This window comes from Nycticebus coucang, chromosome 21 (assembly GCF_027406575.1).
Source record: "Nycticebus coucang isolate mNycCou1 chromosome 21, mNycCou1.pri, whole genome shotgun sequence".
NCBI classification, from domain to species: domain Eukaryota; kingdom Metazoa; phylum Chordata; class Mammalia; order Primates; family Lorisidae; genus Nycticebus; species Nycticebus coucang.
Window position 1 is genome coordinate 8,850,833 of NC_069800.1, and position 144,179 is coordinate 8,995,011.

General features: G+C 42.6%; 1 protein-coding gene across 1 annotated transcript; it reads right to left on the minus strand.

Annotated features, from left to right (window-relative positions):
* Window positions 1–31,744: 31,744 nt before the first annotated feature.
* LOC128573851 (rho GTPase-activating protein 20-like) lies at window positions 31,745–99,620 on the minus strand. The gene is made up of 16 exons (XM_053574308.1): window positions 99,609–99,620; window positions 81,460–82,209; window positions 78,698–78,750; window positions 77,636–77,737; window positions 70,801–70,950; window positions 65,144–65,185; window positions 64,152–64,236; window positions 61,130–61,207; window positions 58,430–58,496; window positions 57,176–57,364; window positions 50,324–50,505; window positions 48,357–48,518; window positions 37,526–37,635; window positions 33,946–34,129; window positions 33,642–33,747; window positions 31,745–32,403 (listed from the first exon to the last, which is right to left on the minus strand). Exons 1-15 carry the CDS (start codon window positions 99,609–99,611, stop codon window positions 33,664–33,666), a joined length of 2,241 nt encoding a protein of 746 aa, XP_053430283.1. The 5' UTR covers window positions 99,612–99,620; the 3' UTR covers window positions 31,745–32,403; window positions 33,642–33,663.
* Between the last annotated feature and the right edge of the window lie 44,559 nt (window positions 99,621–144,179).

Below are 144,179 nucleotides of genomic sequence, written 5' to 3' on the forward strand. Positions count from 1 at the left end.
TATAAATTAATATAACTATTTTGCAAAACAGTATGGAGGCTCCTCAAAAAGCAAAATGTAGACCTGCCACGAGATTCACTGATGCCACCTCGGGGTATATGTCCATGAAACATTAAATCAATATGTTAAAAAGACGTATCTTCAGTCTAAGGTTTATGGCCATGCTATTCACAGTGGCCAAGATATTGAAGACGTCCAAGTGTCCGTCAATGGATGAATGGATGGAGATGATGTGATATGTATACACGGTGAATGCTATTCAGCATTGAATGCTATTCAGCTTGTAGTCCCAATGCTGACACTTGGGACCACAGAAGTGAACCTAGACAACATTGAGGGAAATAGCCCAGGCATGTAAAGTCAAATCCTATGTGATCTCACAAAGCAGCAGTGGGTTCAAGAGGATTATCTCCAATTTTGAAAGTTCTACCGTGGGTAAAATGCTATTTTAACAGCGTTGCATGCTACAAGAAATTGTTCACAAAAGGAGAAGTTCATCAATGGGGCACATTTCATTGCTGTTGTATATTTTAAGCAATTTTCTAACCCTGACCCTTACTTTCACCACCCTGATGAATAGGCAGCAATCAACGTCAAGGCAAGACTGGCCACCACCAAAGGATTATGAGTTGCTGAAGGCTCGGGTGTCTGTTAGATTTTTTAGCAACCAAGTATTTTTTAATTAAGGCATGTACTTTGTTTTTCATACATTGCTATTATGCATTTAAATAAACTAGAATATAGTGTAAACATAACTTTTATATGTTAAAAGTTAAAAGTCAAAAAATTGTGTGACTCGCTTTGTTGTGATATGCACTTTTTTGCAGGGGTCTGAGTGAAATCCACGATTATCTGTGAGATGTGCCCCTTGCTGAGAGCCTGTTAGAGACCAGGCTGTGTGCAAGATGCTGGGGCAGGAGAGACAACAGGCAGAGACGGAGGAGCTATGCCCCTCTAAAACAGATTTGGATGCAGCTGGCATCTAGTACGTGTTTTGATGGGGAAAAAATTGTGTTCACAGTTTGGATGAGAAGATCAAAATGCACCGAGCTCTGCGTACCCTGGGGCGTCTGCCAACAGGCTGTCACTGTGCCCTGGTCAGGGTTGGAGGAAATGAGCCATCGATGGTTCCTCCCCCAGGATCCATGCAAGAGGGGACCATGGTCATCAAATGCCATAGGCAAAAGCCATTATTGAACAGCCCTGTCTCCATGCTTTGAGCAGGTGGTGTGTGTAATGACGTTATGGGGCAGTATTACCATTCTGATCAGGAAGGGCAGGTTGGCATCCGTCTGTCTCCCATGCCCCAACTCTGTGAAAAGGCTGTCTACAGACTAACTAGGACTTAGAGGAAAAGTCGGCCTGGGTTTTAGAAACCTAGTGGCACCTCAGATTTGATGCTAGTTAATGTTAAATTCTATTAACTTTTTGAAAGTGTGGATTTAACTAGAGATGTGAAATAGTTTTCTCTTATTCCTTCTTAGAAAACAAATTTCATTATCCTGTGCTTTATACCATATGTCACATCAAATGGATGTAGGATTATTTAGCACCATATATGTGCACACACACACATATGTACACGTGCACGTATACCTATAAACGCGTGTATATGGAATATGAGGTATGTACATACACATTGTGTCTCTGTGTAGACATACATACGTTACGTGAATATGTACACACACCCACCGATTTTATCACTGGAAGAAAGTAACTTTACTCTAGATAAACCTAATGTCTTTCTTTTCTAATGGAAAGAGTTGAACAAGATGATCTTTAAGTTTTAATATAGGTTTTAGAGCCTTGGTTATGGTAAAAGGATATAAGAAAAATAGGAAGGGGGTATAATATCCTAATGTCACAGAACACCTCTACTTGTTGCATTTTAATTTGTTCAGTGAAAGGGACAGTAGTTGATCTCATGTCCTTGCTTTTTTCAAAGCTTCTAATTTAATGTATTTGCATCCAATGAGTTGGGAAAGATGGAAATCTCCCTTTACTTATAATAGACCTTAAGGAAATTTTTGATTAGTCTACAAGACCCCAGAGCAAGTATTAATAATAAATAATGAGAGCACATGGCGAATGGTGGATTCGTTTGTGGTCTGCACGTTCTCATACCCTTGTGGAAAAAGAAAAGAATCAATGCAATAATGTAAATACAACCTCTTACAATGCCAGAATCTCTTAAGCCTTACACTATTTGATTTATCTTTAAAATCTTTTTCCAATTAAACATGCTGGTGCTTAGAATTAAATAGAAAGCCTTAGAGGATAGGTGGGACTTTGCTTTTAACATAGTTTAAAATACAGACATCCCAGATTTACCTGTTGGAACTGAAGATTTTCTAAGATCAAATACATCATACGTTTGAAAGAAAGAGATGTAATTCCACAAAGTTGCTCTGCAAAGCTCAAGAACAATTACCATCAAGAAATACAGGCTTAAGTCTACATAGCAGTAGAGGATGCAGACTTCTGTCTTTGGAGACCTACAGGAGATTTCAAAGTAAGTTAAACTGAAGCAGTGATTTAGAATTTCCACCTTTATTCTTCTGGCCCACTGAAATGGTTCCTTGATGAACAGAGGGGCTGAAGACTCCAGCTTGTGTAACAGTCCCTTCCCAGCTCAGGTAATCGTAAATACACATCTCTGTGAAACACTCCGCACCTGTGAAGAGTTTTACAATTCAAACATCCTTCTGAAGCATCTCTGGTAAGAAAGCAAGATCATGCCCTGTAGGGGCCCCGTCTGCTACCAAGTCTGGCTCTGCCAAAGCTTCCGAGCAGTGTGCAGTGTTCAGAAGAGCAGCCGTGTTTTAGATTTGCCATTCCGTCTTCAGAAAAAACCTTGCCTGGCAGGATTGGTGATCAGCCAATCTACCTACTTAGCCCACAGGAAATGTCATAGATAATTGCTGGATCTGTACACTTATTTTGAATTATGATCATTTGTTCAGTGAAGTTCAAAGAAATTAGGGCATGCTGCCCAGTTTTGTGTTGTTCATCATCCCACTTTTTCTTATTTGCACAATCAGGCAGAGAAGTCTGGAGTGCACCTGCCTTGGCTTTTTGGTGGGAAAGGGGGATTGTCCTGTGTAAAATGTAATCACATTCCCCAAACCAAAACAACAGAAGTGGGAAACCTTGCTGACAAATCAAATTGGTGCCATTTCTAGGTACAAGACGCAGTCTAGGAGATGTTCTTTGAATGCTGAACATTGGAATATCTGGTTAATTTTTTACAATTTTACTGAGGTGTAATTGGCATACAATAAATTGAACAAAATGAAATATATAACTTGGTAAGTTTGCTGCATGTGTACATCTGTGAAACTATCTTTACCATCAAGATATTGAACTCATTAATCACACACATTAATCAACTCATTAAAATTTCCTTTTGCCACATATTTATTTATTTAAAACATTCACCTTTATTGAGGTATGATTGGCAAACAAAACTGTAAGAGTTCAGCTTTGGGGGGCTGTGGAAAAGCTGGGTGGTGGAATTGGGTGCTCTCTTCCATGGAAGAGCCAAAATAACAAGCAGATGATCACCCTGCAGAGAGAGCACGTGAGGGGTGACCCCGGGATCCCACAGAGGAGTGAAGGAGACCTCTGAGGAGCAGCAGGAGAGGGGACTGAGGCAGCTATGACCAGCTGGGAGGCTCCCCATGTGGGGAAGGGAAAGGGAAAGACCTCAGTCATCCATATCCCCAACACATGAGCACCCCTGGACCCTTGAGAGCTGCCTGGGGAATCAAAGAAAAGGCTTTACCTTACTTGTGCATAACACAGTAGGTGCCTCTTACAGTTTGTAACAACAATATGACACAAATATGTATATGTACACATGTATTTGTGTGTGTACACATAAACCATTTAATCTCAAACCTGAAGATTCCCTGGTCAAGAGTCCCAGGCCCTTATCCAGGCTCACCCCAGCTGACATCTCTTCCCCTTTCCAGGGCGAGTGAGAAAGGGGGCCAAGTTGATGATATTTTGCTTCTTACCTTTTTATTATTGAAAATGATGATTTTTCTCACTTTGTTTAAGCTTGTGGAGAGATTTTTAGCATGGCATTAGTGACAAAGGTCAGGCAGAAATCCATTTGGTCACAATGCAAGTTGACTGTGAACAGGGCAGGATAACCTGATGCTAACTCGGTGAGAGATGAGGGCTGGGAAGGGTCAGAGCAGCCGAGAGCCGCGCAGGGGCACATTGCAAGGCCCGCAGATGGGGCAGCTGGGGAGCCTTTCATTAGCCTGGAGGACTTTAGGAATCTGAACATGATTTCCAATGCATGTGCTGCTGACACACCTGCATTCAGTGAAAGTGTGAAGCATTTATTCACTTACATTATAGGAAAGTGTTAGCTCCTGCAGGTTGGGTTCTCAGGGAACAATTGTACTTACCTGCTAGGATGCAACCTTGCCCTGCTTGTGGAGAGAACTGCCACCCAGTGTCTGATCAGCTGTGTCATTGTGGGGTAGGTCAGCTGAGGAAGATTCATCCTGCAAACCTTGTATTTTGTTTGTCAAGAATGTGAAAATAAACAAAGGCCACCCAAATGGGAACTGGCCAAGCCTACTACTCAGCCTTTGATATGGGAAGGGAGTAGCCACCATCGCTTTTGCTTGGTAGAGACTAGAACAGACAGGAAGAGTAATGGCTTCATTCTGACAGCAGGGAGGATCCAGGTGTGCGCGAGTGGAGGCTGCTGGGCCAGGCAGTGGCAGGTGGCTCTCTGGAAATGCACATCCCATGGGATTGCTGAAAGGAGCATATTTGGCTTCCACTTGTTGGTCCTGATTTGCAATGGGGGAGGCAAAAAGTAAGGAAGCTATCAGTCTTTGACCAATCCTGACCATTACGGGCCGAAATCTGCAGAGGCTGTGGGTCAGAGAGTTCCATTGTCATCCTTGGTCTGGTCATTGTCACTGTTTATTCAGGCTCTCAAGAGGAACCACAAATTTGTTACCATTGTTCTATAAAATATGAATGATGCCCAAGGATTGCCCACTACATTGCACACATTAAACTTTCCACAGGGAGCAGAGGGGCAGCTCCTAATTTGCTGTGTCTAAGGAAGGGACAGTAGCAGTTCCTGGTACACTCCGGCTTGGGAGGAGGAGGACCTGGGTTCAGCCCCAGCTATGCCCCAGGCTGGCTTGGGCAAACAGTCCCCTCTCTCTGGGGCTTGGATGTCTCGCCTTCAAGATAGGAATCATATCGGTTGAATGAAGATAGATTATAATCAATTATTTGTATTATTATAAAACTACAGAAACAGAAGCTCAGAGAATTTAAATAATTTGCTGGAGGATCGGGGACCAGGAATAGGCAGCCATGTCTCAGGTGTGCCTGCAGTCAGGAGTCAGGGCTTTTCCATACCACCAAATGTGAAGACAAATAAAATCAAAGAAGGGGGCCGTGGAGGAGGAAAGTGAGCTCTGCAGAGCAGGAAACCCAGAGTCAGGAGTGCCTCCTTGCTGTTCAAGTTCAGCCAACAGGAACAGGGCTGCATGAAGGAAGATACAAGTTTAAAGAGCACTTAAGTGACTAAAAAATAAAATGCATGGATCTCTGTAGAGAGCTTTTTGGGGTTGGGTGAGGAATTTAAAAAAATTGTAGTTAACAATAGGTTTAACCCCCTTCACACTTCTCTGGTTGGCTCCATTTTACTCCTGCAGATTTGATCTATTTTAAAGAAATTTGCTGCTTTCAAAGTCATAGTAAATACATGTATTATTGAAATGTGTAAGCCAAATTTCTGTTAAAAAGACCATTTGCATCTAGGAAAAAAAAAAAAAAGACGTAAAACACTATATAAATTCAGTAAGCTGCTGCAGTAATCCCAAAGATCAAAATTCTCAAATCCCACAAAGCTCCAGGTGGCAGCTCCGTCCATCCTTGGAGTCATGATTCAGGTGTGGCTGCTGCTGGGTCTCCAGTGACCTTCCCAGGCACATCAAGGGCCTGGAGCAAACCTGGGAGTGCTGTCCTGAGCAAACCAGGTAGGAAAAGACCCAGGCTCAAATCAGGCCTGATCATGGTGTTTGAGGGTAAAGGGGTGACTGGGCCCTGACCCATCCTGGAGAGTGACCCAGAAGAGCAGGAGAGACAAGAGAGGAGCCTGTGTCACTCCATGACAGGCCCTGCACAGTCCCCGCCCAGACAGCCTTGCTGTTGCCAACACAGGACATATGCTACACTGAGACCTTTGAAGGCAAAGAACTGGCCAGAGCCCGAGAGGAAAGAGATGTCGGAGTGGCCATTACACCCAGCTGCTGCCTGCAGGGCACCGTGCCGTAGGCTTGTGTGTTAAATCTCAGCCTCCTTATAGACAGCTGTGGAGGATGCTAAGGTTCAGAGGAGGTAAGCAGATCTTCCTCAGTCAAGTGGCTGAAGAAAAAGAGAAAAAACAATACAATTAAAATGATTCAAATTTAATTGTGTTTTTCCCTTGTGTGGACCTATAGTTGTAAATGTACTAGTTTCGGATAAGAACTGAGTACATGGGATATTTGTTTTTCCACTCTTGAGATACTTTGCCTTGGAGAATATTCTCCAAAACTCAAGAAGGGTGGGGGGAGAGGCCTTGGTAAGTTCCCACCTACCGGGTACAATATTTATAGGGGCATATGGCACACTTCCTGAGTGAAGGATGCCACTCTTTCAGACTTTGAACTTACCCCACAAACACAAATAATGTAATCATATGTATCCTCATACTAATACCCCCCAAAAAAGATGGGAACAATGTGATTAAAAATATGCTTCAAGAGAAGAGAATGTAGTTATTTTGCAATGAATTTGAAAATCTGTAAGAAGTGGATTTGATAAGGATATATATTAAATTACTTCTACAGACATATACTACATGTGTGCACACACTCAATTGTGTGATAATCTGAATGATATCTTAATAATTGTAGAAAAATAGAAAAGCTTATCAATATCACTTGTGAACATAGATTTATAAATAAAATATTTGAAAGTATAATGGAATAAATGAGAATTACGTTTGTGATGCAGAGATATTTCAAAATTGGAAAATCCATTAATATAATTCATCTAATGAATAGTTTTTTTTTTCCTCTCAGTGGTTCCTTAAAAGGACACTTAATACTCCAAAGCAATTTTAATATTCCATTTGTAGACATATACCTTGATTCTTTTACTAAATAGTATTTCTTTGGATTTGTGTATTTCCTCATAGCCCCAGTTCCCTAAAGTATAGAAGCTGTTTCCAGTCTATATTTCATTATACTTAAATAATTAGACCTTTAGGGGGTTGAGTTCTCCAGATAGTGGAATGCATGGTCATGCTCACATTATTTCAGGTGGGATATGTTATTTGTGCTTGCATTTTTGGTCCAACAATCAACACCTATCCCTGCCAATGGATAGAAACATTCACTGCATTTCGGAAGCTTAGTGTGTCCTTGCCCCTTCCTAGTGTTGGGCTGATGAAATAATTTGCATAATGTGCCTTTATGTAAATAAACTCCCTAGGAAAGGATATGTTTTGGTTGAAGAGTTATTAATTATCTGATAGAGGGTCAGAAAGGAGACTACCCAGCGTGAATGCTGAGCAGTACTAGGAAATGAAGCTGTTGTGGGCAGGGCCGTCGGCAGGTGGGAATCTGGAGATCTGGTTCTAAACTATGACCTTGAGATATGCTGGCTTTCACTGATTTCTCTAGTTACTGAAATGGAAAGAATAAAACAACCTCGTAATGAAGATAAAGATATGTAAAGCTTTTGGCACAAGTGAGACAGTAAGTGGCAGCTACAATCCGAATCATCAGTAAAGATTATAGCAAAATTTCTGCCAAATAATACTGCAAAGATGTAAGGCAATAGAAGCCTGCTATTAGAATCCCACTAAAATAAGGAGATTTTATTAGGAATCCCATTTGGTGGCTATGATCTTTAACGACTAATCTCAGAACAGATGATCTCATAACTGAAGAGAAGAAAGTATTAAACATGATAGCTGCACCTTCACGTACAGGAAGACCGGGAATCACTTACTTAGAAAGAGTTACTGTGATTCTGTTAGTGTTTTACTCGTTCTTGACAGCAAATGCAAGAAGTCTCAAAGTTCATACTTAATCTTATAGAAAAGTTAAGCCATGAAGAGAAAGTATAATTCCTACAGAAATAATTTTCTTTCAAGTAGTCATAGGAATAGAACAATAAAATGTAATTATGTGAAATGACTTACGTGCAGCTTTAAAGAAAGCCGGTGGAAGGTATCATTCAAAAGAATGTGAATTTTCCATGGGGCACACATAATACTTTGGCCACTTTATTCAGTCTCCTACTCATACCTAAGTTCAAAATAAGTGATGCAGAAACGCAAGTCATTAGTATTAAAACGAAGCAGTTTTGAAGTGGAAAGACAAGCCCATTTATTTTGCATAGAAATGTTTGGGAAGGTATTATATGACCACAACATCACAAACCAGGTCTTTTGAAATATTAAGTTTCAATTTTAACTGCCCTCACCACAGTGAATCTTTTCAAGACTCATTAGACTGAGTCCCTGTTTTTTTTTTTTTTTAATATGAACTTGGTGAAGAATCAAACACACTTTAGCATTAAGATATTGGTTTCTAAATAATATTCTCTGTTAAAAAATTTAGGCCCCTTGGAAAATTCACTGATTTCAGTGAATGGTCATGGAAAACACAAGAGGGGTCTAGAATATCTTATTGCACCAAAAAGTTAAAAATACTTCCAGGGTCATAGAAACATATCAAGGGGAGCTGTGACCTACATTGGAGAGCTTCCATGGGGCCAATTTGAAAATTTGAACAACACGATGTATATTTATCAGGACGGATAATGACTCACTGGATAAGATCAGAACCATGGCTCTTGCCTGACATAAGCAAACATAAATAGGATGATTAAAAGCTCTCTCTTGATTATAATGCCTACTAATATATACAGAAAGAATCATAGAATTAAAAAGTCATGAATGGATGTCAAAATGAATAAGTAGATAAAAGTTTCACGAAGATCAGGATATTTTTATATTTTCAAAGTATTAACTTATGAGTTACCTACAAAAGGAAAAGCGTGATCCTACCCTTGGTAAGTTATTTAATCCTACCCTTACCCATGGTAAGTTATTTAAACTTCATCAGTTTTAGGACAATTGATATTATACTATGCACCTCCTTAAATAATGCATACTAATAAGTTAGTAGTTTCAGAATAGATCAAATCATATGTATCAGACATATATACATATAAAATAGCTATAATAAATATATCCTAAGTCATTATGGAACTGTTGGTGATTGTGTGAACCCAATTATGTTGGGCACAGTGGCCTAAAAGAAATAATGTTAATAAATAAGCCGACATTGCTGATGCTGGCATCTCAGAGGTGATCTGTTTCTTCAAACTTATGTCAAAAATCATTTATGCAAAGTAAACCTTTAAGGTACTGAGACTTATTTCCAAGTGCCTTGGAAAAGTAGTTCAGTAGTTGTGAGCGCAGATGAGAGGGTTATACCAGGGACATTTTGTAAGGATATACAATATTTAAACTGCAGCCAACACACGGAGTATCAAGACCAGCCCCTATTGCTGTAGCAGCCTCGATGGTCACAGATGAATGTTGCTTCACACCGGCACAGAACGAGCTTGTTTTCAGCAGAGGGTAACTTGCTCTGAGTTTCATATGGGGCAAAATCATCGTGCAGGTGCAAGTAAGTGGTGGGTGCCAGGGAAGCCGATGGTTTAGTGGCCTCTGGGCCCAGCTGGGCCAGGCTTCCTGGCTCTGGTTTCTAGAAACAGGGAAGAGGGTTCTTTGCTCCCTGGAGAGGAATGGACAGCTTGATTTTTTGAAGTGCAAGTGTCCCATGACTGTCTGGATGGCTTCACGGGACAGACTTTTCTTGTCCCCAGTGGTCATCCCTGGAGGGTCCAGAAGCACAGAGTGTTAGCTTCAGAGCGGCCCTGGGTGATGGACAGAGCAACCTCTTGGTTTGCACAACAAGCCCCCCCCTCAGTATCTCCATGTCACCAGGTTTGCAAATGCCACAGCCCAGCTGAGAATGCACTTTAAGACTCCAAGACCAGGGCTTTTTAAATAATCCTCTGAAGATAACAAATTTCTCACTGATTTTTTAGTGCAAAACTATCAGGCATTTCGCTGTTGGCATCAAAACTTTCCAAGTGCTGGTAATTTTGAATGTGCCAGGGTCTTAAAGGGCCTCTTCAGGCCTCTAGAGCTGTGGTCCTCCACCCCTGGGCTGAGGACCCGTATTGCTTTGTGGCCCATCAGGGACTGTGCTGTAGGAGCTGATCAGCAGGCGAGCAAACCAAGCTTCCTCTGTATTTACAGCTGCTCCCCCTTGTTCTCACTGCCTGAGCTCTGCCTCCTGCCTGATCAGGAGTGACATTAGGTTCTCATGGGAGTGGGAGCCCTCCTGTAAGCTTCACATGCAAGGGATCTAGGTTGTGTGCTCCTTTTGCGAATCTAATGTCTGGTGACGTGAGGCAGCAGTGCTGATGCTGGGACCATCTAGTTGCAGGAAAACAAGCTCAGGGCTCCTGCTAAGTCTGCATTATAGGGAGCTGTATAATTCTTTCACTATATATTACAATGTAGCAATAATAGAAATAAAGTGCTCATTAAAGGTAATGTACTTAAATCATCCCCAGACCAGCACTTCCCCCACCCTGCTCCGTGAAAAACTAATCTTCCCTGAAACTGGTACATGGTGCCAAAATAATTGGGGACCTCTGCTCTGAGAATGTGTTTGGGGGTGAGTTTGTTTCTTAGGTATGTGTGTCATGGTTTTAATTCCCGGGGCAGGATCAGCCACAATGCAACTGACATATTCAAGCTTACATTTTCGGTTCCAGGACTGAAGGTTTTCCCCTCAACTTTCTCAGCTGACTTAGTCCCTCAGGAGTCAGCTCAAATGTCAATGCCTCAAAGCTAAGGTCTATGCAATTAGTCCTATCTCTCTTTCTTTCCTTCCTTCCTTCCTTCCTTCCTTCCTTCCTTCCTTCCTTCCTTCCTTCCTTCCTTCCTTCCTTCCTTCCTTCCTTCCTTCCTTCCTTCCTTCCTTCCTACAATCCTTCCTTCCATCATTCCATCCCATCCTTTCTCCTTCCCTCCATCCCTCCCTTCCTTCCTTCGTTCTTTCTTGTTTTTTTTCTTTCCAGTTTTTTGCCGGGACTTGGTTTGAACCCGCCACCTCCGAAATATGCGGGTGGAGGGCGGGGGTTCCCGCAGGCGAACTCTTTCAACTAAATGATTTTGAGGAGGGGGCAGTTTTTCTCGCCACCCACCTCCTCTGTATAGGGGGCCGGCACCCTACTCCTTTCACCCACAGGTGCCACCCGTTAACTTGTATTCTTTTTCCTTTTTGTAGAGAAAGAGTGTCACTTTATTGCCCTCGATAGAGTGCCGAGGCCTCACACAGCTCACAGCAACCTTCATCTCCTGGGCTTAGGCGATTATCCTGCCTCGGTCTCCCGAGAAGCTGGAACTACAGGCGGCCCCCACAATGCCCGGCTACTTTTTTGTTGCAGTTCGGCCGGGCCTGGGGTTGAACACACCACCCTCCGTATACTGGGCCGGCGCCTTGCTCACTGAGCCACAGGCCCCGCCCCCGTTATCTTCTATACTTAACAAGAGCTTCCCCCCACACATACATCTCTCCAGATACAGTGAAACCAGGTGTGGGAGAAGGATATTGAACTAAATCGAATTATGCTGGGTGACGTGAGGCGGCTCAGGCCTGTAATCGTAGCACTTTGGGAGGTCTAGGTGGGCGGATCGCTTCAGCTCACTGAGTTGAGCTCCTGAAAATGGGTTTGTTTGTTTGCTTTCCAGTTCTGGCGGAGTCCGGGCTTGAACCAACACCCACGGTATAATATGGGGCCGCCGCCCTAATCCTTGAGAGAGGGGCACACGCGGAGGTGGGTGGCGAGAAAAACGGCCCCCTCCTCAGAATGATTTAGTTGAAAGAGTTCGCCTGCGGGAACCCCCGCCCTCCCCCCGCATATTTCGGAGGCAGCGGGTTCAAACCAAGCCCCCAGAAAAAACTGGAAAGAAAAAAAACCAGAAAGAACGAAGGAAGGAATGGAGGGATGGAGGGAAGGAGAAAGGATGGGACGGAACGATGGAAGGAAGGAAGGAAGGAAGGAAGGAAGGAAGGAAGGAAGGAAGGAAGGAAGGAAGGAAGGAAGGATGGAAGGAAGGAAAGAAGGAAGGAAGGAAGGAAGGAAGGAAGGAAGGAAGGAAGGAAGGAAGGAAGGAAGGAAGGAAGGAAGGAAGAAAGGAAGGAAGGAAGGAAGGAAAATGAAAGAGTAAAATTAGTTCCGTGCCTGTTCTTCAGAGGAGTAGGACACCGGCCCCAAGTACCAGAGGTGGCGGGTTGAAACCGGGCCCTAGTCAAACACCGCAGAAGAAGGAAAATATTTAATAAATAAATAGATAAATAAATAGGCTGGCGTGGGGTGGGGTGGTACTGCATAGCACAGTGGTTAAGGCACCAACCACATCCACCGAGGAGGCTGGCGGATTCCAGCCCTGTCTGACAACCTAAAAAACAATGACAACTGCAACAAAGCAAAAATACCCCTGCGCTGTGGCGGGCTCATGCAGTCCCAGGTACTTGGGAGGCTGAGGCCAGACAATTGTTAACGCCCAAGAGTTGGAGGTTCTTGAGAGCTGTGACACCACACCACCGCATTTACGGAGGGTGACTCAGTGAAGGCCTGCCTCACCAAAAAAAAAAAAAAAGTCAAATGGACCTAAAAATAAATTAATAAATGATAAAATCAATCTAATAAAGAAGTAAATAGACACGTAGCACAGTTCCTGGAACAGAAACCATTCCTCTCCCCCAACCCCCGCTTTCCAATCCAGAAAAAAACTTCAGTAATGAATTGTTTGTTTGTTTGTTTTTTTGTAGAGACAGAGTGTCACTTTATGCCCTTCGGGTAGAGTGCCATTGCATCACACAGCTCACAGCAACTTCCAAATCCTGGGCTTAAGCGATTCTCTTGCCTCAGCCTCCCGAGTAGCTGGGACAACAGGAGCCCGCCACCATGCCCAGCTATTTTCTGGTTGCAGTTCAGCCGGGGCCGTGTTTGAACCCGATACCCTCGGTCTGTGGGGCTGGCACCTTACCGACTGAGCCACAGGCGCCGCCCCTCACTTAAGTTTTCGACCTTTGTTTCTGATCTGTTCCGTTTTACAGAAGAGCTAAGCAGCCAAGCACAGAGGCGCTGACCTGACCTGACCAGACCTGACCTGAGCCGAGGTTGAAGGGAAGAACTCCTAGGATCTGTCCCCGCCCTTCTCCACACGGCCTCCCCACAGGGCTTTGAGAGGACGGATATGTCCCTGGGGAACAGCTCCATACACACCCAAAGAAGTTACGGGGTCATGGGCGGTTGATCTCCACTCTAATACTAGCATTCTGGGAGGCCGAGGCCGGTGGAGACAGGAGACGACCGCCCCACACCCCAGCATAGTCCCACCTGTTCGGGAGTCTGAAGCAAAAGCATCCCTGGAGCTCAAGAATTCGAGCGTGCTGTGACTTGTGAATGGCGCCACGCCGCTCTCCCCAGTGAAGGTGGACTGAGGGTGTATGGCCAAAAAATATATAAGTAAATAAATATATAATCCCACACACATATACTGTCCTAGCTGGTTGTGGAGACCTGAATGAAGAAGAGTTTTTTTTTTTTTTTTTGATAGGAATGACACACCCCCTAGGCTCACACGCTGCCGAGTTCGCTCCTGAGCTCTCCTAGTTACACAGGAGGCAAGCAGTGCGTATTGTCAGAACAACCGTTTCAGAATAAAGGGAGAGTGAGAATGAGGGGGGAGAGAGAGGGAGAGAGGGGAGAAAGGGAGAGAGAGAGAGAGAGAGAGAGAGAGAGAGAGAGAGAGAGAGAGACAGAGAGAGAGAGAGAGAGAGAGAGAGAGAGAGAAGACAAACAAGAAAGAAGGAACACGGGGTTTGGAGGAGCGAGGCGAGTCTCAGAGCGTTAGGGGAAGCACAACTTATACAAGGCCGCCACCTACTGGACTAAATAGGCCAAAGCACGCAGAAGAGACATCTGGTCGACCAACAGGCGCTAAAGTGACAAGATCCTCCCTCTAAGGTCGGCCACGTACGTCTGGTCATCTGCGGGGCACTGTGGAGACCCAAGTTTCCTAACACCCACATGTGCTCTACGTGGGTGTCACGTATGCCTGCCTTCCTGGCAGGAGAACCCGGCGTGCTCATTCTTAGCTAGCTCTGGTGTTTCATATGCAGATGCGGGGGCAAGGGGATGGGGGATGTTACGAGGGAAGGAGAGAAAGAAAGGGGAGAGGGAGTGGAGGACGGAGGGATATGTGTCACAGCATCTCCTTTAGTAGTTCATAGGCGTCATGATCATATGTTCGAGCACAGGTGTGAGATGTGCAATGAGAGAAACAAGGGATAAAAGAAGAAAAAAGAAACCCCGAAAGTGGTGCCTTGGGACACGCAGTCAGAACAAGTCAGCAACCTGCAGACACGGAGGACCGGCCCTCTCCGCAGCCAATTGGAGGCCAACAAGAAGTCAGGAGCTGGGGCCTCAGCGGGGGTTTTGCTCAGTTCAGAAACGCGTGTGCCCCTGGGTCAAGGATTAGGGCGCCGGCCCCATATTATACCGTGGGTGTTGGTTCAAGCCCGGACTCCGCCAGAACTGGAAAGCAAACAAACAAACCCATTTTCGGGAGCTCAACTCAGTGAGCTGAAGCGATCCGCCCACCTAGACCTCCCAAAGTGCTACGATTACAGGCCTGAGCCGCCTCACGTCGCCCAGCCTAATTCGATTAACTTAAATATCCTTCTCCCACACCTGGTTTCATTGTATCTGGAGAGATGTATGTGTGTGGGGTTGAAGCTATTGTTAAGTATAGAAGATAACAGTGGCGGGGCCTGTGGCTCAGTGAGCAAGGCGCCGGCCCCATATACGGAGGGTGGTGTGTTCAACCCCAGGCCCGGCCGAACTGCAACCAAAAAGTAGCCGGGCGTTGTGGCGGCCGCCTCTAGTCCCAGCTACTCGGGAGACCGAGGCAGGATAATCGCCTAAGCCCAGGAGATGGAGGTTGCTGTGAGCTGTGTGAGGCCTCGGCACTCTACCGAGGGCAATAAAGTGAAACTCTGTCTCTACAGAAAGGAAAAAGAATACAAGTTAACGCCTGTGGGTGAAAGGAGTAGGGTGCTGACCCCATATACAGAGGAGGTGAGTGGCGAGAAAAACTGCCCCCTCCTGAAAATCATTTACTTTAAAGAGTTCGCCTGCGTGCACCCCCGTCCTCCCCCCGCATATTTCGGAGGTGGCGGGTCCAAACCAAGCCCCGGCAAAAAACTGGAAAGAAAAAAAACAAGAAAGAACAAAGGAAGGAAGTGAGGGATGGAGGGAAGGAGAAAGGATGGGACGGAACGATGGAAGGAAGGAAGGAAGGAAGGAAAATGAAAGAGTAAAAGTAGTTCAGTGCCTGTTTCTCAGAGGAGTAGGGCACCGGCCCCAAGTTCCAGAGGCGGCGGGTTGAAACCGGGCCCCAGTCAAACACCGCAGAAGAAGGAAAATATTTAATAAATAAATAGATAAATAAATAGGCTGGCGTGGGTTGGGGTGGTGGTGCATAGCACAGTGGTTAAGGCACCAACCACATCCACCGAGGAGGCTGGCGGATTCCAGCCCTGTCTGACAAGCTAGACAACAATGACAACCGCAACAAAGCAAAAATACCCCGGCGCTGTGGCGGGCTCATGCAGTCCCAGGTACTTGGGAGGCTGAGGCCAGGCAATCGTTGACGCCCAAGAGTTGGAGGTTCTTGAGAGCTGTGACACCACACCACGGCAATCTACGGAGGGTGACCCATGAAGGTCTGCCTCAACAAAAAAAAAAAAAAAAAATCAAATAGACCAAAAAATAAATTAATAAATGTTAAAATCGATCTAATAAAGAAGTAAATAGACACGTAGCACAGTTCCTGGAACAGAAACCCTTCCTCTCTCCCAACCCCCGCTTTCCAATCCAGAAAAAAACTTCAGTAATGAATTAAGTGGTTTTATTTTTGTAGAGACAGAGTGTCACTTTATGCCCTTCCGGTAGAGTGCTATGGCATCAAACAGCTCACAGCAACTTCCAACTCCTGGGCTTAAGCCATTCTCTTGCCTCAGCATCCCGAGGAGCTGGGACGACAGGAGCCCGCCACCATGCCCAGCTATTTTTTGGTTGCAGTTCAGCCGGGGCCGGGTTTGAACCCGCCACCCTCGGTCTGTGGGGCCGGCGCCTTACCGACTGAGCCACAGGCGCCGCCCCTCAGTTAAGTTTTCGACCTCTATTTCTGATCTGTTCCGTTTTACAGAAGAGCTAAGCAGCCAAGCACAGAGGCGCTGACCTGACCTGACCTGACCGGAGCCGAGGTTGAAGGGAAGAACTCCTAGGATCTGTCCCCGCCCTTCTCCGCACCGCCTCCCCACTGGGCTTTGAGAGGACGGATCTGTCCCCGGGGAACACCTCCACACACACACACAAAGAAGTTACGGGGTCGTGGGCGGAGGATCTTCACTCTAATGCTAGCATTCTGGGAGGCCGAGGCCGGTGGAGACAGGAGACGACCGCCCCACACCCCACCATAGTCCCACCTGTTCGTGAGTCTGAAGCAAAAGCATCCCTGGAGCTCAAGAATTTGAGCGTGCTGTGACTTGTGAATGGCGCCACGCCGCTCTTCCCAGTGATGGTGGACTGAGGGTGTATGGCAAAAAAAAATATAAATAAATAAATATATAATCCCACACACATATACTGTCCTAGCTGGTTGTGCACACCTGAATGAAGAAGAGTTTTTTTTTTTTTCTTTTTTGATAGAAATGACACACTCCCTAGGCTCACACGCTGCCGAGTTCGCTCCTGAGCTCTAGTAGTTACACAGGAGGCAAGCAGTGCGTATTGTCAGAACAACCGTTTCAGAATAAAGGGAGAGTGAGAATGAGGGGGGAGAGAGACGGTGAGGGGGGAGAAAGGGAGGGAGAGACGGAGAGAGAGAGAAGACGAACAGGAAAGAAGGAACACGGGGTTTGGAAGAGCGAGGCGAGCCTCAGAGCCTCAGGGGAACCACAACTTATACAAGGCCACCACCTGCCAGACTGACTAGGCCAAAGCACGCAGAAGAGACATCTGGTTGACCAACAGGCGCTAAGGTGACAAGATCCCCGGTCTAAAGTCGGCCACGGATGTCTGCTCATCCGCGGGGCACTGTGGAGACCCAAGTTTCCTAACACCCACATGTGCTCTACGTGGGTGTCACGCATGCCTGCCTTCCTGGCAGGAGAACCCGGCGTGCTCATTCTTAGCTAGCTCTGGTGTTTCATATGCAGGTGCGGGGGCCAGGGGATGGGGGATGTTATGAGAGAAGGAGAGAAAGAAAGGGGAGAGGGAGTGGAGGACGGAGGGATGTGTGTCGCAGCATCTCCTTTAGTAGTTCATAGGCGTCATGATCATGTGTTCGAGCACAGGTGTGAGATGTGCAATGAGAGAAACAAGGGATAAAAGAAGAAAAAAGAAAACCCGAAAGTGGTGCCTTGGGACACGCAGTCAGAACAAGTCAGCAACCTGCAGACACGGAGGACCGGCCCTCTCCGCAGCCAATTGGAGGCGGACAAGAAGTCAGGAGCTGGGGCCTCAGTGGGGGTTTTGCTCAGTTCAGAAACGCGTGTGCCCCTGGCTCAAGGATTAGGGCGCCGGCCCCATATTATACCGTGGGTGTTGATTCAAGCCCGGACTACGCCAGAACTGGAAAGCAAACAAACAAACCCATTTTCGGGAGCTGAACTCAGTGAGCTGAAGCGATCCGCCCACCTAGACCTCTCAAAGTGCTAAGATTACAGGCCTGAGCCGCCTCACGTCGCCGAGCCTAATTCGATTTAGTTAAATATCCTTCTCCCACACCTGGTTTCACTGCATCTGGAGAGATGTATGTGTGGGGGGGAAGCTATTGTTAAGTATAGAAGATAACGGGGGCGGGGCCTGTGGCTCAGTGAGCAAGGCGCCGGCCCCATATACGGAGGGTGGTGTGTTCAACCCCAGGCCCTGCCGAACTGCAACCAAAAAGTAGCCGGGTGTTGTGGCGGCCGCCTGTAGTCCCAGCTACTCGGGAGACCGAGGCAGGATAATCGCCTAAGACCAGGAGATGGAGGTTGCTGTGAGCTGTGTGAGGCCTCGGCACTCTACCGAGGGCAATAAAGTGAAACTCTGTCTCTACAAAAAGGAAAAAGAGTACAAGTTAACGCCTGTGGGTGAAAGGAGTAGGGTGCCGGCCCCATATACAGAGGAGGTGGGTGGCGAGAAAAAATGCCCCCTCCTCAAAATCATTTAGTGAATGAGTTCGCCTGCGGGCACCCCCGCCCTCCCCCCGCATATTTCGGAGGTGGCGGGTTCAAACCAAGTCCCGGCAAAAAACTGGAAAGAAAAAAAACAAGAAAGAATGAAGGAAGGAAGGGAGGGATGGAGGGAAGGAGAAAGGATGGGACGGAACGATGGAAGGAAGGAAGGAAGGAAGGAAGCAAGGAAGGAAGATGAAAGAGTAATAGTAGTTCAGTGCCTGTTAATCAGAGGAGTAGGGCACCGGCCCCAAGTTCCAGAGGCGGAGGGTTGAAACCGGGCCCCAGTCAAACACCGCGGAAGAAGGAAAATATTTAATAAATAAATAGATAAATAAATAGGCTGGCGTGGGGTGGGGTGGTGGTGCATAGTACAGTGGTTAAGGCTCCAACCACATCCACCGAGGAGGCTGGCAGATTCCAGCCCTGTCTGACAAGCTACACAACAATGACAACTGCAACAAAGCAAAAATACCCCGGCGCTGTGGCGGGCTCATGCAGTCCCAGGTACTTGGGAGGCTGAGGCCAGACAATCGTTAACGCCCTAGAGTTGGAGGTTCTTCAGAGCTGTGACACCACACCACGGCAATCTACGGAGGGTCACTCAGTGAACGTCTGCCTGACCAAAAAAAAAAAAAAATCAAATGGACCAAAAAATAAATTAATAAATATTAAAATCAGTCTAATAAACAAGTAAATAGACACGTAGCACAGTTCCTGGAACAGAAACCCTTCCTCTCTCCCAACCCCCGCTTTCCAATCCAGAAAAGAACTTCAGTAATGAGTTAAGTGTTTTTGTTTTTTTTGTTTGTTTGTTTTTTTGTAGAGACAGAGTGTCACTTTATGCCCTTCCGGTAGAGTGCCATGGCATCACACAGCTCACAGCAACTTCCAACTCCTGGGCTTAAGCCATTCTCTTGCCTCAGCATCCCGAGGAGCTGGGACGACAGGAGCCCGCCACCATGCCCAGCTATTTTTTGGTTGCAGTTCAGCCGGGGCCGGGTTTGAACCCGCCACCCTCGGTCTGTGGGGCCGGCGCCTTACCGACTGAGCCACAGGCGCCGCCCCTCAGTTAAGTTTTCGACCTCTATTTCTGATCTGTTCCGTTTTACAGAAGAGCTAAGCAGCCAAGCACAGAGGCGCTGACCTGACCTGACCTGACTGGAGCCGAGGTTGAAGGGAAAAACTCCTAGGATCTGTCCCTGCCCTTCTCCGCACCGCCTCCCCACTGGGCTTTGAGAGGACGGATCTGTCCCCGGGGAACAGCTCCACACAAACACAAAGAAGTTACGGGGTCGGGGGCGGTTGATCTCCACTCTGATGCTAGCATTCTGGGAGGCCGAGGCCGGTGGAGACAGGAGACGACCGCCCCACACCCCACCACAGTCCCACCTGTTCGTGAGTCTGAAGCAAAAGCATCCCTGGAGCTCAAGAATTCGAGTGTGCTGTGACTTGTGAATGGCGCCACGCCGCTCTTCCCAGTGAAGGTGGACTGAGGGTGTATGGCAAAAAAATATATAAATAAATAAATATATAATCCCACACACATATACTGTCCTAGCTGGTTGTGCACACCTGAATGAAGAAGAGTTTTTTTTTTTTTTCTTTTTTGATAGAAATGACACACTCCCTAGGCTCACACGCTGCCGAGTTCGCTCCTGAGCTCTAGTAGTTACACAGGAGGCAAGCAGTGCGTATTGTCAGAACAACCGTTTCAGAATAAAGGGAGAGTGAGAATGAGGGGGGAGAGAGACGGTGAGGGGGGAGAAAGGGAGGGAGAGACGGAGAGAGAGAGAGAGAGAGAGAAGACGAACACGAAAGAAGGAACACGGGGTTTGGAAGAGCGAGGCGATTCTCAGAGCCTCAGGGGAACCACAACTTATACAAGGCCGCCACCTGCCGGACTGACTAGGCCAAAGCACGCAGAAGAGACATCTGGTTGACCAACAGGCGCTGAGGTGACAAGATCCCCGGTCTAAAGTCGGCCACGGACGTCTGCTCATCCGCGGGGCACTGTGGAGACCCAAGTTTCCTAACACCCACATGTGCTCTACGTGGGTGTCATGCATGCCTGCCTGCCTGGCAGGAGAACCCGGCGTGCTCATTCTTAGCTAGCTCCGGTGTTTCACATGCAGGTGCGGGGGCCCGGGGAGGGGGGATGTTACGAGGGAAGGAGAGAAAGAAAAAGGGGAGAGGGAGGGGAGGACGGAGGGATGTGTGTCGCAGCATCTCCTTTAGTAGTTCATAGGCGTCATGATCATGGGTTCGAGCACAAGTGTGAGATGTGCAATGAGAGAAACAAGGGATAAAAGAAGAAAAAAGAAATCCCAAAAGTGCTGCCTTGGGACACGCAGTCAGAACAAGTCAGCAACCTGCAGACACCGAGGACCGGCCCTCCGCTGTCTGCAGGGACCGTGTCGTCCCTGCAGACACGGAGGCCGACAAGAGGTCAGGAGCTGGGGCCTCAGCGGGGGTTTTGCTCAGATCAGAAACGCGTGTGCCTGTGAGTGGGCACAGCCCCTGGCTCAAGGATTAGGGCGCCGGCCCCATATTATACCGTGGGTGTTGGTTCAAGCCCGGACTACGCCAGAACTGGAAAGCAAACAAACAAACCCATTTTCCGGAGCTCAACTCAGTGAGCTGAAGCGATCCGCCCACCTAGACCTCCCAAAGTGCTATGATTACAAGCCTGAGCCACCTCATTCGATTTAGTTAAAGATCCTTCTCCCACACCTGGTTTCACTGTATCTGGAGAGATGTATGTGTGGGGGGAAGCTATTGTTAAGTATAGAAAATAACGGGGGCGGGGCCTGTGGCTCAGTGAGCAAGGCGCCGGCCCCATATACGGAGGGTGGTGTGTTCAACCCCAGGCCCGGCCGAACTGCAACAAAAAAGTAGCCGGGCGTTGTGGCGGCCGCCTGCAGTCCCAGCTACTGGGGAGACCGAGGCAGGATAATCGCCTAAGCCCAGGAGATGGAGGTTGCTGTGAGCTGTGTGACGCCATGGCACTCTACCGAGGGCAATAAAGTGAAACTCTGTCTCTACAGAAAGGAAAAAGTATACAAGTTAACGGGTGGCGCCTGTGGGTGAAAGGAGTAGGGTGCCGGCCCCATATACAGAGGAGGTGGGTGGCGAGAAAAACTGCCCCCTCCTCAAAATCATTTAGCTGAAAGAGTTCGCCTGCGGGCACCCCGGCCCTCCCCCCGCATATTTCGGAGGTGGCGAGTTCAAACCAAGCCCTGGCAAAAAACTGGAAAGAAAAAAAACAAGAACGAACGAAGGAAGGAAGGGAGGGATGGAGGGAAGGAGAAAGGATGGGACGGAACGATGGAAGGAAGGAAGGAAGGAAGGAAGGAAGGAAGGAAGGAAGGAAGGAAGGAAGGAAGGAAGGAAGGAAGGAAGGAAGGAAGGAAGGAAGGAAGGAAGGAAGGAAGGAAGGAAAATGAAAGAGTAAAAGTGGTTCAGTGCCTGTTCCTCAGAGGAGTAGGGCACCGGCCCCAAGTACAAGAGGCGGCGGGTTGAAACCAGGCCCCAGTCAAACACCGCAGAAGAAGGAAATTATTTAATAAATAAATAGATAAATAAATAGGCTGGCGTGGGGTTGGGGGGTGGTGCATAGCACAGTGGTTAAGGCACCAACCACATCCACCGAGGAGGCTGGCGGATTCCAGCCCTGTCTGACAAGCTAGACAACAATGACAACTGCAACAAAGCAAAAATACCCCGGCGCTGTGGCGGGCTCATGCAGTCCCAGGTACTTGGGAGGCTGAGGCCAGACAATCGTTAACGCCCTAGAGTTGGAGGTTCTTCAGAGCTGTGACACCACACCACGGCAATCTACGGAGGGTCACTCAGTGAACGTCTGCCTCACCAAAAAAAAAGAGAAAAAAAATCAAATGGACCAAAAAATAAATTAATAAATATTAAAATCAATCTAATAAACAAGTAAATAGACACGTAGCACAGTTCCTGGAACAGAAACCCTTCCTCTCTCCCAACCCCCGCTTTCCAATCCAGAAAAGAACTTCAGTAATGAGTTAAGTGTTTTTTTTTTGTTTGTTTGTTTGTTTTTTTGTAGAGACAGAGTGTCACTTTATGCCCTTTGGGTAGAGTGCCATTGCATCACACAGCTCACAGCAACTTCCAACTCCTGGGCTTAAGCCATTCTCTTGCCTCAGCCTCCCGAGTAGCTGGGACGACAGGAGCCCGCCACCATGCCCAGCTATTTTTTGGTTGCAGTTCAGCCGGGGCCGGGTTTGAACCCGCCACCCTCGGTCTGTGGGGCCGGCGCCTTACCGACTGAGCCACAGGCGCCGCCCCTCAGTTAAGTTTTCGACCTTTATTTCTGATCTGTTCCGTTTTACAGAAGAGCTAAGCAGCCAAGCACAGAGGCGCTGACCTGACCTGACCTGACCTGACCGGAGCCGAGGTTGAAGGGAAGAACTCCTAGGATCTGTCCCCGCCCTTCTCCGCACCGCCTCCCCACTGGGCTTTGAGAGGACGGATCTGTCCCCGGGGAACAGCTCCATACACACCCAAAGAGTTACGGGGTCGGGGGCGGTTGATCTCCACTCTAGTGCTAGCATTCTGGGAGGCCGAGGCCGGTGGAGACAGGAGACGACCGCCCCACACCCCACCATAGTCCCACCTGTTCGGGAGTCTGAAGCAAAAGCATCCCTGGAGCTCAAGAATTCGAGTGTGCTGTGACTTGTGAATGGCGCCACGCCGCTCTTCCCAGTGATGGTGGACTGAGGGTGTATGGCAAAAAAATATATAAATAAATAAATATATAATCCCACACACATATACTGTCCTAGCTGGTTGTGCACACCTGAATGAAGAAGAGTTTTTTTTTTTTTTTGATAGGAATGACACACCCCCTGGGCTCACACGCTGCCCAGTTGGCTCCTTAGCTCTAGTAGTTACACAGGAGGCAAGCAGTGCGTATTGTCAGAACAACCGTTTCAGAATAAATGGAGAGTGAGAATGAGGGGGGAGAGAGACGGAGAGGGGGGAGAAAGGGAGGGAGAGAGGGATAGAGAGAGAGAGAGAGGGAGAGAGAGAGAGACAAGACGAACAGTAAAGACGGAACACGGGGTTTGGAGGAGCGAGGCGAGTCTCAGAGCCTCAGGGGAACCACAACTTATACAAGGCCACCACCTGCTGGACTGACTAGGCCAAAGCACGCAGTAGAGACATCTGGTTGACCAACAGGCGCTAAGGCGACAAGATCCCCGCTCTAAGGTCGGCCACGGACGTCTGCTCATCCGCGGGGCACTGTGGAGACCCAAGTTTCCTAACACCCACATGTGCTCTACATGGGTGTCATGCATGCCTCCCTGCCTGGCAGGAGAACCCGGCGTGCTCATTCTTAGCTAGCTCCCGGGTTTCATATGCAGGTGCGGGGGCCCAGGAGGGGGGATGTTATGAGGGAAGGAGAGAAAGAAAGGCGAGAGGGAGTGGAGGACGGAGGGATGTGTGTCGCAGCATCTCCTTTAGTAGTTCATAGGCGTCATGATCATGTGTTCGAGCACAAGTGTGAGATGTGCAATGAGAGAAACAAGGGATAAAAGAAGAAAAAAGAAACCCCGGAAGTGCTGCCTTAGGACACGCAGTCAGAACAAGTCGGCAACCTGCAGACACGGAGGACCGGCCCTCTGGTGTCTGCAAGGACCGTGTCGTCCCTGCAGACACGGAGGCCGACAAGAGGTCAGGAGCTGGGGCCTCAGCGGGGGTTTTGCTCAGTTCAGAAACGCGTGTGCCTGTGAGTGGGCACAGCCCCTGGCTCAAGGATTAGGGCGCCGGCCCCATATTATACCGTGGGTGTTGGTTCAAGCCCGGACTACGCCAGAACTGGAAAGCAAACAAACAAACCCATTTTCGGGAGCTCAACTCAGTGAGCTGAAGCGATCCGCCCACCTAGACCTCCCAAAGTGCTAAGATTACAGGCCTGAGCCACCTCAAGTCGCCCAGCCTAATTCGATTTAGTTCAATATCCTTCTCCCACACCTGGTTTCACTGTATCTGGAGAGATGTATGTGTCGGGGGGAAGCTCTTGTTAAGTATAGAAGATAACGGGGGCGGGGCCTGTGGCTCAGTGAGCAAGGCGCCGGCCCAGTATACAGAGGGTGGTGTGTTCAACCCCAGGCCCGGCCGAACTGCAACAAAAAAGTAGCCGGGCGTTGTGGCGGACGCCTCTAGTCCCAGCTACTTGGGAGACCGAGGCAGGATAATCGCCTAAGCCCAGGAGATGGAGGTTGCTGTGAGGTGTGTGACGCCACGGCACTCTACCGAGGGCAATAAAGTGAAACTCTGTCTCTACAGAAAGGAAAAAGAATACAAGTTAACGGGTGGCGCCTGTGGGTGAAAGGAGTAGGGTGCCGGCCCCATATACAGAGGAGGACGTGGGCTCCTGAATCTCTCTGAACCAGTCCGGGAGTCTGGTGCTTTTTGCAGCAGAGCGGAGCTCCTGTGAGGAGGCGGCTTCGCGCTAGGGGAAGACAAGGCTTTTGGTCGGTGCCCCGGGTTTCTAGATTTGGAGCGAAAAGGCTTGCGGAGGTTGTGAAGGGCGAATCAATGGGACGGATCCCCTCGGGTGTGTGGTCGGCTTGGAGGACGGTGGGCTGGATCTTGAGGTGTGGCTGGAGATTTGTTTGTAAGGAGGAGTTCCTGAGAGGAATATTCGTGGAACTTTTTCCAGTTTTCCTATTGCCGTCAACATAGGGGCGGGGACATGTTTGTCAGTATAACTGTCGTTTAATTGCAGGGGAAGACCCGCTAGTTTACTGTGGCGGGAGCTGTAGTATTTCAACAAATAACGCCATGTACCTGATTTGTTGGAAACAAACCCGCAACGTGACGCTTGCAGTTTTCCATTTTGAAGTTTATGGTTCATGCCCTTTAGGGAGTGGGGCAGGAGAGAAAAGACCGTAAATTTTCCAGCAAGCAGATCCACCCAGTAGCATTTCAAGTCGGGCTGATTAGCAAGTTTGTACCTGAGATAGTGAAAAAGAACGGTGTGCCTCCTGGGGCAGCCACCTTGAGGTGATTTGGGCAGCAGTCACGGGAAGGTTAACATTTTGCCCTAAGTTTATTCTTGCTATCTTCATCTTGTTTCATTCAAGACTTTGTGGAAAACTCTGCAACGGATTACTGAAGTAGATAAGATTGCTAAGGAGCAAAGGCAATTCCCATGAGAATGTTATTTTTGCAGCCTTATAAAAATCACTGTGGATTTGTTTGTTTAAACTGGCTTCAGCTGCCCTGTCTTGGTGAGGAGAGATCCTGATGATAAACCTCATTATTTTTCAGTCTGAACCCTATGAGATTGCTGGAAAGGATGAGCAAACTGACCTTTTAAATTAGGGGCTAAGATTCTAAGAGAAGTGAATTGTTGTTAAAGGCTGCCTGTCAGAGTCACATGAAAATTTCCACAGAGGGGGCGGCGCCTGTGGCTCAGTGAGTAGGGCGCCAGCCCCATATGCCGAGGGTGGAGGGTTCAAACCCAGCCCCGGCCAAACTGCAACCAAAAAAATAGCCGGGCGTTGTGGCGGGCGCCTGTAGTCCCAGCTGCTCCGGAGGCTGAGGCAGGAGAATCGCGTAGGCCCAAGAGTTAAGAGGTTGCTGTGAGCCGTGTGACGCCATGGCACTCTACCTGAGGGCGGTGCGGTGAGACTCGGTCTCTACAAAAAAAAATAAAAAAAAAAAGTAAAAAAAATTAAAAAAAAAAAAAAGAAAATTTCCACAGAGGTAGATTTCTTTATTTGCAGCCTTTATGACAACACTTCAGTTCCTTTCCTTCATGGCAGCGCTGTGTGGAGACTAGAGGACCTTCACGTCGTTGGGGAGTCAGTTCACCAACTCTTCCTAGTCCTTTCATATTGGCAGGTGATTAAAAGTGATCAGCCAACAAGTCTTTTGAATGTTGTTAGACTTTTTATCATCCATTTATTTTACCTGCTTCTCTCTCCTTTTTGTTCAGACGTAAGTCTTCTGGGTGGCTCCTGTGGCTCAGTGAGGGGAGCGCCGGCCCCATAGACAGAGGGTGGGGGGTTCGAACTCAGCAAAAGCCAAACTGCAACAACAACAAAAAAAGTGACAGAAGTAGGTCTTCTGGTTTTTTCCCCCTTCTGAACACTAAATCTTTTGGCTGCATGTTTTTTTCTTATGAAATGTACACAGGGTATTTGTTACTTCAATTTAGGTCTTAAAAAACATGTAAGTAATTTGTTTAAGCTTCTCAGCAGAAAATTTCCCTTTATAGTTCTGGCTTTTCTACAAAAGTATGTCTGACAATGGTTACAACTTGTTGGATTCTTTTTTGTTATATCTGAAGACAGAGATGTTGAGTCATTACAAAAGTTTTGAGATATACAGATACGTAAGATCTGTGTGGACAGAAAGGAATGAATCCCTGCCAGGAACGCCAGTAAGCCACCAAGTTGAAGCTTGCACAGGTGAATCAGAAAGGACTCTGACTGTGTTTCTTTGAAGTGAAATAATGGACCATAACACAAGTCTGTCTCAACACTTTTGTAGTGACCCAGGTATAATATACATTAGTTTAAATCTCCATTTTTATCAAAAGGAGTTAATCTTTTGTAAAAACTTGGTTTCACTTGATTTTAGTTGAATTAATCCATTTCCTGTGATGGCAGAGAGATGTCTCTACAGACTTGTTTGTTGTTTTTGTCATTTTGTTTTCCATAATGCAGTGTTTTAAATTTGGGGAAGGAAGCAAAGAAGTAGGAATTTACTGCCCAAATTTAATGTTACTCGTGTTTTTATTATTTACTATCAGAAAAAAATCTGACAATACATCAATAACATTTGTTTATAAATTAACATATCATCTTACATGTTTATAAAACACAGAAAAAGAAACTAAAGGATGGATAAAGCAAATAATTATGAAACAAGTTCTGATGTTTTTACATATTCCAGTGGATTATGTTGTACAGCTCCTGCTGGTTGGAGTTTTTTTTCCCTTTCCTTTCCTCTGCTCTACTATTCATTATCTCTGATTCTGTGGCCAGTTGCGAAACTGCTACAATTCCGTCTCCCATAATGGGTGGACTAAGTTGAACTGTTTCCCTGTCATGGATTCACATGTGGATGGAATGAGATATAAAAGATAAATATGCTTGGGAGACAACAGCCTAGATCACCCAAAGTAGATATACAGATGGGGGACAAAAAAAAAGAAATTTGGGTTTTCTCAAAGGACTCAAGTATCACTGGTTGGGAAGTGAAGGGGTAAATGAGTGAGGAAGGGGAGGCCACTTTCCACATGTCAGGGCTGTGTGCAGACTAGAAAGTCACGAGTTTTGGAGCAGATTGATCCAAATCTGGCCCTATCACTTATTGCATTCACGATATTGGGTAAGATGGTTCCTTAGCTTCTGTGAGCTTTAGTTCCTTTAACTGTAAAATTGGGATAACATCTATTTCAAGACGTCATGATAAGGATTAAACATGAGATGATAGGTAAAAAGCTTGGCTGTATTAGATTGGATCATTTAACAGCTATAAAAAATGAATCTAAAAAATACTGCCTTAGATGTGAAATACATTCATTTCTCATTTGTGTGAAGTCTCAAAATGTGTGCTCATGGCAGCACTCCTTCAAGGTGTAATTTGGACACCCTGCGTGCATCCATCCTGTGCCCTCGCCATCTTCAGCAGGGTCACCGAGCTTACCTGCATCGAGCCCTTGGAAAGAGGGCTTGGGAAGGTGTTGATTGCCCATACCTGGAAGTGGTACATATTATTTTGTGTGAATTACACTGGCCAGAACTCAGTTGTACATAGGTATATCTTGTAATAAGGGAGGCTAGGAGGTTAAGAAAGATAGTCTAGCTATATTTTCCAGGAAGGAGAAGAAACGATTGGGAGAATATCTAGCATTCTCTAACATTCTGTGACTATGTGTGATGTTTCTTTCTTGTTCAATAAATGTGACTTCCTTTTTGCCCCCTTCCTGCTGGTTTTCCTGGAAGAAAAACTAGAAAAGGTATAAGAAATAAGATAATAGTAGAAGAAGCTAATACATTCCTAGTGGCCACTGTTTTTGAGATATTTTACTAACATCTTACCCTCCTACATAGGTATTATTCATCTCTATTGTACGTAGGCAAATAGAAATTCAGTCCTTTGTTCAGCTTAGCTGGTAAGTAACAGACTTGGGATCTGAACCAGGTTCTTTGACTCCAGAATTGATTTTTTTTTTTTAACAGCTGATTTTTTGTTCTTGTCTCAATCTTTTCTTACTTAAGCTTACTTAAGGTTTCTGTTTGTCTATATTATAAAAGTAAGGAGAATTTAAAAAATCATAAAAAATCACATCTACTCTTAAACATACTGGAATAGAATTACAGATAACATAGATTTATCCTGAATACCTAGCAGAATCAGGAACAGATATTTAAAGTAAAGCCCTACCCCCCCCCCACTGTGATGTTCTTTTATTTCTGATAAACATACTGTCACGATCCATGCTTCAGAGTATTACCTTTCTCTTAAGGTTCCATTGTGGGAGTCTTGTGCTACTATTTCCTTGAAGCAGTATGTGAGCATAAATTCCTCTCCACTTCTCAACATAATCAAACATCCTTCCTGTTAAATCACAGCTAAGATAATCTCTCTTAACTTTTCCTTTGATAAGGCATTTTTGTTGTTGTTATTGTTGCAGTTTGGTCGGGGCTGAGTTTGAACCCACCACTCTTGGTATATGGGGCTGGCACCCTACTCACTGAGCCACAGGCCCTGCCAGATAAGGCATTGTTCTTCATCAATACCAGTAACCCTCACGTTTGGCAAGTAACTAGCCAGTCTCTGTCTCAGGTTCCCAATGAGTGCATGTGAGAATACCAGCTAATTCCTCTTGTTCTCTAAGTTTTGCAAACGTTTTTCTTCTTTTTTTAAAAAGTGTTTCCTGCCTAACTACAGGGACCTGTATCCACAACCCTAGTATGCTCATCTCACCTTTCTTATGTATTGTCTTTTATAAAAGTGCCAATTATAGTTTTCATTCCCAGTGGCTATAGTGGAAATGTGGTCAACAACAAGAGAGCACCTTTTGTCAAGGCAATTCTTACTGCAACATTAGCTATTTTTTTCTTCTTGTTGGTGTTGTATTTGTGGCCTCTTGATAATTAATTAACGGCACCCATCTTCTTCTCATGGAGGTGGGCATGTGGACTGTGTATTTATCAATCACCGTTTTCCAAAAGTCCCTGTTCATTTCTACGTGACTTTCCTTGAACCTTGGGTTCTTGGGTCATAAGAAATCTACTTTATTTTTTCCCCAAGCTCCTTGTCTTTCCAATTTTCCTTACTTCCATGCCATTTATATACATCCCTGTGTGTCGATCCCCTTTATGATTTGTTTAATGTGGAGGAAGAGAGATGTTTTAACACAGTATCATGTTTTCAGACACCCAACAAGCCAAGTTCTACAAGGCCATTTAACAAGCTAAGAAGAGCTGCTGGAACAAACTCTAAATTTTGTGACTTAAAATAACTTTACTTCATGCTTATGTGGGGTAGTTCTGTTTCCACAGCACACTTCTGATGGAGTGGCTTTTTGTGTGGTCACTCAAGGAATCAAGTTTCTTATACTCCTGTGGTTTTGTCCTCCCCTTCATCCCTAGAGTCCTCATCATTCAGCCAAGGTAAAGAATGTGAGGGGAGAAATTACCTAGAGAGGTCTCCTGGGGTATGTAACAGCAGAGAGGTCTCCTGGGACGATGTATCAGGCCCAGCCTGAGAGGGGTTATCATGACTTCCGCCCATGCTCAGTTGGGCTGAACTCAGTCACTAGGGCATTCTTTGCTATAAGGGAAGCTGAGAAGTGGAGTTTGGCCAAGCGCTTGAGAGGAAAGGAAATGAGTTTGGCAAGTAACTAGCCAGTCTCTGTCCCAGGTTCCCAATGAGTGCATGTGAGACTAACAGCTAATTCTCTATTTATTTTTCTAATGATAGGAAAAGGAGAGTATGCAGATACTGGTTATTTGCCTAACCAAAAAAAAAAAATACCCATACCCTTTTTCCTTTTAACTTTGGTCTTTATTACAATCCTATTCTTAGTACGTATGGTCTGGGTGAGACCTTATTCCTACTTAAGGATTGGAAGATGCAAAACTGGTCTTTGCAGAGATGAGTGTTGACTCTTCCTGTCCACAGTAATTGTTTTGAGAACAGAATGAGCATGGAGCCCACTGGGAACCACTATGGAGCACTGAGATGCTTTGCTGCTTCTCAGTGGCTCCATTGGGCTGCATGCATGTCCTTGAACCAGTTCCTCTGGTCCAAGGACATCTCTCTGGACCAGGTGACTGGAACCACAGAGATGTCAGCCTGCCACCGAGGCAGCTGTTCTGCCACCCCAAAGTAAACCAAGAGCTACCAAGTGCCACCACATGTTACATGAGATTGAAGCCAACAGAAGGGACTGTAGGGGTGTGGTGGAGAGAAGCCAGGTCCTCTTGCATTGTTTGAGCCCATTGATCTAGCTATGCCTAAGATGGGTTTCCTGCCGATTTTATAGCTCTCTGGACTTAAGCTGGTTTGGGTTGGATTTTTATCACTTAAAGTCAATACTAATTAATTATATTAAGGAAAAAAGAGGAAAAAATTCTAGGTAAGAATATGAGGGGGCATCTTCTTGTCCCCTCAAACATGAGCTCATCTTATGTGTTGCTTTGGTTGTGAGGTTAACAATTCCACTCCCTTGCATTAAATCAAATTTCAGTCGAGACCCATTTGGAATTCCCCTACTGAGGCAAGTTCATTGCCTCCCTAAATCACAAACCCAAAGTGCTTATTTCCCCCAAAGCCTATCTCTCTTTATAGAGTTGTGGAGGGGAAATGGCTTAATTCTCTCTTCCTGGATTTATTCTGGTTTCTCCTAGAGCATGCTTTCCTTTCCAACCTCGCCACCCCTTTCTTCCCTCAGGCCTGCATCCCAGCTGCACCAATCTAGTCACCAATCGTGAAACTTGTTGTAAGAGTTTCCCCCCCACCTGCACGCCTTTGTTTACATTGCCTTTCTATTTGGTCTACACTGCATTTTTTTTTTATTAAATCATAACTGTATACATTGATATGATCATGGGGCATCATACACTCGCTTCATAGACCATTTGACACATTTTTATCACAGTGGTTAACATAGCCTTTCCGGCGTTATCTCAGTTACTGTGCCAAAACCTTTACATTCTACATTTACCAAGTTTCGCAAATACCCCTGTAAGATGCACCAAAGGTGTGATCCCACCGATCCCCCTCCCTCTACCCACCCCCCCCTTTCCCACTTCCCCCTATTGTTAAGTCTTGATTTCTTCATGGAAGTTAGATGTATTTTCTCAAGATAGGAGCTATTCAGCTTCACTTTTTGTTTGCATATCAGGAGAAGATTTGATTCCTCCATCAAATACAAACTGTAGTTTGCAGGTTAAAGAATGCTACATTGTCAGAAATTTGTTGAAGTGCATTAAAGATAGGAACTCTTCATCTGGCCTACAAAGTTTCTGCTGGGAAATCAGCTCCCAAGTAGCTAGGGTGACAGGTGAGCCACAGCTGTTAATATGATAGAATTAGCCTTGTAGATCAGGTGGAGCGTATACAGGACAGCTTACAGCATTTTCTATTTTTTTTTTTAACATATGATGCAGCTGTGGACAATGCCAGACAGAATCTTGGCAGGATTCTGTGGTGGAATATGTCTGCACATTGTTACATCCATCGGCTTGTCTTTAGGAGGCTGGTCCACCTGAACTAAAAGTCATACAGGAGGCTCTGAAGCTCATTTAGAATTCAAGGGCATCAAGGCCAGAGTCCAGAGACATTATAAGCGAGTCAATGCTTCCCTTCAATTGGACGCATTTTCTTTGGTTCATCACACTGTGGGCCAGCAGCACAGTCGCTTTTTTCTTCAAGCTCTCATATGAGGAAGCATTGCTGTCTGGAAAGCTAGATGTATCTGTCAAAAAATCAAACAGGATTAACACTCGTACTTAGCACAAATAAACCCATATTTCCTTAGAAATGAACTATAATCCTTAGTTTTATTGTCTTTTCAGGTAATGTATTTCAATTCCTACTGCCAATAAAGAAACTATTACAATATTACCACAGGTGTTAAAATGGGAAATGCCTGTTGAGATGTACTAGATTTATCTTAGGTCCTGATGAATGGTCTTTCTCTATGCAAAATTTTCCCAAACAATGAAAATGTCATTAGACTAAGTGGTAATAACAAAATAAAAGTAAAAAAATAATTCCATATACGTAGTACTGCATAATAATGTACCTTCTAACATGGGTTGCTGGATGTTAAACATAGCTTACTCTTGGGAAATACATTGACTAAGTCTATTAGTTTCTTTTGCTCAAGTTTCTGTAATATCCATTACCTCATTTCATATTTACAGTAATCATAAAGAAACTTTCATCCACATTTTTTAGATTAAGATATTGATGCTCAGTGGCATAAAACAATTGGCCAAAGATAACATAACTAGCAGCTAGCGATATAGGAATTCATAACCTGGAGGTTTCTTTTGTCTTTGATTTTAACATCTGCGTATCTGCCAATAATGCAAATTGTTGTCAAATGATCTCATAGCACAGTAAAATGCTGAGAAGTGTCTCAAGAATCAGGGAGCGGAAAAAAGAAAAATAAGAACATCAGTCCTGCCTCTACTACTTCTGAGATTTCTATTCCAGTTTCAACAATATATACTACATAATTAGAATTCCTTAGCTGGGCATTGTGGTGGGCATCTGTAGCCCAAGCTACTTGGAAGGCTGAGACAAGAGAATCGCATAAGCCCAGGAGTGGGAGGTTGCTGTGAGCTGTGATGTCACAGAACTCTACTGAGTGTGATAAATTGAGAGACTATCTCAAAAACAAAAATTTCTTATAAAGTTTAATTTTTCAAAAAAAAAGTTCAAACCATCCTACTGTAGCATGCTGCCTCTGATAACTTATGAAAGCTAGGAACTTATCACACACCTTAATTAACCCTACCATCCTGTTAAATACCCTGACCTGTTAGCAGGCCTTCTAAGAAATGATGGGAAACCCAGGGCTCTGTTGAGCCACATACCAGGCTTGCTTTCCTTCAGCTTGCATGGCTCTGAAGAAAACAACTGTGCCAGCATCTTCAGAGACATGAGTCAATTTTTCACAAAAAGCAACCCAATTATTGACAGTACCTGAGGGTTTTTCTTGAGTATTTTATATTCTGGATGACTCTCCAAACAGGGCAGTGACGTGTCCTCCAAAGATGTTGCGGCAGTTTTTTACCACAAATTCCACAAGCTGATTAACGTATAAAAAAAGAAGCATTATTTTCCTATAACATGTTGATAAATTCCATTTTGTATAGTAAACTGAAATTTAAGAAAGTGTATTCTATTTAACTTCTATAAGACATTGTCTTTAAGACTAAATACCTTCCATTTCCTTTACAAATGGTGATTCAGTTCCCCAGCAAGTATAATACAAAAACTTCATTACCTTTTCTGCAGAGGCCATTTCTTCTCTGCCTGCAGAAGGATGCCAAATAATACTTGGAGCCATACACACCCCTAAGTGTAAAGCATCCATTTCATTTGCCGCGGAGAGTTCAGCCATACTACTTAAGACCAGGAACACGTACCATAAGAGCACAACGTTTGCTCTTGGTAGCTGGTCTAATAGCCTAAATACAGAAAAATGCACTCGGTAAGCAAGGCAATTTATTTCAATCTTGTAAAGGCAGGCAACACTAACTTTGCATGAGGTACAAGGCAAATAGGAACCCAGCTCAGATACCCAAGTTTCAGTTAATGTGGAACCCAATGAAGTGAGAACTGCAGGGAGACAATGAGAAAAGTAACACTGGAGATTGGGGGGGGGCATATTTCTACACTGTCTTCACAACACAATGAAAACTTAGTAGAATTCAGATAAGTGTCATTTAAAAACGAATACCCTTCATGAAATACTTCCCTGAAACTAGCTCAATATGTTGAAGCTTAGGTAAATCTTGCAACATTTAGATTACTCTCAACCACAACCCACCAAAACCTTTCTGATGAAATTAAACAGTAATTAAATTTAAATTGCTCCTTTATTTTTAACTGGCAACACAGAAATGCTGTCTCAAGGTGAAGAACCAAATCCCAGCTGTAAAGACCACCCGGTCCATTCTGAGAGTTCATTGTCTGCTCCACCATCTTCTGTGGTTGATTTTGTTCCAAATATTGCCTCATTCCTTTTTTTTTTTTTTTTTTTGAGAAAGAGCCTCACTATGTCACCCTGGGTAGAGTGTTGCAGTATCAGTTGTCAGTTGTCACAGCAACCTCAAACTCTTGGGCTCAAGGTACTCTCTTGCTCCAGCCCTTTAAGCAGCTGGGACTACAGCCACCTGGCACAATGCCCCGGCATTTTTTCTTTTCTTTTGGCAGGTGTTTCGCCATTGTTTAGCTGGCCCAAGCCGTGTTCAAACCTGGATCTTTCAGTGCGTGTGTCCGGCGCCATAACCACTGTGCAACAGGATGCCGAGCCAAATCTTACCTCCTTTCTATCACTTTTTACATATGTGTCACGTTTTCATTACTTTCTTTTCTACTATTCTCATTTGGTAATTGCTAAGAGATTCTTTCTTTCTTTTCTTTTTCTCTCTCTTTTTATCTCTTAACAATTTTTTTTATTAAATCATAACTGGGTACATTAATACATTTATGTGGTACAATGTGCTGATTTTGTGTACAACTTAGAATGCTTACATTAAATTGGTTAACATAACCTTCACCTCACTTTCTTAATGATAGTGTTAAGACATTTATACTCTACTCTTAATTGATTGACACGTACCCTTGCAATATACACCCTAGGTGAATTTCCACCAATTACCCACCCTCCACACGTCCTCTTCCCTTCCTTCTCCTCACTCTCCTCTTCCCTCTTTCATTCTGGGCTACAGTTGTGTTTTACCTGATTATTTACCAAAATATTGTATTACTCCTACTCAGAAAACATGGACAAGCTGATATTCACGATTGTTGCTTTTTTAATAAAAGAATCTGCAACCTGAGGAAAACAAGCATGTCTGACTCCTGTTGTACAAATCACAGAAAAGACTTTCTTCAGCATAATAGTCTGAAAAGAAGTATAATTCCTCTGAGGAGGAATTATGCAGGACTTTCAAATGGACCAAAAGATTACTGGGTGTATTCTATATAAAATAAGGCATCTAGTAAACGCTTTGGGGATACTATGGGATCCTTAAGCCTTTTCACAACCAGGACTGTTTACATCTCTGTCAGTTGAAGATAACTGTTAGCAGTGTACATAAAACATGGCAAAAGAATTGAAAACTCTCTGTCTGGTAGAGAGTCAACAGATTTCTCTGAACCCTTGCTCTGGTAGAAAGGGGGATATTTGCATCATTTTGTAAATTTATTTCAGTATTTCTGGCTCAATTTGGTTCAAATACGGAAGGTTTCATAATGTGCAATCTATAAAGATGGCTAAACTATCTTACTGATTCCCTTATTAATTATTAATTTAACTAAAAGCATTGATATGCATTTATTTCATATTTTCATGAGAGACATAGTATTTTATTTTATCTCACTTTATTTTATTTGTGTATGTATGTATTTATTTATTTTGAGACAGAGTCTCACTATGTCGCGCTTAGTAGAGTGCTGTAGCATCACAGCTCACAGCAACTGCACAGCCTTGATCTTAAGCAATTCTCTTGCCTCAGGCTCCCAAGAAGCTCCTCAGGCACTCAACACAATGCTGGGCTATTTTTGTTGTTGTTGTTGTTATTGTTGTTTGGGACAGGCCAGGTTTGAACTTACCATTCCTGGTGTATGTGGCCATCATTCTGGCCTCTGAGCTACAGGGTCTGAGCCAACATAGCCTTTTAAAAAATATTTATCTTTTAATGGTACATAGGATAAATACATATATGAATGATATGTGTATTATAAATATAGATAAATGATATTGTGAACAATGACCAAACAAATATGTAGAATTTGATACTATCTAAATGGCTTACACCAAACCCTAATGGAAGTGGAGTTATGATTATGCCACATGGCTTAGTTTCTGGTATCTTCAATATCTGTACTATGTTCCAACAATCCCGAAAAGTATGCATATAATTCATATTTAAAAGATGTTTTTAAAAGATGTTCAAGGAAAAATATCTATACTAAACAATAACATGTACGTAAATGATAATGAGTATCCTGAATTTTCACAGAACGCACACTCTTTAGTCAGAGTAAATAAACATTTCTTTTCTATTCTCTTATCATGTAGGATATATCCAAGAAAGGACTATTGAATTGGTCCCAAAATTTCCCTTGACACTAGAAGAAACGATTTACTTTTTGTGATCATACTGACACTGTACAACTCCCTTTTTTACTGACATGTCTCAAGAAGCTGAGCTGAGTGATTCTCTGCTTTGTTCCCACAATATTCTCTAAATATCTCTTTTATAGGACAGATTATACTGCACTGACAGTAATTTCTTGGTTTATCTATCTTTCTCAAAATGAATTTCTTGAGAAGAGGAAATAAGTCATTTTCTCTCTATGACTGCAGTTCATGAATTAATAAAGTTGTTTAATTACTTTGATATTTACCAAAATTAAGATCATAAATTGTAGCCTGTGTTATGCTGCATTAATTCACTTCCGAAAACCACAGTTGACTCCCCTTTCTGACTCTTCCACGCAAGTTTCAATTTTCTTATTGGGGTTTCTGTCAGGGTTCCATTTGATTCTGTCTGTAGAGATTTTACATTTCTTCATTTTTGTGTCTCTTAAAAATTTCATAGTGACTCACATAACAGCTAGTGAATTAATGAATAATAGCTCTTTTTATTCGTTAAAAGTCAGGTACACAGAAGGGGCACAATGTTCAAGCATTTCATGCTTATTGGATTAGTGAGAAAACAATGACAATGACAAGCTAATAAAAGCCAACTTCTAACCTGCTGCCCATGAATATAACTTTGAGTTTTAGTAGAAAAATTATAAAATGTAAGGTATAAAATTAATTTTTGAGACAAAAATGTCAAAATAATTACCTTTTAATTTTTTCAATTTTCTGTCTGTCGCTGCTTTTCTCCATTACGGACAGCCACTCGTGGTAGAGCCTTTTTGAAAATATGCTTTCCGGAATGTTTTTTAGAAAATCCTTACACAGAGGAAAAGCAAATGTGTTAAGGCATTATTCTCATATCAAGTATATGCTAGAGAAGCCAGAAAGAATATAAATTGTTTCAAAGTTTAGTGAAGTCCTCCCTTCCACGAACTACACAGAATTCTGTGCCAATTCACCACTGATTTTTCAACAAAGAAATGAATGCTTTGATTTTTTTTTTCCCAAATAAACCCGCAGGAATAACTAAAGTCAGAATAACTGTGAGAAAGCTAAAGGACTCTCTATTTGGGTGGAACCTCCTCTGTGTACACATTTTAGCAGACTTGTACGACATCCTATGTTCTGGTGTTAAGGTGGTCTTCATGCCATCAGTATATGATATGGGAAGGTTAAAAGAGCAAGTTTGACTCCACTTTACTGTTTACTCTTTTTCTGTTATGTTCCATTAGCTTCAAAACCGGTTCCTTTTCCGTTTTCATTGTATAACTATGAATGCACCCCTCTAAAATTGTTAGTGATGTAAGTTACCAACTACACTGGTGATTATATCCTTGGTGATTATCCCTTTTTATGATCATGTTGTTTCTGACCCTCACCTGCGAGTCCCCCTCCCTACATTACCTTAGGAGATTGTAGATTGTATTTTTTTGTGAAAATGAATTACTAAGTGCTCTTGTGATCATAGCCTAATAAACTAACATACCTCACTGTCTGTTGCTTTCGCTTCTGGAATTATGCATGCTTGACCCCTGGAAAAGTTTTGCGTTCTAAAATTCAGAGCCTCACTCAATTCAGGGTTGCACTCAGAAACTTCATTTTAAGACACTGGGGCAGTTGCCAGCCCGCTCTTCAATAAAAGTTCTCCTCTTTGATTTGACTTGTCTGGTGGTGTGGTCTTTGAGGGGACTCCTGGACATAACATTATAGAGATTCCAGGGAGGGTCTCCAGACACTGACACTGCCGATACTCAGGCGGCCTCCAGGGTGAGCTTTCATTAGAAGCCCCCTGGAAACTTTCTAGGGACCCTATAGTACCCAGTGCCCTCAGGAGAAAAGCTGACAATCACTTATAAATTCTGCCAAAGTCCACCTCTGGAGGTAAGAAATTTAAACACCTATATCTGCCTAGTGTCTGCAAACATGAGTGTAACAACTTGTTGTGTACATTTCTTGTTGTGCTTATTTGTTCTTGTAGACCACTGTGATAATATATAACTTTTTGTTGTATTTGTTTCTTGTGAGTTGTGTAGGGCCTTTAGGAATCTCTGAGGGAAAGCCAAAGGGGATGGAGCTGTGGACAGGAACCCCAGGTTGCTGGGCTATTGGCCTGTAAGAGACTGTCAGAAGTGTGTGTCAGTAGAGCATCCCACCCCTGAAAATGCTGGAAGAAAAACCAATGGTGAGTTTTTTAGCCCAGCCAGAGACAGCAAGACATTTCTGCTGCTGAGACATCGTTGCTGTGGCCTCAGTGGAAATTGGGGTTCAGAGGGCAGGTGAAAAGGGACTTTGATTTCTATCCTCAAGAATGATGCCTGAGGTTGGTCCTGTAAACCTGTGAGACAGTGACCTCATACTCCCGGGCTTTGGGCCTGTCAGAAGCAGGAACCCTGGGTTACTGAGCTATTGGCCCACTGGGGGCTCCCACAGAACACTGGGATGCTGATGGGGACCCCACGCCACAGTTACACAAAAGTACATATTTTAGTTCATTCCTGTTCCATTTATGTCTTATGCATTTAGTTAATATATTTTAGTTTGTACTTTTGCTTTTTTACAACATAGTGTTTTCATCACCAAAACCAGACTCACCCCTAAGCTGTCTTTTCAAACATTTGAAGGATATTTTTCCACAGACAGAGTTCTCCAAGGAACACCTTAGGACCCTTTGTGAACTTGAGTGATGAGCTTTTAATGTGGGATGCCCCCCTATCCATTCACAGGTGCTTTTGAGCCTTTTCTCTAACAAGTTTAGAAAACAGCCTCAGAGAATCTAGTCAAGATGACTGGTGGAGATGGATGAGACCACCTTGGGAGGGAGAGTTCAGATGCACCTGGTGGTTTCTGCTAATCCTCCAGGTCCCCTTGATGAGTCTTCAGGGAGTCAAACACAGGGAGGAACTGGCATGCAGGAACAGGCACTTACACAGGCAGACGTCCAAGACAAGGTAAGATCCATCTGGGGTTCCCACAATTTGGGTGGAAGTGGGGGGTCTGATCAACCTCTGAGTCTGTTGAGTGGTGTACGAGTGTGTGTATTGGTTCTGAGCGTATAGAAATGTGAGAGTAAGTGTGGACTAATAGACATAGTTCATGTCAGGCCCTTGTCTGTCTTGTTGTTTTATGTCATTTGTTCAGGGTTCATGGGAAAATTGGTCTTGGCCTGAAACAAACAGTCTTGGAGACATTTGTTGGTGGATTGCAGATCTTTTCATTCAAGGGATCCTTCAAGACTTTGCTCCTTCTGAGATCTCCTTCTTTACCTACTTGCTCTTATGTATCCTACAACGCTCACCACTTGGTGTGCCTTTGACCTGGCAATCACTGGTCTCTTCATCCGTATTATTGCTATTTGGCTTGGTAGTGCTGCCCCTCCAGAGTAGTCCTCCAAATGGTGTGTGGCTCTGACTACTTGTTTTGTCTCTTTGTGGCGACCTTGTTCATACTTCTGTCCCCACCCAGTGTATTTTTCCCAGCTAGTTCTAATTCTTCTGCATCTCCCTAGCTCATTGATGCCTCATCCTCACCAGACTTTGGGTCCCTCTTTTTTCCATCACCTGGGGAAGACTTCCATCATAGCAGTAGCTCTCGACATGAGGCCCTCTCTTTTTCCTAGTCTAAGGAGGTCTCTATTGCAGGAAGTGATGACACTCTTGAAGTACATAAAGACCCTGGATACTTGTCTGTTCCATTCTCCCACTATGCAGAGTTATTACTCAGAGTGTCTTTCCTTCCAGAATTCTTACTCTTAGCATTTGCCCCATTGTGGTACTCTTGGTTCCCATCAATCAAGAGAAAGGAATTGTGTAGTTTTTATAATATTATTATCCCCTGTTGCCTCCAAAATTTCCATCCTGTTGACTTGTTAGTACATGTATTTTGTCATCCTATCACATTTCCTGTAAGCCTTCATTCTTATGCAGGCAACAGGGTGGTTGCCGGAATGGCAATGACGACTGGTTAGAAATTCAGACATATTAAAAGGAATTCTGATTCCTTTCACTGCCTATAAAGACTAGCCCACTCCTTTTAATTGATACCTGCTATTAAAGGTGCCAATAAAGGACAAGAGAAGGCCACTCAACCTCAAGTGAGAATCTAAGGTATTTCAAAAAACATCAATGTCCTCATGTCACTCTAGTATTATACTTTTATTCTTGTCAGAGAAGTAATAAGAAAAAAAATAGATCGATTCCAAGGCATTGCCTGTTCTATCGTATCTTCCACTAGACATGTGCCTGGATGATTGTGATTCAGGCTTATTGTCACAAAAGCTAACCATTTGGGGGTTAGGCTATTGAGTTTTCTAATTCCAAACTAATTTGAACTATTGCACCCATTTTAAAAGTCAGATAGAGAAGGGGAAATTTTGTGATTGCAAAATAGGGCAATTCTTTTAAAAACCTCCATAGAGAACATACTCATGATTGCTCTTGAAGAACAACATTAAATCTTACAACTATCCTTGAATGAAAATAACTTGGAACCATCTTAACTAACTCTGCCACAGTTGGAATAACAACTTAGGAGAGGTTCTGAATTGCAGTCATGAACCCCCAGCACATGACTAAACATCTCTTGTCTTCAAAGCAGAACTTAGGCCTCAGAAGAATTTCACAATTCATTTGGGCTGAGATTTCACAGAACTAAAGAGAAATGTCTCCTGAAAAGTCAGATGTATCCAAGTTAGCAAATCTCAAGCAATTTTTGTCCAATCACACTGGGAAGACTTATACTTCTATTTCAGTAAAACCAGAAGACTATGTTAATTAGTCGCATGTAAGCACTCCAATTTCTACAGATAATCAAGACATTGAATCCCATCATGACAAAATTGTATTCACGATTTGTGTACAAATGACTTAATGAAAAAAAAAATGAGTGAAAAACTAAAAGAATACTTAAGTACCATTTCAAAACAGACTTAAAAATAAGAAAACAGAAGTTTACAAAGTTGTGGTGAAAAATATATCCCTTTTCACAACCACTTAGAGAAAATGGGTGTAAAACGCAGTTGTACAATGAAACTTCAATTACCCAAAATCCATTTAACCAGATTCTTCAATCATTATGATTCTTTTTTTTTTGCCCCTTTAAAAAAAAAATATTCTTGTCATTCGAATCACAATTTAGCACTTAAAATACCATTGTTCTTTGCAATAGCCTCAGCAATTTAGTACATTTTAAGAAGTGTATTTTTATGAAAAACAGCATGCTGAGACTATAGTTGGAGACAGCATGATTTTCTTAAAAAAAGAGATGGAAGGAAACCTAATTTCATGAAGAACAACTATTATGCCAATGTACATGCACAATATACATATCCTTGGCATATATAATTTGCTTAAAGGACCATGTATGTCTGTATTATATCCAGGATGAAAGAGTAAGTACAAACCCTTTGCAAAACTGAATACATGACAATAAATCAAGTTCTCCATTTTTTTGAGTGATATTTATTTGAAAATGTCTAAATCAGGATTTGTTGAAGAAGAGACATGGCCCATGTATGAAGAAATGTGATTGATCATAAAGTCTTGAAGTAAGATTGTCTAACAAGAGGGCCACTCTGCTGAACTAGAGGTAGGCAAGATTCATTGTCATCATGTTTCCCTGAGATTCAGGCTGAGGGCTGGTCTCTACCACAGGCTATGGTTGATTCCAATCCTTTGGGAGATGAAGGCCTAAGAAAGTCCTGTAGAAGTTATTGCCAGGGACAGAAGCTGTGCTAAAAGCTGATTTTAGGTCTAGGTTTTCAAAAAATAAATACATGATCGACTTTTAATCTTCTAAAACAAACAAACTTTCAATGCCAAATCCTATATCCAGGTAAACTGAGTTTCATTTATGATGGAGAAAATAAATACTTTAATGACATTCACATGTTGAAGAAATTTGCCATAACCAAACCAGCTCTTCAGGATATTCCCAGAACTATCCTCCATAACGATAAGCCCAATCCTGTACCACAAAAGTAAACTCATTCAGAAACTTTTGATCAAACTCCAACTTCCACAGTGGTGAAAGGATTAAAAATGTCTACTGGAATTTTGAAAAACTCAATACCCAAAATTTTACCAGACTTATCAATATTCCCCATTAATGTGAATGGCTTAAACTGTCCTCTAAAGAGGCAAAGGTTGGCTGACTGGATACAGAAACTCAGGCCAGATATTTGCTGCACACAAGAATCACATCTTACCTTAAAAGATAAATATAGACTCAGGGTGAAAGGATGGTCATCCATATTTCAGGCAAATGGTAATCAGAAAAAAGCAGGTGTTGCAATTCTATTAGCAGATACAATAGGCTTTAAACCAACAAATGTAAGGAAGGATAAGAATGGTCACTTCATATTTGTTAAGGGTAATACTCAATATGATGAGATTTCAATTATTAATATTTAAGCACCCAACCAGAATGCGCCTCAACTTATAAGTGAAACACTAACAGACATGAGCAACTTGATTTCCTCCAGCTCCATAATGTCGGAGATTTCAACACTCTTTTGACATTGTTGGATAGATCCTCCAATAAGAAGCTGAGCAAAGAAATTTTAAAATTAAACCTAACCAACATTTGGATTTAGCAGACATCTACAGAATATTTCATCACAACAAACTGAATACACATACTTCTCATCAGCCCATGGGACATACTTCAAAATCAATCACATCTTAGGTCACAAGTCTAACCTCAGTAAATTTAAAGGAATAGAGATTATTCTTTGCATCTTCTCAGACCACCATGGAATAAAAGTTGAACTCAGTAACAGCAGGAATCTGCATATTCATACAAAAACATCGAAGTTAAATAACCTTATGCTGAATGATAGCTGGGTCATAAATGAGATTAAGAAGGATAACCTGAAATTTTTAAAACAAACGACAATGAAGACACAAATTATCAGAACCTCTGGAATGCTGCAAAGGCAGTCCTAAGAGGGAAATTTATAGCACTGCGAGCTTTCCCCAAGAGAACGAAAAGAGAGGAAGTTAACAACTTAATGAGACATCTCAAGTAACTGGAAAAGGAAGAACATTCCAACCCAAAACCCAGTAGAAGAAAAGAAATAACCAAAATTAGAGCAGAATTATATGAAATTAAAAAAAAGAATTATACAACAGATCAATAAATCAAAAAGTTGTTTTTTTGAAAATGTCAATAAAACAGATAAACCTTTGACTAACCTAACCAGGAAGAAAAGAGTAAAATCTCTAATTTCATTAATCAGAAATGACTAAGAGGAAATAACCATAGACTCCTCAGAAATTCAAAAAATCCTTAATGAATATTACAAGAAACTTTATTCTCAGAAATATGAAAATCTGAAGCAAATTGAAAAATACTTGGAAGCACCTCACCTTGCACAATTTAGCCAGAATGAAGTGGAAATGATGAACAGCCCTATATCAAGTTCTGAAATAGCATCAACCATACAAAATCTCCCTAAAATGAAAAGCCCGGGACCAGATGGCTTCACATCAAAATTCTACCAAACTTTAAAGAGGAAGTAGTATCTATATTACTCATCCTGTTCCAAAATATAGAAAAAGAATGAAGACTACCCAACACGTTCTATGAAGCAAACATCACCCTGATCCCCAAGCCAGAAGAAGACCCAACAAGAAAAGAAAATTATAGACCAGTATCACTAATAAATATAGATTCAAAAATATTCAACAAGAGCCTAACAAACAGAATCCAGCAACACATCTAACAAATTATACATCATGATCAATTTGCTTTTCTCCCAGGGTCTCAAGGATGGTTCAATATATGTAAAACTATAAGTATAATTCAGCACATTAAACAAATTAAAAAACAAAGAACATAGAATTCTCTCAATTGATGCAGAAAAGCTTTAGATAATATCCAGCATTCCTTCATGATCAGAACACTTAAGAAAATTAGAAAGGGGAAAGGGAGGGGAGGGAGGGGGGAGGAAGGTGGAAGGAGGGGCATTAATGGGATTACACCTGCGGTGCATCTTACAGGGGTATATGTGAATCCTAGAAAATGTGGAATGTAAAGGTCCATTTTCTTAGGAAAATAACTAAGAAAATGCTACAAAAGCTATGTTAACTAATGTGATGAAAATGTGTCAAACGATCTATGAACCAAGTGTATGGCGCCCCACGATCACACTAATGTACACAGCTATGGTTTAATAAAAATAAATAAATAAATAAATAAATAAATAAATAAATAAATAAATGAAAAGAAAATTAATATAGCAGGGACATTTCTTAAACTGATAGAGGCCATCTACAGCATACACACAGCCAATATCGTATTGAATGGAGTTAAATTGAAATCATTTCCACTCAGATCAGGAACGAGACAAGGCTACCCATTGTCTCCATTGCTCTTTAACATTGTAATGGAAGTTTAACCATTGCAATTAGGGAAGAAAAGGCAATCAAGGGTATCCATATAGGGTCAGAAGAGATCAAACATTCGCTCTTTGCAGATGATATGATTGTCTATATGGAAAACACCAGGATTCTACTACAAAACTCTTAGAAATAATGAAGGAATACAGGAGTGTCTCAGATTACAAAATCAACATTTCATAAATCAGTAGCCTTTATATATACCAACAATAGTCAAGATGAAAAAACAGTTAAGTACTCTATTCCATTCACAGTAGTGCCAAAGAAGAGGAAATATTTGGGAGTTTATCTAACAAAGGACGTGAAAGATCTCTGTAAAGAGAACTATGAAACTCTAAGAAAATAAATAGCCGAAAATGTTAACAAATGGAAAAACATACCAGGCTCTTGGCTGGGAAGAATCAACATTGTTAAAATGTCCATACTACCCAAAGCAATATACAATTTTAATGCAATCCCTATTAAAGCTACATTATCATACTTTAAAGAGCATGAAAAAAATAATACTTAATTTTATATGGAATCAGAAAAAAACCTCGAATAGCCAAGACGTTACTCAGAAATAAAAACAAAGCATGAGGACTCATGCTACTGAACCTCAGACTATACTATAAATCGATAGTGATCAAAACAGCATGGAACTGGCACAAAAACAGAGAGGTAAATGTATGAAACAGAATAGAGAACCAAGAGATGAACCCAGCTACTTACCATTATTTGATCTTTGAAAAGCCAATTAAAAACACTTAGTGGGGAAAAGATTCCCTGTTTAACAAATGTTGTTGGGTGAACTAGCTGGCAACCTGTAGAAGACTGAAACTGGACCCACACCTTTCACCATTAACTAAGACAGACTCTCACTGGATTAAAGATTTAAACTTAAGACATGAAACTATAAAAATACTAGAAGAGAGTGCAGGGAAAACTTTTGAAGAAATCAGTTTGGGTGAGTATTTTATGAGGAGGACCCCCCGGGCATTTGAAGAAGATACAGAAATACACTACTGGGACCTGATCAAACTAAAAAGCTTCTGCACAGCCAAGAACACAGTAAGTAAAGCAAGCAGACAGCCCTCAGAATAGGAGAAGATATTTGCTTGTTATGTTTTCTACAAAGGTTTAATAACCAGAATCCACAGAGAACTCAAACGTATAAGCAAGAAAAGAACAAGTGATCCCATCACAGGCTGGGCAAGGGATTTGAAGAGAAACTTCTCTGAAGAAGACAGGCACACGACTTACAGACATATGAAAAAATGCTTATCATCCTTAATCATCAGAAAAATGCAAACCAAAACTACTTTGAGATATCATCTAACTCCAGTTAAGATTATCCCATATCACAAAATCCCAAGACCAGAGATGTGGGCATGGATGTGGAGAAAGGGAACACTTCTGCATTCCTGGTGGGAGTGCAAATTAATACATTCCTTTTGGAAAGATGTTTGGAGAACACTTAGAGATCTAAAAATAGATCTGCCATTCAATCCTATAATTCCTCTACCAGGCATATACCCAAAAGACCAAAAATCACATCATAACAAAGATATTTATACCAGAATGTTTATTGCAGCCCAGTTCATAATTGCTAAGTCATGGAAAAAGCCCAAGTGCCCATCGATCCATGAATGAATTAATAATATGTGGTATATGTACACCATGGAATATTATGCAGCCTTAAAGAAAGATGGAGACTTTACCTTTTTCATGTTTACATGGATGGAGCTGGAACATATTCTTCTTAATAAAGTATCTCAAGAATGGAAGAAAAAGTATCCCATGTACTTAGCCCTACTATGAAACTAATTTATGGCTTTCATATGAAAGCTATAACCCAGTTATAGACTAAGAATATAGGGAAGGGGAAGAGAGAGGGATGGGAAGGGGAGGATTTGTGGATTGAGGGTGATTGGTGGGATTACACCTATTACAAGGGTACATCTGAAACTTAGTAAATGTAGAATATAAATGTCTTAACACAATAACTAAGAAAATGCCAGGAAGACTATGTTAACCAGTGTCATGAAAACATGTCAAATGGTCTATAAACCAGTGTATGGTGTCCCATGATCACATTAATGTACACAGCTATGATTTAACAATAAAAAATAAAAATAAATTAAAAATAAACCAAAAAATAAATATATGGCACTTCCGAGATTGTGTTGCAGAATGATTAAGTCCCAACTCTAATTATGAGGTTATAAAGTTTTCACTAATCATGATTGAAGCAAAAGAACCATATAGAATACGAAATGTCATAAAGGTAAAAGAAAACCCAAATGTTCAAAACATTCTGACTCAGCATTCAAGGGAAAAAGAAACAGGGGAGAAAGTATGAAGAAGATATTTGCATGATAAATATGTACATGAAAGAAATTGTCAGTGATCTCAGCAATTTTTGGCTTGTGTTGGTAGAAGAATATTTCTGTATTAAGGTACAATTCTGTATCTATTTTCAAAAGTTTCACCCAAGGGCGGCACCTGTGGCTCAGTGAGCAGGGTGCCGGCCCCATATGCCGAGGGTTGCGGGTTCAAACCCAGCCCCGGCCAAACTGCAACAAAAAAATAGCCGGGCGTTGTGGCGGGCGCCTGTAGTCCCAGCTGCTGGGGAGGCTGAGGCAAGAGAATCGGGTAATCCCAAGAGTAAGAGGTTGCTGTGAGCTGTGTGATGCCACAGCACTCTACCCCAGGGCGGTACAGTGAGACTCTGTCTCTACGAAAAAAAAAAAAAAAAAAAGTTTCACCCAAGATTAATTTTGAAATCTTTACCTTCACCAGGAAGAGAGTGCGATAGTGGAGACATCATCAGAAGCAAGGTGTTGGTTTTTGCAACATCTGTGAGTGGGTTTGGATTATTTTAGATTTGAATAAGATTGTGTTTTGTACATGGGGTAGGAGTAGCAGAAGTAAAGATGGGTTATTGTGAGATGATAATTTAAAAAGAACACTTGATATGTCGTATCATTGGTGGTGGCTTTTAAGGTCTAAGGTTCCTTTATGATAATTTTTTCATACATATTTGATTTTCAGTTTGCTATAGGTCTTTACAGACAAGAATAATTTTCATAAGGTAACAAAGAAAAGAAATATGCTGCTTCAGAGCTACACGGGGGGTGACAACCAGAGGATTTTTCCTACCTTTAGCACACATGCTAAGACATAGGGATTTTCACGCCCAAGATCAATTTCAACTCCTGCATCCAGTTTTTCAATAATGTCTTTGCAGGAGTCACTGTCACCAGGGACCCAGAAGATGCCAGCCGTCAGGGGTCCCTTGGCGTTGAGGAAAAAAAGAACATCCTATGGGGAAGCAAGGGAAAAAAAAGGCACTTCATCTCCATGAACAAGGGGACAGGTACATGCCCTCTTTGGCCCCCAGAGTCTGGGATGTGCTAAGATAAAGGCACTGTAGAACTAGATCCAGACAGATGGCTAGAAGGATTAAACTCAATTTCTTTTGAGAGCAGAATGGTAGTTACCAGGGTGAGAGTGGTAGTGAGGTTAGGGGGATTTTTGGTCCAAAGGTACACCATTTTAGTTAGATGGGAACATTAAATTCAGGGGCGCTACTGTCTAGCAAGGAGACCTCAGTTAACAAGAATGTGTTGTATTCTTAAAAATTGCTGACAGTATTTTAAAGGTGTTCTAGTTTTCTTTCCGTCTTCTACTTGTACTGGAGGAAGAGAATGGCTTTGGAGAAAAGCAATCCATGAGATTCAAAACATAATTATTCTATGTTATGTACTATGGAACCTAGGATAAAGTTTGGAGGCTCCAGAACATTTCTTATGTAGGGAGGATGATCTGATAATAACTGCCCCTTAAATGTCTTGTGAGAGCCAACGCCTAGTGGCTTGACTAGTGCCCAGCACTCATAGCTGTGCAATGTGGCATGCCATGCCATTGGTGTAGCACAGTGCTCACGGGTCACTCCGTTGTGTTTAGCAGTGATCCACTTCATGTATCCATTGCAGAGAATATAAACTCAGGGGCTTTCATTTCACCCATTTTGTGTTCAAAGTATAATTTCGAGAGACTGTGCTTTTATGGTTAGACACTTGAAATACAAACAAAAATGTCTTCAGTCTTAAGAATAAGATTCAGTAGTCACTGCTCCTAATGTGATAATAGAAAACTTTCACAACCATGAGAGTTCATGAAAGGATTTCTGAGGGATAATGAAACGTCTCTGTCTACAGAGTCAACTCATTAACACAAGCAACTTTATGTGACTCTTTCTTGTGGTCAGTTGACTAGATTATCTTTTCATATTATGTCTTCCTCATGAATTTCCAGTATTTAAATCATATTTTCTTTCTTTCTTTCTTTCTTTTTTTTTTTTTTTTGTAGAGACAGAGCCTCACTGTACCGCCCTCGGGTAGAGTGCCTTGACATCACACGGCTCACAGCAACCTCTAACTCTTGGGCTTACGCGATTCTCTTCCCTCAGCCTCCCAAGCAGCTGGTACTACAACGACCACAATGCCCAGCAATTTTTTTTTGCTGTTGTTGCAGTTTGGCTGGGGCTGGGTTCGAACCTGCCACCCTTGAAATTAGGGGAAGGCGCCCAACTCACTGAGCCACAGGCGCCACCCAAGATTCTCTTTTTGAACACAGAGTCTCCCTTTCTCACCCTCGGTAGAGTATTACAGCTTCATAGTTCTTAGCAACATCAAACTCCTAGGCTGAGGGAATCCTCTTGCCTCAGTTTTTCAATTTTTAGTAAACATAGGCTCTAAGTCTTCCTGAGGCTGGTCTCGAACTCCTTAATCCATCAATCCACCTGCCGAACCCTCCCAGAGTGTTAGGATTACCATTGTAAGCCACGAGGTGTGGCCTCCTACAACATTTACAACAGCTTTTTTTCCATTTATTGGCTGGGGCCGGGTTTGAACCCGCCACTTCGGTATGAGGGCCGGCGCTCTACTCACTGAGCCACATGCACTGTCCTACATCAGATTTTTATACTCAAAATTATTATTAATACAGATCCTTAGACAAAACTAAGAGTTTCTACACTTTATCCATTTGGGGAAAGATTTCTCTCCCAGAACTCTCGCTTGCCAAATCCCCTTCCATTATTTTACTATGAAAATGAGCCTTACGTAGAGAGGTAAAGGAATATCGCCATAGTCGCAAATGTTCGGCAGGGCAACTCCGAAGAACTTCCCTGGGGCAGGAGAAGAAGATGGTGGTGACACAGGTGAGTTCTCCAGTTCAGTGCCAGAATGACAGCAGCAGGCCCAGTTGATGATACATGTTCTTGTAGATATCATGTGATCCAAATCTAACAATGGAATTGGATATCATTAGCAAAACTAGTTCATCTCACTTTCCCTTAGTACCACAGTTTCCATTTGGAAGTATGTTTGCTACAAAGGCTCAAAGACAGAAAAACTTTCCTAGATCTTTTGTTGTTGACTAGTGAAACACTCAGGGTACATTACAATATTGTATAAATGAAAGAAGGCTCATAGAAAACATAATCAAATATTTGGGTTTCCCCTTTATTTCAGAAGCATCGTCATTCTGTTTACTTGAGTTTTGGTGGTAAATTGTCAAAGGTGAAAGAAAAGTTTTCCTTCGGGCTGAAACAACTTAAAAAGTGTTGCATATAAACACACATATTTTCCCATTTAAATGAGGACTAAGCATGTGAAAAGGTTTGAATTTGATCATAAATAAATAATGGGAAAAAGAAAGTGAGAAGAGAACTTGGGAAGGACAAGATGAAGGGAACAAAGAATTGAAGGAAGAGAAAGACAAAATGAATGGGAAGAGAATAAAGAATAAGAGGAAGAGGAAGGGAAGGAGGAGATAAGTTATTTCTGCTAAGATGTTCCACGGAAAGAGTGTTTTGTTACCTGATGTCCCACTCTACTATTAACAACACAGACAGGAAGTTAACGTCCTACAATTTTTTTACTTCCTTTGATACTACAAATACTTTCATGTTTCTTTTCAGTTACCAACATTAAAAAGTATGTTTCAGGAAGCAAGAATGGATGCAAACTTGAGACTTGCCGTTATAAATGAAGTTTTTTTATTTCACAGAAAAGGAGACTAATCATGGTGGGAATAAAAGCAAACATAGGAACAAATAAATTTTCATAAGGGAAGAACCCACTACCAAAGGCATTCAGAGGGACGTGTATCACCACTACCCAGTAGCACACAGAAGCACAATCTTGAAGGCATTTGCATGTGATTTGTATTTGGAATGGACAAGATTTCAACTGATAGAGAATCTACCATAGTGTCTTGCATAGATGAAATACTCAAGAAGTTACTATTCAACAAAACTAGAAAAGGAAGTGAAATTTTATTAAAAATATATAGCATAAACAAAATAGGCAGAAGGAAGAAAAGTCAACTGGAAGATATAATTTTGGGATGCCATAATGTAAAAGTGTTTTTGGTATCATCTGTGCCAAATTTTATTTTATCTGAAACCTAGAAGATATGCACAAGATTTGATACATAAAAAGATAGCTCTCTTGAGGTGCCACTTCCTGGAAAAGTGGGTAAGCCCTGCTACTTCCCCACAACACATAGAAACAGGTAACAAGTGCACGCTCTGGAAAACAAACACAAATCAACTCACTGGAAGGCAGTAAAGTGACCCAGACAACGTAGAACTAGAGGTGTAAGTTTGACACCTCGACAGGGGAATGTGATATCACTGGACTTATATTACATTTCTAGAGGTTTTAGTCTGAAGGCAGGCCTCAGGGTAGTGAGAGTGAATAAAATGCAGAGAGAGACCTCTTCTCTTGCAGGCTTGAAGATCTAGTGAAGCAAAACAGAGGTACCCACAGCAGCTGCAAAGGGAGGGGGGACCCCAGAAAGAGAACACCTGATACTGAAAAAGACAAACATTGTGAGTACATCCTGCCCAAAGCTCTGGATGACCCTTGAAGCTTGCATTTGTAGAGCAGATTCAGACTAGCCTGCAATTATGGTTCTTGGTACGAAAGTGTGAGGAGCCATATGACGAGGCTGTCCCCAGTCATGGGTGGGCCCTATTTCGCCAGTAGGAACGAAAGAAATGTTCAGTCATGAAACTCTGGCTGTGTGACATTCTTCTTTATGACACCAAACAAAGCTACCCAGAGAAGATCTTTAGCTACCACCATTCTCTGATAATAAAACAGTGAAGGAGATGGTCTTTCGGTGCAGGACATAGCCAGCAGTGTCAAATGCTAATCTTAAGAAAGTCTTCCGTATTGTTCAGAAGACTTGTTAATGTGTCTTAGCATTTCATATCCTCAGAATAACCTACTTAAATCAAATACTTGAAATGCCAAGTAGTGAAAAGATAAACATATTAATGTCATTTTGGTAGATGGTTTTAACATCATTCTGCCAGATCATCTGCACTTCCCTTTCTTGGGATGCAGTAAGTGCATCACCGTATTCATATACTCTGGTGTGTAGCTCTTTGCCCCTGGGTAAGGAATCCACATAGACTCCTGATTCAGAAACTTGTTTGGGCAATCGACTTACCCTCATTCCTCATTATTAAAATTAATTTTGAAAAGCAATTCTTCAGAGGCTTAATGGTAGGATTATTTGAAATATGTCTAAAAAGTACTACTTTGCCCAGGGCAAGGGTCACAGCAATCTTTCTTTCAGCTGTCAAGATAGGAATCTTCTCCTCATAAGACGACTTCCCCTCAGCATCCATTGGATTTCACAGCCTTCAAGAGCAATGCAGACAGGAAGGACTATCAAAACTGCTAATCCAAAGTGCTTTCCTCCTGCCTTAATATTCCTAAAAGCTACCTTTTCCAAAAGTAGAAAACAAAATCTTCTCAAATACAATAAGGGGTTCCTGTGTCTGCAGCAATGTCAATCTGTGTAAATGTCTGTTTTCATATGTACATTAATGTGTACGTTTAATAGTTGTACTCAGTCTGGTTAGCTCATAGTTAACCTCATTTTGTTCTTTCTACAACTGTCAGAGTTGATCTTCTTTAACTTTCACAAACTTTTTAGGAAGAATGCTCTGATAACTTCTATGGCAGTGATAGCGTGAATGTTGACAGAAGATAAAGTGGAAATTGAATCCTTTCCTTTATCTTAAATATCTTTGTGGTATACGGTATGTGTTCTGAGAGTTCAGGTTGCCTCTGGGACTGAGAAAAGCATTCAGTAACATTCACTATCTTGCATAGTTTCTAATGCATAGCCTTTTCTTTCTCATTATCAACATTTGATAACAACTTGCTGTTACTATAAACATCATTCAGCTAACTGAATTCATGTAAATCTAGATTCCTTGAATAAATCTGGTAAGATTGAGAGTAGTGTTTGCTTTCATGTTTAAATAAGGGTACCGAATATTAGACAAGGCTTAAAACTTCATGTTTACATGACAATAATCATAAAAATTACAACTTTATTTTGGAAATTTATTCTGGCCATCTAAATCCCCAGAGGAAGAAAATCTCCAATTTTCTTAAAAGTGGAAAATACGAAAGAGAACCCTGCAATGACAGGGAAAGTAGATCCAAGGAACAGGTGATTTTATGCTAAAAGACAAATATTAAATGAGGAATCTAACAAAATTCTACAATCCAAGAGAGAAACATGCTCAACTAATGGTCAATTCTTGTAAAATGATATCAGTATTTGGCAAATCCTATGGGTGAAAGGTGTTTGCAAGATGAGGTTTCAAAAACTCATTACAGATGAGATTATTTGCCATCAATGTTGATGATTAGATCAATATTGAAACTCTACCTCACAAGCATTCACTTCTCATTTGTAGACCCATGCTATAAAAAGTTGCACAAAATGGTTAATATATTTTAAATTCCATCAAGCAAAGAATTGTGTAAGTATTTAGGTAAAATAGCTTTGATATTTTGTATTGACCTGCAGTTTTACAAGCTAGTTCTACACGGAAAACTTTGCCGAGTTTGATTCAAATTGTGTTCTATAAAGCATTCTCTACCCAATGGCTTTATATTAAACAATGTGTAAGTGGCTGTATGGTTTTGCAGTTGCACAGGAGATGTGATCCTCTGGGAGACCTTGGCAACATCAGTCTATAAATATTCCATCCCTGAACCCATTTAGCATCAATCACCTAATGTGTGGTCACTATTATCCTAATTTCCAAGAGAGAGAACCAAAGAGAGGATGCTGTCAATTTACCAAATCATCAACAAACCTGAGAAAAACTCCTACAGTCCCTGACCCCCAGTTATTAGTCAAACTCATTAAAATAAAACTGACAAGGGATCTAAAAAGGTAGTTTTGGACAACATAGGTATTAAGGTAGAGGAGTAGGAAAGACTATTCTTCTGAGGCTAGCTATTTTCTTTGTGTGTCTTGTGAGCATATGGCAGGTCTATGAATTTTTTCATTCAATCAGTAAGTCCTTACTTGTATGTGTCAGGCACTGTTCTAGGTATTTGAAATATAGGAGTGAACAAAAAGACCGAAACCTCTGCCTTCTTTGAGCTCACAATTTCATGGATGAAAAACCATAGTATCTCTATAATATCTCATCAAATGACCTAATAATACAAAATGACCCAAGAATGATAGGAAAAAAGCTAATGGTCCAAAAGCCCAATATGCCATCTATAAAAAAAGATGGATACTGCAAATTCAATGAATGTAAATATAGCTGAAGTCCGCAAGATGAGGACGTCCGTGATGGCTGATCTACTGATTTACACATGGCTTAAGTGAAACATACAGCATGAAGTCAGACCATCAATAGAAAGTGGCAGGTAGCTGAGTGTTTGGAAAGCACCTGTGTTCCCAGCTACTCAAGAGGCTGAGGCAAGAGAGACACCTAAGCCCAAGAGCTGGAGGTTGATGTGAGCTGTGATGCTACGGCACTCTACCAAGGGTGAAAAAGTGAAAGTCTGCTTGTACGAAAGAAAGTAAGAAAGAAAGAAAGAGAGAGAGAGAGAGAGAGAGAGAGAGAGAGAGAGAGAGAGAGAGAGAGAGAGAAAGAAAGAAAGAAAGAAAGAAAGAAAGAAAGAAAGAAAGAAAGAAAGAAAGAAAGAAAGAAAGAAAGAAAGAAAGAAAGAAAGAAAGAAAGAAAGAGGCAGGAGTTGGATGTGCATGTGTGTGGGGATGTGTATAATGAAGTCGATTCAAGTAGTAGGAAACTGCCTCAAAGAAATCAAACTAAGAATACCCAGTGGATTGTTCAACTAAAATTGGTCTTTAGTGATACCAAGCTACCCTGATATTGTATAATTTCTTCTAGTGGTGCTTAGACTTTAACCAGACATAGCATGTTTCCAGAAAATAATTAGGAAAGCAAGTCAAGAAAATACAGGTTATCTGGAAGACATAGAGTCTCATGATAATATTAGAACTCAAGCTGGCTAAGGAGGGAAGGAAAGATGGGAGAGGCTCACTCAGTAATTCAAGGGGCCACCTGGACCTTGTGATTTATGAAAGAAGAGACTGGTTGAAGAGGACAGATGTCTTTCTACATCTTCCCCAAGACATCTACATTTGTACTTCACACAAGTGAGAAATAAATAACTGCTCTGTCAGATAAAATAAATATGAGGGAACTAATGGGTGTAGAAAATGGTAGAGCTGAGTAGGTTGAAAAGGAGGCAGACGGAATCCAGTCTTTCCATAAGGAATAAGTCAGGGAATGACATCTGAGTGAAGAGAAGAGAGGGCACTTACAATGCTCTTTGTCCAATAAAATGTTAAAAACGTGGGGGGGGGCAGGGAATTAGATTCACTGTTGCTAATTATTAGATTCAATAATTGCTGTTGCAATTATTTCAGAAACTATAAATAATGTAGCACAATAATAAAATCATAAATTAAACAATTTAAATGTGCTAGAGGAGATAGTGTTTAAAAGGCCTCTGGTGTATATTCCCACTTAAAGCAAGAAAAGCCTTTACAATGACTTCTGATATAATCTGTTTTCTCTAAATGTGGATAGCACATAGCTTTTTATTAAAGTAGGGTTATTCTATGATAAGGTTAACTCACTATGAGAAATGTTTTTGTTAATGCTACATACTTTGGATATTAGAGAGATTAAGAACTTCCGAATTTCACCTGAAGCCCAGTTGATGATTATAATCTGTCACATGGCAGGAAGTGCTTCATGCCTTGTGTTTAAACTTCATATTCCTTGAACCTGAGTTTGCTCATTTGTAAAATGCAATGTCACTGTTCACTGGATAGCCTAGTTACTTCAAACCGACAAAGGACTGAAGAAATTCAGCATCGATATTCTACCCTCCCACTCATATTTTTCTGTTACTACTTTCTTCTGTATCTGATAGAATCTTACTTCTGACTGAAGTTTTATGTCTCATATATAGACTAGGATAAATTAGGATGTCGGTATGTTGAATATCACTTTTAGCATTCTCAACTTTGGATGATGTACATTGGCAATCCCTACTAGATTATTAGGCTTAGAAGAGACTTCTGTGGAAGACTCATCTTAGCCTCCACGTAATTATCAGTACCAGGGGCCAGGTTGGGCATCACAATCTTCTAGTACCCATCACTGACAGCCTCCTGTGAGAACGTGACCACTCGGGGGAACACACGGTAGGTGTGTATCACGGTACAAGTAGGCACAGAAGCACTGCAGAATTTACTTAGTGCCTTGGACTCTGCAGTAGGCATGAGGGAAAGGGAACAGAACGGTGAAGAAAGAAGGGAAAGATCATATTGCCATGAACTCCTCGTTATAAGCCAGGCATGCCTATTGCAGATGTGTAAAACTGTCCTGTCCTAAAACATCAGCTTTGCTTTAAAAACTATAGTATATTTGAAAGAAAAATGTACCTGATGTGATCTAACGAGATGTCTGAGTCGTTGCCTTTGTACTAAGTACGTGTTGCGAAATGACCTGCTTGATTTAGGCTTGAACTGGCTTGATTTAGGCTTTCCTCTTACTGCTTCCTGAAACAGGACTCTACGAAAGAAGAGGAGCAACTCACCTCGGTGTTGCTGGGCTGCAGCCCGACATTTTGGCTTGAGGCTGAAACGGCACTGTATTTCTGGAGGTAGATCTTCCATAAGGGAGAGCTCTTGGAAGGTCAAAGTGCTGGTCGTGCCCTTTGGTCCTGTTCTCATGAGTTCACTGTCTCGAAGGTGACTCATCAGTATTCCGTATGGGTATTCGTGTCCTACACAGAAAAATCTAAATGTACATTTCAGACTGACTGGTGCTGTCACCAGGTGTGCTACAAACAGAACATACTGCCCTTACTCCTGGAACTTTTGTTTGAAAGAACCCTTTTGTTGACTAAATGATCATTTGCATGCTTGCAGTTAGAGATGCCTGCATAAGGCTGGTGGTCCTTCCATAGTAGTCTGAAGAGCAATTAGGGAGGAATTAGTTCGTACCTTAAGGCTACCTTGTTTGGAATAAATATGGAGATTATTTTGGAAGTTGCATAATGTTGAGCCTTCCTGTGTTTGGATCTGAAAACATTGAAAGGTATTCTTGTTTTTTCTTTGACATTAACCAGACATTTACTCTACCTCTCACACTAGTATAATAAGGGTCCAAAAAGGAACCATTAGCGGCTAACGTTACATAAACAAAAGGAACAAGGAACATTACACTATGTCAAGCATCACTATCTTTACTATTATCTACCATATAATGTCTGTCTGTGAAAGACTTTTAATGACTCTTTATTGGTTGCATAATTAGTCACTCAAGAGTAATGGAACTGGCTTGATTTAGGCTTTCCTCTTACTGCTTCCCTTTGAGGTTGCTTTTCCCAGGTAATGATCAGAATAAAGTGATCAGGGCATTAGAAACACAATAAACAGATACAAAAACAAATTTACATACTAGACAAACTAAATCCTAGTCACCTGACTACAATGAGATTGTGGTTGTCACACTTTAAGTGATTGCATTGTCTTAGTGTCATCCTCAAATACCATTGTGCTTTGACATTTTAAACTGCAGAGATTAAGTTCCCTTCTATTCCTCTCTTATTAATGAATGTAATTCACTGAACACTAACTCTTCCTTTCCACCTGGCATAGGCACAAAATGCAATGTTCCTTTCCTATCAATTACTACAGCAACATTCAGCAAATGGAGCACAAGGAGTTTTCCATAACAGCAATAAAACAAACCCATTTATCAAAATAGGAAGCTGGTAATCTACAAGAGATGTGTGCAAGTCACATTACAATTAAAATGTCAAATAAAAACTTTTGCAAACCCTTACCAACAAGGGGATATCCTTCCTTTTTCTTTCCAGAATTTACCCACAACTGGTAATCTGTGTCTGAGCCCTTGGAGATAAAAGAATTCAAAGTTATAATAAATCTTTCAAATGTGGGGACTAAATGAGGACGTAGTTTTGACATTGTATGCTTTGCAAAAGGAAAATTATGGATACTATAAATTCTTATCACGTTGAAGAGGATGGAGATGGATTCTGAAGATGTGAATGCTGATTCCTAGAACTAGTGTCTCTTTCCCAGCCCCCAGTAGAGGACTCAGGAATCCTGCTTTTCTCCATCCAGTGATGGCTCAGGATCCATGAGCTGCAGTGCAGTCAGGCCCTCATTGTATAGGAAGGCCATAAAATGTCAAATTGGAAGTCGGCTCACTAACAAAAAGAGAACAAACTTCCTGTTTCTAAAAGATGAATTTCCTCTTGAAAGACTGGACTTCTTTAATCTTGAAACTTCTCAGAGAATACTGGACATCCAGTACAGCCCTGAAAAGACAACCTTGTTATCCAGAAAGACACAAATGCTGCTGTGTCTGTGATGACAAAATAAAAAGGCAAATGCTGATTATTAGCTCAGCTACTTCTGAGCAAAAGAATTACCAACAGGCTTTGAGAAGATAGGTAGCTGGCACAGTTTCCACTGGCTTGAGTTTGGTTAAGTCCAGCACTGAGGACAGAAAAGAACAAGAATTCTACCTAGAAAATAACCCTAGTAGTCACGGAAAACAATACAATCGTTCACTGTTACAGTTAGGACCCAACAGCACTATGAACTCCACTTGAAAAAACATTATACTAATTCATCAGATTTTGCTGAATCCTCTAGGAAGGATAAAATAAAAATGGTTCCAATAAAGCTAGAACAGAGAAATCTGTTGGCAATATTTCATATCCTAGCCTTGAAATTCAGATTAAAAATCATGGCCTACCTTTATAATGGAGAATTCTAGCTATGATGAATATCTTACAACCACTCCCTTTTGCAACCACAAAATATTCAGTTTGTGACATTGTCCCTGCCATGTCTCCTAGCTAAAATTTTTAATGTATATATGAAGAGTGTAACTGGGTTATAGCTTTCATATGAAAGCCATAAATTCATTTCATAGTAGGGATGAGTACATTGGTTACTTTTTTTCCATTCTTGAGATACTTTCCTAAGAAGAATATGAAAATATGTCAAATGGTCTATAAAACCAGTGTATGGTGCCCCATGGTCGCATTAATGTACACAACTATGACTTAATAATAATAAAAAAAACTTTAAATAAGAAATAAAATAAATAAATTTGAAGAGTAATCTAACACAATCTATTGTTTCCTGTGGCACCTGAAGACAAACTAAAAATCCCCTTCAATAGCTATCACCAAATATCCTCATTTCTTATTAAAAGTAATAGACATTTTTCCTGAAAAGCTTGACCATTTTATTCAAAGGTTAAGAGCCGGATAAGAAAATAAATCATGTCATTCATCTTCCTTTCTACTCCTGAAACTATCTCCTCCCTTAAATATAGGTGTACAGAGTAAAAATCAATGCAGAGGTGCCTGCTTTACTCAGTTCATATACATTTAACTATATTGCAAATCTCATGTAAGAAAGAAAGCAGATTTCTTATCCAAAATTTTGGTTGTCCTATGGTTTAGTCTTTCTTTTTTCAGTGTGATAATGAGGGTAATAAATAATTTGGTTACAATGTTTGCATTGCTTTGGTAATGTCCCTGATGTAGTTGTGCCTTCCTATAGCACCACAAACAAGCAAATCAACATACATATAATGATATCATGGTGTATCTTAGGTGTGCATTATGTCATATAATAGCATTAGTGTGCTCTAATATCAGAGAGCCTCATTTGAGGAATGGCATTTTTACAGTGCTTCCTTTAGTTTCTTTTTTTTTTTTAATTCATTCCCTTTAACAAAAGGTACTCTTTCATTGTATGCTCTTTATATAATGGATAGAGACACAATGAGAAAACCTTCCAGTTCTCTTTCCTCTACCTCATCTTTGAATACTCTCATCTTCTCTACTACTACAATTTCAAAACACTCACCTGTGTCACAGAAAATGAAAAGGGACAAAAACTAAAGGCAAAACAGAAAGGAGTATGGTGCACACACTACAGCTCTTTGAATCTAGTGTCTAACACAAAATTTGTCTTTTTCTTTCCTGATTTATTAGAAGTACTAGCCAGTTCATTCTCAGGATGTGTGGTCACCTAATGTTACTTTATGTAAAATGGTACACTGAGAAAATCCTTGAGAATTGGCCTTTCTGAGTCTGATTGAACCTTGGAGAAATAACAGGATAGTTGCATGGAGGAGCAGTAGAAATATAGTGTCATGTAGGAAGGAGAAAAAGGAGTTCAAACTCTGTCAACACGGATCTTACATAAAAATATTATATTGTACAATTCTCATATTACAATCAAGGTACATATTATTTTTGAAAATTATAGTCCAATCTCATTCTGACCACAGTTTACACAAATCCAAAATAAGACTGGAAGAATGCCACCATGTATTAAGCTAATATTAAAGCTTATTCATTTTAATTTCTACATTTTAGGAGACAAAGTAATGGTATCTTTAATAATCAGGTGTCTGCTGATGAAAGGGATAAGATTATTATGAACTTAAAATATCAGTGTGTTTCTAATTAAGATCATCCAGCAGAGTAACTTACGGTTACTCTTAGAATTGACAAAACCATCTGCACAACTTCGTTGGCGGTGTGTGAGTTCTTTACTCTTATGGTTTTATACTGTAGGAAAAAAGAAATGAGAAATATGGCTCTGAATAAAGATTTTAAATCAACTGAAGAAGTAGTCTTGATTTTTTATGAAAAGAGTCAATCACAAGCTTCAGTAGAACAAAATTGATAATAATTTACATGTATTCCCTTATAAATTGTACCTTTTAATATAATATTTCTCTGAAATTAAAAGTTGTGTGGCCCAAAAGTATTAAAGCTTAAGCAAGTATAGGTTACCAAATGTATTTTTGGCTCAGTACAGGGATGCAGCTCCCAAAGTAAAATCAACAAACAAGGAAAAATCCACACTGCCTCATTGTATATTTGTTTTCTCATAATGTAATTGGGAAGGTACAGAGAAAGATGAACCTTTATTCTTTTCCTGAGTACTGGTTTTACAGTCCAGGCTTTTATTTCCTTGCAAGGCTTAAAGACAGTTTAGGCAAAACATGAATATTAACTGTTCACAAAAATATATTTATATTTTTATTGAGAATTTTCTATGTGTCAATCACTGTGGCTACTTTCAATAGCCAATCCCTCTCATAGAAAGAATTGAAAATATATCTCAGTTCTATTAACAACTCTACCATAGAGTCTATGATCTGTCTGTCATAGGTATATGCTAAACAATAGCAAGAAACACTTATTTAAAAAGGAGATTTAAAAAAAAAATCAGCAAAATTCAAGCATATCATTGGACCTTGCAAAATTCAAAAAAGGCAACAGTCAAATCGAGAAAAATGATATGTTATAAAGGAAAGAAATATTTTTCCATTTACATAAGTTTTACAACAAATCAGTTATTTGGGCTATGTTCATGATAGAGAGGGCCTTAAATTTACAAATAAGTATCATAAATGAGAATATAATGATATTTTAAAGATATGATAATAAAGCTAAGGAAAATCTACAAATAATGTATCACTTATTTCTCCATTAACAGTAATTCTTTTCCATAAGCCAATTACTTGACATGAGAAATTGGTTCTAAAGTTGTTTTTTAAGAAATTTTTATTTATATAAAGGATTTGAAATGTATCTACTTCAAATCAGAATCTTGGCATCATCAAGGATTATGCCAAATTGAATGAGAGAACAACAGGGAAGATTTGATTACACCTATAGTGCATGTTACAAGGCTACATGTGAAACTTAGTAAATGTAGAATATAAATGTCTTAACACAATAACTAAGAAAATGCCAGGAAGGCTATGTTAACCAGTGTGATGAAAATATGTCAAATGCTCTATAAAACCAGTGTAGGGTGCCCCATGATCACATTAATGTACACAGCTATGATTTAATAAAAAAAAAAAAAAGATTTGAAGCCCCAACCCAGAGACTTTTTTGCCTGACGTGTCACAGGAATGTTAAATACTGGGCTTTGACTTAAGAATTGATTTTAATAAAGGTTTCTGCTTTTTGTTAAGTCTAAATCCAACCCATTTAAAGAAATTATCTTATGGAGTTTTTTATAAAGTGAAGCATCTATCTTCCCAATTACCTACTTAATAATAGTTTTTCTTATTACTTGGCACACATGTTCAGAATCATACTTACAGAAAGTGTACACACCCACATGCCTTTGTGGTAGACTAAAAAAGTGAATTTCACCTGACAGAGCTCTCTAGCTAATGAATAACAAAAACAAACAAACAAACAAACACAAATGGATAAGGTGCTGTTTGGTTGCACAATAGCAGTATTCACTGACAGGTTGTGCCCAGCTAAAGGAAGAAGACAGTACTTCCCCTCAAGTGCTCCTAAGTGGGGGAATCCCTCTGCAAGCAGAGCTCCGCAGAGAGACGCTTGCCATGAAATCTGCTTCAGAGAGCAATGGACAGAGTGTGTCAAATCATCCACGACACTCTAGGGGACTAGTGGTATCAACAGAGCACACGACCCACCATATCTTTCATCTTTTCCTAACTGAAGAGTGGAACATCATTCCTTTCTCAAGAACTCACATTTTAAAAAAGTGTTTCAAATAATTTATGGGGTTTTCCTTGAATATCCTCTTGTGACAATAACAAACCACCATAACAATTGAATCAAATCAGGTGGTAATAACAATATATTTATTTCCACTTTTCTACAGTACATTAGTGCCTTAAAAATTTGAGTATTGCACTCAAGAAATGATATCTGGCAAATGGGTCTTGTTCAGAACATTTGAATAAGTTTTGCTTTTTAGCCAAAACATAACCATTCTTCACTACATAGTTTTCCACAAATGAAACCATTTTGTGTGCTAGAGCTGTGGTGAACTATGACAGGATATAGTATCATAAGATTATTCATAAAATTCCATCTAATTCATCATGGATAACATCCTGGATTTTGTAGTAAAATCAGTCATCAATTATATATTATAACTACAGTTAAACAATATTTATTTGACCCATGTTGCAAAAAATTGGGGCAGAAAAATCCTAATCCCCTAAAAATGTCACCTTTCCCACATCATTCACTTATTAACCTGAACAATTCAATCCATAACAACTCAAAACACACACTTTTCAAAACCACTTTTTACTTCAGAATTGACAACTTGGAAAAAATTCTTTATAATAATAGGAAATAATAATAAATAACAATAGGAAATAGCTCTTTGTGGAAATAACTTTACGACCATTCCCTGCAGCTGCTGTTGATGAGATCCAGGAAACAGTCATGCACAGGGACTAAGGAGACCTCTGACAGGCGGTGTTCCTTCCGAGTGTAAATGTCAAATACTGTAGCTAAGATAAGCTTCTCTTGCTTCCTGTCCTCCAGAGTTCGCTTTGCATAGATACAAAGACATAGATACACCTAGGAAATTGCATTTTTCCCTGTGCTACACACGCACAGTCCACCTGTCTGCCTGCCTGTCTCTCTTTCGTGCAATATCCCCAGTAATGTGATTTATGCAGAAACCTGGAATTAAATGTACTGCCTGATAATCACTTACATGGGCACAATTGGCAACATCTTGAGTGTAGATTTTTAAGGGAATGTTCTTTGGGTCATCTTTGACTTTTTCCAGATCAATGTTCCTAATCAAATGCAAACACTGAGTTAGATGGAATTTGCTGAGAGATTATTTTCAAAATTAATCTGCTTTGCTAATATATTCAATATCCTCATGTGCCATGGTTATAGACATATGAGAAGACTCAGCAAAATCAGATCGCTTTCTAGGTTGGAAGAAAATAAACAGAAATTGGGATGTTGGACTAAGGCGCATAAAAGAATAGGGGCCTCCATGTCTAGTGAGGTTTAAGAAGCATAAGCAGGTTAAGGCAGCTCTGGGTAACATTTTATCCTTATAGCTTCCCTGCCTTCTCTGGACAGGTCCACACCATACTGATAACAACAGAAGCATATGTAATACTTTGCAAGGGCAAAGCAAAGCAATGACATTTTGCCTCTCATGTTGCTCTCCGACAGAGTGCAAATCTTGAATACCTCTTTCTTGGGGAGGAGAAGGGGAGAGGAAGGAGGGAAGAACTATGGTTCTGACATATGAGCCTAAATCTACTGTTGAAATCTGTATACACAATGGTGGGCTAAAGAATTGGCTTTTGAGGTACTCAGCAAAAACCCTCCAGATATGGGAACTTAATACACACACTGAGGAAACTGTTAGTCACAATTAGAAGACAGGAGGTGACAGGAAGGGTGGGAGGATATTCTTGACTACTTTCTGGTTGACATAAAATAACTAGACCTCAATGTTCTGAACAGTAATAGTCTTCTTCCTAGAAAGTAAGCCAAACATGTAAGGAAGAAGATATATAGGGAGTAGTAGCTCCCAAATACTCCATACAGTACCTTATTTTCAGGACAAATGAACAATTTCTACTTAAGAGAAGAGAACAATCTGGGGCACATCTCTGCAGGAAAGGTTGAATTCATTTCTTGCATCGTAAAGATTAAAACTATATATGCTGAAAAACATACCACTGAAGAAGAGAAAGCCATTTGTCTTTTTCCTGTGAAGAACTGCAATCAGAGAAAATACAGGAAGAAAATCACACAAACTACTCAGGCTAGCATATTGAAGATTGTCAATCCTGATGAAAATAGAAACAGCCTGCTGTTACTGACATAGCTGCACATGGAAGATGCAACCTCAGCATAACTGTGTTCTGGACATGCCCAAAGGGAAAATGTCCTTTTGGAGAAATTTCAAAATCAACTCTAGTTATAGTACATTCATTTTTATGGATTCTACACAGATCCTCTGTTTCACTGAGTTTCTACAAGTGGTTTTATATGAGCAAGGGTGGTAGCTCTTAGAGTGCCAAGAATACTTGATGTATAATCCAACACTTGGTTTTCCCACATCTGTAAAGCTGGATTAGTCATCTCAATTGTAGTGTGTTTGTAGCTTAAAGCATCATACGATGGAAAGTATGCCTAATATCGAGATAAAAGAGGGGAAGGCGAAATTTGGCATATGGACAAAAATATCTTGGCTCAGCAATCAATTTAAATACATACTGAAGAATTATAATTTAGCAAATGAGTTCATAGAAAACTTTCCTTCAAGTAATACAACCTGTTTAAGCTCAATTCATTTCCAATTAAATGGCTATTTATTAATATTTTTCTCCAGCTGTATTTAATTGTTTTTTTTTTGGTTTTTGGCCAGGGCTGGTTCGAACCCTCCACCTCTGGCATATGGGACCGGCGCCCTACTCCTTGAGCCACAGGCACCACCCTAATTCTTAAACTTATAAATAAAATGAACTTTAGACCAATTTGGTCTTCTCTGAAACCTTCTCACTAATCTCTTCAGAGAAATTGGAAACCTTAGTTATTTTCTTGATCCAACAAAATCCACTTCAGAAGTATTTGTATTTTTTTCTGATTTTTGTTGCTTTGCAACATTCTGCATAAGCAATATCTCAGAACTGGCCACCAGAAAGCACATAACATCTTGTCAACCAATAGTTAATGATGCAAACTCCATCTTTCATCAATTATTACATTTTCTTTTTTAAAACGCCCACATTTTCAGAGTTCATGTCAAAGCTCGGGTTAATCAGTGTTGAGAATATATGAGACATATTCTTTATACCCACTCACTTTATTCAAAGAAGTTAAAAAATCTTTCATTTTAAGAGACTTAGTAATTTTGTAACTTTTATTTGACAAATAACATGTATAGAGAATTCTGCACAAAGCTGAAGTGTAACACACCTTCATGACCACCATCCAGATTATGAAACAGACAATCACCATGGAAGGTCCACTGATGTTCCTATTCAGCCTGTGGTTGTCACCATTCCTCTTTCCATAGCAGGGAATAGTTTGCTTGTCTTGGTACTTTCAGTAAATATAATCACACAGTATATGCTACTTTGGCCTAGCTGCTTTGATTCCACATTACATTTGTGAAATGTATCTGGATTACTGCCTGCAGCTTTAGATCATTACTTCTCATTGCTCTATGGTGTTCACTAGTTTGACAACATAGCATACATTGCTTCAAAAAATAAATTACCAACTATGTCGGGCAAACTCTGTAATCTTCTTATTTGTGTAAACTTCTTAGGTTTTCCCTTCCTCTTGCTCTATCCTACAATCAAGGAGTTATTTTCTTTCATATTTCTTAATATCATACAATTTTACAGGATAAAAAACAAAAGTGCTCTAAAAGGAACGGTTATCTTTGAGTTTATAAAGACACTTTAGCTCTCTGTTGGTAAAAGCATTTAAGACTATGAAAAATGTAATACTAATATTCAGAAGGGAAAGAAGTTTGTCTTAAAGGTAAGAAAGTAAAGACATAATGGAAGATTATCTCAAAGATGGAGGACATAAAGTTCTGTCTTGCTGAGGGCAAGCTGGGGACCATGTCACTCAAATAAGCTGTCTTTAGGGGAAAAAGGAGCCCAAGGAAATGCTTTTCAAGAGCAATTATCAGAAAAGCCATAACTCCACACCTTTTTGTAAGAAAATAATCTTAATTTTAAAATAATGGCAGATTTTAAGCAAAGTTATAAAAATAAGATGGAGAGCCCCTGCATCCTTCTCACCCACTTTAACTTTCCTCTAATGTTATCCTTTTACAATATCATGACTATTTTTTAAAGCTAAGAAACAATATTGGGACACTATTCTTCAAATAAAGTAAGTTCTTGACTTTATTCAGACATCACTGGGTTTCCATTAATGTCCTTTTTCTGGCCTAGGAGCTAATCCAGTATCCATAGTACATTTAATTATCATGTTTCCTTAGAAATTGAGAGGGAGGGGAAGGAGGTGTGGAGGATGGGCAGAGGGTGGGTGATTGGTGGGATAACACCTGCAGTGCATCTTACAAGGGTACATGTGAAACTTAGTAAATGTAGAATATAATTGTCTTAATACAATAACTAAGAAAATGCCAGGAAGGCTATGTTAACCAGTGTGATGAAAATGTGTCAAACTGTTTATAAAATCAGTGTATGGTGCCCCATGATCGCATTAATGTACACAGCTATGATTTAATATAAATAAAAAAAGGCATTTAAATGGTGACATGTATTTATACTTCTAAATAGCCCCCACTTTTCTGTAGTAGGAATGAAAAGCTTGGGTACTTTAAAACTTTGTACTTGTCATTTTTCTGCATTACTTGAATTTTTAATCATGATTTTATGTTATTTTTATGAATATAACAAATAAATTATGTGACCAGGGCCAAAAAAAAAAAAATAAAGAAATTGATCTATGACAGTTTCTCAGTCTTTCCCTGTTTTTGCCTCTTTACTTTTATAGTTTTGAGGTATACTGGTCCGCGATGTTGTAGAATGACTCTCAATTTGTGTTACTTGGATGATTTTCTCATTATTACAATAGAATTATGTTTTTCTATGGGGGGAGGGGACCATGGAGGTAAATTGCTTTTAACATGACATATCAAGAAGTACATGATATCCACATGCCATCACTGGAGATATTAACCTTGACCACTTGGTTCAAGAGACATTGTTTGAGCAATGAAGTGTATATAAAACTTGTTTCCACATTCCCCAACCCCTCCTTTCTTATAAAGCTTCATGAAAATTATTTGATTAAAAAGGTTGTGTGGTCACAACAATCACAACAAATAGATTCTCTGTACATGGAACTCCAAGGAGGTCAAGCAATAGAAAATGAGGATATCTATGGATGCCTGCCATGAAAAACAAGACATGCAAGGAAAGATAAAAACATATGTTCTTTCCAAGTAAGTTCTTAAAATCTAAACTTAACCTCTTTCATGTTTACAGGGATGGAGCTAGAAAATATTTTTTCTTAGTTCAGTATCTGAGGAATAGAAAAAAAAATATCCAACGTACTCAGTACTACTGTGAAACCAATTTATGAGGACTCACACTTGCATATGAAAAATGAACCACAACTCTAGCCTATGATGAAGGAGGAAAGGAGAGGGAGAGGGGAAGGGAAAGGGTTGTGTTGATAGAGGGAGGATTAGTTTTAGGGGAACCACACCTATGGAGCACATTGCAAGTACAAGTTGGTTCTATCAGGTGAAGAACACAAATGTCTAAACATTTTAATTGGGTAAATGAAGTGAAGGCTATGTTGATTAGTGGGAGTAAGCATTCCAATTTGAACCTATACTCCACACATTGAATCCAAAAATGCCATAAATGTGTTCATGACTTATGCACCAATGACTTAATAAAAAAAAAAGGAAAAAACAAAAACTCTTGTGGATGGCACTAGTGCAGAGTAGAATGCCATGATATCCCTGTCTTTACTAGAGAAGGTTAACAGCTTGAAAAACTTTAGTCCTTTGGCTTTTGGATGAAGCCTTAACAGTTTGGGGGTGCTGGGCAGAAAAGCAGAATGAAAAGCATCAGGTTCATGTATAGGACCCTGCATCTTTAAGGGAAAAACAAATCCTGAAGGTGTTCAAATTCACAGCTGTGATTTTTGCCTCCCCCCAAACTGAAAAGTACCAACTAAGAACAGTCAGGAGAAGAGGAAACAAATTCTTTAATCCTACAATCCAGGAAATAATGAATCCTCCTGAAAAACTGAGGTTTACTCCTTAAAATCTATACTTTGCTCTCAACTCCCACATTTCCATAGAAACTAAATCAACACTTGATACAAAATTCACAACCCTGTATGTCATGACATCAATTTTGTTTGTAGGATGAAAAACTACTTCTTTAGTGAAATTTGGAGGATAAACCAGTTATGCAAACTAAATCAGAATATTTTATAAAATTAGCTTCATGCATGCCATTTCAGTGGCTTCGAAAGACTTATGAAATTCAAAGGCTCCGTATGTAAAAACAAACACCTAGCCATTAGGAAAGGGGATGTTGAAGAGGGAGTTGAAGGGTTTGACCAATCTACTCCCCTTTAATATCCCTAGAAGTTCAAGTCCCCTTTGTTGTTTTAGTATGCAGGAAGGGTGGAAAACGAAGACTTCATTCTTGGCAAGGGAGAGCACCCCCAGAAACAGAGGAATATTAAACAATAAGCTGAGTGAGTTGGAACAAAGAAAAGTCAGCTAGTTTACATTTAAGCTAGCCAATGCTAGCAAGCTTCCTGCCTTTTCTGAAATGCTAGCCTGTTAGGGATACCGCTTTTAGACACCTCGGCTGGGTCTGTGAGCACTCTGAGGAAAAATGGCCACAGAAGAGACTATGACAGAGACCTAGAAAGATACATTAACTGGGTCATTTCCTGCATAGTAAACAGGCAAAGCAGATACCCATTTGGGATATTTGCATTTCCTTGGGCAGAAACCAAGGGAGTAGCTCAAACCCTGAGATATGGGTGGAAGAGCTTAAATCCCTTATCCTGGAGGAAGATCCTCTGTGATGGGGATGGGAGGAAAATTCCTGCCTCTCCCTGATTCCTCAGAGGAGATTAACACCAGTGGTGTTTTACTAAACAGGGAAGTAATGGAGTTTAACACCTCCTTAGAAATCTGTGTGTGCGATCTCAAGCAGGATGCTGTCTCATTATAACGCTCAGATTTCAGATTTCTCAAGTCTACTCAAACCTTAAAAAACAAATACAATTGGGGCTGATATTCTCACTCAAAGAAAGTGCTGGCATCTTTGTTCTCTCCCTCATCTTACCCTCTGGACAAATGAATATTTATGAAGCAGAATGGATCAAACACTCTGGGCCATTGCTGGAATCCCCCAAACAGTCAATGGACCCTTGACTTCCCACCTTTAATTCTGTTCTCTGTCTCATGTCTCTTTCTTTGCCATTGTTTCTAACATTATATTTCTTCAGTCGGTTGCTGCCACTTCCACAGGTCTTAGTGGACCCTGCCCCCATGGCAGGACACTGACACAGAAGAGCCCCTTTAAAAGAGATTGGCCAAACCAAGATAAATGACTACAAGAGTCCCCAGTAGTGGTGTTACTTTTCATATAGTTTAAGCCAAAATCTCTTAGGGGAAACATGTCACACAAGTGTATTGGTTTAATTAGGTGTAAAAATCAGTTATAGATTTCATAAACAATCAGAAGAAAATGTTATCTTTCTACCAATTTGGGGAATAAAATTTGCCTGAAGTTTTCCCTCTCATCACAGAAATGACCACAATAGCTCAGCAAGGTAAATATAGGACAAGCTGTGGTTCTTACTTGAAAGTGGCCACAAAGTTCTGAGTGGGCCAGCCCAAGATGAAGGACTTCACAGCTTCGGTGTTGCCTTCTCCGTCTTCAGCCAAACAGCTGGTTGTCCACATATCTGATAATTTAATTGTGTTTTTTGTCTTGAAGTTCTTGATGCACCTAGAAAGATGAAAACAAAAGGACCTCTGGCTATTTTGTTTCTTAAATTTTATGGGAGATTTTGTACTTGTGATAATTGTCTCATACTCTCCTATGATCTTCAGGGCCCAGCACAGTCAACTGTAATGTGGTTATCTCCCTTTCCCCAAAAAAGCCTTTAATACATTTGGTGAAAAATTTACTCCTCATGCATGTACGTACAGAGAAATGGACATAAAATAGCCATATCGTTTTTCTATTCATTGAGCATTGCATTTGGAGCAAATGTGTTGACTTTAAATTTACTACTTTTACAAAAAATTTACTCATTTATTATCTATGACTTATTTCCAAGAAGACTTCAAGGATGGTCACAAAACTGTACATGTTTTATTAAAATGTTTATCAAATTTTCATGTCAAAAGAGAGCCACAGAAAAAACCTGAGATTGGAAGAATTTATAATATGTTTTCACCTGAGAGGTTATAAGATTTTCTAGTCTGTAGCAGCATAGAATATTTTACATTTTCAACCTTAAGATTTTGGTGAAACTTTCTCCCCTTATACTCTTGCTTAAATTGAAAAATATAGGCTAAAAAGGAATAGAAAAAAAAGCAGGTTTGACAGAATCAATATTAATCTCTCAAGATGTAGAAGGTGATCTATTTTTAATACAGAAATGAAATTGCTTTCAGAAAATTCCCACCTAATCCTCCTTAGACCCACATGGTAGAAACCATCATATCCCTTCATTTCATAGACATATTTTCTGCTCAGAAAGACTGGAAAATTGAACAGAAGACACTGAGTAGGATGAAGTGAATACACAGGAAGACTTGGGTCCCTTTCAGAACCTTTGTGGCAAAACTAGAGTAAAATCTAAGAGACGTCATATATGCAAGTATCCCTGAAACTCTGATTCATGAGATATTTATGGCTCAAACTCTTAAACAGAATTTACAAAGATCACAAAGATACTACAGGAAGTATAGAATCCTGCATATGGATAATCTAGTTTGAACTGCTTCCCCTAGAGTGCACTGAATTTACCTGCACTCAGGTTGTGGTATGATAGCTTCTTCCTGTTGAATTGAAGTATTCTTCACCCTACTGCTATGAATCAGTAGATTTTTATAAAATAAAAAAAGACTGAATTACAGACTGAATCTTATTTCTTGATGCCTGTTATTTAGGTCATATAAAACTGTAATTACAAGTCTTTTAGAATGAAAAGACTCTTCCATGTGTGGTTTCACACAATTTGTTTCTATGTGGTCTATTTATAGCTATCTTGTGGAAACATCCACATATACTGTCCTGGGGAAAAAATGATAGCATTTTCTATTCCCTAGATCAATAATATTCAACCACAGGTGCCAAAAACATGGAATTGTCTAAAAGTATGATCAATGACTTCCATCCTCATATACTAAAAATAATGGCTAGGCTTGGCATCTGTCGCAACGTGATTATTGCACCGGCCACGTACACCCAAGGCTGGTGAGTTCAAACAGGGCCTAGGCCAACTAAATGACAATGGCCAACAAAAAATAGCTGGGCATTGTGGTGGGTGCCAGCTACTTGGGAAAAAGAGGCAAGAGAATCAGGTAAGCCCAAGAGTTTGCGGGTGCTGTGAGCTGTGATGCCAAAGCATTCTACGGTGACAGTGTGAGACTCTGTCTCAAAAAATAATAACAATAATAGTGGCTAATATTATTGAGAATTTAGCAGGTGACAGTCATTGTTGTAAGTACTTTACCCAAGTTATTTCATACTCAAACATTTTACAGAAAAGGAAATGGAGTCATGAACAGATTGACTTGCCTAAAGGCAAACAGCTTACAAGGCAGACCAAGAACCTGATCTTGAGCAGAGGTAGCTCCTGAACTTACTTAGGCTCTTAAGGAGCATAAAAAGCCTTGAATATTTCCAATTCTCTAAACCACCTGCATGAAAAGAAGTTTTGTTCATCTGTTCTCCTTGACCTACTTTTTGTTGTTGTTAAGCTCTCCTGAGCGTCAAGGCTTTCTGATGGAGCTATTAAAACCATCCAGCCTTAATACTTGCCTGATTATGTCTTCAATTTAAGCAAAAATCAATAAATACATAAAGAAGAAGGAAAATAACATAGATCACTCCATCTTTTATTTATTTTCAAATTCATATTCCACTCCAAAAAGTGCTGACCTTGTTCAAAGTTTCCACTATATTTCCTTACCAACAAAATCCCTTTGAGATGTTGAATATTATCCCTAAATCCCAGATAAAAATGGAGCAATAGAAATTATTTTTTGCTAGAGACAAAATTGTGTGTTCAGAAGACCTGACCCCGAAGGGAACACAGAGATTTGTGTACCATGGTCAGACAGAGCACACAAATATTTTGGGGAGATTCACTAAATTTATTCCCAATACGATATTCAGTAGTGAATGTCATTTATTATCTTCATCTCCAGAGAAAACACCGTGGCACAAAAATATGCATCAGCAAATTAGTTTCAAACTGCAACACTCTACATGACTTCTTTTTCTTTTTATGTATGTCTATCTTAATACAGTAGCCACTAGCCATGTGTGATTAAGTGAACACAGAAATTAAGTGAAATTTTAAAATGGTTTCCTCAGCTGGACTAATCACATGTCAAATGAATAATGGCCACGTATGCTACCATAAATAACAGCAAAAGTTCAAAATATGTGCTTGTGACAGAAAGTTCCATGGCACAGGGTCATAGTACTAAAGCACAGCTGTGGGAGGAAGTGACTGCCTCTCCGTGGGCACTGAAGAGGTGGCAGTTCAGCTCCTGGCCCTAGGCCTCTTCCAGAGTCTGGTCTGAGGGACACCTGCGCGATCCTAGAGCCCATGCGCTGGAGGGACCCTACATTGGCTCCCCTTTACCAGGGGAGAACCTGTTGAGAACCAGGTGAGAACAGGTTGAGAACCTGTGGGTCGCCACCCACAGGAACTGTATTAAAGGGCTGCGGCATTAGGAAGATTGAGAACCACTGCCTTCACCAAAAGCACCTGCTGCTCTTCCAGCGCCCTAGAGGTGACTGAGTAGGGAGCCTATAGGTGCGGCTTTCCCAGCTCCCCTGGCAAAGTGGCCCAGATGTGCAGGTGCAAGTTGCTCAGAGTCCTTAGAGTCGGACCTCGTGCCAGTGAGACGGCAGGAGCAGAAAAGGCAGAGAGGAGATGGGCACTGGCCTTCCACATGCTGGTGGCCTCTGGATGCTCCTCTACAAAAGACAGGGAACTCTGTGCTGGGTACTGGCAGCGGGGAGTGCCCAGTCTTGCAGGCTCCGCCATTCCAGGTCTGACCAGACCCAGGAGGTGTGGGAAGGCCCCCTAGCGGCAGCTGGGGTGAAAGAGGCCACACCTCCTGTGAGCCCTGGTCTCTATCCACCATCCAGCGGCTGCTGAGCCAGGACCGCCACACCAGGTCTGGACAGGCTGCTGGGGTCAAATTAGAACCCAGCAGAGGAGGAGCTCAGAGGCCTACCCCGCTGAGAATCTGCTCTTCCCTCAGGCAAAGTGGTCTCCCAGATCATCCCAAACTTCAAATATCCCCAATGGTTATAGAAAGTACTTCAACTTTCATAAATTGACTGTCCTCAATAACAGCATTTCAATGGATAGAGAGAAATTGTGTCACTTCCTAAAAACATTAGCCTGAACACAGATTTAGGTTATGTGTGGAAAAATAATGCAACCTGAAAATAATGGAATCTTAAACGAGAGATACTTAAAAGCAATAGAAGTAGATAATGGGTGCAAGTTTTGTCAATATATCTAAAAACAGCTGTTTTCAAGTGTTAAATCTATTGAAAATGTTTCTAGCAAACTATGAATGTCATGTTCATGTAAGCAATGTATGGAATAATAAATAATTTAAGGTAAAAACTATGAAACATTTCTCCATGCTAAATAGTGTTATAACTGCTAAGAAAAAGATACCAAAATCACAAAAAGGCACAAATCTTCTTCCCTAAGAGTTCAATGAGTGTTGGAAGTAGTCTTTAATGGCAGAGCTCAGGACATTTGTTGCTGTCTGCTTATCAACTTCCGGGCTAAGCTTTGCACCTAATGAATACAATGAATGCAGTAAGGAAGACTGATAGAGCCAGCCCTTGGAATTAAGATCCATGTACAAGCTCCAGCTCTGCCATTACTTATGATAAACTTCCCTAAACCTCAGGGTTCAACATCTTAAAATTAAAAAAAAAAACACAAAAAACTTATCTCAGGGGGTTGCAGAAATGAGACCTTTGTGAGCCTACCTTGTAATGCCTACCATGAAGAACTCATCCAATATTTTAAATAAACATCTATTTTAAAAAGAAAATTAATGATTTGGTCTTCCATTAAAAGCCTCTGTACTTAGAATTTCATGTGGACATTTTCAAAGGCAATGCCTTCGGAAAACAACAAAAATGAAACTCCTTTTCATTCTGGGTATTACTCATAATACCATATCTGCTTCGAAAACTGCATATGTAGGCATCACTTATTTTAAAAATACTCTGAAACCCTTTTCTTTATGTTACCTTTCATTTTGAGAAGGACACTAAGCAATTCATACCTTTTCTTACTAAATGGCTATTTAGATGGAACTATTTACTCATAACAAAGGAAGGACTACTTTAATGATAAGAAAAACCTGTATGATTGAGTAACCTTCTATGAAATAGGTAACTAAAAAAAAAAAGAGTTAAATAATTATAAAGGCAACAGACCACATGCTGTCTAAAAGAATGGACTTTGAAGTAAGATTGATCTAGGTCCAAATGAGGGTTAACTAATTAGTCTTTGACCTTGAGGAAATTGCTTAACTTCTCTAAGTATCAAGTTCTATTGTAAAATGAGACAAATATTAATGAATACCCATGTACAAAAATGATAAAATTGTTACAATTGTTATAAGTATCTAAGAGAGTATGCCTATAATATCCCAATAAATGCTTGGTTTCTCTTGTTATTAATGCCAGTCACATGAAATATAGTGTTTGTAAAATTATTTAGCCTTGTCCATGCCTTATATATGATGCAGAATAACATACTTGGGTGAGTGTGAGTAGTAGATAACAGTAACTACTATTGTTGAGTGACTGAAAATATCTCTCACAGGATTGGACTTTCAAAACTACTTTTCTCTTTCCTAATGTTTCATAAATTTGGAGAATGAGAATTAGAGCCAGTAGCAGCCACCATGTTCTAGGTTGAATGTTAACTGAAGTGATATTTAGTGTTGAACAGAAAGTGACTCCTCTAGGACACCTCTAAAGAATATTCCAGGTATGTCTGTATCAACCTCTTAGCTGTCATTTCTCAGATAAAATCCTCACTATCTCTGTCATGACTCAAACAGTAACTGCCTATCAAGTCTATTGCTTCTATACTGGTCTAACTTCAAACCCAGTTTCTAACTAACATGAGCCAGAATTATATTTTTTTTGCAAAAAAGGAATAATGCTATGCCACTCCCTTAGCAAAAGTCCTTCAGAAAAAAAGTCTTTATAAAATGCTTTGTGGACCCACATCCCCAAGATGGTCCCCAATAATCCTTAATTCCTGTTATTCTCACTCTATTGTAGCTCCCTACGATGCCTTACCAGGGGTGGCCTGTGTGGCCCATTGCATACATCAGAAATGATGGTACACTACTTCAACAATTAGGTTATAAGAGACTGTGGTTTCTATTTTGGGTGCTATTTCAATTGCCTATTCTCTTGGATCTTCCACTTTGAAGGAAGCCACTGCCATTATGAGCAGCCCTGTGGACAGATCCACATGGACAGCAGACATCTGACCAACAGCCAGTAGAGCACTGAGGCTGCCAGCATCCACTTCCAAGAGTCTTGAAAGTGGATTCTCCAGTTGTAGCTGAGCCTTGAGATAATTATATCTGTGCCAACAAGCTTGAGTGGCCTGAGGAGGCCCCGTGAACTATAAGAATCTAGTGAAACACTCCCAGATTTCCAAATCAGAGAAGATGTAGGAGATGTTTGCAGTGTTGTGCTGTTATGTTTTGGGGTAACTTGTTGTACAGCAACAGGTAATTAACATTCCTACAAAGGTCCTGATAAGCTAACTTTGCTTCCATTTTTTTTTCTTTCTGCTTCAAAGTATTACCACTCTCGTCTGCTCATTAGGCTCCAGTTACACAGGGCTTCTTTTTACTCCTCTGAGGGCCAAGCTCTCCCCACCACCTTTGTGCTTGTTGCCTCTACCTAAAATGTTCCTCCTCCCTATATCTATCTAAATGGCTATTTACATTTCTTCCTTCAATGATTTTCTCCTTGACTACACCTACCAACTATACACCTCATCTTTTACTTCACCCAGTACCCTATTTCTTTATATAGTAATCACAATCTGTCATCCTATCCCCCCAACACACACATAAGTTCCCATATTAAAATGGAAGTTACCAAAGAGCAAGGACTGAACCCATCACCTTCTCCGTTATATCTCCCACATAACTCAGGCATGGCACAGGAACTTAATGAATGCTTCTTGCATAAATAATTGACACATTTCTTTACCAAAAAAGGAAAGAATTATAAAACTCAATTTAGATGCTGGTCATAGTAACAGAGACTAGACATTGTGACCATAGGCACTGAGTCCATAGAGTGAAAGTGTATCTTTGCTAGTGAAAATGCAATTAGATAATGATTACCGATAGAGAATATTCAGTCCACTTACTTGGTTTTGGCCACAACAAACACATCATTGTACAAGAATATATGACGCTTCTGCTTCTTCAGGCCTCTTTTCAGTTCAACTGAGCCGTCAATCAGCAGAGTCCTATTGGAGCACACAGATGGTGACACAACAGGTGTTGACACTAGCAGATGGTCTTTCCCACATATCAGTAAGTTAAATGATGCAATACAGGCTAAGTTTATGAGAACAAAACCCATTCTCTAGGGCGGTGCCTGAAGCTCAGTGAGTAGGGTGCTGGCCCCATATACTGAGGGTGGCAAGTTAAAACCTGGAACTGGCCAAACTGCAACAAAAAAATAGGCAGGTGTTATGGTGGGTAACTATAGTGCCATCTCCTGGGGAGGCTGAGACAAAAGAATTGCCTAAGCCCAGGAGCTGGAGGTTGTTTTGAGCTGTGATTCCATGACACTCTACTGAGGGACACAGGGTGAGAATCTGTCTCTAAAAGAAAGGAAAAGAAAAAAAAAAAGCCCAGTCTCTAATACAAATTGAAAAGTGAGCTAGATGTTGTGGTGTGTGCCTGTAATCCCCCCTACTTGGGAGTCTGATGCAGAAGGATCACTTGAACCCAGGGGTGTGGTTTGCTGCGAGCTTGGGGGATGCCATGTGCCCAGGGTGACAGAGTGAGACTCTGTCTCAAAAAAAAAAAAAAAAGGAAATTTTGGTGAATAACACAATGCATATTTTTTTAGTATTCTTATTTTCAATTGTTTCTACAAATAAGCTTTAAACTTTGATAAAATGTGCAACCTTTATGTTTGAATACTATGTGATGTGAGGTACACTTTTGAATCACTTTGAACCCAACTGAGCATACACACCAGCTCTGAAAGGCTTTATGATTCCTACAAAATATAGGCCTTATAAAGTAACCTCAGGACAGGAGTCAAATTTTTCATTATTAAACAAACAATGCTGGTGCTAATGGAAAAAAACAACAATAACAAAATCCTCACCTACAAGAAATGTGACCCGAAACTCACCATGGAATATAATGTTCTAAGCACACACCACATGTGCAGTACAAAGCCTTGCACTTACCTGCCAGAAGGTGGCTGTTCTTCCAGGACTCTGTCTAGCAATGTGTTTGTTTTCTGTTTTGGAAAAAGTAAAAGAATACCATGCGGTTTATAAGAAAGTAAACACTACTTTCAATCGAATTCAACAAGTTTTGTATTGCCCATCTTTACATACCAAGGACTCTACAATTTCATTATGCCAATAAAACTATAACATCTAAAATAGAAAAGTTTTTTTTTTTTTTTTAAAGGATAGCAAGTATGAAAGCTTGTATAGGAAGTAAGATTGGGTTGTATCTTCATTGAGTAAAGTGGTTCAATGTTGATCACAGTATTTGGGAAAAACACCATTATTATTGGTATGTTGTGCCCAGCCCTATGCTGAAGGCTGAACGTGGATTCCCTGATTAAAGTGTCATCCCAGGGACACTACTTCAAAGGCAGAACAGGTCCCAACTACCCTTCAAGGAAAGACCAGTACAGGGTGGACAAATAGTTAAAGAAAAGGCCCAGAGAATAGTGTTCTCATGAAAATAGAACGAACCTTGAAATCTTATTTTAAATTTAAATGTTTACACATTTGTAGATATTTCTTTCCATATCATTTTTTTTTTTGCTGTAATTAAAAGGGACAGTTTTCTTTCTAATTTAAATATAATCAGGCTACTCTGTTTTCAGTGATCAAAAATTTGGGATAAATGCGGTATTATTTAACTCAAGTTATCAAGATAATTATGCTCTAAATTTAACCTGATGTACTTAACACCTCTAAAATCAGTCCCTAGAGATTCACGAGTAAAAGTAACAACAGAGTCACAAAGAACCATGAGTGGACTTTAGGCTGTATTACCAAACCCATTCTCCCTGCTCCACCCTCTCCCCCTGGCCTGGCCAGAGCTGTGACCCATTTTCTAGGAGACTAGACCAGCCCTGCATGACAGCTGCCTGTTGCTCCAACAGGAACCACAGAAACCCTACTAGCTACCGCAGGGTCATTATGCCAACGCAGGATTTAAAAGAACTAATTCTTAGCTAGTAAAATAAAACCTAGCTATGCCATTTAATTACCAATCATGCATTTAAAAGGGGCTAAGAATAACGCTTTCTTGGGTGTTACTTCTTAGCTCACCACATCTCCAAGCCCCCAGAGATCTCTCCCAAATTGTTGTTTTCACCCCTGCTCTGTCCTCAGTTTTGCTGTTCCCCTCATTAATCTTTTGTCTCCCATGTAAAAACTATATACACAAATTCCTTTCAGGCAACTGTAGGAATTAGACACAACATTAATAAAAGGTTGAAAGCAAATAGGTTAAAAGGAAAATTATCAAATTTCTCATTCAAGAGTTATTAACCTTGACTTATGTTTAGCCTAACTTGCAATATTTTTTAAATTTTTTGCCATGTTGTATATTTGGTGTCTCTGTACAGAAAAAGCCCATAGGTTCCATCACTTTCCCAGAATAGTCGAATCCCTCTAAAGTTCAGTGATTCAATAACCTAGTTTATACCTTATAGTGTGAAAGCCAAATGTCAGTGGTTGCATTACCCACAACTCTTAGGAACACAACCCTCAGGAATCTAACTCCTTAGGCTGATGTGACTACAGAAGTGGCAAGAAGAAAGGAACTCTGGGAGACAAGGATTTGCATTGCAATATGAAGTGTAGGAGAGTCTCAATGCTAGAAGACTGGATTGAGTTTACTAGAAAAGGAGGCAGTTTGGAAATACTTGATTTTACTTGTGGACACACACACACACACACACACACACACACACACACACACACACACACACTTCCTCCCTCAATCTCCGAAGGGAAAAAGCACTGAAGACAAAATGTAGACTCAATGTAGACATTAAAGGATGAGGAGGCAGTACTGACTCTCACCCACAGTCAAGTCTTGGGAAGCTCAGACACTTCCAACCCCAGGGAAGGGCTCTCACCCCTCTTCAATGGCTCTCTGGCCAACACAAGATCCTGGAGGGAAGATTTAGGAAGGGCACTAAAATCAGGACAAGCAGAGAGCCTATGCAACTCCCTATGTCTCTGCAGCACCATGAGAAAGTTTAAGGAAGAGCCAGGTTATCCCTCTATCAGCCACTTGTTTCCAGAGAGTCTGGAAGTGTTCCACTGCCATAAGGAAACACAGGGCCAAATATTAGAGTGACTTATGCAGGGGGACAGGGAATTCGGAGACATGGACAGAAACACCAGTGCCAGTTCCTGAGTGAAGTGAATGGCTCTTATCGCAGGTACACTTGCTTGGAATCCTTCTACAGAGAACTGGACACCTTGGGAGACCTCCTGCTACCTGGTGGCTGAGTTATTCCGAAGGGAATGTACAAGATGAATTCCTCCTGCCACTTGGTGGCTGTGTTTATCTAGGGAAATCTTATAAGTCATTGCTCAGGTTGCCCCTCCCAACTATGACAGGGAACACATGCCACCCTAACACCCCCAACAACACCTGCACCCCTCTCTAGCCTCCAGAGTCCTAATTGGACAGAGGAGCAACAACACCAGGGATCACCACCTCTGCCCTCTCTACAGTACACCAAGGCCTACCACCCCCTGGGTGGCCCAATTTGGTCGAAGGCAGGCCAAACCTACATGTCCCCATGGTGACCAGGGTCATGATCCTGCACCCACCCTTCCAACTCTCACCACCACCTCCCGGACCTGGAGTCATTTCTGGGCTCCTGCAGTGGGTGTGGGATATCCCCCTTAAATCATACCGTGCAGCCACCAGTGGTCCATCCTATTTCCCAAAGCCCACCACGCACCTTCATCAAAGTTTGCTGTTCCCCAATGGCACGTGCTGCTGCTCTTGACATCTCTGAGCTGGCCTCACTGAGGGGTGGTTGCCCACATGTCACCTTGTAGTTCTTCTCTGTCTGTGTCATCTCAGTCCTGGCCCCGCCCAGGTTCAGTTGTCCATAGGTCAGCGCTGGGATCTTGAGCTGTGGCATCTCCAAGGTATCCACACCAGTGGGAAGTGGTGCACACCTCAACTTAGGAATGGCCCCCACCAGAGGCAAATCTATGTCAGTCCTGCTCATTGTCTGTAGCACACAGGTCACCTCAGGGATGGCCCCCACTGGGGTCAACTCTGTACTGGCCTCACCCAGGGTCTGTTGTGCACTGATTACCTCTGGGATCCCCAAATGTCGTGTTTCCAAGGTGGCCACACTAGGGAGGAGTGGTGCACAGCGCACCTCCAGGACCTCCTGCTGTGGCATCTCCAAGGTGGCCCCAACAGGTTGGAGTGGTGCACAGGTTATCTCAGAGATGGCCCCCACTGAGGTCAACTCTGTATTGGCCCCACCCAGGGACTGTTGTGCACAGATTACCTCTGGGAACCCCAACTGTGGCGTTTTCAAGGTGACCACGCCAGGGGGGACTGCTGAACAGCTCACCTCCGGGACCTCCAGCTGTGGCATCTCCAAGGTGGCCCCAACAGGTGGGAGTGGTGCACAGGTTACCTCAGGGATGGCTTCCACCAGAGGCAATTCAGTGTCGGTCCTTCTCAGGGTCTGCAGCACACAAGTCACCTTAAGAATGGCCCCCCGTATGGTCATCTCTGTTCTGGCCCCACCCAGCATCTGTTGTGCACAGGTCACTTCTGGGATCTCTAACTGTGGCATCTCCAAGGTGGCCACACCACTGGGGAGTGGTGCACAGCTCACCTCAGGTATGGCTTCTACCGGAGGCAACTCTGTGTCAGACTCGCTCAGTGTCTGTGGCACACAGATCACCTCAGGGATGGCCCCCACTGTGGTCATTTCCATGCCAGCCCCACCCAGGGTCTGTTGTGCACAGGTCACCTCTGGGATCTCCAGCTGTGGCATTTCCAAGGTGGCCCCACCTGGGGACAGTGGTTCACAGATCACCTCAAGAATACTCCCCAATGGGGTCAACTCCGTGCAGGCCCTGCTCAGGGTCTGTGGCACACAAGTCACCTCCAGATCGCCCCCTCCCAGGGCATCTCAGTGCCAGCCCCACCCAGGGTCCGTGGCACAAGTGACACCTTGGGGATAACAGGCCTTGGCATCTCCAAAATGGCCCCTCCACGGGGCAGTAGCTCATAGGTACCCACGGGGACTGAGGGCTGAGGACAGGGATGGACAAGGGAAGGACTTTCTGGACTCCCACCCCGGCCTGGGATTCCCCCTAAGGGAGGAACCAGGCTGCAGGTCTTGCTGTTCATGGAGCCTTCAGGGTCTTTTCCTGAAGAAATAAAACTCTCTGGAAGTCCCCAAACTCTCCAGAAGATCACAGTGACTCAAGAAGTAGCGGGAGCGTCTCGGAAACCGTGTTGCGGCCAGTGGCGGGAGCGAGAGTGCGGGAAAGTGTCCAACCGACGTGGTGCGTGGGCTGGGAGCCGACCGGTCAACCTCCGCTGGCGCTGCAGGCCCGCAGGTGCGGGAGCTCGAGACCCTAGGAAGGAGGGCGCGGGAGGCTGGAAGGATGGCACAGGACTGACAGCGGGAGATGGAGGTTGCAGAAAGAATGGGGCGAGAGGGAGGACACGGGAAGGATGGCGCAGGATGGAGGACGAGGGAAGGATGTTCCTGGAGGGAGGACGTGGGACGGTTGTCATGGGAGGAAGGATGCGAGATGGACAATGGGGGAATCACGTGGGAAGGAAGGCGCGAGACTGAGGACTCAGGGAGGATGGCACGGGATATAGGAAACGGTTAGGATGGTGCGAAAGGGAGGACGCCGGAAGGACAAAGGAAGCTGGAAGGATGGAGCAGGACCAACAGCGCGAGATGGAATATGCAGAATGTATGGCACTGAAGGGAGGACGCGGGAAGGATGGCTCAGGACTGAGGACGCGAGATGGAGGATGCAGAAAGGATGGCTCCAGAGGGAGGACACGGGAAGAATAGCTTGGGACTGTGGACGCCGGAAGAATGGCACAGGACTGAGAGAGCGAGATGGAGGATGCAGAAAGGATGGCTCGAGAGGGAGGACACGGGAAGGATGGCTTGGGACTGAGGAGGCGGGAAGGATGGCTCGGGACTGAGAGAGCGAGATGGAGGATGCAGAAAGGATGGCTCGAGAGGGAGGACGCGGGAAGAATGGCTCGGGACTGAGGACGGGAAGAATGGCACAGGACTGAGAGAGCGAGATGGAGGATGCAGAAAGGAGGACATGGGAAGGATGTCCCTGGAGGGAGGACACCGGAAAGATGGCGCTGGAGGGAGGATGCGAGATGGAGGATGGGGAAGGACGTTGAGGAAAGGAAGGTGCGGGACTGAGGACTCAGGGAGGATGGCATGGGATATAGGAAACGGTTAGGTTGGCGCGGGAAGGATGGAGCAGAACCAACAGCGCGAGATGGAATATGCGGAATGTATGGCACTGAAGGGAGGACGCGGGAAGAATGGCTGAGGACTGAGGACGCAAGATTGGGGATGCAGAAAGGATGGCTCGAGAGGGAGGACGCGGGAAGGATGGTGCAGGACGGAGGACATGGGAAGGATGTCCCTGGTGGGAGGACGCTGGAAAGATGGTGCTGGATGAAGTATGTGGGATGGTTGACGGGGGAGGGAGGATGCGGGAAGGACCACGCGGAAAGAAGGCGCGGGACTGAGGACTCAGGAAGGATGGCACGGGATGTAGGACGCCCTTAAGATGGAGCGTGAGGGAGGACGCGGAAGGACGGCACGAGGACCAAAAGCGCGAGATGGAATATGCGGAATGTATGGCACTGAAGGGAGGACGCGGGAAGGATGGCTCGGGACTGAGGACGCGAGATGGAGGATGCAGAAAGGATGGATTGAGAGGGATGACGCGGGAAGGATGGCACAGGACTGAGAGAGCGAGATGGAGGATGCAGAAAGGATGGCTCGAGAGGGAGGACGCGGGAAGGATGGCTTGGGACTGAGGACGCGGGAAGGATGGCTCTGGACTGAGGACGCTGGAAGGATAGCTCGGGACTGAGAGAGCGAGATGGAGGATGCAGAAAGGATGGCTCCAGAGGGAGGACACAGGAAGGATGGTGCAGGAAGGAGGACATGGGAAGGATGTCCCTGGTGGGAGGACGCCGGAAAGATGGCGCTGGATGGAAGACCTGGGATGGTTGTCATGGGAGGGAGGATGCGAGATGGAGGATGGGGGGGAGAACGTTGCGGGAAGGAAGGTGCGGGACTGAGGACTCAGGGAGGATGGCATGGGATATAGGAAACGTTTAGGTTGGCGCGGGAAGGATGGAGCAGGACCAACAGCGCGAGATGGAATATGCGGAATGTATGGCACTGAAGGGAGGACGCGGAAGAATGGCTCGGGACTGAGGATGCGATATTGGGGATGCAGAAAGGATGGCTCGAGAGGGAGGACGTGGGAAGGATGGTGCAGGACGGAGGACATGGGAAGGATGTCCCTGGTGGGAGGACGCCGGAAAGATGGTGCTGGATGGAGTATGTGGGAAGGTTGGCGGGGGAGGGAGGATGCGGGAAGGACCACGCGGAAAGAAGGCGCGGGACTGAGGACTCAGGAAGGATGGCACGGGATGTAGGCGCCCTTACGATGGAGCGTGAGGGAGGACGCGGGAAGGACGGCACGAGGACCAAAAGCGCGAGATGGAATATGTGGAAAGTATGGCACTGAAGGAAGGACGCAGAATGATGGTTCGGGACTGAGGACACCAGAAGGATGGCGTGGGACAGAGGGCGCGGGATGGAGGTCGCGAGTAGCATGGCTCTGCACTGATAGTGAGGAACAGAGGGCCCAGGAAAGAGACCAGGGGGAGGATGGGGAGGGAAGGAAGGCGCTGGCAGCAGCTCCAGGGCCTCCTCATCTCTTGAACCTGTCCACACTCCCAGAGGCTCGAGTCACAGAAGACCAGCCCTGATGGCCCTTGGAGCCTCTTCCTTTAGGACCTTCCATCACCTCCAGCCAGGGAGGGACCTTCACTGTCATGAACACAACTGGCAAGAGAGAAAAGGGTGCTGGTAAGGTGTGGCTGAGGCTCTCAGGACAAGACACAGCTCCAGTGAAATCGGCCTCTTCGGGGACAGGCACCAGTCTGGAGGCAACACAGCTGTGACCGCCTTTCAACCCTCTGGCCTGTACCCCTGCAGCCCTCCTCCCTTCTCACACTCCTGCCTTGCCAGGTATGATGCTGGCTGAATGCCAGACCCTTTCCAGGCAGCCACAGCTGTGGAAGGTGGTTTGCGGACATATGCTTGAGAAACGGGGTGGTGACCTCAGTCTGAGTGCAGAAGCTTAGCCTTCAGTGTGGAACGGATGGGGCACTGGTTAAGCAGAAGCCGAAACTGCACAGCACTGCCCAGACTCTGAGTGGAGCTGGCCTTGGTTTCCACATCTGTCTTGGGAAGGCAGTCCCCAGGCCCTGTGGTTCTCAGAGGGTGGGTGCAGTCCCTGAGCTGGAGCTCAGAGGAACAGAGCAGGCTCTTGGATGGAGACGATCCCTCCTCCTATACCCCATGGTCAGAGGCAGGAAATGAGACGAAGCTTCCCCTTCCATAAAAGGTAGAAAGTTCCCTGATACTAGGGCTGTGCAAGCTTTGTGTCTGTGAGCTGGAGCAGCATGGATTGCTAGCCACCCCTTCTCTACTGGGGTGCGGAGGAGGCCCAACTTTGACCTGCCTTCACAGTGCCCCTAGATCCCACCCACCCTCCCTGTGAGCATGGGTGGGTGGGAAATGGCTGGTTCAGGTGTTGTTCTACACCCTGCTGATCACAGAATCCACTTCCTGCATGGCCACCCAGGGCCTGACAATGTCAGCTAGGACACCTTCACCTTCTGTCTGTGCTCTCTCTTCCAGGTCTTGCAGATTGTGGTCATCTCCACACCCTAGTCATGTACCCAGGCCATGCCATTTACTTTTTGGCCCCCTCTTTCAAGCAGAAGCAACAGTGTGCAGCTCCCTCCACAGCTGCATTCAAATCCCTAAGCCATGGGCACACTTGCCACCAGTGGTTGGGGCTGGCCAGGGCCAGCATGCTGGGCAAGGAGGAGGCAGAAAACCAGGGCACAGCAGAGTGACAGCATGAATGAGGAGAAGGGGGAGTGCCCAGAGGCCTGGAAGGGATTTCAAGGCAGCTGGGCCAAGCCAGCCCAGGCCACAGGACCACTGGAGGCACATCTGGGAGAGCCGTACCCAGCTGAGAGGAGCCACATGAAGATGCCAGCCCTGCCTGCAGATCACCACATCTACTGCTTGTTGCAGCCCAAGGCAAAATGGAGTTCCTCCTGATCATGGACTTTATGGTGACACTTACTCCAGTTAAGCCTAGACTATGGTTTTTCTTTTTTTTCCTGATAATTTGTGAACTCTATTTTTAGTACATCTTTTTTTTTAATTGCCCTGTTTTGCTCAAAGTAAATAAACAATGATGTAGTTGAGTAACTTATCTTGAGTATTGTGGTATGAATAGCATTTTAGTCATTCAACACTAATGAAGTACAAATAACATTTTGTATTTATGAATGACAAAAAAATCGAAATAAATATGTAAAGGTCAACCTTATACAAGAATTTAAGATCATATATCAAGAGAGAACATTAAAATAAAACCTTTAACATCGCTCATGAAATAATGGATTTAGGCAAGGATCACCAAGGAATGTTTAAACAGGTAAAAGCTGGATGGAAAACTAAAACTAATTCACGAATCATGTTGAATCAATTGATCAATCTTGCCCATATGGGACAATCATACATATTATATAACCTCTTAAAAAGATGCTTTAGGGCGGCACCTGTGGCTCAGTGAGTAGGGCGCCGGCCCCATATGCCGAGGGTGGCGGGTTCAAACCCAGCCCCCACCAAACTGCAACAAAAAAATAGCCGGGCGTTGTGGCAGGCGCCTGTAGTCCCAGCTACTCGGGAGGCTGAGGCAAGAGAATAGCTTAAGCCCAAGAGTTAGAGGTTGCTGTGAGCCATGTGATGCCACGGCACTCTACGGGAGGGCGGTACAGTGAGACTCTGTCTCTACGAGAAAAAAAAAAAAAAAAGATTCTTTAAGATGTACATACCCCCTCCCTGTGTGAGCTAGAGAAACAATGAAAAGAACAGCCAAATCCAAATCCTAGAACAATGTGGAAAATATCACAAGACACATTTTCTTCAACGAATAATCAACATAAAAATTAATGGAAGAGAACTAGCATAAACTGTGAAAAATACATAAGACATACTAGCCAGGGCGGTGCCTGTGGCTCAGTCAGTAAGGCGCTGGCCCCATATACCGAGGGTGGCGGGTTCAATCTCGGCCCTAGCCAAACTGCCACCAAAAAATAGCCGTGCGTTGTGGCGGGCGCCTGTAGTCCCAGCTACTTGGGAGGCTGAGGCAAGAGAATCGCTTAAGCCCAGGAGTTGGAGGTTGCTGTGAGCTGTGTGAAGCCATGGCACTCTACCGAGGGCCATAAAGTGAGGCCTCTACAAAAAAAAAATAAAAAGACATACTAGCCAAATGTAAGTGTGTGGATGTCATTTGAATTCAGCTTTGAATAAATAAACTATATATGAAAAATAAATCATGGAAGAAATATTTGATGATGTTAAGCAAATATTGTTAATTGAGCAAATATAATGATGTCACTCTAGTTGTGTTAAAGGCTTTATTTATTATAAATGTACACTGAGTTATTTGTGGGTGGAATGACATATGGTGGTTGTAAGGAGTGGAATAAAGGAAACCCAATTGGCAAAAGTTGATGGAAATTTAGTACACTTTTGTCACTCAGTTGTATGTGATTGAAAATTTTTATATTCAAATATTAACATACTAAACTATTTCTTTGAACACGCAGAAGACATTTCTATCAAACTGATATGTTAGAAAATGCCATAAAGGACAGATAATATGTTGAATGGCAAATCTGGATTCTAATTGGCCATCATTGTTATAGTTTCAATCCCACAAGATGAGTTTTAACAAAAATAAATGCCATAGCAAATGTTCAGAATGAAAGAAAGCTTACTTCCTTGCAATATATGAGAGAGAACTAACAATGCTGATATGAAAACAGCATCTATGATTGAAGTCATGTTTCATATCGTGGATGCAAACAACTCATTTTTTTTTTTTGTTCTCATTTCATAATAACAGGCTAGGATTGCTTAGTTCTACAATTTTTGTTATAAAAATAAACAGGCTTGTAAATTCTATTTTTAAGCTTACCTGTGATGAAACAGAATATATAGGGCAAGGTTTGTGTGTTGTCTTAACATGCAAGTCACTATTGCTCATCAACACTAGCTGTAGTATACTTTGACAACCATGGTGGATACTCAGGTAGGTAGAAGGCTCTGCTGTACAGTGGCTGGCTGTGTTATTCTTATATTTATTTTCCATCTTTTTTTTCTTTTTGTTGCTGTTTTGGCTGGGGCTGTGCTTGAACCCGCCACCCCTGGTATACAGGGTGGGTGCCCTACTCCTTGAGCCACAGGTGCCACCCCTGGCTGTGTTTTATACACACACACACACACACACACACACACACACATATATATGTATATATATATGTATATATATATATATATAAAATCATAGCTGTGTACATTAATGCAATCATGGGGTAAAATGTGCTGGTTTTATATAAAAATTGAAATGTTTTCATTTCAATTATTATTATATATATATATAAATACATATATATATATAATCATAGCTGTGTACATTAATGCAATCATGGGGCAAAATGTGCTGGTTTTATATACAAATTGAAATGTTTTCATCCAACTTGATAACATAGCCTTCACAGCATTTTCTTAGTTATTGTGTTAAGACATTTATATTTTACACCTAGTAAATTTCACATGTACCCTTGTAAGAAGCACTGTAAGTGTGGTCCCACCAATTACTCTCCCTCCCCCCTTTCTCCCCCCTCCCCTACCCTCTCTCTCTCTCCTTTTCCCTTCTTCCTGGGATATAATTGGGTTATATAAATAGGTTTTATCAAATAATTTGAGTACATTGTTACTTTGATACAATGAATATATTGGACACTTTTGCTTTCATTCTTGAGATACTTTGCTAAGAAGAATATATTCCAGCACCATCCATGTAAACATGGAAGAGGTAAAGTCTACATCCTTCTTTAAGGCTGCCTAATATTCCATGGTGTACATATACTAAAATTTATTGATCCATTAATGGGTCCATGGGTACTTGGGTTTCTTTTATGACTTAGCAATTATGAATTGAGCTGCAATAAACTTTCTGATACATAGATCTTTTTTATAATGTGATTTTTGGTCTTCTGGATATACACCTAGTAGAGGGTGGTAGAATTGAATGGCAGGTCTACTTTTAGATCTGTAAGTGTTCTCCAAACATCTTTCCAAAAGTTCCTATTAGTTCGCATTCCCACCAGCAGTTTGAATGTGTTCCCTTTTATCTACATCAATGCCAGCATCTCTGGTTTTGGGATTTTGTGATGGGGGCTAATCTTACTAGAGTTAGATGATATCTCAAAATAGTTTTGATTTGGTGTTTCTCTGATGATTATGGATGATGAGCATTTTTTCATATGTCTGTAGGCCATGCACCTATCTTCTTCAGAGAAGTTTCTCTTCAAGTCCTTTGCCCACCCTGAGATGGGATCATTTGTTCTTTTCCTGCTAATACTTTTGGGTTCTCTGTGGATTCTGGTTATTAAACCTTTGTCGGAGACATACCTACAAATATCTTCTCCTATTCTGAGGGCTGTCTGCTTTCTTGATTTACTGTGTTTTTGGCTGTGCAGAAGCTTTTTAATTTGATCAGGTCCTAGTAGAGTATTTTTGATGCTGTCAATTGCCCTGGGGGTCCTCCTCAGAAAATATTCGCCCAGACTGATTTCTTCAAGAGTTTCCCTGCAATTTCCTCTAGTATTTTTATAGTTTCGTGTCTTAAGTTTAAATCTTTAATCCAGTGAGATTCTATCTTTTTTTTTTTTTTTTTTTGGCTGGGGCTGGGTTTGAACCCACCACCTCCAGCATATGGGACCGGCGCCCTACCCGCTGAGCCACAGGTGCCGCCCAAGTGAGAGTCTATCTTAATTAATGGTGAAAGGTGTGGGTCCCATTACAGTCTTCTACACATCACCAGCCAGTTCACCCATCACCGTTTGTTAAATGGGGAATCTTTTCCTGAGTGAGTGTTTTTAATTGGCTTGTCAAAGATCAAACAACAGTAAATAGGTTCATCTCTTGGTTCTCTATTCTGATATATATATATATATATATATACTTCTCTGTTTTTGTGCCAGTACCATGCTGTTTTGATCACTATCAATTTATAGTATACTCTGAGGTCTGGTAGCGTAATTCCTCTTGCTTTGTTTTTATTTCTAAGTAATGTGTTGACTATTACAGGTTTTATTCTGATTGCATAATAAAACAAAGTATTTTTTTTGACATCTTTAAAGTATGATAGTGGAGCTTTAATAGGGATTGCATTAAAATTATATATTGCTTTGGGTGGTATGGACGTTTTAACGATGTTGATTCTTCCCACCATGAGCATGTATGTTTTTCCATTTGTTAGCATCTTCAGTTATTTCTTTTCTTAGAGTTTATAGAGATATTTCATGTCATTGGTAGGTACCCACACAAATATTTCATCTTCTTTGGCACTACTATGAATGGAATAGAGTCCTTGACTGTTTCTCCAGCTTGACTATTGTTGGTATATATAAAGGCTACAGATTTATGATTGTTGATTTTGAAACCTGAAATGCTACTGTATTCCTTGATCACTTCTAAAAGTTTTGTAGTAGAATCCTTGGTGTTTGCACATATACAATCATGTCATCTGCAAAAAGTGAAAATTTGATCTCTTCTGACCCTATATGGATACCCTTGATCGCCTTTTCTTCTCTATTGGTGAATGGCTAAGACTTCCATTACAATGTGAAAAAGCAGTGAAGACAATGGGCAACCTTGCCTGGTTCCTGATTTGAGTAAAAATGGTTTAAATTTAACTTCGTTGAATACAATACTGACTGTGGGTTTGCTGTCGATGGCCAGTATCAGTTTAAGAAAAGTCACTTCTGTACCAATTTTATTAAGTGTTCTGATCATGAAAGGATGCTGGATATTATGAAAAGCTTTTTCAGCATCAATTGAGAGAATCATATGTTCTTTGTGTTTTAATTTGTTTATGTGATGAATTATATTGATAGATTTACGTATATTGAACCAGTCTTGAGACCCTGGGATAAAACCCACTTGGTCATGTTGTATAATGTGTTTGATGTGTTGCTGGATTCTGTTTGTTAGGATCTTGCTTAGTATTTTCGCATCAATATTCTTTAGTTATACAGGTTTATAATTTTCTTTTATTGTTGGGTTTTTTCCTGGTTTGGGGATGAAGGTGATGTTTGTTTCATACAATGGGTTGGGTAGTATTCCTTCTTTTTCTATATCTTGGAAAAGGTTAAGTAATATAGTTACAAGTTCCTCCTTAAAGGTTTGCTAGAATTCTGATGTGAAGCCATCTGGTCCTGGGCTTTTCTTTTTAGGGATACTTTGTATAGTTGATGCTACTTCAGAACTTGATATAGGCCTGTTCAACATTTCCACTTGATTCTGGCTAAGTCTTGGAAGGTAGTGTGCTTCCAAGTATTGGTCAATTTCCTTCGAATATTCATAATTCTAAGAATAAAGTTCTTGTAATATTCATTAAGGATTTTTTGAATTTCTGAGGAGTCTGTTGTTATTTCATCATTACCATTTCAGATAGATGAAATTAGAGATTTTACTCTTTTTTTTTTTCTTGGTTAAGTTAGCCAGAGGTTTCTCTATTTTATTGATGTTTTCAAAAAACCAAGTTTTTGATTTATTGATCTGTTGTATAATTCTTTTGTTTTCAATTTCATTTAATTCTGCTCTAATTTTTGTTATTTCCTTTCTTCTACTGGGTTTGGGTTTGGAATGTTTTTCCGTTTCCAATTGCTTGAGATGTCCCATTAAGTTGTTAAATTACTCTGTTTATGTTCTCTTGAGGAAGGCTTGCAATGCTATAAATTTCCCTCTTAGGACTGCCTTTGCGGTACCCCAGAGGTTCTGATAATTCATGTCTTCACTGTCATTTTGTTCCAAAAATTTGGTAATTTCCCTGTTAATCTCATCTATGACTCAGTTATTATTCAGCATAAGGTTATTTAGTTTCCATGTTTTTGTATGAGTGTGCAGATTCCTTTTGTTACTGAGTTCAACTTTTATTCCATGGTGGTCTGAGAAGATGCAAGGAATCATTTCTATTCCTTTAAATTTACTGAGTTTAGACTTGTGACCTAAGATGTGATTGATTTTGGAGTATGTTCTGTGGGCTGATGAGAAGAATGTGTATTCAGTTTTGTTGGGATGAAATGTTCTGTAGATGTATGTTAAATCAAAATGTTCAATGGTTAATTTTAAATCTAAAATTTCATTGCTCAGCTTCTTATTGGACGATCTATCCAACACTGGGAAAGGAGTGTTATAATTTCCAACTATTATGGAGCTGGAGGAAATCAAGTTGCTCGTGTCTGTTAGAGTTTCTCGTATAAATTGAGGCACATTCTGGTTGAGTGCATAAATATTAATAATTGAAATTTCATCATATTGAATATTACCCTTAACAAATGTGAAGTGACCATTCTTAACCTTCTTTATTTTTATTGGTTTAAAGCCTATTGTATCTGCAAATAGAATTGCAACACTTGCTTTTTTTCTGATTTCCATTTGCCTGAAATATAGAGGATCATCCCTTCACCCTGAGTCTGTATTTATCTTTTAAGGTAAGATGAGATTCTTGTATGCAGTAGATATCTGAGCTGAGTTTTTGTGTCCAGTCAGCCAACCTGTGCCTCTTTAAAGGACAATTTAAGCCATTCACATTAATGGAGAATATTGATTAGCCTGGTAGAATTTGGGGTATTGAGTTTTTCAGTAGTCCAGTGGACATTTTTAATCCTTTTGTCACTGTGGATGTTGGAGTTTGATCAAACGTTTCTGAGTGAGTTTACTTTTGTGGTGGAGGATTGTGCTTGTCATTATGAAGGATAGGTCTGAGAATGACCTTTAGAGCTGGTTTAGTTATGGCAAATTTCTTCAACATGTGAATGTCATTAAAGTATTTAATTTCTCCATCGTAAATGAAACTCAGTTTAGCTGGATACAGGATCCTGGGTTGAAAGTTATTTTGTTTTAGGAGAATAAAAGTTGATGACCACCCTCATCTAGCTTGAAAATTTTTAGCAGAGAGATTTGCAGTCATTCTAATATTCTTCTCTTTGCAGGTTACAGTTTTCTTATGTCTGGCTGCTTTCAGAATTTTCTCCTTCATATTAACTTCAGTGAAGTTAATTATGATGTTCCGGGGGATGTCTTATTCAGGTTGAGTTGTGCTGGGGTTCTGAAACTGTCTGCTATCTGAATTTCAGAATCTCTTGGCATGTCTGGAAAATTCTCTTTCATAATTTCATGGAGAAGAGTCTCTGTGCCTTGCAAAGCCACTTCTTCACTTTCAGGGATTCCTATGAGTCGAATATTAGTTTTCTTCAAATTATCCCAGAACTCTGTGAGAGAATGATTCGTTTTTGCTCTCCATTTCTCTTCCTCTTGGAGAGTTTGAAAGTGTTCAAAAGCTTTATCTTTGATGTCAGAAATCCTTTCTTCTGCTTGCTCCACTCTGTCACATAGGGATTCTACTGTATTTTTTAGATTTTTGAGGGCTGAAAATTTTTGATTCAGTATGTCAAAATCCTTGGTGATTTTGTCTTTAAATTCCTTGAATTCTTGAGACAACTTTTGAATAACTCGTAGAATTTCTAATTCCAACTTTTCCTCCATTCTATTAATCTTGTTTGCAGTCCAAATTCTGAATTCGATTTCTGACATCTTGGCCGTCTGTTTATGAATGGGATCTTCAGTTGTGTTTGCCATATTTTTTCTTGTGGGGGTTGATCTACTCTGGTTGTTGATGTTACCAGAGTTTTTTTTTTTTTTTTTTTTTTTTTTGCTGTTTCCACCCCATGATTATTTTACACCATTTGACTAGATGAGTAGATAAAGAGAAGTTGGGTTGGGGGCTCCAGGAGTAGTGATTAACTAGCCCTTTGCCCAAAAGCTGGGACTAGTATCTGTGTCTTTTTCCTTGGAGCTTTGCCAATGACCCATGTAGTGATATGGCCTGAGCAACTGGGGACCTACTTGCTGTGGTGGGGCTAAGTGACTCTGTCTTCTTTTCAGCTAGGCTCTGTCCTACCCTAGTGAATAAGTTTCTCTGGGTTGAAGTCTCAGCTCTGGAGATATACCAACAATTAAGTCACCCCCCACACACACACACACAGGCAACAATTGGAACATGAAAATCAAACCTTCCCACAACCACAAACCCAGGGTACCACTTGGATAGTCCTTGGGTGATTGGCCCAGTTCAAGAGGTCCAAATCAATGTCTCAGTCAGCACCTGTCTCAGGTGGGAGTGTTCAAAAGGTCTCTGGCAACTAGATCGCAGGGGTCTACTGGCAACTCAAATACAACTTGCTCTGGTTCTCTGTGAGATCAGGAGGACCCACCCAGGAAATATATTAGTCTGGATGTTGAAGCCTCCTTCCCCCTCTTGCACCTCTGTCACACTCAGTCACTGATAACCACACAGGGCTTTGACACATTTCCCTCCAATGAGCTAATACTCCAGGAAGTTGCACCTGCCTGAATTACAGGGAGATCTATGTATTCTCAGCCAGGCTGTTGATCTCTGCCAGTATCTGGCAGGTGGAGGTGAGGCTTGACAACCTCGAGTGCTTAATGGAGGCTGTTAACTCAGTTTCAGCCCTGCCCCTGATTGATGTTACTGACAGAAGAGAACAACTTTGCAGAATTTGTTTCTGTCCCACCTATATTCCCCTGCAGAAGAGACACTGTTTGAGTTCACAAAACCTGTGACTCAGGTCCTGTCTGTGCTGCTGCCCTGTCTTGACTGCAGTTTGTGTTGGAGTGGCACAGTTAGCTGTCAGTTTCAGCCTCTGCCTGTCCTCTTTTGTCTCAGCTAATGATCCCCTGAGGGCCGGATGCATCTTATTCACAGTTTAGCAGTCCTCTGGGTCAGCCCTGCCCTGAGAATCTGCCGGCTTTGCATGCAAATATTCTAGTCCCCAGCTCCACCCAGGCTGGTACTGCCTCAGCCAAACTCTTTACTCATGGGGCCTGCATTTCAGTCCCAGATCTGTTATGCCAGTGATTTCCATGGGAGAAGATGCCCAGCCTCCTCTAGTTGCCCAGAAAGACAAGGAATGTGACTCCGGAATATCCAGGGGTGAGCCCAATTGTTGCCACTGCGGCACCTGCTCTGTGCCTCTGGGCACTGCTGTTCCTCTATGGTTCCCTCTTAGCTGACTGTCCTCTTCTTACTCGAATGCTGCAGAATCAGCACTGACCAGCATAGTCCATGCCTTGTCCACAACTCTCAAGAAAATACCCAAGAATCTGGACTCCTGGGGGACATACCTCCAGACCTCTGAGTGAGAGTGGAGGGGAGTGCTGGGAGTTCAGAAGAGGTAATAACACAGATAGAGAATATATACAGTTTTATATAGTTTTATGCCTGGGAGGAGAGTGCCATGGCACCCTAGTTGGGGAAGTAGGTCCAGTTTTAAGAGGGTCTCTCCCGTGGGATGGGAGGACTTTTGAGCTCTACCTGCTTGTTTGTATGAAGTACTGCGAGCTGTTCTCATGGGGAAGGGGACTACCATCCACTTGAAGATGGATTTTATACCTTTTGTTTGTATCCTTGGGGTCACCGCTCGCCTCAGCAGGGTTGATGTGCATTCTTCAACCTTCTCTCTTGGCTCAGCTCTAATCCTCCAGGTTACTTGCTAAACTTCTGTCCTTTAACTCTCCTCTGGATAAGAGCCTCTGTGGAAAGCTGGCTTCAGTCAGCCATCTTGCCTCACCCCCCGACCCCCAAAGTGAAAGGTTCTTAATGTAAGGAAGAAAGATTATTGCAAGGCACAAAACAAAGGAAAATGGAATCCCCATTCTGTAGAAATCATGTGGTCTTTATTTCCATCAGGATGCAGGTGGGGTGGAATCAAGAAAGGAATTCCACACGTGGATTGTGGTGGAATTGTGGATTGTGGGGAGGTACAGGCCAGTGAATTTTATTTTCCTTTAACTCTCACTTTATTTTGAAAATTTACTCTATTAGATATTAGGCCGGTCTCAGAGACTCACACCTGTAATGTGCTTTTTTTTTTTGATCCAGAGTCTCACTATGTCACCCTCAGTAGAGTGCTGTGGCATCACAGCTCACAGCAACCTCAAATGCTTGGGCTTGAGCCATCTTCTTGCCTCAGTCTCTATGCAGTTGGGACTACAGGAGACTGCCACAATGCCCACCTAGCATTTCTATGTTTAATAGAGATGGGGTCTCACTTTTTGCTTAGTCTGGTCTTGAACTCTAGAACTCAGGTGATCCACCTGTCTAAGCCTCTCACAGAAGCTAGCATTAAATGCTAAGCCAACATGCCTGGCTTAGATGCATAGAAATGTAAAATGTTAAATTCAAGAGAGCTTCTTCCAGTAAAGTCGCAAGGGCCTCACTTAGCTGATCATCTTACTCTCAGAGCACTGATGTTTCATGTCTTCTCTCCTTTATTACTTCTAGCTTGTTTTCTTCCACATCTCCTTATTCCAATAAATATAATTCCAAAAAAGAAATGGGCAAAGTTTGTTTTCTTTATTTGACTTCTTGATATTTAATTTTTCCATCCTTCTTCCTTTTGGAAGCCTTTCTATTTAATGTTGCTTAGGGATTTTTTGGACTTCTAAGAACATAGTGCTTATGCAGAATAATCAGGACACTCAGTAAATAGGTTTTATAAATAATCAATAAAGATTAGAAAAGCAATAGGTTATAGTTGTTAAGGAAAACACACATGTGGATACACACATACACACACACACGTGCAGTTAGACATTTGTGTTTATACACACAGACCTTCACTGGAAGAATAAATAAACATCAGCACCATGGATCACTTCTGCTGACCCAAAGGGTCAAGCCAGAGCATTTAGAAAGGGTAGTCCCTTTCTTTTCTTTTCTTTCTTTCTTTTTTTTTTTTTTTGAGACAGTTTCACTTTGTTGCACTTTGTTGAGTGTTGTGGCCTCACAGTTCAAAGCAACCTAAAACTCTTAGGCTCAAGGAATTGTCTTGCCTAAGCCTCCACAGTAGCTGGGACTATAGGTGACTGCCACAATGCCTTGCCTGGCTGTTTTTTTTTTGTTTTTTTTTTTCCTTTGTTTAGAGATGGAGGCTCACTCTTTCTCAGGCTGGTCTCAAACTCATTATCTTGAGCAGTCCACCCACCTCAGCGTCTGAGAGTCCTGGCATTACAGATAGAAGACACCATGCCCAGATTTGGGAAGTTCTTCCTTACCATTTTCTTTAAATTTTTATTTTTAACTTGTGGTATAATTTAAGCCTACTTTCATATCTTTTAATTTTATATTTTTATGATGCATTATTTCTTAAAAATTAAAAAATAGGGTGGCGCTCATAGCTTAGTGGGCAGGGCGTCCGTCCCATGTACCAAGGGTGTCGGGTTCAAACCTGGCCCCGGTCTAACTGCAACAAAAAAATAGCCAGGCATTGGGTCAGGCACCTGTAGTCCTAGCTATCTGGGAGGCTGAGGCAAGGGAATCACCTAAGCCCAGGAGTTAGAGGTTGTTGTGAGCTTTGTCACGCTATGGCAATCTACCAAGGGCAATATAGTAAAACTCTATCTTTTCAAAAAAAATAAAATAAATAACAAAAGACCCACAATTTTTCAGTACCAAGGAAGGGCAAGTAAATAATAACAAGATGAAAGCAGGGCCAAGCATTCCCTGGCACTGTGGGCCCCGTTCCTTCAGAACCAAGCACTTTCAGGGACCCTGGGAGATATGCTAATTTAAAGAAGGAAAATACCTGCAAACCAGCTTGGTTTATATCTGTATCTATGACTACGTGTTTGAAAATATGTTTTTAATAATTTTTGAACAGAGGAAGTACCCACAGAGGTAAAAGTGCATGTGACGGTGATATGATTGGTGGAAACTTGGCAGCGGTATAGAAGATCCTCGGTGGAATTGTGCTGAGGGAGAGAATCTTGACCTCAAAAGGTGTATGCCATAGGATACCATTTCTAAATTCTAGAAAATGGAAAGCAACAGGGACAGAAAGTAGATCAGTGCTCATGTAGGGCAGCATTAGGGAAGGAATCTGATGAAGAATCAGAAAGGGCCGTCCAGAGGCCTTTGTAGCAGTGAGGTTCTTTATATTGATTGTGGGAATGTTTTCCAGGGAGCATAAAATACCCAAGTGTGTCTAATTGCACACATTAAATATGGTCACATGATTGTGCATTAGTTATCCTATGGTTAGAAGAGACTAAGAGGGTACAGCCAAGAGAACAGGTATGGAAGCTGCAAACTCACACAAGGGTGACATAAATCTGGGACATCCTGGAATCAGGAAGAGGATGGATGACATGGAACTGCCACCTCAAAACTTCCTTGAACTTCCTTACAAAAAGATTCTGTATATCAAGCTGATAAGGAGCAGGGTTTTCTGTTTCCTTGGGGACAATTTTTCTAGAAATAGATTTCTGTGAATAACAGAAAAGGTGGAGCTTCCACTCCCAGGTGGCACCTGTGGGTTCTGCTGTGTCCATGTGGCAGCAGCAACAGCAGCAGAAGCCACAGGCCAGGCCTGAGCAGCAGCTGCTGGGTTTACACCCTCTTGGGGGGTGAAAAGGAGATTTTTGTCTCACTACCCCATGGGCCTGGAGCACTGTGGGTGCACCCAGGCTGCTGTCATAGGACTGACAGAAATAATCAGCCTCATTGTCACTCTGGAGTCCCGTGATTGTCAGGGAGCCTGAGCTGCTAGACTTGCAGGCAGAGAATCTGTCAGGGACCCCTGACGATCTATTGCTCTTACCATAGATGATGGATTTAGGGGCTGTTCCCTGGAGCTGCTGGTACCAGTTCACATAAATACCACACCCGATGTTGCTGCTGCTTCCCAAGCAGGAGATGGTGACCATCTTCCCCAGGGATCCAGACATCGATGATGGCTGAGTCTGCACAGACTGGGCCCAGGACCCTGGAAGGGTGAGACACAGACATGGTGATTCTGGGTCTGGAGAGAAAAGAAGACAGCAGGGGCCCAGGGTCTCCCCAGGGCCCTTCTCCTGGCCCATGTCTGGTCACCTGTTCAGTGAGTCAGGAGGGTGAGGAGGAGATGGGACCAGGTCATGGTGGAGACTGTCCTGAGTCCTGATTTCTGTGCCCACAGCTGAGGCACAGCTCCCCCAGGTCTGACTGTCTCCTTTTCATACCTTGAGAAGGGAGGCCCCATTCTCCATGCAAATGATCCCCCAGCTTTCTGATCCCACCCTGGGCTGTGGTCAGGCCCCTCTGCCTGAGTGTCAGGGGTGGGGCTGTTTGGTCCCAGGGGGTGGGTTGGTCAGAACTGTGATCCTGAGCAGAGGGCACCAGGCACACCAGATGGCTGATCCCAGCTCTGCTCACACCCAGACCCCCAATAACAGACCTCCAACTCCCCCTGGTGCCCAGACCCTGCTGATACAGGATCATGTGACAAAGTGATCACAGCCTCCCAGAGCCAACATTCCCCACACTGCTCTGTTCACTACATTCAGGACTTGGCTGGCAGCCTCCACTGTGTCCTCCCCAGTTGCTCAGAGTCTTCATGGTCTACAGGGCTCCTCAGGGTGAATCTGTCTCTGGCTTGCTGGGCTGATTTTTTGTTGGGACTGAGGTGGGGTCTTGATACACAGTCCTCATAGGGCAGAGTCAGGTTAGATCAGTGACAGGCTCCCATGGACACCCTTCCCTGGCTGCACTCCAAGACAGGTTCTTCCCTTTCATGCATTTCCTGTCTGGTGGCCAGAGTTCTCCTCCAGCTTTGGATCCCACAGCAATGAGGACAGCGAGTGATCTTCTCTGTAGGGATGGTAATGTGCTGGGGGCAGCTGAGCATGCATTCCAGAGAGTTCTGCGGTGGAAATCTTCACTGTCTTTACTTCTATTCACTTGAACACAACAATCATCGCTGCACTTTGACTGGTAACTGAGCTAGAAATCTGTTACAAGCAAAAAACACGGTATAAGAGACTAAGTGACATTATTTGAAGTATTTTTTTAGGACCAGTCATGGTGGTAAACACAGTAACATTGGAGATGTTACAAGGTAAATGTTAAAATTACTTGGACCTGGTTCCAGAGGAGCCTGAATCGTGAGAGCCTTTGGGATCAACAGCTCGAGATAGAGAGTGAAGGAAAAACATGGTTTGTACTCAGGAATGAGTGCTGGCAATCTGTTTTTTTTTTTTTTGAGACAGAGTCTCCTATTGGCATGCCTGGTAGAGTGCCATGGCATTGTGGCTCACAGTAACCTCAACTCCTGGGCTTAAGTGATTATCTTTCCTCCACCCCACAACTGAGGTTGCTGGGACTACAGGAACCTGCCAGAATGCCCGGCTATTTTTAGACACAGGGTCTCGCTCTGGCTCAGGCTGGTCTTGAATTTGTGAGCTCAGTCAATAATGTATTGCACCCCCCCCCCGCCGAGTGCTTGGATTACATGCGTGAGCCATTGCGCCCAACCTGTCAATATGTGTCATAAGGAGAAAAAATTAATCTCTGTCCTGAAAAAACATGCTTTTTATGTTGTTTTGTCAAAAAAATCCATCTTCTGCAAAAGGATAATCCCATTTCCTAAAATTCTAAGAAGGAACAAATGTTTGTGTATGCCTGGGAAAGTGCTTTCAGTCTATGCAGCAGACTGTCACCATGTTTTATTTTGGGAGGTCACCTGCCTTAGAGAAGGACAGCAGCACTGTCAGCTTGACATCTCCATTGCTGAGTTCATCACACTTTGGTCTCGTTACTGTGATTTTTGTGAAAGTTTTAATGCATGATGTTTTAAAAATAGGTTAATGAATATGTAAAGCACTCACCTAAATAAAATAGGTCCATATACCTACATGAAAAGATTCCTTTTACTTATGTGTGAATGTCGAACACATCAGTCATGGCGGTTGTGTTCATAGGCATAATTCTTGCATATATTTGCATTCATAAGCATAACATGATTTTCAGTCACGTTTATTCTTTTAACAGGAAGTTTTGACATTTGACTGTGTTTAAAGCACTATGAGATATTTTGTGATGTTTTATTCATTATCATGTAGAAACAGGTGCTTGCCACCTGTGTTTCATCAGCATTGCTTTGTCTTTGATGATGCAGTGTGAATTTCCAGTGAATTGTATTGTCCTTTAAATCTCACTTTATTTTTATTTTTAAAATTTACTCTGGTAGGCTGGGCTGAGTGACTCACACCTGTAGTATTTTTGTTTCCTTCTTTCTTTGTTTCTTTCTTTCTTTCCTTCCTTCCTTCCTTTCTTACTTTCTTTCTTGACAGAGTCTCAGTATGTCACACTCAGTAGAATGCTGTGGTGTTATACCTCACAGCAACCTCAAACTTTTAAGTGATTCTCTTGCCTCATCCTCCCAAGTAGCTGGGATTACAGGCACTCACCACAACACCTGTGTTTTGTTGTTGCTATTGTTGTAGTTGTCATTGTTTGGCAGACCTGGTCCAGGTTCTAACCTGCCAGCCTTAGTGTATGTGGCTGGTGCCCTAGCTGCTGAGCTAGAGGTTCTGGGCCTCACATTTGTATTCTTAGCTCTCTGGGAGGCTGAGACAAGTGGATTGCTTGACCTTACTAGTTTGAGAGCAACTTGAGCAAAAGCAAGATCCTATTTCTACTAACAAATATATTAAAATTAGCTGGGCATTGTGGAGGTCACTTGTAGTCCCAGCTTCCCTGGAGGCTGAGGCAAGAGAATCTCTTGAACACAAAAGTTTGAATTTTCTGTGAGCTATGATGATGCCATGGCAGTCAACCCTAGGGCAACAGAGTGAGACTCTGTCTCAAGAAAAAAATAACTCTATTTATTATTATTTTAGAGATAGTATCTCGCTCTACAGGCTGCAGTGCACTGGCATATCATAGTTCGTTGCAGCCTTGAACTCCTGGCCTCAAATGGTCCTCCTGCCTCAGCCTCCCAAGTAGCCAGGACTGCAGGTGCCTGCCATCATTTGTAGTTAAGTTTTTATTTATTTATTTATTTATTTATTGTAGAGACAGGGTCTCCCTGTGTTGCCCAGACTGCTTTAGTTACTCTTGGCCTCAAGTGATCCTCCTGCCTTGGCTTCTCAAAGTGCTGGAATTACTACTCTCACTTGAATAAACAGGGCTTTACCTCAACTGAGCACTCTCTCACTCACAGGACAAGGCTGCCAGTGGTCTCCTCGGAGCCCATGGGCACTTTCCTTACTGGTATTTGCCCTCAGCTGTCCAGCTGAGGACAGAGCGAGGACATGGTGCATGGGTGACTCTCTCCCAGTTCAGGCACCTTCTGGGCCCAGCATCATGTGGCCAGCACAGTGAAAGGCAGGTCTGCTTTTGGCAAATAATTATGAGCACTTATCTTGTGTTTGGTGCTTTGTTTGGCAAAGGATGTATCTTGCTGAACTAGCCAGCCTTGTTCCTGCCTCCATGGGGAGCTGCCTCTTGTGCGGACACATGGGGGTGTGAGTCACTCCTGGGTGTCCCTTCATGTCCTTCACCCTTATGGGCAGGGTGGCTAGTGGGGCCACTGTGGCACTCAGGGTCCCACAGGGGATGGAGGTTGGTAGGATCACAGGGCAGGAGGGACGAAGGAGCTGAGGGAGTAAGTGTTGGGTTAAAGTGAAGGTGATGAGAACATCATGAGCGATGAGATTTGGGTGGGGGTGGCGATCAGGGACTGAGGGGTTAGGATTCAGAAAGGAGCAGGCGCTGTGCAGGGCTGGTGTTCTAGTAATCCAGGAAGAGGAACTGTCAGATGGGGGAGCTTGCTGACTGGGGGTGCTGATCCGCCTTGGTTGCTGGGCTGACGGGAGGACGTCTGGAGCCCTGCCCTAGAGGGGTGGCAGGAGGAATGCAGGACACTGAGAGGAAACACCCACCTCCCTTCAGGACAGACTGGAGGAGGAGTTTGAGATGGAGACCTCCTCATTGTACACGCCCTTCTGTGAAATGTCATCAGACACAAACTTGTTAGTTTGTAAATTCCTGTCAGAACATAAATATAATATAAACATAATGTTTTTGGTTTAATTAACCTGCAAGATATCAGCCAGTATATCCCTAACCCATGAAGTTTTCTATTTTTTTTTTTTTTATTGTTGGGGATTCATTGAGGGTACAATAAGCCAGGTTACACTGATTGCAATTGTTAGGTAAAGTCCCTCTTGCAATCATGTCTTGCCCCCATAAAGTGTGACACACACCCCTTCCTCCATCCCTCTTTCTGCTTCCCCCCCCAATAACCTTAATTGTCATTAATCGTCCTCATATCAAAATTGAGTACATAGGATTCATGCTTCTCCATTCTTGTGATGCTTTACTAAGAATAATGTCTTCCACTTCCATCCAGGTTAATACGAAGGATATAAAATCTCCATTTTTTTTAATGGCTGAATAGTATTCCATGGTGTACATATACCACAGCTCGTTAATCCATTCCTGGGTTGGTGGGCATTTAGGCTGTTTCCACATTTTGGCGATTGTAAATTGAGCTGCAATAAACAGTCTAGTACAAGTGTCCTTATGATAAAAGGATTTTTTTTCCTTCTGGGTAGATACTCAGTAATGGGATTGCAGGATCAAATGGGAGGTCTAGCTTGAGTGCTTTGAGGTTTCTCCATACTTCCTTCCAGAAAGGTTGTACTAGTTTGCAGGTCCACCAGCAGTGTAAAAGTGTTCCCTTCTCTCCACATCCATGCCAGCATCTGCAGTTTTGAGATTCTGTGATGTGGGCCATTCTCACTGGGGTTAGATTATATCTCAGGGTTGTTTTGATTTGCATTTCTCTAATATATAGAAATGATGAACATTTTTTCATGTGTTTTTTAGCCATTCGTCTGTCATCTTTATATAAAGTTCTATTCATGTCTCTTGTCAATTGATATATGGGATTGTTGGCTTTTTTCATGTGGATTAATTTGAGTTCTCTATAGATCCTAGTTATCAAGCTTTTGTCTGATTGAAAATATGCAAATATCCTTTCCCATTGTGTAGGTTGTCTCTTTGCTTTGGTTATTGTCTCCTTAGCTGTACAGAAGCTTTTCAGTTTAATGAATTCCCATTTGTTCATTTTTGTTGTTGTTGCAATTGCCATGGCAGTCTTCTTCATGAAGTCTTTCCCGAGGCCAATATCTTCCAGTGTTTTTCCTATGCTTTCTTGGAGGATTTTTATTGTTTCATGACTTAAATTTAAGTCCTTTATCCATCTTGAATCAATTTTTGAGTGGGGAAAGGTGTGGGTCCAGTTTCAGTCTTTTACATGTAGACATCCAGTTCTCCCAACACCATTTATTGAATAGGGAGTCTTTCCCCCAAGGTATGTTCTTGTTTGGTTTATCGAAGACTAGGTGGTTGTAAGATGTTAGTTTCATTTCTTGGTTTTCAATTCGATTCCAAGTGTCTATGTATCTGTTTTTGTGCCCGTACCATGCTGTCTTGAGCACTATGGCTTTGTAGTACAGACTAAAATCTGGTATGCTGATGCCCCCAGCTTTATTTTTTTTTTAGAAAGAACTGCCTTAGGTATACGGGGTTTTTTCCGGTTCCGTACAAAATGCAGAATCATTTTTTCCAAATCTTGAAAGTACGATGTTGGTATTTTGATAGGAATGGCATTGAATAGGCAGATTGCTTTGGGAAGTATAGACATTTTAACAATGTTGATTATTCCCGTCCATGAGCATGGTATGTTCTTCCATTTGTTAATATCCTCTGCTATTTCCTTTCTGAGGATTTCATAGTTTTCTTTATAGAGGTCCTTCACCTCCTTTGTTAGGTATATTCCTAGGTATTTCATTTTCTTTGACACTATGGTGAAGGGAGTTGTGTCCTTAATTAGCTTCTCATCTTCACTGTCATTGGTGTATACAAAGGCTACTGACTTGTGGACATTGATTTTATATCCTGAAACATTACTGTATTTGTTGATGAGTTCTAGGAGTCTTGTGGTTGAGTCTTTGGGGTTTTCTAAGTATAAGATCATGTCGTCAGCAAAGAGGGAGAGTTTGACCTCCTCTGCTCCCATTTGGATTCCCTTTATTTCCTTGTCTTGTGTAATTGTATTGGCTAGAACTTCCAACACTATGTTGAATAGTAAAGATGACAGAGGACAACATTGTCCGGTTCCAGTTCTAAGAGGAAAAGCTTTCGGTTTTACTCCATTCAGTAAAATATTGGCTGTGGGTTTGTCATAGATACCTTCAATCAGTTTTAGAAATGTGCCACCTATGCCTATACTCTTCAGTGTTCTAATTAGAAAAGGATGCTGGATTTTATCAAATGCTTTTTCTGCATCTATTGAGAGGATCATGTGATCTTTATTTTTGCCTCTGTTAATATGGTGGATAACATTTATGGACTTGCGTATGTTAAACCAGCCTTGCATCCTTGGGATGAAGCCTACTTGATCATTGATGAATGACTTTTTTGATGATAAGCTGTAATCTATTGGCTAGGATTTTGTTGAGAATTTTTGCATCTATATTCATGAGTGAGAGTGGTCTGAAATTCTCCTTTTTGTTTGGGTCTTTTCCATGTTTTGGTATCAGGGTGATGTTTGCTTCATAGAATGTGTTGGGGAAGATTCCTTCTTCCTCAATTTTTTGGAATAATTTCTGCAGTACAGGAATTAGCTCTTCCTTGAAGTTTTGATGGAATTCTGGAGTGAAGCCATCTGGACCAGGGCATTTTTTGGTTGGAAGCTTTTTTATTGTTTCTTTGATCTCAGTGCTTGAAATTGGTCTGTTCTGGAGCTCTATTTCTTCCTGGCTGAGTCTAGGGAGAGGGTGTGATTCCAAATATTTATTCATTTCCTTCACATCGCCAAATTTTTGGGCATAGAGTTTCTGGTAGTATTCAGAGATGATCTCTTGTATCTCTGTGGGATCAGTTGTTATTTCCCCTTTATCATTTCTGATTGAGGTTACTAGAGATTTTACTTTGCTATTCCTCGTTAGTCTGGCCAATGGTTTATCTATTTTATTTATTTTTTCAAAAAACCAACTCCTTGTTTCATTAATTTTCTGAATGATTCTTTTGTTTTCAAGTTCATTGATCTCTGATTTGATTTTGGATATTTGTTTTCTTCTACTGCGTTTAGGCTTATTTTGTTCTTCTTTTTCTAATTCCATAAGATCTCTTGTGAGATTGTTGATGTGCTCTCTTTCTGTTTTTCGAATGTAGTCATCTAAAGCGATGAATTTTCCTCTCAAAACTGCTTTTGCAGTATCCCACAGGTTTTGGTAGCTTGGATCTTCATTGTTGTTATGCTCAAGGAAGTTGGTGATTTCCTGTTTTATTTCTTCCTGCTCCCATCTGTTATTCAACAGAAGATTGTTTAATTTCCATGCCTTTGGGTGGGGTCGAGCATTTTTGTTAGAGTTGAGTTCCACCTTTAGTGCCTTATGGTCTGAGAAGATACAAGGTAAAATTTCAATTATTTTGTTTCTGTTGATATTTGTTTCATGTCCCAGGATATGATCAATTTTGGAGAATGTTCCATGGGGTGATGAGAAGATTGTATATTCTTTGTCTTTGGAGTGTAGTGTTCTATATGAATCTATCAAGCACAGTTGTTCTAGGGTCTCATTTAAATCTCTTATATCTTTGTTTAATTTCTGTTTAGAGGATCCGTCCAGCTCTGTAAGAGGAGTGTTAAAGTCCCCTGTTATTCTGGTATTATCAGATATCATATTGCTCAGACTGAGTAAGGTCTGTTTCAAGAATCTGGAGCATTTAAATTGTGTGCATAAATATTTAAAATTGAAATGTCTTCTTGTTGTATTTTCCCTTGACCAATATAAAGTTACCATCTTTGTCTTTTTTGACTTTAGTTGCTTTAAATCCACATGTATCTGAAAATAAGATTGCAACTCCTCTTTTCTTCTGAATTCCATTTGCCTGAAAAATTGTCTTCCAACCCTTGACTCGGAGCTTTAATTTGTCTTTTGAAGCCAGGTGTGTTTCTTGCAGACAGCAAATGGATGGCTTGTGTTTTTTAATCCAGTCAGCCAATCTATGTCTCTTCATTGGGAATTTCAAGCCATTAACATTTCTTGAGATAATTGATAAGTGTTGTAGTATTCTATTCGTCTTATTTTGTGATAGTCCATTGCTTAGTTTTATCTTTTGCATCAGTGTGGAGGTTAGGTTCTGTCCTTTAATTTCTGAGTTCTTATTTTGCTGCTGATCCATTGTGGTGGTCAGTGTGCAGAACAGATTGAAGTATTTCCTGTAGAGCTGGTCTTGTGTTGAATTTCCTCAATGTTTATATATCCGTAAATGATTTGATTTCTCTGTCAATTTTTAAGCTTAGCTTAGCAGGGTAGAGAATTCTGGGCTGGAAATTGTTCTGTTTAAGTAGATTGAAGGTAGGTGACCATTGTCTTCTTGCTTGGAAAGTTTCATTAGAGAAGTCTGCGGTCACTCTGATGGATTTGCCCCTGTAGGTCAACTGTTGCTTACTCCTGGCAGCTTGCAGAATCTTTTCTTTTGTCTTGACTTTGGACAGGTTCATCACAATGTGTCTTGGAGAAGCTCAGTTAGAGTTGAGGCCACCTGCGGTCCGATATCCCTCTGAAAGCAGTGTCTCAGAATCTTTGGTGATATTTGGGAAATTTTCTTTTATAATATTCTCTAGTATGGCTTCCATTCCTCTGGGGCATTCTTCTTCACCTTCTGGGATTCCTATAACTCGTATGTTGGAACGCTTCATAAAGTCCCATAATTCTGATAGTGAACATTCTGCTTTCTCTCTCTTCTTTTCTGCCTCTTTTACTATCTGAGTTATCTCAAGAACTTTGTCTTCTACCTCTGAAATTCTTTCTTCTGCATGGTCTAACCTGTTGCTGATACTTTCCATTGCATCTTTAAGTTCCCTATTTGACTGTTTCAGCTCCTTCAGCTCTGCTATATCCTTTTTATATTCTTCATATCATTCATCTCTTATTTGATTCTGTTTTTGTATTTCCTTTTGGTTATTTTCCACTTTATTAGCAGTTTCCTTCATTGTTTCCATCATTTCTTTCATTGTTTTCAACATGTGTATTCTAAATTCCCTTTCTGTCATTCCTAACATTTGTTTATAGGTGGAATCATCTGCAGAAGCTACGTCATTGTCCCTTGGCGGGGTTGTTCTGGAGTGGTTCTTCATGTTGCCTGGAGTTTTCTGCTGATTCTTCCTCATGAGTGATTTCTTTTATCTGCTTCCTTGCTCTAATTTTCCTTTCACTTCCTCTGTCTCTTTAAGTTCTCGTGCCTGTGGACGTTTTTCCACAGTTTTAGTCCTCCTCTTTAGGTCCAGAAGTCTCTCGCTGACTCCCTGTATCCTCACAGGGGTGATGATAGGCAGATCCCACCAGCCAGAGATGCCTGGAGTCCTATCTCCCCAGACTCACGGTGCCCAGATGCAAGGAAGCTGTTATTCGACTGCCATCTTGCTCCGCCTCCAGTTTGGCTTAATAATTAAAATTCAATAAATCTAATACACTATACATTAACGAAAAAGAAAGGTATATGATAATCTCAAAAGCTGCAGGAAAAGTATTTGATAAAATTCATCTTCCACGCATCATAGAAACTCTTAAAAACTAGTAATAAAATGACATGTCATCAATCACATAGGGCCATCTAAAAAATACCTACAATATATCCTTGGACCTCTGTACTTTTTGGGAAAAGACTGAATGATTTTCTGTAAGAATTGTAGTAATATGAGAGAATGATGGGAAGATGGCGGACTGAAGCCAGCTTTCCACAGAGACTCCCATCCTGAAGGAGAGTTAGGGGATGAAAATTTAATAAGTAACCTGATGGATTCGAGCAACACCAAGTGAAAAAGTTGAAGAACGCACATCAACCCCGCTGAGGAGAGCTGCAACCACAAGGAAACAAACAAAATGTACAAAATCCATCACCAAGTGGACGGAAGTCCCCACTCCCCCACCTGATCGGATTAAGGTCCCCACAAACAAAAGGGCAGAAATCAAAGGCCCTCCCACTACGCTTCACAGGAGAGACCTACTACAAACTGGACATAACTCCCTTACTAGGATGCCTAGGCATTCTCCTGCCAGGCTTAAAACTGTATAAATCTGTAAATATCCTTTGCCGGCAATTCTGAGATCCCAGCACTTCCCTCCACTCTCTCTGAGGTCTGAAAGCCTGTTTCCCAGCGTTTCGCATTCTTGGGTGACTCCTAAAGGGGAGAGGACAGTCCCTGAACTGCGGCTGGTCAGCGCTAATTCTGGGGCACGGGAGAGAGGTGAGGACAGTCAGTGGAGGGAGACCCTCACCAGGGCGGCACTTCCCGCAGGCGAGGTGCAGCAGCCCTCCTTGGGCAACAATACAAATAGGCATATAACTGAGTCAAACTCTGTGACCTCACTACCAGCTGCTCTGAGCTCCCTGCTGTTCTAAGCTCCTGGCACAATCCCAGCCCTCGCTGTGTGGTCCGGAGACCTGAGCGCCTGCCATGTGGCCGGGCAGGGAACTGGGGGGAGCGGAGTCTGTTCGCTGCCCAGCGGTTCTGGGCTCCAGCTGCTCCCCCCACCGCACCCCCACTCTGAAACCTGAAGGCTTGAGCTGCAGCTGTACAACTGGGCGAGAGACTGGGAGAAACTGAATTTGCTCGTTGCCAACTGGGCTCCCTGCAGCTCTGAGCCCTTGCTGGCTCTAGGCTCCCAGCGCTCCCCCCACCTCACTCTGTGGTCTAGAGACCTGGGCACCTGCCGTATGGCCGGGCAGGGAACTGGGTGGAGCCAAGTCTGTTCGCTGCCCTGCGGATCTGGGCTCCAGCCGCTCCCCCCACCCCACCCTCACTCTGAAGCCTGGAGGCTTGGGCTGCGGCGGTACCGTGGAGCCAAAGATTGGGAGGAATTGAGTGAGCTTGCTGCTGGTGGTTCTGAGCTCCCAGCACCTCACCCCACCCTCACTCTGGGATCTGGAGGCCTGTCAAACTGGAGTCCAGATTCTTGAGGGATTTGTCATGGCGTGGACAGTGCCCGAACTGTGGCTGGTCAGTCCTGACTCTGGAACACAGGAGTGAGGCTGGGGGAGACCCACATCAGAGCGGCAGTTCCCTGAGGCGGCTGTAGCCATACACCCTGCTTCCCTGGGCAATCAGAGGAGGCCACCCCTGAATATAGGATTTGCCTGAGGTGACTCACAGACCCTGGAAACATCCAGGGTAGGGCCGACTCAGAGAACTGAGACTTCAACCCAGAGTAAGTGCTTCACTGGGGTCAAACAGAATCCAGCTGACAATAAGTCAGAACCACTCAGCCTCACCACACCAGTCAAGGCCCCAGTCTCTCAGGCTACAACACTGAATGGACCCTCAAAAGAACCCTAGGGGAAAAATCAAAGGGAGTAAAACAACCATGGGGTGGAATCAGCGGAAAATCTCCGGTAACATGAATAACCAGAATAGATCAACCCCCCCCAAGGAAAGAAATGGTGGATGTAATTGAAGATCCCATTCATAAACAACTGGCAGACATGTCAGAAATCGAATTCAGAATTTGGATTGCATACAAGATTGATAAAATGGAATTAAGAATCCGAGGAGAAATTCAAAAGTTGTCTCAAGAATTTAACGAATTTAAAGACAAAAACACCAAAGACGGGGGGCGCTTGTGGCTCAGTGAGTGGGGCGCCGGCCCCATATGCCGAGGGTGGCGGGTTCAAACCCAACCCCGGCCAAACTGCAACAAAAAAATAGCCGGGCATTATGGCGGGCGCCTGTAGTCCCAGCTGCTCGGGAGGCTGAGGCAAGAGAATCGCGTAAGCCCAAGAGTTAGAGGTTGCTGTGAGCCATGTGACGCCACGACACTCTACCCACGGGCATATAGTGAGACTCTGTCTCTACAAAAAAATAAAATAAAATAAAACCACCAAAGACTTAGACACACTGAAGCAAGAACTTGCAGCCCTGAAAGATATGAAAAATACAGTAGAATCCCTTAGGAACAGAATGGACCAAGCAGAAGAAAGGATTTCTGACATTGAAGATAAAGCCTTCGAACACTCCCAAAATCTCAAAGAGGAAGAGAAATGGAGAGCAAATATGGATCATTCTCTTAGAGAGCTCTGGGATAATTCGAAGAAGGCAAATATATAAATAATAGGAGTTCTGGAAAACGATGAAGTGGCCTTGCTGGGCACAGAGGCCCTTCTGCATGAAATTATGAAAGAGAATTTTCCAGACACGCCTAGAGATCCTGAAATTCAGATAGCAGATAGTTTCAGAACTCCAGCACGACTCAACCCCAATAAGTCATCCGCCAGACATATCATAATTAGCTTCACTAAAGTCAACATGAAGGAGAAAACGCTGAAGGTTATCAGGCGAAAGAAAGCCATTACCTACAAAGGTAAGAACATTAGAATGACTGTAGATCTCTCTGCTGAAACTTTTCAAGCCAGAAGAGGGTGGTCATCGACTTTTAATCTCCTAAAGCAAAATAACTTTCAACCCTGGATCTTGTACCCAGCTAAACTGAGTTTCATCTATGATGGAGAAATTAAATACTTTAATGACATTCATATGTTGAAGAAATTTGCCACAACCAAACCAGCTCTTCAGGATATTCTCAGACCTATCCTCCATAATGACCAACCCAGTCCTCTACTACAAATGTAAACTCACTCAGAAACTTTTGATCAAAATCAACTTCTACAATGGTGAAAAGATTAAAATTATCCACTGGAATTTTGAAAAACTCGATACCCAAAATTTCACCAAACTTATCATTAATCTCCATTAATGTGAATGGCTGAAACTGTCCTCTAAAGTGACATAGATTAGCTGACTGGATACAAAAACTCAGACGAGATATCTGTTGCTTACAAGAGTCACATCTTAACATAAAAGACAAATACAGACTCAGGGTGAAAGGATGGTCATCCATATTTCAGGCAAATGGTAACCAGAAAAAAGCAGGTGTTGCAATTTTATTTGCAGATAGAATAGGCTTTAAACCACCAAAGTAAGGAAGGACAAGAATGGTCACTTCATATTTGTTGAGAGTAATACTCAATATGATGAGATTTCAATTATTAATATCTATGCACCCAATCAGAATGCACCTCAATTCATAAGAGAAACTCTAACAGACATGAGCAACTTGATTTCCTCCAGCTCCATAATAGTCAGAGATTTTAACACTCCTTTGGCAGTGAGGGATCGATCCTCCAACAAAAAGCTGAGTAAAGAAATCTTAGATTTAAACCTAACCATCCAATATTTAGATTTAGCAGACATCTACAGAACATTTCATCCCAACAAAACTGAATACACATCAGCTGATACTTCTCATCAGCTCACGGAACTTACTCCAAAATCAGTCACATCTTAGGTCACAAATCTAACCTCAGTAAATTTAAAGGAATAGAAGTTATTCCATGCATCTTCTCAGACCATCATGGAATAAAACTTGAGCTGAGTAACAACAGGAATCTACATACTCATACAAAAACATGGAAGTTAAATAACCTCATGCTGAATGATAGCTGGGTCAGAGATGAGATCAAGAATGAAATTGGCAAAGTTTTGGAACAAAACGATAATGAAGACACGAACTATCAGAACCTCTGGGACACCGCAAAGGCATTTCTAAGGGGGTAATTTATAGCGCTGCAAGCCTTCCTCAGGAGAATCGAAAGAGAGGAAGTTAACAACTTAATGGGACATCTCAAGCAACTGGAAAAGGAAGAATACTCCAACCCCAAACCCAGTAAAAGAAAAGAAATAACGAAAATCAGAGCAGAACTAAATGAAATTGAAAAGAAAAGAACAATACAACAGATCAATAAATCAAAAAGCTGGTTTTTTGAAAAGGTCAAAAAAAGAGATAAACCATTGGCCAACCTAATCAGGAAAAAAAGAGTAAAATCTCTAATCTCATCAATCAGAAATAGCAAAGACAAAATAACAACAGACTCCTCAGAAATCCAAAAAATCCTTAATGAATATTACAAGAAACTTTACTCTCAGAAATATGAAAATCTGAAGGAAATGGACCGATACTTGAAGCTCGTCACCTTCCAAGACTTAACCAGAATCAAGTGGAAATGTTGAACAGGCCCGTTTCAAGTTCGGAAATAACATGAACCATACAAAACCTCCCCAAAAAGAAAAGTCTGGGACCAGATGGATTCACATCAGAATTCTACCAAACCTTTAAAGAGGAATTAGTACCTATATTACTCAAACTGTTCCAAAATGTAGAAAAAGAAGGAAGACTCCCCAACATGTTCTATGAAGCAAACATCACCCTGATCCCAAACAGGAAAAGACCCAACAAGAAAAGAAAATTATAGACCAATATCACTAATGAATATAGATGCAAAAATATTCAACAAGATCCTAACAAACAGAATCCAGCAACATATCAAACAAATCATACATCATGATCAAGTTGGCTTTATCCCAGGGTCTCAAGGCTGGTTCAATATACGTAAATCTATAAATGTAATTCAGTACATAAACAAAGTAAAAAACAAAGATCATATGATCCTCTGAATCGATGCAGAAAAAGCTTTGGATAACATCCAACATCCCTTCATGATCAGAACACTTGACAAAATCGGTATAGAAGGGACTTTTTTTTTTTTTGGCCGGGGCTGGGTTTGAACCCTCCATCTCCGGCATATGGAACCGGCGCCCTACTCCTTGAGCCACAGGTGCCACCCAGAAGGGACATTTCTTAAACTGATAGAGGCCATCTACAGCAAACTGACAGCCAATATCATATTGAACTGAGTTAAATTGGAATCATTTCCACTCAGATCAGGAACCAGACAAGGCTGCCCATTGTCTCCATTGCTTTTTATCATTGTAATGGAAGTTTTAGCCACTGCAATTAGGGAAGAAAAGGCGATCAAGGGCATCCACATAGGGTCAGAAGAAATCAAACTTTCGCTCTTTGCAGATGATATGATTGTATATCTGGAAAACACTAGGGACTCGACTACAAAACTCTTAGAAGTGATCAAGGAATACAGCAACGTCTCAGGTTACAAAATCAACATTCATAAATCAGTAGCCTTTATATATACCAACAATAGTCAAGCTGAAAAAAACAATTAAGGACTCTATCCCATTCACAGTAATGCCAAAGAAGATGAAATATTTGGGAGTTTATCTAACAAAGGATGTGAAAGATCTCTATAAAGAGAACTATGAAACTCTAAGAAAAGAGATAGCTGAGAATGTTAATAAATGGGAAAACATACCATGCTCATGGCTGGGAAGAATCAACATTGTTAAAATGTCCATACTACCCAAAGCAATATATAACTTCAATGCAATCCCTATCAAAGTTCCACTGTCATACTTTAAAGATTTTGAAAAAACAATACTTCGTTTTATATGGAACCAAAAAAAAAAACCTCGAATAGCCAAGACATTACTCAAAAATAAAAACAAAGCAGGAGGAATTACGCTTCCAGTAGATGTCTGGAACAGAATAGAGAACCAAGAGATGAACCCACCTACTTACCATTATTTAATCTTTGACAAGCCAATTAAAAACATCCAGTGGGGAAAAGATTCCCTATTTAACAAATGGTGCTGGGTGAACTGGCTGGCAACCTGTAGAAGACTGAAAGCACTAACCAAGATAGACTCTTACTGGATTAAAGACCTAAACTTAAGACATGAAACTATAAAAATACTAGAAGAGAGTGCAGGGAAAACCCTTGAAGAAATTTGGTTGGGTGAGTTTTTTATGAGAAGGACCCATTGGCGATTGAAGCAGCTTCAAAAATACACTTTTGGGACTTGATCAAACTAAACTGCACAGCCAAGAACACAGTAAGTAAAGCAAGAAAACAGCCCTCAGAATGGGAGAAGATATTTGCTGGTTATGTCTCTGACAAAGGTTTAATAACCAGAATCCACAGAGAACTCAAACGCATTAGTAAGAAAAGAACAAGGGATACCATCACAGGCTAGGCAAGAGACTTGAAAAGAAACTTCACCGAAGAAGACAGGCGAGCAGCCTTCAGACATATGAAAAAATGCTCATCATCTTTAATCATCACAGAAATGCAAATCAAAACTACTTTGAGATATCATCTAACTCCAGTGAGACTAGCCTATATCACAAAATCTCAAGACCAGAGATGTTGGCGTGGATGTGGAGAAAAGGGAACACTTTTGCACTGCTGGTTGGAATGCAAAAAATACATCCCTTTTGGAAAGATATATGGAGAACACTTAGAGATCTAAAAATAGATCTGCCATTCAATCCTGTAATCCCTCTTCTGGGCATATACCCAGAAAACCAAAAACCACATCATAACAAAGATATTTGTACCAGAATCTTTATTGCAGCCCTATTCATAATTGCTAAGTCATGGAAAAAACCCAAGTGCCCATCAATCCTCGAATGGATTAACAAATTGTGGTATATGTACACCATGGAATACTATGCAGCCTTGAAGAAAGATGGAGACTTTACCTCTTTCATGTTTACCTGGATGGAGCTGGAACATATTCTTCTCAGTAAAGTGTCTCAAGAATGGAAGAAAAAGTATCCAATGTATTCACCCCTACTATGAAACTAACTTAGGACCTTCACATGAAAGCTATAACCAAGTTACAACCTAAGAACAGGGGGAAGGGGGAAAACGTGGGGAGGGAGGGGGGAAGTGGGTCGAGGGAGGGGGATTGAAAGGATCACACCTGTGGTGTGTCTTACAAGGGTACATGTGAGGCTTGGAAAATGTGGAATGTAAATGTCTTGGAAAAGTAACTAAGAAAATGCCGGGAGGGCTATGTCAACTAATGAGGTGAAAATGTGTCAAATATTCTATGAACCAAGTGTATGGTGCCCCATGATCATATTGATGTACACAGCTATGATTTAATAAAAATAAATAAATAAATAAATAAAAGAATTGTAGTAATATATGTCATAGCTTTTATAATAATGTAAGAAAAAATAAGCATAAAGAATAGAAGGAAATGAAGTGAAATTGTCTTTATTTGATGAAAATATTATTGCAATCATAAAAAATAGAAAGGAATACTTCTATGCTTCTATGGGAAAACTAGTAGAACTAATAAGTAAATATAGTAAAGTTATATAAGAAGTGTAACATTGCAGATTTTATTTAAAAACAATTATCATTCATCACGTTTGGCACACTTTAAATGCCTAGTAATAGATCTTCAAAAACCAAAAAGATAGCATGGGCCTCTATGCTGAAAACTACTAATAATTGTTAGAATTAAAACCTAGGGAGGCGCCTGTGGCTCAGAGGGCTAGGGCACCAGCCCCATGTGCCAGAGGTGGCAGGTTCAAACCCAGAACCACCCTGCCAAAAAAAAAAAAAAAAAACTGTCAAAAAAAAAGATAATTTTAAATAGATGGAGAGGTAAAATACATTTATAGATTGAAGGAATAAATATTGCAAAGACATTCATTCTCCCTATGAGATCTAAAAATTAAGTTCATGACCTCATCCTAGAAAAAGTGCTACATACCTCGTTGGCGAATATCACTGTGAAGTTCTCCTCTTGGGAATCTGTGCACTGATGCCAGTGCCTACTCCACCCTACAAAGCAATTTTGGAGCTCTTTCTGGAATGGCCATTAGAGCTGACATCCTGTATGTCTTGAATGTCACCAAATGTCTTCCTTTCCATTTTTTTTAATCTTCAGGTAAAGAAAAAAGTCACAGGGAACTATATCAGGTGAGCAGGGAAGGTGTTAATACAGTTATTTGTTTATTGGATAAAAACTCCCTCGTAGACAGTGCTATATGAACAGGAGCATTGCTGTGATGCAAGAGCCACATCTTTCTCATGCTAAGGTTTTCAGTTCAGATTTTCCAAACTGTAAAAGTGTTCCCTACTCTCTACATCCAGGCCAGCATATGCAGCTTTGAGAGTTTGTGATGTGGGCCATTCTCACGGGGGCACTTAGGTGATATCTCAGGGTGGTTTTGATTTGCATTTCTCTGATGATTAGGGACAATGAGCGGTTTTTCATATGTTTGTTAGCCATTCATCTGTCTTCTTTAGAAAAGGTTTTATTCATGTCTCTTTCCCAGTGGAGTAAGTCTCCCTAAGAATGGATTCACAAGGTGCGGTATATGTATGTCATGGAATATTATTCAGCCATTAAAAAGATGGAAACTTTACATCTTTTGTATTAACGTGGATGGAGGTGGAATACATTCTTAGTAAAGCATCACAAGAATGGAGAAGCAAGAATCCAATGTACTCAATTCTAAAGTGAAGGCACAGATGAGGTAATACAAGGGGAGGAATAGGGGAATGAGGGAGCAAGGAGAGGGTAGGAGGGAAGACTGTGGGGTCATGGTGTATGGCATACCTCTTGGGGGTGGGCTAAAATTATAAGAGAAACTTTACCTAACAAATGCAATCAGTGTACGTTTATATCCTCAATGAATACCAAACAATAATAATAAAAAAAAAAAGATTTTCCTAACTGTTTCTCTATTGGTCTTTACTTGGTCTGCTGTGCTTCTCACAGTCAGCTACCAATTTTGATGTACAATGCAACGGATTTTTGCAGTCTTTTCATCATTAGTTCTGCTTGTTACTGGCCACCCTACACTCTCTTCATCAGAGACACTTTTTCTTCCTTCTGAAAAATGTTTAATCCGAGCACTGTGCCATGGAGACAATACAACCACTACAAGGCGAGAAATGTGTACAAACCTGTCCGAGCCACAAATATCAGATCCCAGTTCTAGAAAACTGTAGTCAGAAGGAAGATTCCTTAAAGCCAACACTGACAGAAATCTGGAATCTACATTTCTTTTTGTATTACTCTAGCTCTCTTTCTAAGGGAAAAAAAAAAACTATTTTAAGCAAAAGAGTATGTGGGGTAAACTGTGCTCCTGGTAAGATTACTCATTCTGTAGAAGAGGAATTTCCGAACTGACAGTTCTGAGGGGGTCCCGGTGAGGATCAAAGTTATGCATAAGTATGGGGCGGCGCCTATGGCTCAGTCGGTAAGGCGCCAGCCCCATATACCGAGGGTGGCGGGTTCAAACTTGGCCTGGGCCAAACTGCAACCAAAAAATAGCCAGGCGTTGTGGTGGGTGCCTGTAGTCCCAGCTACTTGGGAGGCTAAGGCAAGAGAATCGCTTAAGCCCAGGAGTTGGAGGTTGCTGTGAGCGGTGTGAGGCCACGGCACTCTACCAAGGGCCATAAAGTGAGACTCTGTCTCTACAAAAAAAAAAAAACAAAAAAGTTATACATAAGTAAAGAAGTTCCAGACACACACAAATACCAAGGGAGGAGAATGTCTCCCCGCAGTACCCAAAATCTGAGCATGTGGAGTGAGTGGCCGAGTGTATGGATTTCGAGGAGTAAATAAATAACTCTGCTAAGAGTACATGCCAGGGAAGGTGGCCTGAACTTCCCAGAAGGCTCCGCCAGGGAAACACGGAAGGCGCCAGGAGAGGCACAAGGTCAAGTCCTGGTTGAGAATAGACTGAGCAGGAAGCCGCTGGGTAATAGAAGGGGTGTGTCAGGGCCCTGAGAGGCCTGGGAAGCAGCCCCGCCGCGGCCCCCCCACCTCCTTTGCCGGCCTTGGACTGAGTGCCAGGGCCTGCCTCTGGCAAACGCTTCATTTCCCTTCCGTCTGGGCCCGCGCAGGCCCCCACATTCGGGGCTTCAGCTTTTGGACACAGCACCACCTGCCTCTGTTTCAGGTCCCCCCGCCCCCGCTTCGGCTTGGCGCCCTGGGACTCCTTCCCTCCAGGGCCTTCAGCCTGGCCCCCTGCCTCCCACCCGCTTCTTTTACCTGCTCCAGGAGCGGGCGCGGGGCGTCCAAGCCCGGGCGTGTCGTCGAGCGCACAACGCGGCGCCGCGGGTACACAACCTTTCCCGTCGCCACTGTGCTCTCCTGCGTGGCGCAGGGCTGGCGAGTAGCTGCCGCCACTGGAGGAGACGCGCAGCAAGCACGCCTGGCGGGGAGACTCTGCCACTCTCCGGCTGGCCGTGGGGAGAACATCCTCACAGGAGCCAGCAGGTAGAAGGCAGGTGGGCGGCCGAGTGGGGAGGGGTCTCGAGTTGCAGGCAATGGCTGCCACAAGTCGCCCAGGTAGATGGCCGCCCTCCGCCTCCCCCTCGCCCGCCAGCCGCGCACCACGACCTCTTGTTCGTCTTCAAGCTCTGCCAGGGTGAATTGGCCCGCCCAGAGGGGCGACCCGGGCGACCCGAGCCCGCGGGCAGTCCCACGTCTCCCACTCACCCAGAGGAGCGAGTCCTGGCCTGGTGTACTGCGGCATCGGCCCCTCTACCCCAAAGGCCCGACCAAAAGACTGTCATATCTCCCCCCTTGCGGATCAGAGGGGTCACGAGAGGAGCACACCTCTTTGCTCGATTCTTTGGGAAAGCAAGAGCTGTTTCGCGCTAGTGAACGTTAGCAACAGGGGACCCTGAATTTCTGCCAAAATAAGCGGGACAGTCCATCGCAGCTGTTTCTAGCCCTAGTCACTCTCCCCATCCCAAAATCAAAACAAACACAAGGTCGTACTCGCTGGCTGAGGCGAGGGAGGAAATAAGAGCTGGCGCAGGCCCGCCAGCTCGCAGGGTCCCGGCTGCAAGTTGGGAGCGGACGGCCTCTCTGGAGCTGTTGTCCCCGGTGGCGGAGGGGAGGGCCCGCGTCCTCGCGCGCTGCACTTCCCACGGGGGCCTTGCGGATGCGCGGCGCGCTGCCCCTCTGCGCGCTCCGGCGGGTGACTAGGCGTGGCCACCTCGCAGCCAGGCGGGGAGACAAAGGGGCGGCGGCAGATGGAGACTGCCTAGTCCCTACGCGCGCTGCCTGACGTGCGGGCTGAACATGCTGGTTGAAGCACAAAAATGTGTGCGCGTTTGCATGTAGAGCTGGGGCTTGAATTTTCAGCTGCCAACAGAAAGCAACGGTTTCCTCTTCCCTTTTGCGACATTCCACCAAACTTGCTCCATTCTCCGCCCCCTCCAAACTTTGTTCTGCCAGGTTTATTTGTTCTGTGTTCTGACGTGAAATGTTCAGCGTTTTCTGTGTACACAAATGTTTCACTCTTGCTTTCAAGGGGAGAAAGGTTCCTGGTGAAACGTGTAATGGTGTTGCCTCTATTTGTTTCCTTCGTCTGTAATTACTTTCGCAATTACTTTTTACTCTACTTTCAGTGTTTTTTCATAAACTAGAGAAACAAAATAGCTTCATGACAAAATGGTCCTTTGCATCAAAGACACAGTTCATTTGTCAGTGTTGTTAAAAAAAAAAAAAAGAAAGTTTAATCCATTTGTACACTGCCATTTTCTTTATGGCATTATCCCCATAAATTTGGAATGACATGTCCCTGATTTTACCTCCACTCTTGTTCCAAGTGCACTGAGAAATTTATGAATGTTTGTTGCTGTAATTCGAGTCACAACATTATCATGAGAGCACACAAAAACATGCAACCATAATAAACACTACTCAGCTAGACACTGCCAAATGTCGGTGAGAACACAGCCACACAACACTGACATATCCAAGTTAGGAAACTTTACCAAGTTGTTTTTACAGTGCTGTCAATGTAAGCACATGGTGGCAAGTTTACGAATATAATTGCCAGACCATATGGACACACGGCAAGGCCTATCAAATTTTAGCAAAATATTCTGAAACAAATACAGACAAGTAAATCTGAAGTTTGTATGGAAATATCCAAAAGGATCAACAAACAGCATTATCCAATAGAAATATACTGTGAGTGACATAAAAATTTAAATTTTCTGGAAGCCACGTTATAAAACTAAACCATGAAATTAATTTTAATAATACATTGTATGTAACCCAATATTTAAAATATTATCATTTGAATTAACAGGTGTTCCATATTATAAAATTATTAATGAAATATTTTATGCTTTTCTTTATACTTACACCGCATCTTGATTTGTTGTATTTCAAGTGCTCGTAGCCACACTGTGCAGATGGCTACCCAGCTGGACAGCACAGGTCTCAAGTACACAAATCAGTTTTGAAGGAAAAGGAGAGGAGAAGAAAGAGAACAAGAAAGGGAATGACGAGGAGATGGAGAAAGAGAACAGGAAGGAACAGGAGAAGGAGAACAGGAAGAAAAAGAATGAATGTTAAGGCTTTAAACCTTTCCTTTCTAAGAGTGGTCCTTGCACAAGGAGAGGCAGATAAATTGGAAGAGAATTAAGATTCCAAAAATACAGAAATGTCCCACATGGATCCGTCAAGGGACTTTTAACAAAAATGATAAGTCAATTCAGCGGGAAAGGACAATGTTTTATAACAAATGGTTCTGGAACAAGATACTTACAATTTGAAGAAATAAAAGCCTCAACTTCTACTTTTCTATGCAAGAATTCTTTTGAGATGTAAGACTGCCAGATGTAGACTCGGAGCCATAAAGCTTTCTGAAGGAAACGGAAGACTGTCATCCTGACTCGGAATAGGCCGACATTGCTTGGGCAGGAGACAAAGCAGTAAAGACAGAGGAGGGATGGATAAATTAGACTTTGTCAACATGAAAATAAGCATTGAAATAAAACATACGCTGTTTTGAAAATAAGAAGGCAAACCAAGGACTGGGAATAAATAGTCTCAACATGTTGATGCAACAAGGGATTTGGTGACACTGAGAGGAACAGAAAAAACAGGAGGGAGTAAGTTCTTTCTTTCTCCTCAGCCTTTCTGTCTCCCTGCAGCAATTTCTGCTCAGAGCTCCCAAGACAGAGAAAGCTGGCAAAGGAGAAATACCGGCTCAGTGTCCACCCACCAACCGGACACAGAGGGTCTGAAGCTGTGAGACGAGGGCTTCTACATGTATCCAGCACAGATAAAATTATGGTGCACCCTACATGGGGCAGCAGCTTAGAGTCAATGAAGAAAAGCTGTTTATAACTATATGCTGTCTTGTAATATTGCATTATTAACTGTATGTAATTCCATTACCATTTTCTCCTAGAGGATATACACATAATCATTTTCTTTTTATAATAATCAGGAATAAGGAAAGCACTATAATGTGGTTTAAAAGAAAAACTCAGCATGATACGCAACGTGTAATTCTGCCCTCCACGTCAGAAACAGAGGGGGTTTTCATGAGGTAACAGAACCAGGGAGGGACCAGACAGCAGTCCTATGTCCTGGTTATGTATTTTTATTAACCAAAGAAACAAGGCCCATTTGTCACTTTGGCCGTCCAATAAGCGTCAGTCACTATCTCTTGTTCTTCCCTTCACATTTATTTTCCCCTCTTCTCTACTCATACTTTCTTCTCAGAAATGGCCTTAGGGGTGAACGGAGAGCACACATGTGACTCCTACCGGCTGTGGTTCCCACAGGCTGTGAGTCAGTTTTTTATTAAACCATCTGAATGTGTCTTTCTTTCCCAGAGAAAGCCCTTTGCAGGATTTTAACAGATAATTCCCTATGCAAATATAACTGTGAAACATCAAAACCAGTTATGAAGAAAGGCATGAACATAGTTGGCTGAACATTTTAATCTACCAGTAAAAACAACATTTTTCAGAGACTTCCAGGGAAATGTAAGGATGTGAAAAGCCTTCCTTCATCCTCTTTTCATCCCAGTCGGTGACCCCGTGTGTCTCTCTCCAGTTTCCACAGCGGATTAACAGAGCATTAGAAATGTTGGAGATAATTTAGAAACTAATGATGAAAATATTTGTTAGGGATAAAAGAGTAAAGATGCTTAAAATTACTGATTGGAAAGATAATCTAGGATGAAAAGCAAACAACCCAAGATGCAAAGCAGAGAATGGCATGAACGAGATTAGCAAAGTAGAAAAGTGTCGGATCCAGCAGACTGAAGGGCACAGTGAGTTCGCACTGCCTTGCCTGTCTTTGCAACCAGCAGCAACATAAATACACTAATACAAGTATAAGGTAAAAATATAAATGCAAGTGTCATCTATTCACGTGCAACAAATCTGTCTCATTCCTAAGTTATCATCTGCCAAAAACTTGAGGTGGCATTAGAAATCTTGTCTATTTTTCATGTATTTTAACAGCAAGACATCTGTAATCAAGATGGAGAATTGAGCTGCCATAAAATACCTCCACCCCTACAACAAACATAAACAATTGATAAATGGTATTGTGGGTTTCTTTCACAATATGCAAACACAGATTAAAGTTCAAAAACTGTATATGAAATATCCAAGTGCTGGAAATAGAGGGGTTTCTTCATTCACAAGGGCACTTCCTATGTATGTTTGGGAATTGAAACCAGGCATCTCATAGTCAAAGGAAAAGACAGAACTGAGTTTTCTGCATAAATAATTCTTCAGATATGAATAGAAAGTGGCATTTATAACCATGCAGAACGCTTAGCCTGTGGTGTTCCACAGGTGGAAATTCTCCTTCTTGAACCACCTGTAAAATAAGTACCTAATGTAGAAACCTGGAAAAGACTCCAGGTCTTTATTTAAGAATAAAAGAGTTAAAATACATTTATTTTTATTTCTATTTCTCCCACAAAAAATGCACTAAGTGATTGGGAGTATGTTTCCTTTCATTGTCACTATGTCGTGAAGTAAAGAATCCTGAAATAAAAATGGGAAAGGAGATAATGGCAAAAATTTACTAATCAATTAAAGAATTTGAACTATGAAAAGCAGAATTATCGATACTTCTGTTCTGGGAGGGAGAGAGGGAAGAGCTGTTTGTGGGGACAAGAGACCATCTGATTGTGCCACAAATTCTCAAAAATATTCTGGAATTTTCTTTTATTATTTATTTATTATTATTATTTTTGTTTTTTGCAGTTTTTGGATGGGGCTGGGCCTGAACCTGCCACCTCCAGTATAGGAGGGCCGGCACCCTACTCCTTTGAGCCACAGGTTCCGCCCAATATTCAGGAATTTTCAGCAGAAGTTTCTTACTCCTGTTCCATAGGAAGCACCTGCTGGGACCCCACACAGGCCCTTGTGCCAGGGACCCTAGCAGCCCCAGAGGGGACAAGTCTGCAGAGTCCAGAGAGGGAGGGATGGGCCAACCCTGGAGTCTTGGCCAGTTGAGGGCTCCCCAGCTCTGAGTATCTATCCTGCAGAAACTTCTCCCACCGCTGCTTTGGCAACTGGGCAAACTCCTCCTGGGCAGTGGCCACAGCCTGACCTTCATGTCATCTTGGTCACTCTTGTGGTTCAAACATGTGAGATAGATCCCGACTGGGAACAGCAGAGCTGTGATCCCCGTGCAGCCCTTCCTGATGTAGGGCCACCCTCTGTGGAGTGTTTGGCAGGTAGGGGCAGCCTGAAGGGACGCCTGTCCCAGGAGAGCCTGTGATCTGTTCTGGAGCTGAGGAAAGGATGTCAGCGCAGAGCACAGGGTCTGTGTCTCCGTGCAGGCGGCTCAGAGGAGAGGCCACCTCCTCAGGATTCGGATTGTGAGGGGAGCTTCCTGTGGGGACCAATGCTCAGAGACAGGAAAACAGACATGCAGGGGGCTCAGCCCCTTCCAGAGCCAGGCTGGGAGAGGAGACGGTGGACATGAGTGGGGGCTCCGGTGTGAGATGGGTGTGGTACTGAGAGAGGAGAGAGTGGACATGGGCGCGGGGGCTCCGGGGGTGCGAGGCTGGGAGAGGAGACCGTGGACATGGACACAGGGACTCTGGTGTGAGGTGGGCGTGGGGCTAGGAGAGGATATGGTAGGACACGGACGTGGGGGCTCTAATGTGAGGTGAGTGTGGGGCTGGGAGAGGAGACGGTGGATACATACATGGGGGCTCTGGTATGAGGTGGGCGCGGGACAGGGAGAGGAGACGGTGGACGCAGACATGGGGTCTCCGGTGTGAGGTGTGTGAGGGGCTGGGAGTCCAGCAGAATGATGTGCGGGGCCCTCGGCAAACGCTTCTACTCACTGGAGATGCTTGCTCCTGGCTCGCCTGTCCCCGGATCTCCTATGGGAGACTCGGGTCTGGGGAAGTTCTGGGATAGAACTTGAGACACAAGGACCAGGGTGTGGACATTTGTGGGCAGCTGGAGAAAGACACAGTGGAGGAAATAAGACAGTGTTGGAATAGCATGTGAACCTGGGGTGGGACACAGAAGACTGGACCCCAGGAAGTGTAGAAGGAGGAGACAGTAGAGGGTGCCGTGGGTGGAGTCTCTGCAGAGAGGCCGACATCCTGCAGCTGACACAAGGGAGGCTGCGGAAGAGCAGGTCTGGGGGCTCATTGTGCACGTGTCACATGTGACCCTGGTTGATGGTGTGGAAACAGGTCAGCACAGCTCAGATGATCAGGGACACAGGGATTCATTTTCGTCTTCTAGAGGAATATTGGAGTGCAGGAAGTAATCACCTGATGGGAGACTTGGGAGGAGTCCTTCATTCATTCATTTAAAAAATATATGGTTAGGTGGGTGGTGCCTGTGGCTCAGTGGGTAGGGCCCCGGCCCCATAAACTGAGGGTGGTGGGTTTGAACCCAACTCTGACCAAGCTGCAACAACAACAACAACAACAACAACAAAAAATGCCAGGCATTCTGGAGAGCGCCTGTAGTCCCAGCTACTCAGGAGTCTGAGGCAAGAGAATCACCTAAGCCCAGGAGTTGGAGATTGCTGTGAGCTGTGATGCCATAGCACTCTACCAAGGGTGATAAAGTGAAATTCTGTCTAAATAAATACATAAATAAATAAAACATATTTAGAGAGGGCCTAGCATGCACCAGACACTACAAATGTACTTGAAGTCCCAGTACAGAACACAAGTGATTGGAGCAGGAGGAGCTGGACCCAGGAGGGTAGTGGCAAAGGCTGCAGAGGGCACCCCAGGCCTGAGGACCTCATCATTTTCCCCAGAGGAGTTGACATCTAGGAGTCAGGTGGCCCTGAGTTCACTCCCCCAGAAGACAGCTCAGCTCTGCATCCCTAGACTCCTGCAGGGACCGTGGGTTCCCCCAGTTCTCCTTCAGCCTCTGCAAGTCCCACTGGGGGAGAATTTCTTACATTCAAACTGCCCCTGCACCCTGACTCCCTCCAATGCTCCCAGTCCCAGGCTTTGTCTCTGTTGCCTTGAGAAGGAAGAGGAGGATGAGATTTCAAATGACGTGTGGGGTGAGAGATTGTGCCCCTAGATGGCCCAGGGGTCCCAGGAGATCCTGAAAGCTACAATCACTTCACTTCGCTGCTCAGGAGACTCCCTGATGCTCAGCTCCCTGCCAACCTCCTGAGGGCTCCCAGCTGGCAGGGCCTGACACCCTCACCCTGTGATAGCCCTATAGCGCCCCCTGTTGGCCCCATGTTTCTTGACATCACCAGGGCAGAGACCTGCTGGGTCCCCTGAGACTGCACAGGTGTATCTGTGGTTGTGCTGTTCAACTCCCCAGGTGTAGGTGCTCAGGGTGGAGCTGGGGATACCAGCGGGGCTGTGATTAGAGACTGCAGGAGCCACGTGATAAGCAGACAGCAAGCTCATTGATATCATTTACACTGAATTTTACAAAAAAGTAAGTTTTACAGATCTCATCTGCACCCAGTGGATTTATTTATTCCACCACTGAGTGGAAAAACCATGGCCTTTGTTCAGGGAGGTGTCTTCAGTGTATTTTATTCAGGGTATAGTTTTCTTTGTTTCCCATTCTCAATGCTTTTCCTCTCCCCCTCAATTATAACAGAAGTTTTGTGACCAGTCCTCATCCTTTCTAGCCCCCTGAGCGTACTCATAGCGGATACTTTTCTTCAGTGCAGTCAGGGGTATCTGGCTGTTTTGTCTGGTTCCTTTCGACGAACATAATTTATGAAGAGCCGCGCACCAGGGGCACGGGTCAAGACCCCTTTTCATGGCTGAGTAACATTACTTTGTATATGTAATATTTCAGCATTCCTCTTACAATAATATGAACAATTCAATGCATTCCTAATGAAAGGTAAACATTGTGTTGCAGACTGTGGTTGTTTCTTCCACAGCATTAGGTAACACAGTCTCTGAACTGATATGGCTTAGAATACCACTGAGCCTTCAAAACACTAATAAGCCCCCAATGTTATCACTACTGAGGGTGCAGAAGATGGTGAACTTCTGTCCCAGAAATCCTAACAGAGAGCTGGGCTGAATCAGGACACAGGTGGCCGAGGACCCTGCAAAGGGGGAGGGGCACAGAGGTCAGTGAGAACAGACTGGAGCTTATTCCCAGGGAGGAGAAAGAAGTCATTATCACAGGTGACATCCAGGAGCCCTCCCTGAATCCCCTGAAAGCAGCTACCTGTGGAGTGAGGGAGGAGTGTGAGAGGGTTTGGAGCCCAGGCCATGGTGGGGACACCCCAAGTTCTGCTTCCTGAGCCCAAAGCCAGAACTGTGCCCACCAAGTCCTCTTCTCTGTCACCTTGGCCTTAGGGTGGGCACTCTCTATCCAAATTCCTCCCTTTCTTGGAGCTGCACAGAGCCCCTCCTCCTAACCTCACACTGGCCATGCCTGGGAATGGAAACACGTACCAGGTAGAGGGCTCCACCTCATGGAGGGGTAACCTGCGGGAGGCACATAACTGATCTCTGTTCCCCTCCCTTTTCATAGGGTCCTCGGCCACCTTTGTTCTCACACAGCTCAGCTCTGTGTTTGGGTCTCTGGGACAGAAGATCAACACAGGAAGAAAAGGAGAGGGAGGAGCTTCTGTGGCAGAGAGGAAGCCACCATGGGGTCTACACAGAGCTCTGCCCTTCAGGGAGACCTCAGGGACCCTGCAGGAGGTCATGGGATGATTGGCTGGGGGGTGAGGCTGCCTGACAGGCACAGAGAACCTGTGGGGTCTGACCAGGCTCAGCATAGTCAACCTCATCTCAGTGAAGTCCCTGTGGGCTCCATGCCTGCCGTCTGTCACCTACACTGTAACTTCTGATTTGGGGCAGTCCCTGCTTCATCCTCTATAGATAGCCCATAGCCCCCTTCTCATTAACAGATTCACCACCCCCACCTGCCCTCCCTGCCCTCCCTGGTGCTCTGGTCACTCTGGGTGGGGACATAAATGTGCTTAATTACCTTGCTGCTGCTGCTGCTCAGGTGTTCTCAGTGGGGGCAGGGGGCATTTCAGGAATTCCATACGGGGGTGGGGTGGGGAGGGTCATTCCCTCATTGCTCCTGGGGAAGGAACCTGCCTCTGAGCTGCACTTGCATGGCACATGTGTCCTCTGCCGACACCCGCCCACCACCTTCTCAAGGAGAACAACTTACATGTATAAATATAAACACAACAGAAACTTACACAACCTCATGTACTTACTGGTGAAATAGTTTTGGTGATTTCAGGCCAACGAAAATTTCAACATGGTCATGATCTCTTATACCAATGTGATTTTATGTTATGTTCTTAGTTAAAGTGCAGATATGTGGTGAGTTCATAAATATATAATCTATGCATTCTGATATTGTATCAGTGTTATAAACTGCTGTGTTTTAAACTGATTTTGAAGGTATTAAGAGAAAATAATTTTGATCTATTACTTGTACATGTGACAAATTTCAAATTCATTATACACACAAAACAGAATACCATCTTGTCTTTTTGGCAGATAACTAGAGAAATTAAGGGACAAAAACAACACAGAGATTCCCATTAGGACTGCAGGTGGGAGGCAGGTGAGGAATTGTGGGAGGGGAAAGGACAGGAGCTGGGGTCCTCGGTGCACTGTCCCCCATGGGGGTGCTGACCTGTGTCCATGCCTGGACTGTGAAGACAGCAAGGAGGGTGAGGAGCAGCCCAGGATGTGATGGAGACACCCAGAGCTCTGTCCTCAGTTCCTGTGCAGAGGCTGATGGCTCTCCATGCTTTTACACCCTCTGAACAGGCCAGGATGGGACTTGTCATGCGTATGAACTCCCTAGGATAGGTTCTTGGTCAGGTGGAGGGAAGTTCAGCTTCAATATTAAGTCCTGTGTAAATTCACTGATATTCCATTAGGATTGGGTAGAGATAACTTGACATCAAGACAGAGCCGGCCTATGTTATCTCACCAAGCCAGTCCTCAGAGTCTCTGGCTGAAACTCTGAAAGGAATCTTTCAAGGTTGTAGGGGAAAAGCCACAGTCTAAAGCCCCAGCTCATGAGTGAAGGCCTGGATGGCTCCAGATCCTGGGGACCCACCAGTTCTAATTGCCAAATAGCAGAAAATAGTCATGGGAAGGAACCGGTGGAAGAACTCTGACAACATGAAAAGTCAGAGTACATCAACTTTCCCAAGGGATGACAAAGGAGATACAACAGAAATACCAACCATAGAGAATTGGCTGAAATGTCAGAAATAGAAATCAAAATATGGATGGCAAATAAGATTAACAGAGTGGAGGAAAAGATGGAAATACAAATTCAAAAAGTATTTCAAAACTTGTTTCAAGAAATTAATGGATTCAGAAACAAAGTCACATATGGACATAATGAGAAAAGATGTAACAGAGCTGGCTCGGGGCCTGCAGCTCAGAGAGTAGGGCAGCAGCCATATACACTGAGGCTGGTGTGTTCAAGCCCTGCCTGGGCCTGCTAAACAACAATGACAACTGCAACTAAAAAACAACCGGGCATTGTGGCAGACACCTGTAGTCCCAGCTGCTAGGGAGGCTGAGGTGTGGTGTGATGCCATGGCACTCTAGCAAGTGCAACATAATGAGACTCTGTCTCACATAAAAAAGAAAATACTAAATACTATAACAGAGCTTAAAGACATTTGATGCTCTCAAAATATAGTAGATAATGTCAGTAACACAGTAAGATTCCCTCAGTAAGAAAGTTGAGCAGGCAGAAGAAATGATCTTGGAAATTGAAGGCAAGTCTTTTGAACAATACTATGCATTCAAAGAGGCAGAAAAAAGAAGAACAAGAACAGAATATTCCCTGAAAGAGTTATGGGATCATTCCAAAAGATCAAATATCTGAATTATAGGGACTCCTGCAGGAGAAGAGGATGGTCCTAAAGGCACAGATGCTCTACTCCAAGACATTATGGTGAAGAATTTCCCAAGCATTGCAAGAGATACAAAAATTCAGATAGTAGTTTCATAATGCCAGCATGACTCCAGCCAATACTATCCTTTTAGATTTGAAAAGGTTTGGATTCCTCCTTCCCCTATCCAAGGAGGAATCCAAACCTTTTCAAATCTAAAAGGATAGTATTGGCAGGGGTATTTGCGAAACTTAGTAAATGTAGAATGTAAATGTTTTGGCACAGTAACTGAGATAACGCCGGAAAGGCTATGTTAACCACTGTGATAAAAAAGTGTCAAATGGCTTATGAACTGAGTGTATGATGCCCCATAATCATATCATTGTATACAGTTATGATTTAATAAAAAAAAAAATAAAAAAATAAAAAAAAAAGAAAAGGTTTGGATTCTGCTTTTTCTAGATCAATTTCTCCAATGTCATTCATGAATTTTCTTAACTTTTCGACTCCAAAACAATAGAAATCAACTCAGACACCCTGTCACCTTTATCTGTATGAACAGTGACAGTCAGGCCGTCCTGAGAGTTCAGATACCTGGTCATGTGACCCAGGTTTCTTACGATCATATCTTCACTCAGTCTCGGTTAAGAACAGGCTTCTGCCATGATTTAGCAATTATGAATTGGGCTGCAATAAACATTCTGGTACAGATGTCTTTGTTATATTGTGACTTTTAGTCTTCTGGGTATAAACCTAGTAAAGGAATTATAGGATCGAATGGCAGGTCTATTTTTAGGTCTCTATTCTCCAAACATCCTTCCAGAAGGAACGTATTAGGGTGCATTCTCAACAGCAGTGTAGAAGTGTGCCCTTTTCTATCGACCCACGAATGGACTAGCAAATTGTGGTGCATGTATACCATGGAATATTATGCAGCCTTAAAGAAAGATGGAGACTTTACCTCTTTCATGTTTACATGGATGGAGCTGGAACATATTCTTCTTAGCAAAGTATCTCAGGAATGGAAGAAAAAGTATCCAATGTACTCAGCTCTACTATGAAGCTGAATTATAGCTCTCACAAGAAGGCTATAACCCAACTATAGCAAAAGGGCCAGGGAAGGGAGGGGGGAAGTTTTGTTGGAGGGAGGGTAATGGGTGGGGCCACATCTACTGTGCATCTTAGAATGGGTACAGGTGAAACTTACTAAAGGCAGAATACAAATGGCTACATACAGTAACTAAGAAAATGCCATGAAGGCTACGTTGGACAGTTTGATGAGAATATTTCAGATTGTATATGAATCCCGCACATTTTACCCCTTGATTGCACTAATGTACACAGCTATGATTTAACAATAAAAAAAGAACAGGTTTCTGTCTTTTGTGTCTTGGTCCCCATCTGGGTCATTCACTGAACACGTCTGTGGTGTAGCCAGCAGTAGTACTAAGTCCTCTGGCCAGGGCCTGAGAGGGACAGGACAGCTCCATCCACAGCAGGGATCTTGGTGACTGGGTGGGAGCCCAGTAGTGTTTGTTCTTTGTATCATGAATCAGAGTTCGGGGACTTGTCCAGACTTCTGGTGACCCTGTGTGGACAGGGACTGCTGGTCCCCTCACTAGTTTTGGAGTCACTCTCTGTAGGACACAGTGAGTGTGGGATCCTGATTCACCAGAGCCTGAGAACTGGACTCTAAAACAAAATGGACACAAGTCAGGAAAGATGAAGGACAGAGGGACCACTCCAGACGTCTGTCTCTGAAATTTCCTTGAACTTGGGCAGAGTGTGGAGGGTAAGAAGGAAGAGGAGGGAACTCCAGACCATGTTGTGGACTCCCCCAAATCCATACATCATGTAGTGTCTCCTGGATTCTGGATGGTTCTTTTATCTCCACCTCAGTTCCCTGGGAGTTAGTGTTTTGGCACTGTGTTATGCAAATCTATGTCCTTTACCACAACCACCACTGCCACCAGCCAATTCTGTTTTTGGTCCTGGGGACAGCTCCTCTGTCAGGGAGGCTGGCCTGATTGTGAGCTCTGAGCTTGGGTCCTGGGTGGAAGCACCGGCTGTCACCTCCAACTCAGGCAGTGAGTGCAGACCCAGGTGAACCTGTGAGTTTATCTCAGGCTATGCTTACCTATGAGAAGATCCCCAGTGCCCCTTGGTGACATCCTTAAATGAACATTAATAGGCTTCTCTAGGAGCTAAAGATAGCCCTTTCTTTCTTTCAACAAATAAATATATATATTTTCTATTTTCAACTTCAATTTTCCTCAGGTCAGGCTTGGTGCATGTAGCACAGTGGTTAGGGTGCCAGTCAAATACACCGAGAGGACCCACTGGTGGGTCCAAACCCAGCCCAGGCCAGCTAAAAAAACCAAACCAAAACAAAACAAACAAACAAACAAAAAACAATGGCACTGCAGCAACAACAATAAAATAGCTGGGCCTTGTGGTGAGCGCCTGTAGCCTCAGCTACTTGGGAGGCTGAGGCAAGAGAATCACTTAATCCCAAGAATTTGAGGTTGCTGTGAGCTGTGACACCATGGCACTCTACTGAGGGTGACATACTGCAACTCTGTCTCAAAACAAACCAAAAAAAAAAAAAAGCTTCCTCAGGTCAAACCAGATTTACAGCTTTTCAGCTCCCTTCTTGTTTTCACTTTATGCTCCTGTGTGAGGTGGAACTTGGGCAATGACAGATTCTCACATGTTACCAGCTTTTGGGTCTCTCCTGAACTTTCTATGTAAAATTCCATCTACTGTATTCTTCAGGATTTTATTTACATTTGGGTTGCTTTTATAGCTTATTTTTACTTTCTGATATTTTTCCCTTTTTCATTTATAAAAGAATGTTTGTAACTACTCATCATAGGGATCTTGTAGTTATTGCTTTAAAACTCTGTCTCATAATCTCAGCATCTGAGTTATTTCCGTGTTTACCTGTGTTGATTTTGGGCACATGTGACAAACACACATGCTACTGACACTTTCCTGGGGAAACAGGAGCAGTGATTTGCACAGATATGACCCCTTCAAGAGGAGATGTGGGATTAACTGCCCACTAGACTCTGTTGTATCTCAGTGACACCAGAGAGGGGAGGGGACAACTGAGTGACAGTGACCCTGACTCCCTCCTGCTGTGCAGTGTTCTCATCACCAGGTAGGAGTCAAATCTTTGCTTCTCACTGGAAGCCAAGGTCCCCACAGTCAGGGTCAGGGTGGGCATTCTGTAGGGCTGACTGTCCTGCCTGGTCCCACTTCATACTTCGTGTTGGGGGGAATGAGGTTGAAGTTCAGCTTCTCACTGGACCCTGCCAAAGTCACACTTGTGTGTGGTTTGGATATAACGAGCTCCCAGTAGTGCTGCCCTGCTAAGCCTTGTTGGTGCTAACTGGGGTGAAGATTTGGTTCATTACTGAGCCCCAGTGACACTGCCCAAGATGGGCCATCAGAGCATGGCCCCCCAGCACAGGGGATTGTGGACAACAGGGTTGCTGAGTCACCACAACCTGGGAGCTGCTGGTACCAGACAGAAAGTTGATACCTTGCTTTGCTGCTGCTGCTGCTGTTAAAAGGAATGGAGGCCACAGACTTGGGTGCTACAGACAGCTGAGTCAGCTCAGATTTGAGTCCAGGACCCTGAACTTCAGGACAGACACAGACAAGAGGGGTGGATCTGTGGAGAGAGATACACCCAGGGTCCCTGATCCTTTCACCCTCAGCCTGATGCCATGCCTCAGCCCCCTGTGCAGTGATTCAGAAGGGGGAGAAGCAGAGGCTCCCATGGTGGACACCCCCACACAGCTTATCATCCTGAGGCTCCTAATGGGTCCTGGGCCCCCCAAAATAATCTTATGTACTCCAGCAGCCTGGGGGGAAGAGGCATCCTTCATGCAAATATGCCTCCCACCCCAGAATTAGCCTGCCCCACTCTGGGTCCTGCCTCTGATCTTTGTCAGAAAAGCTGCCCCTTTCAGGAGTGTGCCTCTTGAGGCTGTTTTGTGGCTCCCCAGGGCCCTGTGAGGACACAGCTGCTGTGTGGGCCAGTGACCACAGGGCAGAGAGCTCAGAAAAGGCCCGGTGGGGCTCCCAGCTGGGACCAAAGCACAGGCCTCAGCAACAGGCCACAAAATCCCCAGCTGCCTAGACCCAGACCTGCCCGTGTGTCATGTCTGCCCCTCTGGGCACTGTGTCCTCCCACAAAGGATGCAGCTGGGCAGTGTTCATGCCCCACACACCTTAATCCCAGGTTTCTGCATAGTCTCTTCCCCCTGGGCTCCTATGCTTGATCCCTGGGTGATTTACAGGATGGTCCTGGGTCCCCAGGTTCCCTGGGGGCAACAGAGGAGGAAACCCAGTGGGAATAGAGCAGCCCCTCCCTCCAGGGCACCAGAAGCTGCTCCTCTTCTTCCTCTCTGGGCAGAGAGGACCCTGCTTCCCAAGTGTCCTGGACCTGCTCTCTGGCCCAGCCTCTCCCTTTGGACCCCCTCTTCTAAGCCCTCACTGAAACAGATCCCATAAAGAAAGGTGAATGAAGGAATGAATGAATTTTGTCAATCCCAGACACACATTCCAGGGTGATGCAGACATTGAGTGCAACTTTCAAGGAGTGGAAGGAGATGGGCCCTGGGACCTTCAGGCTCCTGATCCTTCTCCCTCCTCACTGGGCACTGAGAGGAGATTAGATCCTTTCCAGGGGACCTCCCACCCTCTAATCCCACCCTGCAACCATGGAGTCACTGCCATCTGAGACACAGAAGGAGGGAACAGTGCCTGGGACAGAATACCCGGGCTGTGAGGGGCCCTCAGGCAGCCTTGAGTCCTCACCTGCCCTGAGCCTCAGTGAGAAGAGGGAGGGAAGAGAGGGAGGAGTCCAGGTGTGGGGAGCACCTCTGCTCTGCTCCCTAGGCCCCTGGTAGAGCCCTGATGCCCCAATCTACTCACCCACCCATAGAGTGGGGGGCTCTTATAGCCTCTGGAGACAAAAGTTCTACTTGCACAGAGAAGCCAGTGAGGGAAAGTAGAATTCTCATTTACCCCACGAAGACGAACCAAGCCTCAGGCTTTCTGGCAGCAGTGACAGAAGAATCCACAAACTAAAGCAGAGGTTGGTACAAAGTGGGGACATGGTAGGTATGGATTTAAGAGATACATCCCTGTGTTACTCCCCCATGGCTGGGAATCTGTGGTGTCATTGGGTTGTAATCGGCTCTAACAGCTATGGTCAGCCTGACCCTATCCCTAGAGATGAGGAGTTGGTGACAAAGGAGAATCAGGCTAAACCTTTGAATATCCAAGACTCCTGTCTAGTCACAAACTCAGACTTTGTTTCTGGGAACCCATAGTCACCAGCCTTCATGGTCACTACAAGATTCATGGTCTGTGACACTCTCTGTGCAGTAGAAACTAACCTTGAGATGTGAGTACATCATGAGCTACACAGAGAGGGTGACCCGGGCACCCTCTCTGTGAGGGTGTTTCTGATGTATGTATCAGTGTATATTATCAGTGATGGAAGCTAGCAATGGAGTTTCTGGTGTTTCTGGTCCCTGATGTCCCACAGACCCACAGTCACAGCTCGGACTATTGAAAAGCTCCAATGAAGCAGGAGAGGGGAGGACAAAGGTCAGTGTCTGTGGTCTCAGGGAAACCCATCCATGGGGTTGGGTGTGGGATATTCCTGAGTGGAATAAGCTGTAGGAAAGACATTCATGGGACCTACATTCCCCAACTCCCCTAGAGCAGGCTCAGCAGCTCCCACCAGAGGTGGAGCCTCCCCTTCCCCTCTCACCTCCCACCAGGAGGTTGCTGCCTCAGCCACACATCTGTCTTGCACACCCACCCTCTATCCTGATGTGACACCTACAGCTGCAGGAACCCATGAGTGAGCCAAGCTAGCTGTGTGCCTGGAATTCCTCCCTGGCCCATGTCCTCAGCTACATTTCACATACCCCTGCCTGGGACATAGGGAGCCTCAGGCAGCCCTAAGGACATGTGACTAAAAGGGAAGTGGAGGTCTCTGCTGTGATAACTGGAAGGGTATAGTCCATGCTGCAGGACTGTCCACATGCTGAGATGGTCCTTGGGCACTGACCAACATGTGAACCAAGAGAGGCTTGTATCTGCTTTTCAAGTAAAAAAGGGCCAGACCCACAGACCCTGGATTCATCACATGTGGATAAAAAGGCAACATTTCAGTGTCATCAGGGGGCTTTAGGTTTTGCTTTTGGTTTTTCTGAGACTTTAGAAACACTTGGAGAGAAATTGAGAGTAGAAATATTTTAAACACCAAAGGTGCTCCCAAGTAGTTTGTGCATAGGAAACCTATTTCAAAATTTGAAAATTGTCATAGAGAAAGCTCCAGAGAAAGCTGAGGTTTTTGTCCCACTTCCTCATATGCTTGTATCACTGTGGCAATACCATTTCTGTAATAGGTCTGACAGTAATAATCAGCCTCATCCTCAGACTGGAGGTTGGAGATGGTTAAATAGAAGTCAGCATACAAACCAGAGCCCAAGAAGCAATCAGGAATCCCAGCTCCACTGCTAGAGCTTCCATCACTGATAACATACATCAGGTACCGAGGGGCCTTCCCTGGCTGCTGCTGATACCAAAACATGTAGCTGCTGTGTGTACTGCTCAGGGTGCAAGTGAGCTGAGGATCCCAGGGAGGCAGATGCAGAGGGTGGCTGAGTTGGTATAGGCTGGGAGAGGGACCATGGAAACACAGACAGCCATTATGACCTGGAGGAAGGACAGGAAGGAAGTCCTGGCATGGATGTGGGCTGGGGGTTTCAGGGTGCTGAGGACCTTCTTGACCTGCGCAGTAAAGGAGGCTGAGGAAGAAGTGTGGGGTCCAGGAAATGGTACAGACACTCCAGAGGGAGCTCTGCTGAGACAGCCACCCTGCAGGTGTCTTTTATCCCCCCTCCAGCTCCAGAGGAGAGACAGGGGCCCTGCATGAAAATGTACTGCTCTTCCTCTGCCAAGCCCAACCCTCCCTGGGCCTATGTGTAGCACCAGTGGCTGAGTATCATTTCTTGTAGAAGTGAGTTCATGTTGGGCCTAGCCTGAGGCTCCCAGGGGGCCTCAGAGGACACAGATGCTGGCTCCAATGAGCCTTGAGCAGAGCCCAGGGCCAGGTGTCTGGGATCCCCGCTGAGCCCTACAAAGCCCTCAGTCACAGCCCCACAGCATACCGTGCTGCCAGGTCCAGGCCCAGTATGTCTGTGACCAGATGCCCCGGGGCCCTGACAGAGGATTCTGCCCCCACCAAGGCCTTAATCACTGCTTACTCCCTGCTGAAAAGCAGAGCAAGGCCCCTCCTCATGGCAGTTCTTACCTCGTGTCAGTCCTTAGTTTTCTGTTTCTGCCTCTTCAGTGGGAACAGGATACACAACTCTACCCACATTAGGGGGAAGGGGTGTCTCCTGTACAAACTGCACATGAAATAAGATGCACATCATAGAGAAAGCTCCAGAGAAAGCTGAGGTAACAGGCCACTTCAGCCATGGTACCACTTCCCAGGCTGTTCTTAAAGCCAATTGCTCTCTCCTCACTGGATACTTCAGGGGATCACACATAGGGAGCAGAGTAGGTTGTGTCTGCAGGATAAAGGAGCAGGCTTGGGACATATCAGGGTCACTGGGGAGTGAGAGAAGACACAGGAAAGAGGAGGAGAAGGTGCTCAGAATAATGAGAGAAGGGAATCAGCTCACTCGGGTTTCTTCTCAAGTGTGAGATTAGAGAAGTGCAAGAAAAATAGATCATATAAGTGAGAATTCCAAGTAAGCATCTAAATAGTGTCTGTGGCTTTCTTATACAAATATGATAGTGATTCATTGTGGAGCCCACAGGAGGGAAGGGCAGTGGAATACAAGGCAGGGAGACCTGAGGATTGAGAGGGGAAGTTGTGAGTCAGAGACAGGAGGGGAGAGGGTGAGGATGGTCCCCACTGTAGAAGGGACTGGAGGAGAACCCATGGGGATGTTGGCAGGAGCCTTTGGTGGAGTAATATTGAGAGACGTTTTGGGTGTCTTTTATTTCATGTCTGTTATCTTTCCTAAAGAAAGTGGAGACTCTCCCAGCTCCCAGCCATCTTCTGTGTCCATGTCCCTCTATGCACTCAAGGATCCTTCTTTAATCAAAATCCTCCAGTTCTCTCTGGGAAAGACTTCTCTTTACTTTCTGTTTTTTAATATATTTCCTTCTAATCTTCACCATGTTATATACTTGTTGATATTAAAGCTCATATGTGGATTTTGGGGTAGGGACATTTTCTAAATACAAAATGACAACATAACAACACTCATCATGGCCTTGCCACCAATTCTGGGAGCAGAGTCACTGCTTCTCCACATTCTGTGATCCTCCTACCCAGGAAACATTGGCTCTCACAAGCCCAATCTCTGCCAGCTCACTTTGTATACCTGGACCAGGTTGGGAGTGGGGCTTTCCTTTCCTAGAACATGATAGGAAACAGACTTGACACTCAGCTAAATTTGTGATCATAAGATGACTCCCATGGGGGTGGAGCAAGATAGTAGACCAGAAGGATCATTCAGCTGACTTCTCCTAGAATGACTGGGGAAGAAGGAAGAACCCAGCCACACCAGGCATGGGAACCTTACCCAGAGTCATAGTTCAGGGAGCACAGCAAGAAGGTGGTGAGCTGGATATAGCATATGATCCAGAGCAGTGTAAATCAGAATAATTGGACAAATGATTGCGACTAACTGGGATCAGCTGGCCTCCCACAGAGACCTAGGATGAGAGGAAGCCTTTTTGGAGTTTTCAGTTGTTAGGGGAAGCTCTGTGTTGAGTGGAAAGCTTAGAAGAATGGGAAGACTCAAACAGTATGCAACAACCAGATTTGAATGCTGCTTGGAGTGGATATGCCATAAATGTGGTGACTGGCGAGGCAGCCATATTGAAAAAGTCATGGTGGCCAGGGGGCTGCCATTGTGGGAAGGTCGTGAGAAGGTCTTAGCAGGGACCTAAAGCACAGCTATCTTAATTCTGTCTGCTGGGATCTGAGCTCCTCTCTTGCAACAGTCTGAGGGACTCCCGCATCCCATGAGAACTGGAGTCAGGGGCACTGTGAGATCTGCCCCTGAATGATTATTGTGAGCTTTAAGATCCCAACCCCACAGCGTCTGAATGCTGAGGAAACAATAAGGCGATCACCAAAGGCAACTAAGTTTGGCATAAGGGCCATAGAGTTTGCTGGCTGTGCTCTCTATTTCTTCAAAAAGCCACTGTGTGACCTGTCCCAGAGACACATTGCAGAACACTATCATCAAGAGGAAAGACTTCTGTTTAAAAGAAAGGAGGCAGTGAGAAGGAAAAAGGAGTGAAAGAGGTGAAAAAGAAGAAACAACACATAAAGAGGAACCAAAAGAAAAATTCAGGCAACATGAAAAACAAAAACAGAGGAATTCTCACAAGGGTCCATGAGGCATCTACTGCAGGAGACTCCACCTATAAAGAATTAATGAAATTTACAGAAAGGGAATGTAAAATATGGGCAATAAAGACAATAAAAGGAATGTATGAGAAAATGGAAAGACAGAACCAAAAGTCAGATGAGAGATGTTTAGGATACAGAAAGGATATGGTGGAGTTTAAGGACATCAAGGAGACAATCAGGGAATGTAAAGATGCATTCAAAAGTATCAAAAATAGGTTAGACCATGGAGAAAAAAATAAAATACCTCAGAGCTAGAGGACAAAGTTTTTGAGTTAGCCCAGGTATTTAAAGAGGCAGAAAAGAAGAGACCCAAAGCACAACAGGCAATAGAGAACTATGATACTCCATGAAGCATTCAGATATATGAATAATAGGGTTTCCTGAAGGGCAAGAAGTTTGTCCCAAAGAAATGGAAACCCTCCTGGATACTATTGTAAAGGGAAACTTCCCAAGTTTTACTAAAGATGTGACATTCTCCTTTCAGATGGACATCAATCTCTGGGTCATGTCAACTCAAACAGAGCCTCTCCAAGACACATTGTAGTAAATTTATCCAAAGTCTTGATGAAATAAAAAATTCTGCAAGCAACCAGGAGTAAACACCAACTCACCTACAGAGGCAGAGCCAGTAGGATGACAGCAGAGTTTTCAACTGAAAATGTCCAAGGCATAAGAACCAGGTCATCCAACTTCTTAAGACAATATTCAGCCAGGAATTCTGTTTCAGCTAAGATAAGCTTCAAAATTGATGGAGAAATCAAATCTGTGGATATACAAACACTGAGGAAATTCACCACAACAAGACCAACTCTACAGGAAATACCTCCACCTATTCTCAACACTGACCACCTGAATGGACCACCAACAAAGTAAACAAACAGAAGCTTTAGGTCAAAACATAGCTTCCGCAAAGGCCCAAAAGGTAAAACTACACAACGTATTTCACATAATAAGATGAAAAAACTCCACCACTCTTATTAATTCTCTGAGTAGATGTCAATGGGCTGAATTCCCCACTGAAGAGGCACAGACTGACAGATTGGATTAAAAACCATAAGCCATCCATATCCTGTCTCCAGGTGACACACCTAGCCTTGAAGGACAAATCAGGATTAAGGGATGAAAAACAGTGTTTCAAGCAAATGGAAATCAGAGGAAAGGAGAGGTTGCAAACTTATTCTCAGGTGCAAGTGAATTTAAATTAACTGTTAAGAAAGAAAAGATGGTCCCTTTATACTTGTCAAAGAAACAGTTCAACAAGAAGACATTTCAATTTAAAATATTTATGCACCCAGCACAAATGCTCCCAGATTTATGAAACAGATCTTGCTGGGTCTGAGCAATAGGATATTTCATACCACCATAATAGTCAGGGACTTTACCACCCCTCTGACAGAACAGGACAGATCCTCTATGCAAAAACTAAACAAAGATGCAAAGGACTTAAATGTAACCCTAGAACAATTTGGATTAATAGACATATACAGAACATACCATTGCAAAGCTAAGGAATGTACACTTTTCAGGTCAGCCCATGGTATGTACTCCAAAATCAACCACATCCTTAGTTACAAATTCAACCTTGACAAAATTAAAAGAATAGCAATTACACTTTGTATCTTCCCAGACAACAAGGCAATAAACTTGGAACTCAACTCCAGCAAAAATTTTCATCCCCACACAAAGACTTGGAAATTAAACAAAGTGAATAATAGTTAGGTTTAGGAAGAGATAAAAGAGAAAATTGCTAAATTCCTCAAACATAACAACAATGAAGATACATGTTACCAAAACAATTGGGATACAGCAAAAGCAGTCTTGAGATGGAAATTTATTGTATTAGATGTATTAAATTAGATTAAATTTATTGTATTAGATTAAATTTATTGTATTATTAAAAAACAGAAACAGAGCAACAAACTCATGAGTCATCTTATGGAATTGGAAAAATCGGAACATTGTAATCCCAAACCCAGAAGAAAAGAAGAAATAACCAAAATGCAATCAGATATGAATGAAATTGAAAACAAGAGAATCATTCAGAAAATTAATGAAACAAATTAATTTTTTTGAAAAATAAATTAATTTGATAAACCATTGGCCAGATTAACTAGAAACAGAAAAGTAAAATCTCTGCTCACCCCAATCAGAAATGATAATGGGGAAATGGCAACACATACCACAGAGATACAAGAGATCATCTGTGAGTAGTACAAGAAACTATGCCCAGAAATTTGACAATCTGGAGGAAATGGATCAATACATGGAATCACAACCTCTCCCTAAACTTAATCAAGAAGAAATAGATCTCTTGAACAGATGAATTTCAAGTACTGAGATCAAACAAACAATAAAAATCTTCCAACAACAACAACAAAAAAAATCCTGGTCAAGATGGCATCACCTCAGGATTCTATCAAATCTCCAAGGAAGAGCTCATACCCATACTGCAAAAATTATTTCAAAAAATTTAGAAGGAAGGAATCTTCCCCAACACGTTGTACAAAGCAAACATCTTCCTGATACCCAAACCAGGAAAAGACCCAACTAAAAAGGAGAATTTCAGACCAATCTCACTAATGAATATAGATGCAAAAATTCTCTATAAAATTCTAGCCAATAGATTAGAGCTTGTCATTTTAAAAGTCATACATCACGGTCAAGTAGGTTTTATCTCAGGGATGCAAGGCTGGTTGAACATATGCAAGTCCATAAACATAATCCACCATATCAACAGAAGCAAAAACAAAGACCATATGATTCTCTCAATAGATGCAGAATGAGCATTCCAAAAAATTCAGCATCCTTTTCTAATTAGAACTCTGAAGAATATAGGCATAGATGACACATTTCTTAAACTAATTCAAGCCATCAACAACAGACCCGTGGTTAAAATGACACTGAACAGAGGAAAACTCAAAGCTTTTCCACTTAGTACTGGAAACAGACAAGGTTGTCCTCTATCACTACTACTATTCAACATAGTGCTGGAAGTTCTAGCCAATAAAATCAGAAAAGAGAAGTAAATAAAGGGCATCCAAATGGGGGCAGAAGAGGTCAAACTCTACTTCTCTGCTGATGATATGATCTTATACTTAGAGAACCCCAAAGACTCAACCACACAAAGAGTTGGAAATTAAACAAAGTTAATAATAGTTCGCTGGAAGTGATCAAAAAATATAGTAATGTCTCAGGATATGAAAGCAATGTCCACAAGTCAGTAGCCTTTCTATATAGCAATAAGAGCCAAGATGAGAATCTAATCAGGGTCACAATTCCCTTCACAGTTACTTCAAAGAAAATGAAATACATAGGATTATACCTAAAAAAAGAGATGAAGGATCTTTATAAACAAAATTATGATACTCTAAGTAAAGAAATAGCAGAAGATTATAATAAATGGAAGAACATACCATGCTCATGTCTGAGAAGAATCAACATAGTGAAAATGTTTATACTACCCAAAGCAATCCACAGATTCAATGCAGTCCCTTTTAAAATACCAACAGCATACTTTAAAGATTTGGAAAAAAATAATTATTCTTTTGTATGTAACCAGAGAAAAGAAAAACATATAGCCATGGCAATTCTTAGTTAGAAAAACAAAGCCAGAGGGATCAGTCTACCAGACTTTAGGCTATACTACAAGGCCAGAGTGATTAAAGCAGTATGGTATGGTATTGGCACAAAATAGAGATACAGACATTGGGAACCAAATAGAAAAGCATGAAATGAAAGAAACGTTTTATAGCCACCTAATCTTTGATAAACCAAACAAGAACATTTACTGGGGGAAAGAATCCCTATTCAATAAATGGTGCTGAGAGAACTGGATAACCACATGGAAAAGACTGAAACTGGACTGCATCTTTCTCCACTCATCAAAATTGATTCAAGATAGATAAAAGATTGACATCTAAGGCTTGAAACAATAAATACCCTCCATGAAACTGTGGTGAAAACACTCAAAATTATCGGACTGGGTAAAGACTTTATGA

Bases quoted from the DNA above. Each gene is read 5' to 3' on its own strand.
- LOC128573851 (XM_053574308.1), bottom strand. The intron at 61,208-64,151 runs GTAAGTGATTAT...TTTTTCCTACAG, and splicing joins ATGTTGCCAATTGTGCCCAT to TATAAAACCATAAGAGTAAA. The intron at 58,497-61,129 runs GTAAGTTACTCT...TTTATCTCCAAG, and splicing joins TGTCAATTCTAAGAGTAACC to GGCTCAGACACAGATTACCA.